Below are 144,179 nucleotides of genomic sequence, written 5' to 3'. Positions count from 1 at the left end.
ATTAAAAGGTACAGGATGTTCACAGATGCAATCTGTAATCCCATTAGGCATTCATTCAGAAATTGGAACAAAAAAGCCTAACTAAAACAGGTTAGGTTTTACAAAAGGACAAAATAGGGTTGCAAAATTTTGGCCCAAAGTGGGGTGAAATCTGAAGGAATGCATTTTAAATTAATTAGAGCAATACTTAATAACAGAAGGTATGCAAAAGGTGAAAAAGATATTGCTATCAGAAAGTTTTGAAATACAAGAAAATAAAAGTGACATTTGACCAATACACTTGTCAAATGCTATCAGCTATTCTCAGTATGTTGCTCTTGTTGATGTCATCACTTATTTTTACACCTAGCTTTGCTGTTAACTTTCTGCTCCTGTTAAGGATCATCTCATACTGTTTCTAAACTCTTTTAGATATGCTTCTTCATTTATTTTATTCTATTCTCATCTTTCTTTACTTCTAGAGGTTCACGCTTAGACCCCTTACTATTTCCCCTTCAAAAAATGTTCTCTTTTGATCATCTGCATATTTGGAATAAGTTTCTTTTTTCCTTACCTAAAAATCCTATGAAATAATAGGCATTATTTGGTTTCCCTCCTAATGCTCCCAAAGACTGTGGCATCTTAAAGCATTCCTAGGAGTTCAAAAGAAATAAAGGAAATTGTAATTCATTTCTTTACTGACATCACAGATACCCAAACTTATTTGACAGTAACGAGCAATGAATTGAAAGAAAACCTTACTTTAAATGCATCAATATATACGGGATTTATGTGATTTATCCCTAGTCGTAGAGGTATAATAAGCAAGAGGGCTTTCCAGCCTGTGCAGAGTCCTCCTGCCTTCTTGCTTCGGCCAAGAGCACTTCTGTGCAAATGTGCACTGCTGTGGGACGCGCTGCTGCTCTGAGGAGGGGACCAGCACATTTTTTCTGCGGGAATAAAACTAGAAATCAGTCAACGCACAGAGGAACACAAAGCAGATCTTCCTCTCAGTAGTGAATTAAGCTAGTTTGCCTTCAAAACTCTGCCTGGGCCTTGTCTTGGCTGCCCCAGGGGAGTACATTCTGAATGAGACTGGTATGATCTCACTTACTTTAGTACTTGAGCAACTGTATTTGGTCCAAACCATTCTCCAATTGACTTCCCCTCTCCAACACCCACCTGTGCTGTTTTCACAGTGAAAAAGAGACACACGTACACAAAATCAAAGAAAAATGAGACCATAAAGAATGTGGGAACAATATACAGTAAATACTGTGACTGTCAAACATTCTAGAGTAACTGCAATCTGTATTTAGCAATAACAATTATTTTCTCAATCTATGCTCTTTTCAAAACTTAGGGAGTGCCAGTTTCTTTAATAAACAAAAGGCTTCTAAACTACAATGAGAATTACAAGTTAACAAATGTTAGTGCCCTTTATTACAAATTACAGCAATAAGCTACAAGACTGTCTATTCTAACATTACTGACTCTGGTACCCAAGGCTTACAGAGTTTATCAAGAGCTACATTCTAGTACATGGCTTTATTTAGGTCTCAGGGAATGTTTCTGTACTACTAGTCTTTGCGCCCATCTGCATACCTTTTTATTTTTGTATAAGCATACACCTTGTCTTCACATCCACTTTTTAAAATTATGAATTAACATACTGCAAATTAGTGATTCAACACAGTAGAAATTTCAGTGGAAAAAACCTGAAAGTTTATGTTTGTTCTTACCCATCTGGTGGATTGAATAACAGCAAGCCTTCCTGTCGAGAAAGCATCGTAGGATTCTGTGATATTCTTCTGGTTGTTTTTTGTGTTTTTCCCATTGCCAATCTGAAAGGAAAAATTGATATAGAATAAAAAATGGTGACGTTTTCATTACACTGATCAAATGTCTAGACAGCAGAAAGCTTTATAATGAGATGTTAAAAGACATTTCAATTCATCTCGAATATTTACATTTTGTGTAGAGCTCCTAGAATTCCAAGCTTGTTATTTATCATCAAGCTGCCCTTTATCATCATAGGCTAGATTGTAAAAACAGGGAAAATAAAACAAAACAAAAACATCAACTGCAAACATATTCTGACGGATCATGCTGCGTGTTGATAGCCATTCCAGTATCTCTGAGCTTCCAAGATTATTTAAAAGTACAGGCTGTGTTTAGACCTTGTTGGATTTCTAAGCACCCATTAAATAACAACATAAGATCCATACAGAAAGTCCAAACACTCCACTGGCAGCATCCTGGGATGTGACATGCATGCTTAAGAGCTTGCACCAGGGGGGTTTGGACCTCGTGCTGCTGACAAGTGAGTAGTGAAGAGAAGGGTAAGAGCACTGTCCCACGGTGGCAGGTTTTCCCTTGGCCTCAACTTGGGTGTTACACTAAAAGGTTTATAAAATAATGGCGACAGGATTCCCCATTTGTTCTCCTTCTATGCCTATTTCTCTGCTTCAGGCTGGGATGATTTCACCCAGCTGAATATGAATTGATTCATTAGGAACTGTTACCAGGGCATCAAAGAAAGTCTCACTAATAAATTCAGGGTTTCTGCTTTTAATGGAGTACTTACGAAGAAGCGTCTGCAGACAATACCGAAGTTCCCTCAGGACCAGCACTCACCTCTCCCTAAGTGTCTGCAGATCAGTGCTTGGGCCAGCATCATCTGCCCGCATCGCAGCATACATCCCCAGCCAGCGTCCGACGAAGGACCCGTGCCTCCTGTTAGGAAAGTTCATCACAATCAGTGCAGGCTTTCAACTGGGTGCAGCACCACAGAGGACATTTCAGACTGCTAGAAAACAGATAGGGCTGCTGAAGCCTCCATGAACTGTCCTACAGATAAAAGGCACACAGCAAGACTTTGGTTCCATGCTGTTGGTCTAATTCTAATCTCTGCATTGCACAAATAAACAAAATTCATTTATTCCTTGTGGAGCTGACTTACTCTTTTCATTCTTCAAGCAGCATTCACAAACCATTTACTGCATGCTATACAACATGATCACCTGCTTACATACAGACATAAATAAACACTGATTTTAATAATCTTCATGTTTGCATAAACAGTTAAAATGATGCTCAAAATGCGCTGATACTCTAGAAATATTTTCCCAGCCTACGATGCCATCACTTATCTTGCTATTTAATTTAGAACAATGCAGCAAATCTGCAGTATACTCACCACTAGGCAAAAACTTTCTTCTATACGTAAACCACGTTAAACCACAGCAAACCACACGTGAACACACCTTGGCTTATTGTCTGACTTTGGCTTATGGTGCGTCTGTTGCTGTGTCCAGCACAGTGCAGCCCCTAAATTGCTACCAAAACCTTGCCACAAACCTCAATCCCCCTGTTAAAAGAGACCCTCTTGTTTGTTGCCCTTCTTTCGACACTCTCTAACAGGTTTATGTCTTTTTCTTATACTGTGGAGCCCAAAACTGCACTCAGTACTCAGTACATGGAATACCAACAGAGACTGCCTGGCATTTTCTCTTCTCTGCAGAAGCTCTGTTGCTAACACTGTCCAGAAATCACCACTGTCACAGACAGTAGTAGCATTCCTTCCTCCCACAGTTTGTTCTTCCCCCCCAAGACTTAGACACCATCCAGAAAAAGAAGGATAATAATACTAAAAGAAGGATAATAATAATAATAAAGTAAAATAAAATTAAAATAAAAATTAAAATAAAAAATAAATAAAATAAAATAAAATAAAATTATAATAAAATATTTTAATTATATATATATATAAATTATTCTAAATATTCTATTATTCTATATAAAAAATTCTATATAAAATATATAGAATTGCTGGGTTTCTGCTTTCTCCTACATCCTATCAGACCACAACATGACAGTTGTCTTTCTTTTACGTTCTTTTACACCTGGATCTTTCTCACTTTTATGAGTGTGGGGTTTTTCTTCTTTCTCCCTTTACCTTCCTCCCTCCCTTGTTGCCGACTGAAGGAAGACACAGACGCTCAATATGAGTGAACAGTGTACTTCAACTTTAATGGATAGCTCAGTCGCCTTTTATCTAGTTTGAACATAATCAACTCATACATATTGCAGAAACTAAGCTCAGGATTGGTTAACACTTCCCCGGGCTTTTCAGTCTGGTCCTCCTTCTTTTGGCTACCTGTCCCGCCTTAGGGACTTTCCCTGATCGCCCAAGGGCATCGTGTCCTTGAGCCTGATTGGCTCTCAGCCAGCTGCATACCTGCCAAGGCTCATGTGAGTTGAGTTCGGTGCTTCACTAGCCCATTGTCTCCAAACTGCTCAACATCCACATGTCCTACCTCACTTAACGATTCCTCCACACTCCCTCCCTCCCTCCCTCCCTCCCTCCCTCCCTCCCCCCCTCCCTCCCTCCCTCCCTCCCTCCCTCCCTCCCTTCCTTCCTTCCTTCCTTCCTTCCTTCCTTCCTTCCTTCCTTCCTTCCTTCCTTCCTTCCTTCCTTCCTTCCTTCCTTCCTTCCTTCCTTCCCTCCTTTCGTTCTGTCTGTCTCTCTTTCTCTCTTTCTGTCCAGCACTGATTTTATGGCTACGTGTGCATATCCACAGTGTACAGTTTTCTCCGTTCCGTTTCTTCCCTGAGTCTTGCCCCTCTTCCCTGCAACTGAACAGCATTTGCCTTGATCAAGGAAGTGGCAACATGCGGCTTACACAGTAACCTGCTGAAATTACAGCTATAACCATGGAGCACAGCTGCCGATCAACACAAGACCACCAATCGCTCACATTTCTAAACTGCTCGTCACAATTCTTCCGTATGTAGGCTGTGATGCTGCTCATTTCTTAAGCACCCATCCATTTCTTCTCTTCCCAGACCCTCAAGGTGTCCTGGTCAAACCACCTCCCTTCCTCTTGCCCCATCTGGCTCTCCCACCTTCCTTTTCCCTCAAGGCTCAACTTTTTTTTTTTTTTTTCCAGCATAGGTGCTCCATAGAAGCTGCTGCTGCCCACCTCCGAGTTGACTAGGGCCGAACTACTGAAAAAGAAAAGAAAATCTATAAATAAGAGTGAGAGATGGTGAATACCTAACCATCTCTTAAAAGCAGGATTTTAAGAGAGTAAGTAATTGATAAATGGAGTTAAGATCGGAGGGAAAATATCCACTGTTGCAATCAATAGAGTTAAGAAGTTTTTCAAGTACATTAGGAACAAAAATTAGAGTAATGACACAGATCTGATACGGGATGGGTATTGCTTCAGTGAGAAATGATGGAAAAAAACACAACACAACACATGTGTATGTGTTGTTGGGTATTTGTAAAAAAACAAACAAACAAAAAAAAAAAACAAACAGGTTAATGAAAACTGCATGCTCAATTAGATGATTTTTTTGTTGTCATTGGTAGGGAATTGTGTGCTTTACAACACAATATGTGTTATATATAATTTTATATATAAAATTTAACAATATTTATATGTTATTATATTATAAATTATAAATATTGTTATTTATTATAATAATAATCAGGAATATTCAGCTGTCAGGAATATTCAGCTCTTCTGCCATGGATCCTGCACAGGTTTCAAAGAATATCTGCTCCACCATGGAGCATCTACTTCTCCTCCTCCTATCACCTTGATGTTCCCTCTATTGTTCCTCATTCTTTTTGTTCTCCCCAGCTCTCTCCATCCAATATTTTCTGTGCATTCTTAGAGGCAGCACACCTTGGCTTATTGTCTGACTTTGGCTTATGGTGCGTCTGTTGCTGTGTCCAGCACAGTGCAGCCCCTATATTGCTACCAAAACCTTGCCACAAACCTCAATCCCCCTGTTAAAAGAGACCCTCTTGTTTGTTGCCCTTCTTTCGACACTCTCTAACAGGTTTATGTCTTTTTCTTATACTGTGGAGCCCAAAACTGCACTCAGTACTCAGTACATGGAATACCAACAGAGACCGCCTGGCATTTTCTCTTCTCTGCAGAAGCTCTGTTGCTAACACTGTCCAGAAATCACCACTGTCACAGACAGTAGTAGCATTCCCTCCTCCCACAGTTTGTTCTTCCCCCCAAGACTTAGACACCACCCAGAAAAAGAAGAATAATAATACTAATAAAATAAAATAAAATAAAATAAAATAAAATAAAATAAAATAAAATAAAATAAAATAAATAAAATAAAATAAAATAAAATAAAATAAAATAAAATAAAATAAAATAAAATAAAATAAAATAAAATAAAATAAAATAAAATAAAATAAAATAGTCAAAAGCCATCAGGAAGGCAGTGGTGCAGACTGTGGAGAGCCTGGGTTCAAATCCTTCTTCTGTGAGGCTCTGAACCTATATCCCACCACAATCTCTCTGCTAATGTATGGCAGGGAAAGGAGGAAGAAAGAACATACCTCCTGCACTTTCCATTTATTGTTGACTGACAATTCTGTAGAGTTATAAAGCCTCAATCAGTGAGATACAGGGTTCTTCTCACATTGTCTCACTGTGCCCTAAGCGGAACAGCTCTAATCTAATAGATGCTTCACCACAAAATCATGAGTCATCTGCAGTTTTGAACTTTTCTGGGATCAAGTCCCTTCAGATGGTTGAGGAATCTGCTCCAGCACCTATGTAAACTGGTGCTCTACTAAGCTAGTGAGTGAACAAGAGAGAAATCCTCTGCTAGATGACTTGACAAATTGGGTCTGAAAATAGTGTTGAGGCAGAATAGTCCACGATTTTTGCCTTGGGTGCACAGAGGGATTGGGTGTTGTAGACTTCTTTTATTCTTCATTAAGATAAACATTTTCAAAAATGTGCTTGTTCAACCTTGCTCCCACTGTGTGCATGGGAGGGAGATAACTGAAAGTGGGGAGCGTTGCTTGGATCCTGCAAGTGGCTGAGGTCCAGTGGGGTTGGAGGCTTTCTTCCTCCTTTTGGAAATGCAAAGCAACCCTGCACCTCCCCTGCACTTGCAGAAGGATCGTGACAGCCCAAAGCACAGCGGCTTTGTAATTGCTGCATACACTTCGATCGGATTTACGTGGCAAGGGTTTGGTATCAGGGGCCTGCAGGGATGGCATCTGTGAGAACAATCCAGACAACAGCCAGCTCCAGATAGCTCCAAAAGGGCCCCGGCGCTTGCCAGAGCTGAGCCAATAAGCGATGTTGTTTGCACCTCTGGGAGAGCAGATGTAAGAAGGGGGAAATACTGCTGCACAACAGAAGCTGGAAGAGCAAGGAGTGAGAAGCAGCCCTGCAGCCCCCAAGGTGAGTGCAGCAGGAGGCAGGAGGTGCTCCAGGCTCACAGCAGCAGTTCCCCTGCGGGCTGTGCAGGGAGAGGCCCCTGGTGGAGCAGGCTGTCCCCCTGCACCCATGGGTCCCCCATGGAGCAGATCTCCACGCTGCTGCCCCCCTGTGGGTGGAGGAGCCCCCGGTGGAGCAGGTGGCTGTGGCCTGGAGGAGGCTGCGGCCTGTGGAGAGCCCCCGCAGGAGCAGGCCCCGGGCCGCAGCTGCAGCCATGGAGAGGAGCCCCCGCAGGAGCAGGGCGGCTGGGGGGAGCTGCCGCCCAGCCGTGGGGGACCCGTGCTGGAGCAGTTTGCTCCTGGGGGATGGATGGATGGTTGGAGCCCGTGGGACGGAGCCGTGTGGGAGCAGTGCTTGAGGAGCTGCTGCCTGTGGGCAGCCCGTGTGGGATCAGCTGGGGAAGGGCGGCATCCCATGGGAGGGACCCCACGGGGAGCAGGGGCAGGGAGGGACCCTGAGGGTCACTCTGCTGAGTCTGCTTTGCCCGTCACGATACTTGTTGAGCCATCGCCCTGTCCTTATCTCAGCCCTGGAGCCCTTTGCATCGTATTTTCTCCCCCTTTCCCTTTGAGGAGGGGGAGTGAGAGAGCGGCCGTGGTGGAACTCGGCTGCCCACCCGCTTTGAACCACCGCAGTTGCAAAGTCCTGGGAAAGATTTCTTTCAAGAAATTAAACAAGGTGTTTAACAAAGAAATGCAGAGTTTCCTTTTGAAGGCTTCCTGGAGAATTGGGCTTCTTTCCTATTCCCAGCTCAGAGGAAGGGAATTGTTGATTTCACCTTCTTTTTTCTGACATGGAAATCAAAGGTGAACTGCTCTACAAGGACGGGCAACGTCTCAGAATCAAGCTCTTTTGCTCTGTAGTCCTTTCTCAAGGAAAAGATTGATCACCCACCTTCCACAGATGTAGGGGAGCAGGGAATAATGTTTGAACTACTCTAATTCAAGTCAGTTTGGGCATAGTGGTACTTCCCTAGCTGTTTCTGAGACGGACGCATTAGCAACAGAGAGTGTTGTGCCGTCACTGGGAGGCGCCTGCGGTGATGACTTCAGAAACAGAACTGAATTGTGTCACCACAGCACTTTGGCAACAGCTGCCTCTGTGCACGTTTAGCTGGGAGGCACAGAGAAGGGTGCTGGATGCGATGAAACCACGTGAGGATTTGTGGATCTCCCCTTGAGGTGCACAGAGAGGGACCATGCCCTTCTGTAAGTGTTTTGATGCTTGGCTGCGGAAAAAAATGTGGTTTTGTTGTGAATGCTTCATTGTAGTATTCTGTAGTTTGTGTCAAGTCCTTACAGAAGCCTCAAGGTTGGTACTTTGCTCAATGATGGAGCTGCACAGAGTGAGAACAGACCCAATGTACGGGTGAGGGCCTCTGCACGTTCTCTTCTTCCTACAGACGATCAACAAATAAGGGGAGACAGAGAAGAGTGTGCTGTGGTCCTCCCATAGACCGCAAGTACTAAAGCATAAACAAGAGGCTTAAGAGTCCCCCTGTCATGTTAAAATTCAGGCAGCAATGGACTTCCTCACACGGGCTGGCCTGTCGACTAGTGTCTCAGGCTGTGGCGTATGAAGATGCACTCCATCTGCTTTCAGGGTAGCAATGGCAGTGGGCAAGCTGCCTGACCTTAACATTTGTCATTTCATTTCTCACCTGAGTTTTGGTGGTTCTCCACGATTCATTCTTGGACTAGAAAAAAAAAAAAAAAAAAGTGAATTTTGATCAAAATAAAAGGATAAAAGGATTTCCTTTCCATTAATTACATGTTCTTACCTTTGTAACAGATTTGGTTATTGACTTAGAAGGCAAATATCTGGCCAGACTGCAAGACTTGTGCTCGCAGCGTGGGACAGCTCTTGTAAAGGTGATTCAGGGCAGTTTCTGGAAAACAAGACATCAGATCTCCCAAACAGCTTTCTTTGTGCTAATGTAGGAAGGGTGAGTAAGTGTAAAGGTAAGAGCCCAGATACCGTAAGAAGCAGAAAGTGTGAAGGAAACTTCCTTCTGGCTGATACAGCTCCATATCTAGTTGTCAAGTATGAAGAGAGCAGTGCTAAGTTTCTTGGGGAGAGGTAAAAAAGAAGAGACTGGGAGATTGTAAAAGGAAAAAGTGGGATTCCCTATTTCAGGAAATCCTAGGAACTGGAAATAGAGATTGGAAGAGTGCTTTAAGCCAAGACAGACATGTTTTAAAACTAAAACCTAGGAGTTGAATGAACCAAGAAATGAATCCCTTTTGATTATGCAGTTGCGTCCAGTGTTATCTTGGGAAATATGGTTTCCACATAAAACGTATCTGGGGCTTGAAGTTCTCCTAAGGCCCTTCTCTGTGTATTCCCTACTGTTTGGTAAGCGCTGAGGTCACACTGCAGACAGCAGCACGTCCTCTCCCCGCTACTTAGCTGTCTGTTCTCACAACACGGCTAGGAACAGAATGGCTTGGACACAACTGCGCCTAGGACCGAGTTCATTCAAGCTGCTGGACGAGGTAAAAGCTCTGGACAAGCGAAGGGGAGGGAGGGATGGGTGGACATACAATATGATCACTTTAATCTCATTTCTCTAAGAATCCTGGCTGAGAAAACAAAACAAAACAGAATCAAAAAGAACAGAACAGAACAGAACAAATGAAGCAAGCAGCTAGCTTGCTGGAGACATTGTCTAGGAAGCAGTGAAAACACTTGCAAACAAAAACACGTCAAAGGACTAACTCTTTGAGCTTAATTCTAATCCAACAGCATAACCTCAAAGTCCTGTTTCTGTTCGTAACAGGCTGGTCCAGTAACATGTCCCATTGGATGACTTTGCAGCATAGATGTCAGGAATGCAGCTTGGGATCCCCTCCTTCTACTCAGAGTTCACTTTGAAGGGATGAGCAAGTAATTCTTCCTGGGTTGACGGAAATCTAAAGTCTGTTTTCTAACACTCTTGCAGACGCTTCTCTGTCCATCGGCCTGTCCTGCCAACTCTGGTGTGAGTGTGAAGTTGTGGCAAGAGGGATTTCCCATTTCTATTTGACATGATGGACACCAGCTTTCCTCGGAAATGGCTGATGTTGCTGAGGAGGCAGCAGTATCAAAGCCCTTGCTGATGAAGGTACAACCAGCTGGGGAGGCTTTGGCATTTCTGCACAACGCTGCTCCCTGACTGTCACTCCAGACTCAGATTCGGAAAGAAGCAAAGCAAGCTAGAGGAAAACTGGATGTCCTGGTAATTTTCTTTTTCTTTTATTTCTTCATTCTTCACTTGTAAGAAAATCTAAATCTTAACCCTTTGTTTGAAAACACGGCTTTACGGAAATGCTTATGGGTGTGCTCCTTCACCTTGTGTGGAACCTGCTTCACCTCGCTTCAGCTATAGGACACCTATGCTCCAATTTATGCTTCCCATGATAAAGCGGTGTTCTTTCGGTGTTCTTTTCTGTGATGCTTGCAGGCGAGGTTGAAAAGAGTTGTCAGTAGGATTCTTCGTTTCCTTTGCAGTATCCAAAGCTCCGTATTACCGTGGATCTTCTCCTCTGATCTGGAAAGCTTCACAGGCCAAAAGAGAATTGAGATGAAGAAGGAAATAGAGAATGCTGACCAATATTGCCAAGTACCACCCGTAAGTTTTGTGAAAGAATCCGGTGCATTTCTGTAGTGGTAGAAAGTTCATAAAATCATCGTCGTGCACTTGAAGGCAAGCAATGCTGTAAAAATGAAGAATGCAAGGCCCTGCTTAAGGACAATCTTCAGGCTGCTTCTAGATCAACAGCTTATTTGCTTCTTCCACAACCTCATCTCCGCTTGCTTAGAAGTTGTGAAGGTCGGAAGCACACTCCGTCTTTTTCATCCCCTCTGTGTATCTTTTCCCTGACAGCAACTTCTGTCTTGGCTCTTCACATCCAGCCAGAGCAGTTGCTTTGCCTCCGCAACCTGCAGGCTGACCTCTCGTGTGTACCTGTGCTGGACTGAGGGTAATGCTTGTAACGCACACAGATGCTGCATTCACTGTGACTTTTAGAAAAGAGAGCAAGAAGCTAACCTGCACAGCAGACTCTTAGGTTTCTGTATCTCTCTCTCTCTCTCTCTCTCTCTCTCTATCTGCATATATATTTCAGTACTTATTTACTTCTTTAAAGATACCTTAAATAGAATAGATACTTTAAGAAAGCTTACTTGTTCTTCCCCTTTCCTTGTTTTTAACGTTTGCTTTTCTAACCAATCCTTAATGTCACAACATGGGATTGATGCAGTACTCAGTCCTTAGAAGTTCTCAAAGCACATCAGTGATTTCTCTATTTCTCAACCTTTCCATCTTCATTGAGATCTCTCATCTGAATTTAGGTACGAGGTGAAGAAGAACACTGCAAGCAGCTGAAGCCGTATCAGACACATGCTTCTGCTAGGAAGTCATTCCGAGTGATTCCACGGTGTACTTTAGACAGGTTTGCTCTGGTCCTCTGGACTCAGCATCCCCAAGGGATATTTCAAAGCTCTCGGAAGGACCCGTCATTATCTCTGACACTGCAGCCTCCAGTAGGAAGGGGTAGATATTCCTTGCCCTTGTGCAAAGGAACTACTCAGTTAGCTGTTTCTAACCCAAATCTCGTTGTTGTCTTCTATTGACAGACACCACCCGGCTAGCCAAGCTAAACCACTGAAAATGGAAGGAGTGGGACATCTTGCAAAGCCTGCTGCTGCTTCTAAGCAGAAGTGCGCTGTAGGTGGGGACACAGCAAGAGGAAACGTCCAGGCCACGGTGGAACTGCAAGGCACCTGTCTGAGCCACACAACGAAGTCAGCGATTCCCAGTTGGAGACTGTTGCTCGACCAGTGACACAGCAGCTGGAGCGCTTCTGGTTGCTGCTGATGGGTTCCCGTGAATCAGCCAGGGACAGGAGCTATGAGAACGACTGAAGCGATTTGAAGTTACCCGAAAGAAAGAAGAGAGGAGAGAAGAAGACAAGAGGGGAGGGAAGGGGAGGGAATAAAAGGAAGGGAGGGGAGGGGAGGGGAGGGCAGGGGGAGGGTAGGATAGGATAGGATAGGATAGGATAGGATAGGATAGGATAGGATAGGATAGGATAGGATAGGATTGGATAGGATAGGGTAGGGTAGGGTAGGGTAGGGTAGGGTAGGGTAGGGTAGGGTAGGGTAGGGTAGGGTAGGGTAGGGTAGGGTAGCGTAGTGTAGCGTAGTGTAGCGTGTTAGAGGGGAGGGGAGCATAGGAGAGTATAGGGTAGTGTAGAGGATCGGAGTTTAGGGGAGTGTAGGGTAGGATACGGGAGGGGAGTGTAGGAGAGTGTAGGGGAGGGGGGCATAGGGTAATGTAGGGTAGTGTAGCGAACGGGAGTTTAGGGTAGGATAGGGGAGGGGAGTGTAGGAGTGTGTAGGGTAGTATAGGGGAGGGGAGTGTAGCAGAGTATAGGGACAGGGAGAATAGGGGAGGGGGTGTAGGGGAGGGGAGGAGACGGGGGGGGAGGGGAGGGGATGGGGGGGGAGGGGAGGGGAGGCAAAAGTGGGGAGAGGAGGCAAAAGAGGGGAGGAGAGGGGAGGGGAGGGGAGGGGAGGGGAGGGGAGGGGAGGGGAGGGGAGGGGAGGGGAGGGGAGGGGAGGGGAGGGGAGGGGAGTGCTACCATAAATAAAATTGCCAAATACATGACACCTCCGAGTTGACTAGGGCTGAACTACTGAAAAAGAAAAGAAAATCTATAAATAAGAGTGAGAGATGGTGAATACCTAACCATCTCTTAAAAGCAGGATTTTAAGAGAATAAGTAATTGATAAATGGAGTTAAGATCGGAGGGAAAAAAGTCCACTGTTGCAATCAATAGAGTTAAGAAGTTTTTCAAGTACATTAGGAACAAAAATTAGAGTAATGACACAGATCTGATACGGGATGGGTATTGCTTCAGTGAGAAATGATGGAAAAAAACACAACACAACACATGTGTATGTGTTGTTGGGTATTTGTAAAAAAACAAACAAACAAAAAAAAAACAAACAGGTTAATGAAAACTGCATGCTCAATTAGATGATGTTTTTGTTGTCATTGGTAGGGAATTGTGTGCTTTACAACACAATATGTGTTATATATATATATTATATATGTTTTTTATATGTTTTATATATGTTTTAATAAAATAAGGAAATGATATTTTTTTCTACGTTTGTGGTTTCCAAACTGTAGTTAATAAACATTAAACAAGATGCAATAGGATCTCGTTAACTCTTTTGTTTGAAAAAACAGTGGCCCTGATCGAGAGGTGCAAGTGAGAGGAGACAATATTCAGTATTTCTCTATGTTGTCATTTATTGGTGAAGATGAAAGTCTGCAGTTCATGTTCATGACACTAGCATGACAACATGACCACAAGGGGGACTGTCTGATAGTGAAAAGGAACTTCAGCATGGATTAAAAATCTTTGCCTTTCTTTATTCTGAACTGTTTTTCTTATGGCTGCTAGAGAGAGATTCTCTGCCTTAGAAATAAAACTGCCCAGGCTGTTCTGATAAACCTGTAGGGTTAAGGCACTTCTACCAAAACAGATTTCAAAAGGCAAGAAGTCAAAAAGCAACAATTCAGTAATCTGTGTACGCTTCTATATTAAGTTTTAAGATCACCTGGTTTATATTTAGTTCACACAAATTAACCAAACATAGCAGCATACAACCTAAGAAAAGCTTAAGAAATTTATTAGATGCACAGATAAAGTGCTGTAACAGAGAAACTTGTGTAAATCTATTCTAAAATAAATAAGGTACAGTTAAACCACCTTTGGCTCGTTTTAACTCAGAAAGAAATAACCTAAGTTTTAATCATTTGAATTTTAAGGTCAAGGTGAAATATACCATAACTATAACAGTGGTTGTGATCTGTATCAACTATTTGAGGCTCCTGTTCCTCTTGAGGTCTCCCAGAAACAGGAAGGCTATTGCAAAATGTGTCCATTAGACATAGTTCCTTTTACAGAAACATTTTTGTAATAAAGTCTGGTTGCTCAAATACATGTTAAAATATTTAACAAGGAAACAATTTTCTCCTGATCCAGTCAATCTTTTAAACAAGACAATGTATTTTTCCTATGACGCAGCCCACAGGAGGGAACAGAAGTAAACATCCTCCTGAACTGAAGACTGTTTTGCTTGAAGAACTAAACTATTGCATTATTATATGAGAGCAAGAAATATCCATTTGGGTTATCCCTTTCTCCAAACATGGTGCCCAGTGATACATGTATTTTTGCCTTAATCTCAAAGGCCCGTTTGTCTCCAGGTAAGGTACGTTAAAAAGAGATTCCCTTTAAGCATCTTATCACAAGATCTCTTACTGCCTTTCCACCCGGGGAAGCTTGTGTGTTAAACTGCCCTTGGAGTTTTGGATGCTACTAGATTTCTGTGCTCTGTTATCCATAATTTCAGGCACTTCGGGGCTAACATGGCTGTTTAAGTCAATGCAATAATATTACCAATATATTCAACACTCAGAAGAGTCACCACAGTTTCCTTCACACACTCAGGATTTCAAATTCTTCTTCCAATTCAAATAGCTTGTCAGTAGATTCAATGAGTTCTGTAAAAAAAGATAAAGAAAAAAATGCTTCTAAAGACATGCCTGATTTTGTTCACTTAAAAAAAAAAACTTTGAAAGACGCATTCCAGAAAAGTACTTTGTAAGAGTGAAAAAAAAAAATCTGTGCTAGCAATTGTATGGCTTGTTTGGATACATGCCTGCTATATATTGCTTGACACTCACAAAGGATAGTTATTCTACCTGTGATTATTCTTTTATTTGCTAACGAGGAACATAACATTGCACAATTAGGCTTTTAATCGGTGCCTTACCTGCTCCTGTGGTTGTCACTTCTGGTTTTGTTGGAGGTATGAAAGGAGGCCAGTGTGGCGGGTGCTTCTGGACCAGCTCAAACATCCGTAGACTCTGCTGCTTTAGAATCTCCTGAGGACAGAATGCTTTCATTTTAAAAGCTGGCTCGGGAGACGCTTCAAACACAAAACGTGTCTGCTTAATTGAAAGTGTTTTTTAATTACGCATGTCCATCAGGAAAAAAAGGTCTTTATACAGACATACTGTGAAATCCAAGCACCATGGTCTCTGTAATACATCCCTAGTTAAAACACATCTGGAAGACAGATCTCTTGAACTGTACTACAAATTATCAGTCTTATCATCTTTTGATATCAGCTTTGATATCTGCAAACCTGTAATTTTGTTTACAGGTAGCAAGCACACTAGGAATGTACAATATTTTCTGCTTTTTAAAAGAAAGTTGCTTGCATAGAACTCTCCTCAAGTTTTCTGTTGATCAATAGCACAAAAGACAGATCTATCAGCTCCTCCAAAGGGGAAAAAAAAAAAAAAAACGCATCAGATTTTGAAGGACAGGTTTTGGTCAGGAAAAAAGGTGTTCCTGAAGCCAAACGCTATTCCTCTTCAAAGAGAAGTTACCTTCTGTCCTGTATTTCAGTTATTTACAAACTGTTTTCCTTAGATGATTTTTTTTTTTTAAATAAATGCCCTTAGAGGTTGATGGTACTTTACATTCAGACGTCTGGTGCTTAGCTTAACAGCTGCATGCAGAAACATCCTCAAGTCTGTTTCCTGTGGCAGCCAGCACCTTCTGTTCTCCCTAGATCAGCAGGAGCTAGAGGCCTGCAGCACTTACAGAATCAGATCTTTAAGATAGCAGGGACTAACAGTCATAATTAGAACACGCAATCTATTATGTCAAACAATAAAAAAGGATCAGGAAGCAAATCATTGATACATCACTACAATATGGCAGTTAAACCTTAGTCATTTAGTGAGAATTAGAAGTTAAAAGCAAGTGTCACCCAGTAACACCTTCAAGTGTGGATGTTTACACCCATTTTCCAACTGGCAGGGTTTGTGGCTGGTAAAGTGCTGAACAATTTCCAATTAGCAATTCAGTAGTATTGCCTTACCCTGATGCTTTAATGCATTCTTCTCTATGGCTCATACAATTTGTATACAAAGGAAAATGCAAAGGAAAATTTTACAAAAAACAGACAATAAAAACCAGACTTTATAAAGAACAAATCGAGATGCTAAGTTCCCACTCTTACCTTTTGTACAAGACTACACCGGTTATCAAAATCACATTCTTCTTTGCAAAAGAAGCCCTTAGGGGAAAAAACAAACACACAGAGTTTTACCTTTGCAGATGGTAGGTATGTGGTACCAGCAGGTAAGGCGGTTTGACCTCTGATACAGTAATGCCCTGTACGATCAGTAGATATAAGACTCCAAATATGTGGCAGCTCTAGGGAGAGAACCCACGGGGAGAACAAGGCCCTGCAAACCCCTTACGAAATAGTCAAGCAAAAAATAGCAGCAGCTCCTGTGTGCTCCTCCATGGAGCGCCACCCAGTTCCTACAGTCCAGGTATCAGCAGAAGCTGAAAACTTGTAGATGATGGACCACCTACGGAACATTTCCATTCTGGTATCTATACTGAAAATATTTGCTCTTCATTATGATTTTGTCTGTCTCGTTGCATCATGCCACATTTTGCACAGTTACGTAGTTAAGTATTAAAACAAAACAAAACAAAAAAACTTTCTAAAAAGCAGCAGTATTAAAAAACAGGTATGTGAATGAATGACAGATACCGGTATCTTTACAGATTGTTTAAAGCTTTAGAAACACATCCCACTGGTGACAACTGCCAATCACCCAATCACAGGATACTGGCATGGGATCAGATCCAATTTTTTCAAATACCACAGTACCCCCATGACATTTTGGGTGAATTACAAATAATACATTTGTATTTGTAATTTGGGGTGAAATACAATAATTCCACTTAAACATTTTCAACTTATGATAGAAAGTAAGTTTAAGTAACTTGTCTAGAGGTGACCAAACATAAAGTAGTGATAGAATAAAACACGTAAACCTGTTTCAGTTCCTTGCTCTGACCATTATAATGCCTCTTGAAAGAAGTAAAAGCTGCTCAGTAAAGAAAACAAAGCGAGCTCCCTACAGTACAGACAGCTCCCCGCTTGCCCTAAGATTCTCCATGTAGTTATGTACAAACTACTATGTGTTGATCACAGAAGACAGCTTTGTGATCTTGGTTCTGTTCAAGGAGATGCATTGCTGCCCTTACCAATGTAGAGAGACATTACTTTGAGATAAAGTACATGCATTCAAGATTTCCTGACACTTACTAAAGCTACTGAAGGGTCCAAATTCATGATCTTCATTCTATGTGGGGCTTCCTGGCAGTGGAAACTCTCATCCAAATGATTTAGTCAAACTCTCATCCAAATGAGTTGATTTAGTGGGACAGTTTCTACCTTTTCTGACTACTTTATTGTCTATTCTTCTGTACAGTAAGACAGAAACCAAATATCAGGGTGCAAAGACGATCCATACTCTAATGAACAAAAATTCCTTTCCATTTCCTCATATAGTCAAAATTTCAGTGACAGAACTGTAGAGCTGCAGAGAACATTAACCTTCCAGGAATGACCCTGTCAGACATACAACCACTAGGTCAGGTAGGACCTGATTCCCAGCACCTTTATGTGGCAGCATTAGACTGCAGTCATGAGGTCTTCATGCAGAACCAAATTCTCCATTATTTGTCTTTTCCTACACTCTAAATCCTGTCTTTCCTCATGTTTTTCCTTATAATGAATAAAGACAACAGGAATAGACAGAGAATTTGGAAATTTTCTCTTGCTCAGCCAAGACTTCAGCACTTATGTGAGAAAGAAGAGGAAATGAGAGGCAGATAGTAAACAGGCTGGGGAAGCTGCAGTGGAACACATTCAGAAGAAAGAGTGATGGATTAAGTCTTAGCATGGTACTCTACAAGTCATTCTTATAGTGTCACAAGTCTATCCGTTGATAGTTACATAGCAGATCCTAACAGGATTTATAATACGTGGAAATTCGAAATTCAAATACATCATTTGTCCAATAAATTGAATTATAGTCTATTGGTGCTGCAGAATGATAGCTAGCAGAACAACTCATATTTTTTTAAGCTTCTTAATGCAAGGGCAGAATGTTTGCCTACCCAGATTTTTAATATTTTCTGTATATGTTAAAAAAATGGAAAAAAAAAAAAGACAAATTTATGTGTACCTTGGTTCCTTTTATTTACTGCTTCAATTTTCAGCTCCTTAACTGGGCTTTTGCTGTCACTGTCGCTCTACAGGTTTAAATCAACTGTCCCAGGTATGTGTAGTGGCAAGGCTTTTGTAGTGGGGGGCATAGGGGTGGCTTCTGTGAGAAGAATCCTGAAGCTGCCCCATGTTAGATAAGGGGCCGACCGCTGGCCAGAGCCAAGACAATAAGCGATGTCATTTGCATTTCTGTGAGAACAGATTTAAGAAATCAAAAAGAAGAAGTGATGAAAAACAAAAAGAGGTGATGGGCACATCACCAGAAAAAGAGGTAATGGGCACAAACGGGAACACAGGAACACAGGGGCTTCTCTCTGAGCATCAGGAAGCACTTCTCTACTGTGAGGGTGATAAAGCACTGGCATAGGTTCTCCACAGAGGTTGGGGGGTCTCTTTCCTTCGAGACCTTCAAAAGCCTTCTGGATGTGGTCCTAAGCAACCATCTTGAGCAGGGGTTTGGACCAGATCACCTCTAGAGGTCCCTTCCAACCTCAACCATTCAGTGATTTTGTGAGATAAAAATGAGACACTTTGCCCAGTGATTTTGTGCCTTCATTGGTGAAAACATGTAATTTTGAGAGAAATATAAGTTCTGTTCCAGGCTCTGGGAATAATACAATTAGAATCTAATTAGAGACAAGAATCTAATTAGAAAAATAAAATGGAAATAAATGGAAATTTAAAATATTATTCTATATTGTTTTTCAACATTAATCTCTTTCTTGAGACGAGCCACACATGACAAAGAACTTGTCACAATTAGTGGCTTAAAACTCATCTGATTTGACTTAAGTTGTTCTGCATCACTCACACTAGCTCAGAACCTAAGAAGAAGAAATTTATGAATCTGAAGCTTTCCTGTTGTAAGACACTTTCTTACAGTTGAGATGCAACAACTAACAGTATGATGCTCTTGCCTCCTTTTTATCAGACCACAGCCCCAGTTCACACCCAGCACAGTTGGGTAATCAGTTAAAGAAGTGATTTCTGGTTCTTTATTGGACTACATTACTGTGTTACCTGATATACAGATGAATTTGAATTAACCATGTGCTATATTGTATAGGACAGTTTAAAATCTTTAGTGTCTCTAGGCAATGGAGTAAGACAAAAATGAGAAAACCCCTCACAGTTCTGATTCAGGTTTCCAGTAAAAGTTCCAGTCCCCTTTTCCGAAACTCCTCTTTGAATGTCATCACATTTCAATTCAATTCTTAATATTATCCCAGTGTCATGGGTGCACTTGGTTTCCTGCTGACCTTGTATCTGACTCCTAGTCTTACTGTAAGTTTATATTGCAGGAGTACATTTTTTTTTCTTTAGAACTTTTTTTAAATCCTTTACTATTTTCGCTGCAATACTTCAGATCTCCAAGTCAGATCTACAGCATGAAAAACTTTAGTCTAAAAAAGATAAAAGCTCCTAACTGTCACAAATAGGATTTTATTGCAGAAACTCTTGGGCAACTTAAATAGACAATACGACGAGACCAGGATGAAATACTGTAAAGTATTTATTGTAAAGTATTGTAGATGCACTTAGAAAGAGTAATCTTTTATTTTTTTAAGGTGACAGCAGTTTCTCTTCTGAGGGCTAAATGTTTCTTTGACATCTTAAAGCATTATACTTTCTAAAAATATTTTTTAATTAGTCCTCTTGCCTACTGTCTGTAGGATCTCAGAGAATAGAATGTATATATATTAGAAGGAGGAAAATAAATCATTGTCTCCTGTGATTTTGATATCACTTTTATTAACGTGTAGTCTTAATCTCTCTCTCACGAAAGCCTTTGAATCACAGTTTGTAATGATGGCCTGATGACTCTTGTGATGAATGATTCTCACTGAGTTCCTCTATTCTAACAATCATGTAGTGTGCTTCAAGACATGTTCTTTGTTTTAATATACTTCCTAAATGTACTTGATTTCATAGAGCTATCTAGAATGAGTGCTTGGTTTAAAACAAACCACCCAGTACATCATGAAGTACAGACAAAAATCAGAACAGTCGCACACATGATAGAGACCTTCAGTCATCATGAGGTTTTGGTCTGCAGTGTGTTCCATGAGTGGTAGCACATTTTCAACGAAGCATTGTGGCTTTTCTCCAGTTCCCTAAAATGTGAATATACTGACTAGTAGAGAACTTCCATGTGGAACTAAAAAATCTGGATGATATCACCAGCAGTAAAAGGTAAGGAGTTATGAGAAGATTAAAATATCTTTATGAGTTTATGGTATTTAACCTCAGTCAGTGTTTTATGGGTATCCAACCTTTTTGGTTTTTGCTTTTATCTAAGGTAGTTGGCTCAGAAATTGCAGAGTCCAAGAAATAGTTTAGCAATAAATAAATCCTGTTAAAATTCTTAGACCTCATTTACTTCATTAACTGACAACCATTCTTTATTTCCTCTTCATCCAAAGCAGCCTGAATGCAATAAAATTCCATGCATTCTACAACTAAAAACAAATTTAAAGATAACAAAAATAAAAACAAACAAACAAAAAATGAAACCAAACCAACAACAACAACAAAAAATACAAACAAAAGGCAATGAAAAAACAACCCCCATTTTTTCCATTTTTCAGAGATTTTTGAAGAGGATAAGGAACTTTCATGAAAGGACAGAAAACCCTGAAAAGACTCTCTGGGAGTCCTTTCAATTATTATCTTTTTTTCATTGATGATTTCATTAATGGAAGAATTAGCTGTGTTTGAAGGTATGCAACATTTGTTCTTTTTTTTTCCTTTTTTTTCCAGATCTGTAGAGAATGGTTTACCAAGCTCTGCTGCAAGTGACAAGTTGATCGAGCTAGGAAAAAGAACATTTCATCAAGTCTTGGCAAAATAATTTTACAGTCATTTCTACAGTACTAAATTTCTTCCAGTACGAGAGAACAACAGTTTTCCCTGCACTGAGGTAACTTATGTTTGTGTATGAGTTTCAGCATTGGTTCATTTTGATTTATACAATAATTTAATTTCCCTGTTATGAGAATAAACAAGGAGAAATATTAGATCATGGCAATGGACCTTTTGGTAGGAATTAATATAATACTTATATAGAACAAAATCACTTTTTACAAGTTCTCAAAAGAGAACTGTTTTTGTGGTTGGTTTTCTGCTTGGGTCTTTTTCCTTAGGCAAGTATCAAAAAATCAGTTAGTCTGATTATATAGAAGTCAGAATGTGTGCTTCTGAGGAATGGAAGGAATACTTATAACTACAGCACCCCTACCATCATGGTAGAAAAATCTGCTTACTTAATCAGTGTGCAAATTCTGCTGACAACTATGCTGACAGCTTTTTAAGTTGTTAACATACTTCCCAGAAGCGCATCCTGTGGTCCCAAACTGAAAGGAACTGGTCTTGAAAAAGAACATAATGAAACTGCATTATTGTTTCAAATATTACACTTAAAGTCATTTTTCCTTCTTTCCTTCATCTTTTTTCTTTCTTCTCAGATTCAACCTGTTGACCTCAGAGTCCCTCCAATCACATCTATTCTAGTCACACTGACATGGAAGAATTTGAAGAAACAGAAAGGTAAGAAAAACAGTCACTTGGGCATGTCTTTTTGCTGAAATCCTGGGGATATACCAAACTAAGTGACATCATGCACCAACATTTCTGAGAGGTGAAACTAAAGGTGAATGACCTGTTGATAAACTCAATCACAAGCAGTTGACAGATTTAATTATCTTGTCACCAGTTCAAGTGCTGCCTTATTGTACGTTTCACTGAAGCACAGGCTGACAGTAGCCAGAGGAACTGTGTCCCCACTTCTCCCATTCATCCATCATTAGTATTCATTCTGAGTTAAAAAAAAAAAAAAAAAATGCTTCTGGCACATTTATCCAAGTTGTCAGCAGAATTCCTAACATCTCTGTTACCTTCCAGGTGTCATGACTGCTCATTTCAAGTCAAGAAGCACTCATCTCCCTTAGTCATTTTTAAAAGCAGAGCAGATTACATGCCCTGACTTTAATTTTTTCCCTCATGGCACACAAAGTAATTTCTCTTAGGCTCACAGTAGTTCTTCTTGTCTTCAATACTTATTACTAAGAGATCAGACTAAGAAGAGGAGAAAAAGAGTGTTTCTGACAGAGGCTTTGATACAAAGCCCTAAATTCTTAGATGTTCCCAGCTTCTCAAGATAAAGTACAATATCTGCACTTACTTGCTAAGCAGTAGTAGATGCACAAGCCCAGACATCAGAGATAACAAAAGCATCTAGAAGAGCTGTGAAAACAAACACCAATACAAAAATAAGGCATATTTGTTGTTGGTTCATAAAAACAGGTTTATGTTCTGTGTTGGCCAATAACGAAAAGTCCAATTACATTAAGTATCTAGGTGTAAGCAAGAACTGGAACTTGACAAACCTTCCCCTGAACCTGTTCTTTCCCACAGAAGGACATGCCACTGTGCACCAACTACACCTTCTTTAAGGTTCACATGGTACACGATATGCATCCATAATGATGCATCAGCAATATTCTGTTATGACTAAGTAGAGAAGAAGCTATTGTTTCAAACTAAGTTACAAAAATAGAATATAGAGCAAGAGTAGCTTGGGAACAGAGAGAAGGCTAGTTTGAAGAACTGAAATTTTTAAGTAAAACAGAGAAAAGCTGGTCAAAAAGAGAACAACTACTCCAAGTGAGGAAAAGTCTGCCACTTTCATAATTTTTATCAGTGTAATAATTGTGAAGACTTAAAATTCCATTTATTTCACATGAAATGAGCCTATTTTCTACACATACTTAATGTTAGTTTGTAGAATTTGGCTGGTGTAGCCAGAAATCCACTGAAGATTATGAAAACTATTTTTAAGATTCCAGCTGCTTATGTATGCAAGAAATTAATCCGAAGCAGAATATCCTGAGCTTCATCCTTTTGAACTAGTTTTCAGAGCCAAATGAACAGGTTTTGGAAAACACTATAGAAGCTGATTGTGCCCATTAAGTTTTTCATGGACAATGCTGCATATTCCTGAGCACAATGAACTGTTACTTTATCTATGGAGATGTTCCTCCAGAAGAGTATTCCTGTATTCTCATGTCTGAATAGAAACATGAGGACAGCATTGTGGTGCTTTCAGGGGCTGTATGACAGAAGGATAGCTGTTCTTCAACTGTACATGCTGTACCTCTGGAGCTGCAAAATCCATTCTGAATACTTTTTTTTTTTTTTAATAGAGTTTGTCCCATTCGAAATACATTTTTTAAAATAGTGTTTGCTTAGTCTTCATTCTTAAAATCTTCTGTTACCATTTTGCATATGTATACTAGCTATATCCAGTAACCTCATGAAACCCGTATGTATGTCATAGAAATTAAATTAAATCAAACAGAATACCTGGGCTTAAATTTCATTATTACCACAATGAAATAGAACATTGCCAGAGTTAACCCTCTGCTTAGAATACTTAGAGACATGACACAGCTCTAAAGAAAGGGAGACAGTGGTTAGGATACTTTGGAAGCCAGTCAGAGACAGTTGATGATAATCCAACCACAAAGCAATCTGTTGGGTCCGACATTAACTACCCCAACATCTAATAAATCCCAGTACCATTAAAGTACCCAACAGAAATCATGCAATAAGACTACATTTATGCTACATCTCCAGGGAGTGAACCAATGTCTGAGTGGTAGGGTGATATATAGGCCCAATTTCATTTCTCTGTATGGAGACTTGGCATTTTTTCTAGAGTTATTTGCTTGTGGTTTGGGTTTGATACCTACTCTGTAGTCTCTATGTGGACATTCCCATGTAGTTCTTAGTTTCACAATCTCTAAGTCCACACTGGCCTGTTCACAAGTTTATCTGATACCCAAAGTAAGCTGCAATGATCTGCTTCAGTAACTTGCCCAGTATGTTTTCTATGTAGATATCTCATCGCTCTTCTTCCATAAATACAACAACAGTAATATGTGACCATAGAGTCTTGATACAGCAAAGAAGGAAGCAAATATTTAATCATTACTGTTGCCAAAGTCTTTGGTAATGGTGGTTTTTTGTTTGTTTGTTTTAATAATAAAAAGAAAAAATTCAAGTGTTGAGGCACTTTCGAATGTAATCTCTCTCTTTTTATTAGAGACCACAGTGTTAACTAGCTCTAATGATTGAGATCACATGACAAAAAATTTTGCCATTTGACCCATTTTAGAAAAACTTTCTATTGAGATCCATTACATCATTTTATGCAAGAGTAGCATTTAATAAACAAATAAAATTACTAGAATGGTCTTTTTTTTTTCTTCTTCTAAAACAACAGTATTTAAGCTAATTCAGTATTGATAAGCTTACATCATGCCATATCACAAGTGAAAGCAGATACACACGTGTAGATTCCCTTCTCTGACACCCAATATAAAGTGGCATTACATTGAGAAAAGCAAATGCAACATTAAAACTGTAGAATCTTTTCTTTGTCAAGGATTCTGGAGAATTTCAGGGAAAGTAATATGATTTTCTTGATTCTCAGCTGACAACTGGGGTTACGAAAGAAGACAGACCTTAGTCATGCAGTAAAGATGAACAGAATTACACTAACAAAGGTGAGTTCTAATGCTGCCCACTAGTAGAAATGAATGGATTTCTATTTCACTTGACTATATTTTTATACTTCCTTGGACTGTGAAGTAGCTTATTGTCAAGAAGCATGTTCACTGAAAACTATCCAGGGAAAGCACAAATAATACTAAAAGCAAACAACAAAGCAAAAACAACCCTAACAATAAAAAGGAGCTCTGTCCTGTTACATCTCCAGCTTAGTTCTCTTGAAAAGCAAAATTCTCATTCTTTTAGTGAAAACCACACCCTGGTTTCTGAAAGGTTGATTGCAGTCTAACTGCTTTCTGGTATATATGGTCAGCATCTGCCTTAGTAAACAATGACTAAAGAACTTTTTTTCTGTTAATCTTTAAATAAGTCTGTCCTCTTAATCTCAGTTAGCCAAATGGAGAATAACCTTACCTAACCTTATGGATATGAGAACAGTTGTAGTGCCAGGTGTTACTCTGTAAACTTCAAATGTAATCACTCTTTGAACAAAACTACAAAAATTTCAACTATGGTCTTAAAAAAAAAAAAAAAAAGATGTTATACGTGCCCTAGCATACCAAAAAGGTGGTCAGTTCTATTGAAATTAATAAAATATTGATTCCTCAATAAATTGCAGAGTTACACTGTAGGAAGCTTTTAAATAAATATATAAATAGTTTTCAATATGCCAACTCATTAAGCTTAATTTGAACAAATCTCTTTGTGTCATAGCAGTGCATCAGTGATACAGCAGCACTTATCAATTAAATTACTTCTCATTAAATTTTTAAAAAGAAATGAAAACACAAGAGTTAAAAACTTCAGTACACCTAAATAACTAAACTTAATAGATACAACTTTAAGACAGTGCATAATTTATATATATAGGGAGAAAAACAACAGGAGAATACTTCCCATTTTTAATCAAATGGTATTGAAAGAGGAGGTGAGGCTGAGTACATCCATGACAGATGAGAGGAGAGGGGGCAGATCCTCCTTTGGCATTGTATCTGAAAACAGTTTCTGCTCTAGTTTAGTTTCTAGACAGCCCTCTGTCTCCACTGACCACACAAGGATCCTGGGGAGAACTGAAGTGCTGTATAACCTTTATGGCGTTTTCCCATTATCAGACCATGGGCAATCATAGGTGAATTTCTGATTAAAGGAAAGGGAAATTCTATGTTCCCCTAAGTGGTATCAAGTGCTCAGTACTGAAGTCCAAACCCATAAAGTCCATTCTTCCTCCAGATGATAACAACATCATTTGTTTTTTATAAGCAGGTTCTTGCTGATATTTGATTTAAACAAAGAATAGAAAAGCACAGGATAAAAGTGTGTCACTTCCTTGCAAACCTAATTCTATTACTCTGCTTTGTCACTGTTGTTTTGACCAACATGTTTATTATTTCATAGAAGAGGAGTACTCATAGTAAAAATCTGAAGGAAAATGACATTTTTTCATTGTTTTTGTAATTGAAGTTATTGTTTTGCTACAAACTTGCAGTCTTCCTTATTCTTATTTTTTGTCCTTGTGTGTTTACATCCCTCAGGTTTGGGGTGGAATAAATCATCAGGTGGAATAGCAGGTGAGGAGGAGAATATTGGCAGACAGATGATAATGCTGCTTAGCTTTCTGCACAGGAGATGCTTTTCTGGGCAGCACATTGCCACCTACCAGCAGCTTGGCTGAGCAGCACATTCCCCTTTATGGCTGAAGCATTTCCAACTGCACTGAAATGCAACATGAACGGTGGAAATAACATGCAACACTGCAAGCTGCACTTAGCAAGTGCAGATGGAGATCTCCCTGGGCTCATGCAAAATAAGAAACTAAGGGCATGAGACTACCACATGAACTAGAGAAAGCCCAAATTTCAGCATCAACACTAAAAGGAAATTCAGTCTACCTTCATGGTGCTTTTGTAGCTTTACTTTTAACACCTTTCCATGCACAATCACTGAGTCCATTTGAGAGACCAGTAGCATTAGGGTTTTTAAGTAGTTGACCATGTTGCAAGGAGTAGTCTGATGCTTAGCAATTGTTTAGAAATTCAGACATAATTAGGCAGTTCCTCCAAATATACTGTTGTGCAGCAAATTGTTTAGGAGAATGCAGCTACAACAAAGAAGCTTCCAGAAAAATCTGAAAAATCTACCTGGCCATGTGATGAGAAATTCTAAACTGCGTGAGTCTTTAAAACGTGATCAACTTTTATTCCTTTCTTGCAGGGAAATAAGAAACTTTTTCAGTGTGCTCAGTGACCAAGGTGTATCTAGTTAAGCACATGGTTTCATAAATCCAAGCTCTTGAGGTGCTAGCTATTCTGAGAAAGTAAGTCTTCGGAAATTTCTTTATGAAGTCTTCAATCTGAAAATATTTTATCTAAAAAATGCTACTTTTTAAAGTCTTCTGTGCATGAGCAGATTGACTATGAATCTCTTTTTTGTAGAACTCTATTTAGCATATATAAGCTAACAGTGACAAGCACTCCTTTGCTCTGCTCTGGGCTAAGAGCCAGCTGAAGTCAGCTGCAAGCAGCTGGCTTGGCTCCAGTGCACCTTACACTCTTTCCCACCATTGAATTATTACCAAATTCATCTTCTTAACAAGTCATCAATCCTTTATTCTGCTGCCCTGTGCTGCCCTGAGAAGCTGTCATCAGCCCAAGCTTTTCCTGTTGGTCTCTGCACATTCCCTAGTCTTTCCATTTTTTTTCCCAGCTGTGGATAACATATTGAAGAAGGATCCTGTAAACATCTGTGTCAGGTTTATCATTCATTTTAAATGAAGATACTGTTTTAGTATAATATCCAAGCTGGTAAACTCCTGACAGACTCTCTGAGATGCAGTTTCAGCACTAAAGCAAATAGGGAAACCAGAAGCTTCCTTATCAGTTGCATTCTATAACAAAGAGAAAGACGGGAAAAAAAAATATGTTTTAACAGAGGGGAGCTTGCAGAATGACAGGCAAGTGGAAGAGAATCTACTAGGAAATGCTACTACGGGAGTGTCTAAAAATAAGTATTTCTATTTTAAGATTGAAAGAAAGCACAAAGTACTGCACGACTACGTCCTTTTGTGCAACAAACGTGCCAAAGGTCTATTTTTTGATGTGTTTGTTTTTTAAAGCAATTATTTATACAAATAAGAAAAATTGAAATATTGAAGTGAAATCTGCAGCTTAGGGGTTGAACAAGAGCAATTCAGTCCCTTATCCATAAGGACTGATTCACTGTCCTGGAACCGCCTCAAAATCCCAGTACATCCTACGCCTTCTTCCTCTTAATCGAGTAGCAGCAATAGTTCAGACCCATGGGCCATCTAGGTCGCAGCCAGAGAAAGGGATATCCAGTGCTATCCAACAGTCATTTGCAATATTCCACAAAGGAAAGGGCAGCCAGCCAACAGACAGTAGCCTGGATTTGGTCTGTAATTCACACTGATTAAGGGTACAACAATGATGACCTCTGTCTGATATCAACTACAGAACACTGACATCACTGTTCTATGCCTTAGCTTTCAGTTTGAGATGGCTAGACAATAGCTGTTGAGAAATACTATCAGCTAAGATAGTATATCTTAACATACAAAATAACTTTAACTAAGAAGCAGAAAGATTTCTTGGATTTTGGCAGTCCTGGCTACCAACTTGAAAGGAAATTGTAAATGTAACAAACACTCAGGATAAGACCTGAGTTTCGTAAGAGGACTGTAGATTCCAGCCAGATAATTTGATTGAAACAAGGAGCATCCTTCTATCACTAAGTTTCGTTAGCTAATAAATTTTCAAACTCCTATCGAACTGATGAAAGTCACAAACAAAACACTGTTTTTGGTGGCCTTCCTTAAGCACAACGGCGGTTTCCCAGATAATATTCCTCACAGCCTCCTCATCGTCTAGCACTTATCTTCTGTTTGACTTTGACTATGCTATTATTATAAAATGCATTGCAGAGCACTTTACCATTAAGCTTTAAGTCTGTGAAGCATATTGCAATGATCTTTTTTGCTTGTGTTAAAGGACCATGCCAGATTTAAGAACATGACATCTCATGGCATACAACTTGTCATTTGGAACACAAATGCATGTTGCAGTATGTCTGGTCCAGAAGACAGAAGTTTCACATGGTGAAACTAGTAAATTAACCGATATTGCAAGATGACCTCAGATAGCTTCACTGCAAAACACTCCCTTTCAGTAGACTGATTTAAGTAGTCAGAAACAACTTTCGGAGAATGAACCACCAAAATAAATAAAAGCCTTTTGTGTCCCATATAACTTTAAAGAACCAAGAGCCATATCAAACAGGTTGCACATTTTTTATCTCAGGTGTTCCTTGGTAAAGAAAATATACCAAGTTTATATTATTTCCATAAAAGGTCAGCTTCAGTGAAATTTCATTTCTCCAAGGCTAAAGAAAAGAACAAAAAAAAAAAAAAAAAGAAAAAGAAAAATTAATCCAGGCAAAGTTTAGCTACAGTTGCATATTGTACACAAAAACTACTCTCCGCCTCCCACCCCTACATCCACCTTTTAAAAATCAGCTTGCCAGTTGCTATCTCCAACACATTCCTTGAGAGTTGAGGCATATCTTCTAATTTTTGCTATTTTCTGAAGCACCGGACATGTGCCATTTGCAAGCACCTTTTAAAATAGAGTTCTCCAAGGACAGCTTATACAGCATGCATCCAAAGTTTTAATAGAAGTAAAGGCAAAGACAGCTATTTGAGAACAAGATACGGGTATTGATCCATTAATAGAGTTTTAATCTTCACATAGATTATGATTAGACATTTTTCCTGTTTTAATAATATATTACATGAAGGATGGAATAACATTATACTGAAAAAGTACATTTGCTTCCAATTTGATTAAACGTAGTCTGTCAAAAATACTTTATCTCCTCCAGTATTCTTCCCCTTAAATTTTTGTTTCTTTTGTTCTTAATAAGCACAAAGCCAAACGTTAGTGCCCTGAAATCCTTTAAGAAATGGAAATTCAATCCTCAGCACACATGCTTTTGTCACACGTTTCTGGTTTTATTTTATTACAAGCCACAGCACCAACACAAAGCTTGAGTACAAGCACAATATTTCATGACTGCTGCAAAGTAAGCAACAAAATATAAAAATCTGTTTAGTAAAAAACTCGAGCAGTGTCTGCCTAGCTATAGTGGTGCTTCAAATATCTTCGGATTAGTGCCAAAGTAGTGCAGTATATGATTTAACAAGCACTTCAAATGAAGTGTTTATTTCATTGGTTATTTTATTTCATACACCATTCCCCCTAGATCTGCTAAAACATTTGAGAAACAGTAAAATGTAGTGGCAGACACACTAAGCCATACAACAATCTACTGAGGACTTTCTCAGACAGAAAGCTACACAAGGAACAATAATGAATAGCAAAGAAAAAAAAAAAAAAGAATATTGTAGTATGTTCAAGGAGCCAAGGATGTAGGCAGAAGAGGAGTGATCTTTTGGCATAAGGAATAAATTTAAGAAGCAACAGCTTTAGCTTTTAGATCCTGCCTCATCTGAACCAAGGCTTGTTGGACACTGTAGAAAAAATTCTTTTGATGTCCACAGGTTAGCAGTACTTTGCCTGAAGCCATCCAGGGGTGAAGCCTGATTTTTTCTTTGCTCAGGCTGCCAGCACATAAACCTGAACAGAAAAGGTGAGGGCCATCAAATTAGAGCAACAAATTTGCTGATTCCCAGAACACAAAAGACAAAATACCAGGAATCTTCAGCAGAGATGTATCCCAAAGCAAAGAAGTGGGAGGAACATATACTGTGGAAGTGCTTATTTCACCCTTTCTTTTTCCTCCAAACCTTGTAGACTTACACCACACATAAAATAAGAACAATGATGCCTCTCTAAGTATGGGAATGGGAAGAGGGAAGGCTGCTAGGCACAATGGTCAGGAATGTGATTCCAAAGCCAAACATAAACACCTATAAGTTTGTGACAGATCATCTAACCAGACTGCTTCTGAGGAGTGGAAATAATAGAGGCTATCTTATAGAGATGCTTTGTAGTATTGATGATTCTCCAGGCTCTTATTTTTTCTTCACAACAAACTGCATTTATTAATGCTTCTGCATTTGCTCTGTTCTAAATTCCCTAACTACTTGCATCTTTTCCTCATGTAGGGTTCATTTTGAGGGTTCACTTTCTTTCTTTCTTTCACATACACACATTTTTAAAAAAATGCAAACCACAATGAGCTGAATATTAGTTGGACTCTAACTACAACTCTACTAAGCTAGTAGAGTTTTCTGTGCCTACCAGCAATTGACATCCGTGCCTTACTAGAAGTACATAATCTACAAATTTCATAGGCATGAGTAAGATGTCAGCTGTCCAGTTGCCTGCCTGTATGAATAGCTCTTCTCCTTTGTATTCTTTTTCAGCAAGGTTTTTGACCCATTCTCATCAACTCTTCCTATTAAAAATGATATAGAGGAAATTTGTTTATTCATTTCTGACATTTGTGGGAGTCTTGTTCATTCGTTACTAACAAAATAGAGCATGATTAGTCATTAGCATGTTGCCTAGCAATGGCAACAAAGAAAAAAAAAGAACCTCCAGTGCTCTGCAGCAGGCACAGTCCTTTGAAGTGTTAATATTAAAATTTCTGAGAATGCAACAGAGTTCCTGTGCCAGACAAACAAACAAACAAACAAAAAAGTGAGGAAGAGGCCTGCAAAAATGGAAACAGAAAGAGGGAAGGGAGACATTTCCTCAGTTTTCCTGAAATTTTTAATTGGTATTACTCAATCAGTTGTTAGCATCATTATTTTTAATTGCTATTACTAACTTTACAAATTAAATACATTATTTTGTAAACACACTAGTCCTTCTCTGAGAATGTGTTGGGAACAGCCCTGAGCAGGAAGCACCTCTCCTATGAAGACAGGCTGAGGGAGTTGGGGTTGTTGAGCCTAAAGAAGAGAAGGGTCTGGGGGGACCTTACAGTGGCCTTCCATTACCTAAATGGGGCCTACAGTAAAGCTGGGAAGAGACTCTTTATCAGGCAGTGTACAGTGAAGGGGACACGGGGTAATGGTTTCAAATTTAAAAAAAAGGTACATTTAGATTAGGTACTAGGAAGAAATTATTTATTCTAATGGTGGTGAGGCACTGGAACAGGTTGCTCTAAGAAGCTGTGGATGGGATGCCCCTGGAAGTGCCCAAGACCAGGTTGGATGGGGCTTTGAGCAACCTAGTCCAGCAGAGGGTATCCCAGCCCATGGTAGGGGATCAAACATGATGATCTTTAAGGTCCCTTCCAATACAAACCATTCTATGTTGATAAGACAGGTGGAAAATTTAACCCCTTAACTAATACTCTTAAGCGTTGAGTTTGGCTCCTGAATTCACTAGGAGAATATGGGAACAAACAAACAAACAGACAGCGAGACAAACAAACAAAAAAAACAAAACCAACCAAACAAAAAAACCCTTTGAACAGTCTTTCTTGCCATTTCACTTTAGCTGCAGTGACTCTGAATCTAAGCATAGTCCTGTAAGAGTTAGGAGGAGGTGGGAAGGAATAAATAAAGGAGCAATAAACAAGATAGCACTTTACCCTGAAATTAATTCAGATCCTATGAAAGAACAACCTTCACGTGACAGACTTCTGGGTGCCATAAAAAGGTGGTTGTTAGAATATTACAACAAATTTCCATAAGACTAGAAGCTTTGTGCTATCTCATTAACATGGCTAAAAAAGTAAATATCACTCCTGCAGAGGTTTTAAAAAATATTAAACAACAATAACAACGAAGCTATGTTTCAAAAGAAAAAGCCAACCTTTTTTTTTTTTTTCTGTGAAACAGATGCTAAGCTTTCCAACAAAATTTACTCAAAGAAAACAACCTTTTTGTTTTGAAAATTAATTTATTAAATGCTCTTTTAAGGTTTTAGAAAATAAATACTTAGTGATCAACAACATATTTCCAACATATGGCTTAATTAAATCAAATTGATTTGTAATCTTACAAAGATACTAAGGAATAAAACTAGCTCCTTAGCCTTTAGAAAGGTCGTTCTTTTTTCCCCTGATTAAAACTCATAATTAAATTACAGCAGCTATGTTTTTCATCAAGGAAGTGGTTAAATTACTAATGTTATATAAATACATTACATGCTAGCTCAATAAATTAGAAAGAACAAGGATAATCTGGTTAGAATCCAATTCAGAGGAAACTGTGGGCGGATCCTTGCGTGCTAAGGATCCTTGAGCTGTGTAATGGCATTATTGGATGTGCCTAAATAGTTACAAAACTGTGTCTGTAGGAAGCCTGGAAACTATCAATGCATTCTGCCAGAGCGAACTGGCAGCAAACAGAACTGGAGGTGTGCAGAAATTAGAAACGAGTGGGAGATAAGAGGTGACAAAGTTTGTAACATGGTAGAAGGGATCATAAAAACTAACTTAATGCCTTATTCGAAAAAAAAAAAAAAGTCTCTTTACTAGGTGAAGCTGTGTCAGCTGTGTCCTGTTGTTTCTGTACAGTTCACAGAACAAGCTTTAGAGACTCTGACTCCTAGTATCTGAAACTTTTAGTCAGTTTTTACTGAATACAAGATTCAAAATCTCAGGTGTATTTAATGATATGCATCCATTTCCTGCAAGTGCAAACTTGCTTCTGATCAACTTCTTAGAGACACTAGAAAAAATGAGGGCTTCATGGAAACTGGGCAGGTGTTTGTGGTCATCTAGCACAACTCTATAACTTGAAAGCAATTACTTGGTGTAGCTGGGAACCACTGAAGAACTAGTGAAACTGTTTCAGCTCCGTGGTGTGCCAGGTTAGTTCCTTGCTCTGTTTAAACAAATGCAAGAATTTTTCACTACATCTTTATCTCACACTTTGCATTTTGATTTTGAGGAAATGCAATATTTTTATTTAAAAAGAAACCAAAAACAGGCATATGAGGCCTTAAAAAAAAAAAAAAATTATATATATCATCCAAGTAAACTGTATATTGACAGATTCCAAACTTTGACACACCTCAAACGAGAACATCTGTAGGTCCTCTGCAGTATGTGAGGCAAAATGCACTCCTAAGACACAGCTTGAGGTTGCCTTAAAGTAGAAACTGTTGGTAATTTTTGTTTTTTGTTGTTTTTTTTTTTTTCCCCACGTGCTGACTTTGCAAATAAGTAACTTCTTTGGAAGCCCGTAATAGAAGGCTGTGAACATTGTGTATGCAGTATTTTCTTAAACTCGTGTTCCTACAAAAAAAACACACTTCTAAGCATGTAAAAGCTTACTTTTTCAGTGGCTATGGCTGTACAAGAAAGATATATAGGGAGACCTTTTAGAAATTAAAAGAAAATCAAAAAAAAAAATAAAAATTGTAGAGCTTAGGGATATGGTTTAGTGGGGACTGTTAGTGTTAGGTTAGAGGTTGGACTCGATGATCTTGAGGTCTCTTCCAACCTAGAAATTCTGTGATTCTGTGATTCTGGATGGCCATTTACATGAGAAAGCACAGGATAAATAAGGTTCATAAATTATTCACAGCTCACCAACAAAATTTAGGGCATCAAATCTTTTTAGAAATTAAATGAGAACTGCTGGCAGAGTGATTCAATTTATTCCCCCTGAAGGGAGAGAAAAAATAATTTCCAATCTTCTAATAATTCTGATTTCTTTATTTTGTCAAAATTACCCTAAAAAGGAACCAGTGACACATCACACTGTCACCAGTACTGGTATTAACCGTCTTGCTACAGTTCCGATGTTTCAAGGCAGATAACATAAGATTTTTTTGATTAAGTCTTTCATTTAATTAATGAATAAAAATGTCTGGTATTCCATTTTCTGTGTGAGTTACTCACATTAAATGGAATTTGGCCAATTCAAAAGCCAAATTTTTTTTGCAGCTTTAGAAAACTGCTGGTAGTGAAGTAACAGTCTGCAACCCTGTCAGAAAAGCAGTCTGTGGTGTGCATCAGAACATTCTAACAAGCTGGTTTTTAAGCTGTTCCTAAATCTTCCTCTGTTCAGGATCTGAATCTACCACTATTATACTATGTGAAAAGTTCCAAATTTAGGTGTTATCTTAAAACAGAGTAGGGCTTTTCACCTCCAGAATCTTTTTTTTTTTCTTCTTTCAAAAGAAGAAGAGCAAGACTTTGCTCTCCCTCCTTCCAGCTAAGCTAAGGTTCTTGCTTCTTGTGCCGCAATAAAAGTTATGATGTAATCCTTATTTTTCCACATATACTATCAAGGCTTTATTAAATTAAATCTTATGATTAATATGGCAGTTACAGAAAGGAAGCTGCTGTCATCATACAAGGAAGCATTTCCAGAACCATTACTCTCTTCCTCCCTGCCCTGCCTTCTTTAAGCCCTTTCCTTCTTCATGCCCACACTGTTTACAGAATCTGTCTTCAATAACTAGTTAAAGCCAAGAAATATCTAAAAGGGAACGAATTGTACCTGCTTCTTCAATGCCTGAAGAAGGTGCAAAGTTCTGCAAAATCTGTGAAGTGTGAAGTATAGGAAGGTATTTGAAGCACAAAATCTGTCATGAAAATGAAACAGGCTGAAAAGGCTTTGCTATTTTGAGGCACCTCACAGGACTAGTCAGATTAGTGAGTTAGTTCTGCACAGAAGCCGTTTGATTTGTTTAGAATGTAGTAATTTCTTACCGTATTTACAGTACCCCCAAACCATGTATCTCTTCTCTTTCTTTTAGGAGGTAAATAATGGACAGAGAAAAATGGCTTCTCCTTTCCCGTACAAACTAAGCCTGGGCCATAAAAACAAAAACAACCACAGATTTTACAAGTTTCTGAAGTTGTGTATTTTTTAATGTATTTGTTGTATCTGCACATACGGATTCAGTATTTATGTACTTGCAGACTGTTATGGTTTAATTTGACACTTCTCATCTTTCAAGTGGAAAATTTTTAATGATGTGTAAAAGTCAAACATAAAATTGTGAACAGGATGGGTTTTTTGTTGTTTGCTTTTTTGTTGTTGTTTGTTTGTTTTTGCAATCATTTTTAAGCATGTTTCTTGAAAGAATCTTCCCTTAGTCCTACCCATACTTAAAAAGGTTTTTCTATTTGTCAGTGTTTGCTTCATTTAAACAAGCTGGTACCTCGATTTTCTAGTGCACTTCAGCACACTGAAGTCATTCTGACTTCAAAAATTAATTTACCTGCCTGTCTATTTCATGAGTAATTAGTTACCAACTACTTTTATTAAGAAGCAAAACAAAACAAAACAAAATGTAATGTGTGCAATGAAGTGACCTGGATTGTTTTCTGATAGATAATCTATGCAAGTAGATTGAGGACAGTATCTACCCTAGACCTCCACTGTAGAAGAGCAAACTTGGCTAAGATACAGGCCTGTGGCACCAGGTTTCATATTGGTCTATGCAGATTATGAGGTATTTTATCCTACAGAAATAAATTACTGTTCTAAATCTTCAGAGTACAGAAGAACAGATTGGAGTGCAGTTTTGTTACATTCAACAATAAGCAGCCCCATATCATTTTAGAGCATCTAACAAGTTTTTCCACCCTCAGCCTTTGACAAAGATTTCATTTTACAGACTTTTTACCTGTTGAAATCTTTTGGATACAGAACCAATGACTTGATTGATTCTTCTACTGATTTCTTGTGTAAGTTCATCCTTTGTATAACAGGAATAAAAAAAGATGAAGCACATAAGAATTCAGCCTCACCTTCACAACCAAAGTAGATTGTTTGCTGACTCTCAATGTCCAATATGGACTGTGTGGATATTTGCCAGGCTAGACTTAAACAGCAGAATATGAAACGTCATAAACTCATATTCTGTTTCAATTTTTCCTCTTCTCAAAAGACTGACAGCAGAAGGTGGTCAAAATAATGGTATTTAACATGATCAAATGATTGCATCTGAACTTCCCAGCTAACCTTCTAAAGGGGCTAGTGCAATCTTTGGTTTGGGGCAGAATACAGAAAAAATAAATAAATTTTATTGAAAATTATCAGTGCACTTATGCTGCAGTCACTAACCTTTCAGATAACTGAAAACCCTTTCCAAATTGTGGAAACTACGTTAAAATACTTGAAGTCTTCACGGATTCTTGCCTGCTAGCTGTCTTAATCTCTGCTAATACAACTGTATACTTCTATACTACTAGCCCTGCTATGGAATGTGACAAATTAGTATTTTAATTTGGGACAGTCACAATAGCAGCTTCCACTGGCTATATGTATATTTGGTAATCATCATTTTCAACTCAGATAACAACAACTGGAAAAAGAGTCAACCGCTCTGAGCAACCATATATTCATGATATGTCCATCCCTGGAGATATTAAAACTTGACTGGACAATTCACTTAACAAGCCAATCTAAACTGATCTGGCTTTGAATATGACAGTTAACAAGATGTCTTTCAGAGACCAAATTATATACTTCTGATTTCTGTTTTGTACAAGTCCAAGCAAACATTCCCAGCAAAGACATAATTTTTTCCACTTACAGGTTTGGTACTATGGAAATGGACTGTAGGAGCACACATATTGATGTGATGGAAATATAGAAGTTCCTGTATTGTGCCTTGAATTGGTGTTACAGCAAGACCACAGGGACAGACTCTGAAGAGTTGAAGACTTCTAACAGTATTTAAAGGCAGTTCTCAGTGCTTTTGTATTCTAACATATGATGTTTGGATAGATATTATTTCCTCTCTTCATTTTCAAAATGCATCATTTTTCTCTACTCCTGCACAGAATTTGATACAACATGGATTTTAAGATATTTTATCTGCTGTATCCCAAACAAAAATTAATTTATTCTTTTCCATGGGTAGAGAAGGAAGGAGATGACACTGGCCTAAAGCACTTGACTTTGCCCTGCATCATGTAATATTTCAAAATGATGCAATAGGAATTTTCTTCAGATGGAATCATTCTGTCATCAATGGTCTTAGCCTCAGATGTATCATAGCATCTATCTTCAGTTCTCAAAAATGTCCATGTAATCTCAATGGAACAATGATCCTTGAATCACAGAATAGCAGGTGAGACTGGATACAAAAGGGCCTTTCAGCTTGTGCTCACCAAAAATGTTATGACTATATTTCACAAAGCCATCTTCATCACTTCTTTCCTATTATGTCCATCTCTAGCCTCTACCACGCCCACAACTCTTCCTCTTACTACCACAAACTCCGTTTTGAAGCCAGCCTATTCTATCTGATCACAACTGATAAGCACTGGCTGTTGATACTTGTCTCAGCTCAGCACAATGAGAAGCCAATGACAAGATAAAAACAGATCTGTTCGAGAAGCAACTCAGATGATCTTCCAGTGGTACAAACTACAACTAAATATACACTCTTCCTTCAGCTGGAAAGACAAAATATATGAGCCAACCCTTGGCAATCATAAACATGAGCTTTGAACTCGGCAACCAACACTACCCTATTAGCTTGCATATCAAACACATTTCCAGGGGTTCATAGACAGAGATCAGAAAGCCAGTCTAATAAATATAGTTCTTGCCTTTGAAGTTGGAAGTGTTGAGGCCTACTTTGATTTATTTTTGCTAACAGAAACTGCACACGTAGTTGAAAGGAAATAGTTAAAAAAAAAAAAATCAAAACAACAACAACAAAAAAAACCTGCTGAACTGCTGCTGGAAAGAAAACAGAAGATTACATGTATATGATTGATTACTAGCCAGCTACAGTACATTGCAGAGCAGCCATAACAATTGTAAAACAAAATAAAATCAAGTGCTACACATGCATAAAAAAAAAAAAAAAAGAACAGACACTGTCAGAAAATAGAAGTGATGGGCATCAAGGGTTCACTTATTCCTTGATGTTACAAGTGATACTGATGCACAGCATCTGGAGCATGCGCTGCCAAGTTCCTGCTATAGTTTGAGTAGAGAAGATGAAGGTTCCCCTCAGCTGCATTCACTTCCAAAAATGTATTTATATATCTCTCAAAACACTACGGAAAAATAGAGCCAATTATTCTGAAACAGAAAGGCCATGTCCTGGCTCAGTACCCATACAAACATAATGGATTATCCAGTTGATTTTAAAAGGGCTTTAAAATTTATGCCGCTGTTCTCCCTCTATTTTCTACAAAATTTTCTCTGCAAAGGTTTGCACTCAGCTTCAGGGTGGATATAAAATTCACACCACCTTATCTCCTTCCCTCAGCTACATCTGAAGCTGTGCTTAAAACCATAAATAACCCCATCAAGATGGCTATTTTACTGCAAGCTTTCAAACCTTCATACACATTTTAGAAAACACGGACAACCTGTGTATTGATTACTGTTTTGAGGTTCCATTTTGCATGGACCTAGCCAATTTTTTGGAAGGGTCCGCAAACCAGCTGCCCAGGTATACAGAAAAAAATCTGCATGGAAAATTCTTTGTACACTGTCCTCCCAGTTTCCTGCATTATCTGCTCCCTTGTGACACTGACATAATACCTACATGCTGTTGCTTCTTTACTTTCTGTTCAGCATCACGTGTTCTCTATCTACTGACTGTCACTGTAAATGAAGCAAGTTATATATTTTTGAATGACACACTAATTTTCAGAGCAAAACAGTCAAACTTAGGGACAAGGCTGGTGCAGACCAAAAGTAATATTCCCCCTCTGCTGTACAGGTGACAGAGCACTGGCACAGGTTGTCCTGAGAGATTGTGGGGTCTCCTTCCTTGGAGATCTTCAAAAGCTGACTGGGCATGGTCCTGGGCAGCCTGCTGTGGCCGGCACTGCTTGAACAGCAGGTTGGACAAGATGACTGCTAGAGGTCACTTCCAAACTAAAATAGTCTGCAACTCTATGAGATGTGAGATAAAGTAGAGAAGAAAAAAATAAGTCCAATTTGGCAGGAATTTTGGATAATCTTCTATTTGTCAGAGAGATCAAAGTAACTCTTTACTATAAGTGATCAACTGTGCACTAAGGCAACAGACAATAGCTTGTAGGTGTTGGCTTTGTAGGTGTTTTTGTGGCTTTCTCCTATCACTGTCTATGACCAGAATAAGCATTTGCATGACTATATGAAAGAGGATTTTTTTGGTTTTCATCTTCATCATTAAGAAAGAAACCACTAACAATTTACAGAGATCACAGACAAAGGAACTAAATGACAGATGGTTCTGATTTTTAAGCGGCACAAAGTACCCCAAAACATTGGAAAGTAGAATTTACAAAAGGCCTGGCTGCCTAAACTAATGCTGAAATTGGTAAATTTCAGTCCCACAACTGATCATTCACCTGTGATACTACACATAGCTTTACAAGCAGCACCTGCTTCAGGTACAGTTTCAAAGAAGCACATTTCAAAAGTTTAATATCCTTTACTCAGGATTCATTTTGCACTGTTATAATTAATTGTGTGTGACCTGTACATAAGCTTAAAAGGTTCTAAGACATATTATCGACAGCTATGGCAGGCACAGAAGATTTTGAATATTGAACATTAGAAACTATTTTCTCCTTACATTTACACCTAAATTTAGCAGATTTGTTTTAAAGAAAAAGTTTAAGTACATGCCTATTTGTTGAGAAGCCTAGATTACAATTTTTTTCTTTTCCAATCTTCTGTTGCAGAGGTGGAACTAAGCGGTTGGTTGCTTCCAACCTTACTGAACTGATTCCATCTGTTTACAAAGAAAACAGCTTGACTTTTTTCCTCCTGGATGAAAAACAAGATTTTGTTTATAGCAGGATGGCATAAACCATCTGCAAGGCTCCTTCAGATCAGTGAGAGTGATTTAACTTCCGTTCAGTACAGCTGTAGATCTTGTACAAACTTAAAGCTGCTTTCATTTATAATTCATAAAGGATTGACCCCAGTTTTCCAGATGGATGTATATGCTGAAAAAATGTGTCACAGTCTTCAAAGGCTGTGATTTTGCCATAGCACACACTCGTTCAAGTTATGGCCTATTTTATGCTACTACCAGTTCAAAATAATTTAAATAGCTCTGACTAATTTAAACAAAGCAACAATAACATAGGCAAAAAAAAAAGCCCTCTCAGATGCCATTAGTATTTATGTAAGGTATCCTTCAGCTAGTGTATGTATTTTGATAAATAGATTCTTCATTTAGTTAAAAGAAATATTAGGGTACCCCAGTAAAACAAACCAAAAGTGAAACCATGAATTTGCAAAGTTGCTTTAGAATTTGACATTTCTGCTATTGGATTTCAAAACATATGTGGTATTTGACAACAATAAAACAAAATTAAAAGACCTTATAGTATACTGGGAATTACGCACTTATGATTGTATATATTCTAGAAAACAGCTTTATTTGTTGTTTTCATAACTACATACATTTATAAAACAACAGCAGAGAATCAGGAGGTAAGTACTGATATAAATATTTAGGTGTATCTCTTTAAATAAAAAGCAATTAGCCTTGATAATAATTTTGTTCTTCTGTCATATGTGAAATGTTGACTAAGATAATGGATGTCATTCCCATATGAATCATTATACTTACATATTTACAGAGGAGAAAGTTTCTTTGTTTTAGAGATAAAAACACTAAATTGTGATCCTACTTGCTTAGTCTTTGCATTGAATTTAATCGGAAAATTTTGTCTGACAATTCCAGATATTTAATACACATACAGCTGAGGAGCAAAAAAGTAAATAAACAAACAAACAAAAATCTGTAAGATCACTAGAACTACTAGTATAATACACAAAACAAAAAGTTTAAATATAGTTTTAGGATGAACAAGTAGATGTTTTAAATGAGTACATTTGGATGTCGGCATTCACACTGATCAGTTTAAAATGGCTTCTGTCAGAGAGGTAGAGATAATTGAGCTTTCTTTAGCTGGCAATCTTGAATCTGAGTATTAGTCACTTTTTCATTTCCAAAGTCATTCTTAGGGAGAAAAAAAAAAATGTTTTTTTTTTTTATTTATATATTCAGCTGTTCGAGACATTTATGCATTAATATAGAAATTAATGCATTAATATGGAAAAAGCATTATGTTTCAGACTGAATATGTGTATGGAGAAAAAGCAATAGGAAGTTTTTATGATTAGAATAATCAGCTACAATGAAAATAAAATCTGTAACTAAAAGAAACCAGCAGAAATCTTTGAAAATTGCTACGTAAACTGGTCTGGATGGATAAGTCTGTATGCACAATTAGCAAGAGGGCAAAGTTCTGATATGGACATTTACTGACTTAGAATCATAGAATCATAGAATATCTTGAGTTGGAAGGGACCCACTTGCTTCATGGAAACGCTTCTTCTGAAGAAGAAGCCAGCATACTCTCTTGTGTTAGAAAGGGCCAACTGCAGTGTGCTGTTTGACACCTATAGCAGTAACACTTTGGTATAAACATAAGCCATCAAGCCAATAGCAACAAAAGAAGTTAAATAAAAATTCACAGGAGATAGTATATGCAACCAGTGCTTTGATGTGAATTTTTAGTTTTAAGGCCACAGTAGCTGATAAAATGTTAACAACAGAGCTATATGATACAGCTTGTAGAGTAACCTGGATAGGAATAATCATATTTTATGACACCTCTCCATCCCCACTACCTCTGGAATATTGGGTAATCCAGAAAGTATTAAGAGACCCATTTGAATTTCCTCTCTGTCACAGTGAAAATCACAAGGTACTAATAAATATTATATCACAGCCACCCACTATAAGTGTTACTATAACCCAAGGCACTGTATGTCCTTCTCTACTAGCACCATAAATAACAGATTATGACACTCTAGGGAAGGTGGGTGGTTATTTTCAGTTATAAGCAGGATCCATGTTCAAAGAACAGATTACAGATAATTATGTGTGCATTTATCTCTATTAATTATTCATTAATAATTATGCATGTTTATGTCTCCTGTCAGCTCAGCCAGCAAATCACTGTTTTGAAGACAGTCTCATCATAAGACAGCTGGAAGCAAAATGAAGGCTTACACTCCATCTTTCAATAAACAGACACTATGCATTTTGTAGAACCTAGATATCTTCTAAATCAAAGTGTGTTCTACCTTACTAAAGTTTCACCTTCACCTTGTAAAATGCAAAAAGCTGAAACAGGAATACGACCAAAAACTTATATGCTTTCCTGATATTTAAAAAATAAAACATCAACATACATGTATATGCAAAATAATAACTACCAAACAAACAAACAAAAACACTTATTATGAATATTTGAAAGGGTCAAGCCAAAGAATTACTAGAACTTGACAAAACAGTAACAGTCCACAGTCACTTTACTGCAGAGTACTGAATTTCTTTTTAGATATCACTAAAAAGGAATGAAAAGGAATGAAGGGTACATCTGTCTTTTTTCCTGTTGGAAAGAACAGAATTTTTTTTGAGCCATAATTACTAGAAATGAGCAACAAAAAGGGAACAGGTCCTTCATATCACTCCCGCAGTCATCTATGCCACAGAACCACAAGTTCCAAGTCTGTGCTTACCAGCAGTAGCTGTAATGATAATCAGCCTCAGAATATTGCTGTGTCAGGACAGAACTGAAAATACAATGATTCAGCAAATCATGAAAAAGTTCACTGCTGTGTCAAGAGAATGTCACAAGATTTCACTGTTACATACTTTCCCATCTACTTCAATTATAATGTACATTTTAAAAATAATCTAGTTTATATTAATTAATACTAATTAAATATAAACACTTTACCAAATCAGAGCTATTGCTAGATAAATTTATTACATAAAATAAAGTGTAGGCACTTTGTAGGTACTGAAATCTCTAAATCTTGTTAACAGTATGCACTGAGCATGTATGGTGAATGTGTAACAGGAAACTCTGTACCACAGCATGCCAGAAGATGAAGCATCTTATCTGCACAGTCCCTTCTCAGGACACTTCCCCAGCTGGCTCCAAAGGCAGAGTTGCTCATGGAACTGCCACCTAGGCTGGCCATGACAAGGTGCATGTGGAAAGATAATTGGGAAGTCCCAACATGCTAGTCTTGTGATTTCACCACTGAATTAGACAGTGAGAATCTGCTCTACAATTGTGCACTTCAAGCTTTATCTTTTAAAACTAATCTGAATGAGGTAGGCTTTTGTTTTTATATTACCCCATCAGCTGAAAAGAGTTTGATTCTATCATGCTGTCCTAACTTGGAAAACCTTACCTCTGCAGTCATTTACACAGAATAAGCAGATTCACTCTGCACAGACATCAACTGACATGATAGTTCAATCTCATTTCTCAACTTTTTTTTGCTGGAAACAGTCTCTTTGTACTGTTGAAGAAAATTCCCCTGGAATATACTACTCAATTTTATTCAAATGTACTGTTACTTTTCAAGCATTTCCAGATAAACATACCTTCATTTTAAAAACAGCAACATAGTAACACAGAACACACAAAAGAGGAAGCCGGTGCGTAAAGGACATATGCCTTCAGTTATAAACCGAAATGATAAAGTTATGGGAAAAAAAAATCCAACTTGCAATGCTCTCTTCTTTACTCCACACCAATACATGTATAACTAATTAAAAGGGAAATTTATTATTTCTGTAGCTTCATTTCTTCTACTCTGTTACCACAGAATTTTGTTTTACTTCTGTTATTAACAAAAATGCTTAAGAATAGCAGTATTTATTATACAAATACTGTTGCTTAGTGCGTTTTCTAATACATTTACGTTAATTAGGAAGAATTTATGCTTGCACAGAAAATTCAATATATCTTTCCCTGTTGCATTTTGTGTCTCTTAATATCTCTTAGTTTTCCTCCTCCTTTTTCTTCATTTCCAGGAAGTTTCTTGATCTTTGATTTAAAGTCAAAATCTTAAAAGTTTTGGCTCTCCTCATCAAATCATCATCATCATCTAGAAGAAACTGAGAACCATAGCTTGCTTTAGTTTTTTGAAAACATTTTGGGGAAGGAATGGAATAACAATCATTAAATATTTGTAGTCATCAATATAAAAATAAGCTTTGTTTCTGCTTCATTTCTCTCAGTCATTCTTCACGAATCTTCACCCATCACCACCACAACTAATACTTCATACTAACAGCATCTGCTTAGCATATTCTTTTCTATAAACTTCTTGTGGAAAGCTTTACCTGAACCTTGTTATGTAACTTAACATCAACTTTTCCTCACAAGTCCATTTAATGACATTATTACTTGCAGTCTTGGAAGCAGAAGGCAATCTAATCCTTGTCTTTCGGTTCTACTCAGTATTTTCCCCAGTGAACAACTAGTCTGAGTACAACGATTTACAAATACTGAGCTAGTGTCTTCCTACACCTCCCAATTTGTCTCAGAAACTATCCTTTCTGAAGGTCTTATTGCCTGGCATAGGACGCTGGTGCAATTGCTAGGCCATCCCTTGTGAAAGCAGTAACTAATGCTCTTCTTTTAAGAAACGCAGCATTCCTCTGAGTTAATAAATACAACTTACCTTGCCTGAAATTCCCTTCTTTTAACTATTCTTGCCATCTTCTCCCAAGTCTGTAAAGCAACAGAGGCCATAAGTGAAGGAAGAAGAGGATAAAACATGGATGGAAACACAAATGGCAGTCACACACTGTGCAAGCAGAGATGCACTTTTCACACTGTGGGAGGCCTCAGTAGCTGTTCAAACAGCAGGGTCTGAGTAAATCTCAGCTAGTCTGCCATGAAGAGAGTTATTACTCCCATTTCCAGGGAATTATAGGCTACCTGGTATAAGAGACTAAGAAGCAAAAGAGGATGATGTCTCGAACTCTCAGCAGAAAAGGTTGTAGCCACATTTTAAATTGGCTTAGAAAAGAGCATCCTGCAAAAGCAGGAGAGCACTGTTCCAGGGCCAGCCTCCTGGAAACCATCTGAGACATCTCTGCAGCTGTGGTCCTGGCAGTGGGCAGAAGGGAAGGCCTTAGCAACACCTTTCTCCAAAGACCTTTCTAAAAGGTTCTGCACATGCAAAGTAATGGCTACTGGCTTATTAATGTGGTTATAGCTTGTTTTGTGATTACCTGAAATACATGAATACGGATATGCATGAGATTTTATGCCAGACCTCCACAAATCCACAAGTGAGTTCACTGTGAACTTCTACAGAAGAATTTTTTTTCTTCTAATAGAGAAAATAGTTTACTAAAAATAAATTTAACTGGAAAATACATTACACTTCTGAAGATCTAGCATGTTGGAACTTTGGATTTCCTGTCAAATGTCATTGAAGCACGAAACAGTAAGATTTGAATCCTGTTTTAATTGAAAATATTGCTACAATTTCAACCAGGAAACTGCTAACAAAGCTTTCATAATAAAGATTTTAAAACAAAATTGTTTGTTTCTAAACTCTACACATGCACTCAGTTTTATTTTGACTGAAAATGTAATTATATTCTTAAAGGCAAGAATTATATTCTCTTAAAACTGAGACTACTGCTGAATTATGCCAGTTATACAGCCATTTCAAATTCATATTGAGCTTTTTTTTTAAGAGAAAATAAATACTTCCAAACAATCCTTTGCTTCAGAAAATATAAGCATCCTTTCATGATAAATTTGTGTGTGTGTGCATGTACAAACACGTATATGCATGAAAAAATAATTCTTCCCACAGTACTTGTCTTCAAGAATCTCACTGATCAATCCCTTATTCTATCATCCCTTATTCTATCATGGCAGCAACTAGGAATTAGTTTTATGCCTTGCAGTAGATGGCACCTTTTGTGTTAATCATGCTACAAAGCTTAAATTTTATAGCTAATAACTAAAATTCAACAATGTGAGCGATATGCTAAGGGCCACTTCAAACTTCAGAATAGCAAATCTATTTTCTGCTCATGGTTAAGTGTATTTACATTTCTGGAGGCCTGAATAAAGAGGTCCTATTTACACAAAGGGTCAGCCATTCTTGAATTCTGCATATTGAATGGCATATTTTCTTTTGTCACTCATGGTATGGGTACAGGACAAACAACTCAAGTTCAGGATTTCTACAGATATTCTTTACTTTTTGCAATGTGGAGGTGTGTCATTTCTCTGTTGTTAATGTTTTTAATTCAACAACCTTCTTAGCAAAGAGGGAGTTGTTACATAAAATACAAGGACAGCAGTAACATGAAACTACTTAAATTTAAAACTGAATTATGTTGTGATATTATTGCACACAGACATGAATTCAAGCAAGAAAATGAAACATTTAATAAAGCAAGATGAATAAAAAATAAAAATAAAAATAAAAATAAAATTTGCAACTTGTCATGACCACACTTCCTCTCAAATCACTTTTGAAACCTGTTTTCATAACTTAACCAAGACTCTAATCTTGACTTCCAAAGCTTGAAGTCATTTTAAAAAATAACCAACAAATCAAACAATGAACAAACAATTCACAAGAATCAACTCACTTAGTTTGCTACACTGTCCTGGGTTCAAATGATATGACTGAGTTTGGGGAATTACACATCCAATATTGGTATACTACAATTTGAACTTTTGAATTTTTTGAATTTTTGATTTTTTTTCGTTTATTATTATTATTATTATTATTCCTATGGCTTCACAAAGATGGAAACAATTTTGTTTCAAGGGAAAAAAAAAAGTTTTTCTAGTTAGAAAACATTCTGGTTTAGGCCACTTACTTATTCACATTACACTAAAAGAGACCTCAGCATTTCACATGCTTCATTTCTCAGCACTATGACAGGAAAAGCTGTATCTCTAGATAGTCCTGACAATGATATTTCTAGAATTCTGGTAGGAAAAACTCTAAAAACTCATGGACACATGTAGCCCATTCCTGTATGATTCCATTACTTTTATATATATATTTTTTTTTCTCCTGAAGTGTTGTCTGAAGTTCTTTCTTTCAGTTTATATCTGTTACATATCTTAAAATACATTGCCCAAATCTGAAATGGACACCTTTCTCTGTGTAGCAGACTTTTTTATGGTCAAATATCTATGTTTCTAAATATTCAGAGTTTTTCTAAACTTCTTGGACTAAGCAGCTGCAATTCATTCACTTGTACCTAGCAGATAAAGATTTCTAGATCTCTGATCATGTTCATTTGTAGCTTTTGAGACACTGGGGATCAACTATCTGGGGGCTTGGCCAGAGTAATTCAGTTAAAATTCAAAGCTGAACTTTGAAAAAAAGCAATGCTGAGCACTTCCATTACCAGGGCTATAGCCCTGTTCATTCATCAGAGAAACAAATTTGCTAAACATTCCTTCTCTCAGTTAGTTTTTTTCTCTAGTTAGTTTGTTATTAAGCAGATAAATAAACAAATCTAATTCTTGTATATTATTCTAGCACTGGCAATTAAATAATTTCTTTCACATTTTTGTGTTTTGTGTTTTTTTTTTTTTTGGTTGTTGTTGTTGCTGTTCTCAAAATCATGTTATTTTAAGTACATTCCATTTGTTCTATTTTTCCTGTTTTTGTCACTTTGTTGACTTCTTGATTAGACAAGTCTGTCGCTAAAAATGAAGTTCTCAAGCCATCCACCTTTCTTGTTCTTGCTGTACAAAAGTTGACCTACAGTCTGCAGTATCTAATGTTTTATTTTCTACTTTCTAGTTAGGGATTAAATTCTAGACCTCCTGCTCTTAAATTTTCTCTGAACAGAATGATCCCTCTGGCGTTATTCTCATACAGCACATTTCTGAGTTCCTTGAAATCACCTGTAACCCCTGATGACTCTCATGGAAAAGCATGTTTATGTGTTAAAATATGTATGCTCAGAGACAGCTAGATAAAGAAGCCCACTTTATCGTGCAACCTTAAATCTGTGTGTGTGTGTGGTGGTTCTACTGTGCTAGGCAGCCAAACACCACAACCACTCTCTCACCCCACCCCCCCAATACAGTGTGCAACAGTGTTATCCACCTTTTCTACGATGCATAACTTACGAGCATCACCTGCTATTAACAAGTAAGCAAACACTTTCAAGCTTGACATTTCTTACAAATTGCTATAATTGTCTCATACGCAGAAACAGAGCAAAACCTGCCTCAGTTGTTCTGTTCATGCTCTCTAATACAACAAAACAAACTAACCAAGCATTTAATTTTACCATTTAACAAATACACTACTTACAAACACAGAGACCACAATACTGGCTTGTGAAATCAAACCCGATCTCCTGCTTGATTATTTACGTTTCAAAATCTGTCTTCCCTACTGAGACTCTACAGAGAGGTTCAAGTCATTGCAAGTTCTAGTGGAGACAATTGCCTATTCATTTGAAACCACATAAGCATATTTCATCTATACAGCTAAAAAAAACCCACCCATGAGATGGTAAGGTCTTGCTGTTTTATTACAGGGCTGCCTATGAATCAGTCGCTATACAGACAAAAAAGTTTCAAAAGTCTTTTATTATCTCTGAATCAGAAGTGATCCAAGAATCAGCATTTTCTCATTTATCTTCCTTCACTGAACATAATCAGGAATCCTCACTGATCAACAGAATTATTTTGCATAGGTTGGCACATCTGGAAAAAATGGATTGCATCACTCTTCATGCTGATAAATATTTTAAATTACAAACAAACTTTGATTATCATACTTATCCACTTATCCAAAGCATAGAGAAGCATAACTAGAAACATGGGAAAATGATATGCATAAAAGCAACAGACAAATGCAGCAAGCATAATTTAGGTGATTTAAAATGTAAGGATTTGGACCTAAGAAATATTCTGCCAAAAGTCTGTAAAATTTGGTTTTATTATTTACTGAACTATAAAATACAAAGTTTAGAAATGTAAATTTTGCACAGTGCAGATGACACACGATGTGAAAGTAAGCAAGTCACTATCACATTCCTTCAGAGACTGATGACGTCTAGTTGCATGATAAATGTGCCTTAGGGAGGCTGTGGTAAGCTCTCATAGGACTAACATGAAGATCAGTGTTTGCCTTGTGGCAAGCAGGTGTTGGAATAATTCGTTAAGTTTTCCTTTAAGAGCACTGTGTAAAAACAATAAGGCTATGCAAAGGAATAGTAAATGTTGTGAAATAAAAGGAAGCTGATTATGCTAGGTGAAAGGCCACAATCTCCTTTAAGCACCTGCAAGAACAACTGCAAAAATGCTGATGTTTATAAAGTAGCCTGCTGGGACTATAATGAAGATGTCAAAACCTCAGGCGGGCAGCCTTTCTTTAGTCCCCTTAAACCATCTGTGGATAATGTGTGGAGGGGGGGATGATCTCACAAACCATGTAATTACAAATTTCGTGTCTTTTAGTCTCTTAAAACAAATATAAAAACAAAGATCAAAGCCACCATTTAGACTGTGCTGATTGACTTTTTGAAGAACAGCCCAAAGCTAGCATAAGCAAGCACTCAGTTCTAAACAATCAGTATCAAAAAAGACTAAACAAGAACATGTTTATCTACCAAATATCTTCTTGTATCCTTTTTCTGTTTAAATCTTCAGCCAGCTGGACATTCAATTTATTGAAAGCATGCCTTCCTTTACTAAGAACATGAGTATATTCTTATGGATATGAAAATATATATTTATAGACAAAGTAGAGAGAAAATACATATTAAGCTGTACATAAAATGAGGCAAATGGCTGAGAAAATATGTACTCAGGCAATGCATCAGCTGGTTATCTTTATTTTTTCTTTTTTTTCTTTCTTTTTTTTTTTTTTAAATGGGAAGTTTTTATTACAACTTATTACATAGCTTGTAAAGTAATGTAAAATCTCTGATGTAAAGTCTTATATTTCATATTGAAATGCAAAGAACCTGGAATTAAAACTACCACTTAAAGATGATATTTTTATGGAAACTTGAATCCTATCACTGTTTTTGATTCGAAGTGTTCTGAATCATTATTTCTCATAATTACATGCAAATTAACATCTCATATGAACACATGGATTTCTATTTTATTTCATTAAGAGACAGAAAATAGCAATCACAAACAAAAAGTAACTGAACTCTTTCCAAAGTCTGAAAGTCTACAGACAAAATTTGCTTTGGTCTTTCAATAACCCAAGCACTTGCCCAAATTTTTAATCTTTCTGGATCCTGCTTCTCTGCAAGTCTTCCAATGTTTTTGCTAGACATAGCCTGATTTCATATGGCAATAAATATTTAAAACAAGAACAGACCCAAAAGCACAGATTTCCTGCAACAGACACCGAGATTTAACTCTTAGTTTATCACTAATCCAGGAGCTCCAATCGTCAAAAATAATTTACAGCTTTTTTTGTCTTGGTCCCTCATTAGCTATGCTAAATGTCCTTGGCATCAAGAAATGAAGTAGCCATTTGCTCACTGTAGTATCCTTTGAATGGCTGTAAACCAGTAACATCAGGAAAGGTACTGCTTTGCCTCATTAGATTTATTGAACTAGCAGGGAACCATTCTGTTGCATGACTGAAGTCACTATTTGACTAAGTAAACATTTAATGTATTTTAACTAATGTTTCATGCCTACTCACAGCTTACAACTATTGCAACTATATATTTCAGCCATTTTCCTTTTTTTTCCATAACTGCCTCTGATTTTCTTCAGTCTAAACAAGACAAACTATAAAAAGGTCTTGCTCTGCCAAACTGCCAACCTGCATTGGTAATTTACATATTAATAATTACATACATAAAAGAGTAAAGCATTACTTAGCACAATTCATTAACAAAAAGCAGTTTGCATGTTGCCAGAGTTGAACATCACACAAGAATTGCAAGACCTGTCGCCTTTACATTAATATGCAATGCAGGACTTCAGCAGGTGCTCTACCTCCTGAAATCATTTTCATGAACAATTCGTCATGAAAAGTACTCTGATGGAAATATAATTTGCAATAGAGACCAGTGAAAAAATCAGATGTTGTCTCTGGCAACTGTACCAAAATTTCCAGTCACTTGTATGGGTCAAAAAAAAACTTAAATCCAGTTCCATACCCTCACGTCAAATAAAAAGATAAACTTATTAAGTACTGTCCATAAGGATATGAGTGTTTTTATCTGCTTTTCATGAAAAACAAAGAAAGAAAAACACACGCACCCTATCCCAAAGTATCACCTCTCCTAAGGCTTGAAATTTGCTTTTAATTGAAGTTTTAACACATCTGTGCTCCATTCCTACCTCATCTCTGTGTGCCAATGGTGTCCATACAGAAATACATACTTCATAAGAGAAAAAGAAAGATGATGACAGTTCCCTTGATCAATTTTTAGCAGGCTCCTCTAGGCAGCTGTAGCTTTAATCCCAGAGTCAGAAATTAAGACTAAATCTGTGAAGAAGTGCATTAAACAAATTTCACCCACTATGAGGGTGGTGAGGCAGTGGCACAGGCTGCCCAGAGGAGCTGTGGGTGCCCCATCCCTGGCAGTGCCCAAGGCCAGGCTGGATGGGACTTTGAGCAACCTGGTCTGGTGGGAGGTGTCCCTGCCCATGGCAGAAGGGGTGGAACCAGGTGGTTTTAAGGGCCCTTCCAATCCAAACCATTCTGTGATTCTATGAATTGTTGGAACTGTACTGTAGCATTCCAGCCAAGCTTTGTGTACTGGGTACACATGGTAAAGGTTTGGCTGCAGGGGTGAGCAGAGCCCAGCAGCTGCCTCATGTCAGAGCAGAGCTAGCTCCGGCCGGCTCCAAAAGGTTCTGGCTGCTGGCCAGAGCTGAGCCAGAAAGTTTAAATCACGAATTTAAACTTTCCACTTACCACAGCAAACTTCTATGTATGTCACCTCTTGGTTGCTTAGATCTCTTCCTGATGCACAGTAGCGCAAGGCTCAATTTTAAAAAGTCCCTTATTAGGAAACCAGGATGAATGTGACAAGGAGGGAACAGTTTATCACTTCATTCTTTCTCTAACTATCTCCCATTCTTCACTTCTAGGGCGGGACGCTCAATTCACTATAAGCAGTAAAAAAAAAAAAAAAAAGGCAACAGGCTGTAGCCACCAGGAAAAAAACAGCTATGATGGAAAGCCTTCAAGGTAAATCATTAGCTCCTAGACCTTTTTAAGACCAGTCAACTGATCTCGTCATAAAATGAAGATGAAAGACATGGTCAATACAAATTCAGAGAATGGTAGAACAATCTGTTTCTTCAGACACAGAACGTCTGCATCCAGCTAGTTTGCAAGTAATCCGATGTGCACAGGAGGATCAGGTGGAGCAGTCAGTTTACTGCAATACCACTTTTCTCAACTTATAACTTTGTAAGTGCCTTGTTTTATCTCTGCTTGTCAAGCCTTTTGTACCAGGTATGTTTTTGTACCGTGCCTTCTGCCTATTCAGGAGAAAGCAGAATGATAAGGACAATATGCTTGCTTGCCTACTGCATGCTACAGTAGACAAATCATGGAAACCTTAAACATGGAAGTTAAAATTTTCATGAACGTCTTAAAAACAATAATAGGAAACTTCTTTAATAGTTGCTATGATCAATCTAAGCACAACTTTTAATTTCCAGACCACTTGTTTTCAATTTTTCATTTCTAGACTATGTCTTTCTAACTGTGGGATGGGAAGTGGACAATAAAATTAAAAAGAATCATGGATGGATTGAAGATAAATTAATACTGATATTACTGATATATTTTTATTAACAGGCTGTGAGCTGTGTCTATTTTCAGATTAAAGTTTGCTATAAAAATACGAAGCCAGCATAAGTTTAAAGCCTTCAAATATATTTTGGGTATTTGCATAATTACACTTGCAAATTAAAATTCCACTATTAATTACATATATATACAAGCACACCTTTTTATTACTTTTTTTTTTTTAATGGATTGGCACTGGACATTTTCTGTAACAAATCTTTAAATGACGTTTAGATGTAGAGCTTAGTGATATGGTTTAGTGGAGGACTTGTTAGTGTTAGGTCAGAGGTTGGAATAGGTGATACTGGAGTCCTCTTCCAACCTAGATGATTCTGTGATTTTGTAAAATATGAATGACCGTGATTTTACCACACTTATTACAAACAATTAAATATCATGCCAAGTTTATTACATCAAGGCACATATCTTTGTTGAAGAAGATAACCACAATGCAATTTTAACATTTAAATGATAGTACCCAGCACTTCAATTAACCTAGTGCTCATGGCACTGAAAGGAAAAAAAAAAGACAAAGAACTCCATATGCATCTGCACATTTCTTAGCAAACAGCAAATTAATTCTGAGTGAGCAGTTTTGAAGTTAGATACATCATGCATTTGTGTCTCTTGGTAAGAAGTCAGTTTCTCTCGTATGCACGGTTGAGCTACAAAATAAGGAATTACCAAGCACCTGACCTGTTGTATGTCCACACAGATATGGAAATCAAGCTGAATTGTTTGCAGTTTCTATCTTTTCTAGAAACCCTAACAGAACGCAATGAGGATAACACAGGTTTAATTCCTATTTTCCAGACAAATGGCAGTCCTCCCTCTAACATAGTCTATACTTATGGGTTTAGCTTTAGACAAGTGTACTTCAGAGAACTGAAAGGATTGGCCATCTTAATAGTAACAAAGGAATTTCTCAGAATTACTGACCACAGAGATTCATAGGAGCAAAGAGTAAGAAAAGATTTTGTAAAGGTTTGTGTACTCTAGGAGACCACAATCTCTTTGTCCCCTCGCCCCCCCCACCGCTATAGCCAGAATTGCAAATGGCTCTGTAAATGTTATGGAGAGCTTTTCTGAAATCAATTCTAATAGCTTTGAATATAACTATAATCAGATTTTGTTTAAAGCTCTTGATATGTTCTTTGCACAGGATGGCTATCAGGCACATATAATTGAACATTATATAATAAAGAAAAAATACATTGGCTTTTTGTTCTAGGCACTAGTTTCCATGGACTACTTCTCATTGTATATTACCATTTTCATAAAAGCAGCTCCAAACAGTTGCAAAGACTTATATATGTAGTAATTTTTTTGCAACACCCACAAGCTTTAACATTTCAGTTGTTCAGAATCTTACTGGCCTATGCCCCTTTCCCCAACAAAGGAAATAAGGGCACAAAAATAATTTCTCTTCTTGTTTTCTAATGTCTTAGAACAACACATATTCTACCTACACCTGAAGAGGCAACAAGTCACCAAATTTCAGGAAGCATAAAGCATTTAAGCAGGGAAGTCATGCATACACTATTTGGCATGTGTGAAAACCATTCAATTTCAAACATTCTTATCTGTATGGAGAATTTAGGCACTTCAGCAATTCCATGCAAATGGTCCAATACTGCTTTCACCATGTTCTCTCTTAAATAATGTTAACCTCATTCATCTCCAGAATCACAAAATTGGTGCAGTTTACTAAAATTTTGAATGAATTCTCCACCTATTTCCAACACTTGCTTGGAAACAGAGCTGAGAGTGACACCTTACCAAATATGTTTCATTTAGAAAAGATTAGAAGACAAAACGTAAGTTTACTGCAAGGAAGTACATAAATTTTAAATTATTTAGAAATATTAGTACACACAAAAAGCAATATACTATTTTGAATAAATTCCTGGTGCATTACTAAGTAACTTTAGGTAAAATAATGTTTATCTAAGAGAAACACGGAATTGCTTTACAGGCAAGGAGTAACCTAAAGAGGGGAGGCTTAGTTTAGATATAAAGAAGAAATTATTTGCTCTGAGGGTGGAGAGGTACAGCAACAGGTTGCCCAGAGAAGCTGTGGATGCACTTACCCACAGAGAAGATGTGGAACACTTCCCCACCCCTGGAAGTATTCAAGGCCAGGCTGGATGGGTCCTTGGGCAACCTGGTCCTTGGGCACCAGGGAGGTGTCCCTGCCCTTGTCAGGGGGCTTGGAACTCAATTATCTTTAAGGTACCTTCCAAACCAAACCATTCTATGATTCTGGGATTCTCACATCCTCTTTCCTTACTACCCTTTTGGAAGTCAGTACTCTTCAGACAGCTGCAGGCCCTCTTTCAACCTACATTTCTGGGAACAAAAACAAATTTTCATGTTGAATTTATGTCTCACTTTTGAGTATTTGGGCTCCTCAGTGTTGTATTTGTAAATATTTAATTTCTCTGAGTTTGCCCTTTAAAAACCAAGGGCATTAAAGATCTCTTCCTGTTTACCCATTTAAGTTAAAGCAAATCAATGAAGAATCATAGGATCTAAAGTTCTTTTGTTTTTTCCTAAAATTTTTCTTAATCCTCAATATCAGATTTGTCATGGCAAAGAAATCAATGAAGATACTGGTTGAATGTCAGTACCTAGGCTCTTGGATTATTACTACCATTTTTTTCCCCATAATCCATATTTAGAAAGCTAAAATGTCATATATGACTAGAGTGAACACTCCTATCTACTTTTTTCCCTTTAATACTGTTAGAGAGATCTACAGTTTCCAAAAACTACCTCATCAGAAATTCCTTAGTATCTCTTCCAGACTTCACTGACTCAAGAAACAATGTTATTGACCACACATCTTAGCTTCCTTTCTATTTTCTCTGAACATCATCTTAATTTTTGTAATTACTTTCGTTAGTTAACCTATAGAGCTGGGGTTCAAGCAGATCAAGTTCCTATGTCTAGACATATGTTCCTATGTCTATGAGACTTCCCCCATTCCACACAAACACCTCTATAGTGGCATGCTAACCACAACTAATTAATAATCAAATCCATTCTTCAATGGAGTTACATATCTGGTTATCCCTATTATCAGTATTTATATCTTCCTTTTTCCCTTGCCACTTCTCCTATTACTCTTTTGCTATTTTTACTACATTTGCCATTTTCTTTTTTTAATTCTTCTTAAGTACTAAGTTAGTTTAAAAGAATTCATTACTTCTTCCGAAGTCTCATTTTTGACACTTTCTTTTACTATTTTTCCACTCTCAATTTGAAGATTACACTATTGCAGTGGAATCTATCCATCATGAAGAGCTTGATTTCGTTGAATGTTACCTTGTAGTCAGGTATTCTAAATGAATCTTGAAGTGATTTTTGTTTCTTTTTTAACTTTTATTTATTTATTTATTTATTAAGGGGATTAAAATAATTTCACCCATATAGCCCCAGCACCTTTCCTAATCTTGGGCAATTACTCGTTACAGCAAATAATTGTCATTTGTTCCAAGTACCAGTCTTTGCTAGTAGTGACATTGTTACCAGCTTACCGTCCCCCTCCATACTAGACACCCAAAATTTTCTTTTTAAGTGAAAGAATGTCCTTCTAGAGAATGGAAGTTTTTACCCTGACATCTTTTAAGGCACTGATCCTTTATTTCCGTCTTACTATTCTAATCTTACTAATTACTATTTAACCCCCAAACTACTCTTTCCCATTATGTTTTTGTTTGTTTGTTTGTTTGTTTTAACATAATTTGCAAATTGCTTTCAGGAAAGCATTAAAGATAATGTTATTTCATTAATTTAAAATTAGTCAAGGTGATTCTCATGATATTTTCTGTTGTTCTTATGCACAAATTGCAAAACACAACTTTTATTAGCCTCACACTGAATTACTTAATTACAGGATGAAATCATATTCAGTAATAACAACTAAAGCACTTAGCCGTGTTCAAGAATGAAGTGAAAATCATTTAGATTCTTGCAAGTGGGTTCTCAGAGTTCCAATACATTTTTAAAGATACTTTTATATCACATAAAACGCATTCTTTTATATGATAGGACAATCCATAACAGAAGAAAATGAAGATCTTCATCCACTACAGCACTCTTTACTCTGAAAGAGAATGTCATGCTATAACCATTACAAAGAATTTCATTATTCTCTCAACCACAGCAGCCACCCAGTGGCTACTCTTTTTAATACTCAGACACGATAAAACCAGGAATTTAGGAGATGGTCAGAACCTGCAATTTTCAGTGATAGCCTCTTGCATTAAATATTCCTTTTATGTGAAAGAGGAAATAAAGCCATCAACATTTTTTCTTTGGAAGCAGACTCTACACAAACATTCAGAAGAAGAGGAAGAAGAAAAAAACAAAGATATGGATGTAAATGTTGTGAGGCTCTTTTGTCATTACTGTTTATATATATATTACTGTTTATATATATATATATATATAAACATATATATATATATATATATATATATATAAACATATATATATATAGTGTCTGTTTGCTTTTCTTTAAATAAGAGTGTTAATAAGAAGATATATTGTTAATAAAGTTTTAATAGGAAACTATTTCTGTGTGATAGGCTATGTGTGAACTACATTATAACTCGTTATGAAAGTTTTGCAACAGTTCTCAATCTTGCAGGAACATAAGAGAATTTATTTCATGCCTTATTTAAGTGTCTTTTTGCGTAGGTGCCAGAAAATGGCTTCATATCCAAAAGTTTGCCTGTTTTTTTTTTTAACTGTATTGGTCTAGCTAAAAATGTTACTCTCCCTGCCATTTTTGCCTTGAAGATATCTGTAAACCTTCACAGTTTCAATATTAGTGATTATTAGACACTTTAATATTTATAAAGCAATTATATACAGCCAAAGAGGAACTTAAATAATAAAATTCATTTAAGATGACAAGAAGCATGAAGTTCTTCATCCACATTCTTATGATCTTCCAAATACTCTACTTGAAACCACTTCTTTCCATTTTCTAAGTTCCAAGTTTAACAAAATCTGTGTACATAATGTTTCAATAATGAGGAAAACCTCTATAAAATTCAAAAACTATAACAAATATAAATTATTATCAATGAATAATGCATGTTACTACCAGACAAGAAGTGACAGACGATTACAAAGAAAAGAACCAATACACTTTGTTGTAAATGGCATCGGTTTCTGCTGTGCATACCTAAGTATGTTGGAAGATATATACTTATTGTTACAGGAGTTCCCTCCAGCAATCTTAATATTTGGAAACTGCTATAGTGCACTCTCATTTCAATTGAATGAATGCCATTCTTTGATATTCCTGTATAAGAAACAGAATCAGGAATGATTCTTTGAAATATAAACTTGTGTAATAATTTTGCATTCTTTCACGTTATTACTAGCCTCTACAACTGTATTACTTGTGCTTTCAGTAAACTGATAAAAATTTTTGCCATTTCATCTATAATGATAATGATCTCTAGGAAACAAAATACATAATTAAAAAATCATAAGCTGACCTTCAATGTATGTTTGACCAAAGTCTGGAATTTCTCTTTGAACTGAATCTGATAATTGTGTTCTGTGCTAGAGACGATCACGTACAGTCAGGACTATGCTGCAGCTTCCTTGACACAAAGCTACACAGTCAGTGTCACCAGTCTTCCATACATGTGTAGGACAAGCCCACTTTCTGCATCAAGCTGAGTGAAGGTCTACATGAAGTCTTTTAGCAGCACCTACAGATTCCTGGTTTTTTTTTGTTTGTTTTGTTTTGTTTTTCTCTCAGAGATAGCCACTTCTTTTTGTCACATTTTCTGCTTACTTAAATTTCTTTTTCTTCTCCATCATTATTAGTCCCCAACTTCAAGATGACCCATTTATTTCTGCCCATTTTTCTTTGTAGAGGGTTCAGAACCTCTAACTGAGAACCCAGGAATCAAACATTTTGACACATCTACTTGTTGGTTTGACACCTGGAATTTGATATATAAGTTCAGGTTGAGGAACTGGTATGTTCTCCAAAGCAGACTGCAGGCAACACACAAAAAGTTAATGGAAATATGTAATTTCTTCATACATCATCCCTTCTCATGGAGGAAAGTAGTTACTAGCTTATCTTTGTTCAACTCCTTAACCTGAAACTATTTGCTCTCAATAATTTATATTTGACTTTAATTACGTTTCAGTTCTAAGTTCCAATGAATTCTGATAGACCATATTACTGAAAACATTTGCTTAGTGTTTGCATCATTTAACCAAGGCTAGGGTCGATAAATATTAGCTAGCAGTAGGCCTACAGTCCTAATTTTTATTTTTTTTTAAATTCCTTCTGCTGGACTACAGTACTACCTGAAGCTATGACTTCAGTTTTTCCACTGCAACATGCTTAGCCACTGACAGACTAGGCTGTTGTATGGATAATACCCTTGCCAGAATTTTAAACCCTGCCCAGTGAGATTCAATTTTTATTGGACATTGGAATTAATAATGAAATCAGTTCTTAACTGAATTTAGCAAATCCCAAAGACCTTAAATTCTCTAATACTTGATTTTTTATTTTCCACTTGGAGTTTCTAAAACAAAATGAGAATAATATTAATAAAGTAGTGGAAGTAAACAAAACCAAGCATTAATATTGGATTAGTATTAATGATCCAATTAATGGAGCAGTTTGTCATTCACTGATGGATCATCAGATTAGCCATAAAACATGCAACATGTTACAAAGAAGGGTTCAACATATCCACTATTTAGAATAAACAACTGATGTAGTGTATGCCTCCGTACCTGATGTACGTAGTGTATAAGTGAATGAGAAATTTGGAAGAAGCAATAAAGTAGAGTGAGCCAGAGCACAAGACGGTATGAGAGATGAAGAGGGACAATGTGACTGTGTAAGAAAAAGACTTGGGCAAGCACACAAGACTAAGCATGAAGAAGCACGTGTGAGAAAGACAGAGCAAGAGAGCACGTGCCCATGACTGAACACAAAGGAGCATACAGAAGACTGACGAACAGCAAGTGAAAAGGCAAGAGCCAAGACAATGAGAGACAGCACGTGAGCAAGAGGTAAAATGAAGAGAGTGCGTAACAGAGGGCACACGGGGGAAGGGGTGCACACCCAATGATGGCATGAGAGCACAACAGAGATACAGAGCACAAGGTCTCTTCTCTGGTATCTCTTTTAAAAATCAGCACATTATAGCATCCAGATATTTTCTCATATTAGGAAAAATCAGGCAATGTTACCCACATGAGTGATCACCACTCAAACACTGTAACTTCACATAGCATTTGGCATGAAAGGCAAATTACTGGTTTGGAAGGTGGGGGGGTTAAATCTGACAGGGAGCTAACACACACACAAGTGAAAGAGGAACTCTTCACACGCTACTTTCGTGTACAAACAAGAATTTCATCACAGTGGAGCAAAAATATATAGTAGCAATAGCACAGGTGTCCTATGATCAGCAATATCAACAATAAAACCACAATCTTACCAAAGACAGGAGAGAATATTTAAGGTTTTAAAAACAGAGTCAAAAGTTAGTAATTATTTAAAAAAAAATGACTCACCCACTCACCTAGTGCATTTTAAATTGGAGAGCAAAGTTAGGAGAAAGACAGCAGCTGTCTCTTTCACCAATTACCTGCCAGTGCTAAAGTACTACATTTGCATCCACAAAATGCAATGCAAAACTAAATTTTACTGCATTAAGAGAACTGCTTAGTCTATCGCTTCACAGTTCAGAGAAAACATAGAAGACCCAGAACAGAATCTTGATGCACTTCTGTTTTAAAATGCAAGTCCTGACAACCTGACAATGTTTCATGTAGCCCCTTTATCTCAAAAAATATATAATAATAATAAAAATTAAAATTAAAAATCTCTCTCTCATATGAAACTTGAGCTATCCCAGAATGTATTGTTTCATTTCCAGCACACATGAAATGTAACAAGATATTGCACTTTGGTTGCCTTTTAAAAACAGAAGCACAGCAGAACTCAACATTATCCATAATCCTTTCATTCACATATTTCCTCTCACCTCTTTCATTTTTTAATCAGAGAATTGAATTATTATTGGCCTTAAAAGGCTGATACTTTACCACATCTTGCAAAGTACAAAAGCAACTTTACCTTTTCCCTGCTGCAGCCTGCCTTTTGTTCTTCTTAGATTAGTCATTTTTAAAATCTTCTCCACTGTGAAATCAAACAGGTCGCGCAGGCAGGGCGAGCAGGAAGGGAGGAGAGCAACCCCCGCCCACACGAACGCCTCTTAACGACGGTCTTTAGCTAGGCGATAATGGTCTCCACAAGGCACGGAGCGCTCTGCAGGAGGTCGGTACACACCCAGACCGACTGCCCGTTAAAGAATGCAGCGGTTCAGGTCACCGGATGCAGGGAGTGTCAGAGCCTGCTGCTGCCGTCGGCGGGAGGCAGAGACACTGCGTGCGTGAGATGTGAGCAAGTGGATGACCTGATCCGCATGGTGGCGGAGCTCAAGGAGGAGGTGGAGAGGCTGAGGGCCATCAGGGAATGTGAGCGGGAGATAGACTCCTGGAGCAACTCCCTGCAGGGCCTCAAGGAGAGGTACCGGGGTGAGACACCCCAAACGGGGGTGGACCCCCTGCCCTATCGCCGTCGGACAGAGGGAGGGGATCTGGGAGTTGAGGAGGAGTGGAGACAGGTCCCTGCGCGACATGGCAGGCGATGCCCTCCCCTTCCGGCCCCACCTTCCCAGGTGCCCTTACAAAACAGGTTTGAGGCCCTGGAGATTGAGAGACCAGCAACTGAGGAAGAGATAGAAAGTGTTCCCAGGAGGATGCCTAGGGCGAGGAGGTCGACTCTACGCATCAGGACTGCCTCCACCAAGAAAGAAAGAAGGGTGATTGTCGTGGGAGACTCTATCCTTAGGGGGACAGAGGGCCCTATTTGCCGGCCTGACCCTACCCGTAGGGAAGTCTGCTGCCTCCCTGGGGCCGGGGTCAGGGACGTTGCCAGGAAGCTCCCCAACCTGGTACGCCCCTCTGATCGTTATCCTCTCCTGATAGTCCAGGCGGGCAGTGATGACATTGATGACAGAAGCCTGAAGGCTATCAAAAGAGACTTTAGGGGGCTGGGACGGTTAGTGGACGGAGCAGGAGTGCAGGTAGTATTTTCGTCCATCCCTACGTTGACAGGGAGGGGTACGGAGAGGACAAGGAAAGCCCACCTGTTAAACACATGGCTCCGGGGCTGGTGCCTACGCAGAAATCTTGGGTTTTTTGACCATGGGGCAGTTTACTCAGCACCTGGTCTGATGGCCGTAGACGGGTCCCTATCCTTTAGGGGAAAAAGGATCCTGGGCCAGGAGCTGGCGGGGCTCATTGATAGGGCTTTAAACTAGGTAAGAAGGGGGATGGGGCTGAAGCAAGGACTGTTGGGGCTGTGCCAGGGGGAGCAATGGCAAGGCCGGAGGATAAGGTAAAGGCCCAGCTGAAGTGCATCTACACCAATGCACGCAGCATGGGTAACAAACAGGAGGAGCTGGAAGCCATCGTGCAGCGGGCAGGCTACGACTTGGTTGCCATCACGGAAACGTGGTGGGACCAGTCTCATGACTGGAGTGCTGTGATGCCTGGCTATAGGCTCTTCAGAAGGGACAGGCAGCATGGAAGGGGTGGTGGTGTGGCTCTCTATATTAGAGAGTCTTTCGATGTTGTAGAACTCGAGGCTAGGAATGACAAGATCGAGTCCCTTTGGGTTAGGATCGGCAGGGACAACAAGGCTAGTGTCCTGGTCGGGGTCTGCTATAGACCGCCGAACCAGGATGAGGAAACGGATGAGGAGTTCTACAGGCAGCTGACAGAAGTTGCGAAATCGTCGGCGCTTGTACTCGTGGGGGACTTCAACTTCCCTGACATATCCTGGAAGCACAACACAGCCCAGAGGAAGCAGTCTAGGAGGTTTCTGGAGAAAGTGGAAGATAGCTTCCTGACGCAGCTGATTAGTGAACCTACCAGGGGTGGTGCCCTGCTAGACCTTCTCTTCACAAACAGAGAAGGACTGGTGGAGGATGTGATTGTCGGGAACAGTCTTGGGCAGAGTGACCACGAAATGGTGGAGTTCACTATTCTTGGCGGGGCCAGGAAGGGAACCAGTAAAACCACTGTATTGGACTTTCGGAGGGCTGACTTTGGGCTGCTCAGGACACTAGTTGGTGGAGTCCCATGGGAGGCGGTTCTGAAGGGCAGAGGGGTCCAGAAAGGCTGGGCGCTCTTTAAGAGGCAAATCCTAATGGCGCAGGAGCGGTCTATTCCCATGCGCCCAAAGATGAGCCAGCGGGGAAGAAGACCAGCCTGGCTCAACAGAGAATTGTGGCTTGAGCTTAGGAAAAAAAAGAGGGTTTATAATCTTTGGAAAATTGGGCAGGCCACTAAGGAGGACTATAAGGATGTAGCGAGGCTGTGCAGGGACAAGATTAGGAAGGCCAAAGCTCATCTGGAGCTCAATCTGGCTACTGCTGTTAAAGATAACAAAAAACGCTTTTATAAATACATCAACACCAAAAGGAGGACTAGGAAGAATCTCCATCCTTTACTGGATGCAGGGGGAAACTTAGTTACAAGAGATGAGGAAAAGGCGGAGGTGCTCAATGCCTTCTTTGCCTCAGTCTTTAGCGGCAAAACTGGTTGCTCTCTGGATACCCAGTACCCAGAACTGGTGGAAGGGGACGGGGAGCAGGATGTGGCCCTCACCATCCACGAAGAACTGGTTGGTGACCTGCTACGGCACTTGGATGTCCCCAGTCAAGGGTTTTTTGGCCATGATGGTAATTGGTGATTTCCATGTTCTTATCACAGGTTAGGAGCTTTTCCACCCTGCCCTGTCAAGGACAGGGTGTGGGAGGCTGGAGGAGGCTAGGTGGGCACCTGGCAGTTGCCACGGTCAAGCTGTTTTACTGGTAAATAATATTCATGGTGTATTTGGGTGACCCCTGAAGAGACACTCCAGAATACAGACCCAAGTCTGTATTTCCATGAAAAATACATGCCAAAACAAGCTCATTTTAAAAATCTTACCCCCTTTGCAGAAACATACCTGTCTCTAAAGGGAAAGAGGAAAAAAAGAAAGAATTAAATGAAGCATTTGCCCTGCCAATAACCATTATTTATTAATGGCAACACCTCACACATAGTCTGAATTAATCATATTGCTTACAGAGTTTGCATTTACTGCAAGGTAAGTTTTAAATTTTTATAGATGGTTAAAATACAAATGTATCCTAAATTCTCAGAAAGTTGCAAGCATAGAGGAGTAATGACTCTAAATTTCTTTACGAGCATTATGTGGGCAAAAATATATGCTGGGTTTTGACTGCGGATTGGATTCTCGTTAGAGAGAATACTTTTCTTCTTTTTTTTTTTTTTTTTTTTTGAGCAGAATAATAAGGGTGTATTCTTATAGCTCCCTTTCTACCTCTACAATTACTTTAAAATGTTGTGAAGACTCAGCTTCTCAGCACAAGCTAAATAGGCAGTTCTTTGCCAAGATCCCTGTCCATTGTGCATTCATGAAAGCAAACATGAATGCCATTGATCCCAGCAGGAAGGCTTGCAGGCTTGACACACTCTGTGCCAAAGCAAGGGCTCTAATTAGTGATCCTTCCAGCTGGACAGTAAAGGCCTTACCCTTCCTTAGGGAATAATAAGACAGGCCATGTCTGAAGTCCCCAAGTAAGCTTTATAGAATAGGGAGCATGCAGAGAACTGCATTAAAGGCACTAAACCAGCCGACACAGGTGACCGAACAGTGAACTGTGCACTTGGCAATGAACAGAAAAATGCCTGCTACACAAGCATCATCTGGTCTTTGGTTCCTCCTGTTTGCCTGAATTACTGTCAGAATTCAAAGGACTGTAATGGATGGCGCAACTATTTAAAAGAAAGCAATAGATTTGTTGCAACAGTGATAGTTTTGAATATCTTCAAACCTTTTCTTCAAAAACAATGCTTGTTGACAATATAACATACCAATTCATAACATCACCATTCTTTGCAGAATAATGATAAAAAACTCATTAGCAGTAACAGGCTTTGAAAAATAGGCAGCATGTGTAATTTCAGCACTTCAAAACTGTTCGCAATAAAGTCACTTTTAATTATATTTCTTTATAAAGAAAAATTATCTAAAGGATTAAAAATAGAAAGTCCTTTCATAGTAAAGATTACTAGCACTAGACTGCAAACACTGTAACCAGAGAAAAGCACTTGTACATATATGCAAAGTGTACATCTAGGTTTCTGTATATAAAAGATCTTATACAACTTCTTTTATTGCATTGCTGCTTCAGAATTCTGACAACCACAATATTCAAAACGCGAGTTTCACTGAAAAAGCAGGATCTACTGAAAACAGTGGCTTATTTAAACATACTTTACATATAAGCGCATGAAATGTATAAAGAAGCATTGACATCTTGAAAGATTACAATGCCAAAAATTGCGTGAAGCTACAGTAGAAAAAAAATCCAAATGGTATATGCATATCCATTGTATACATCAATTATCTATTAACAAATTCCCAACGTAGATAAATTCCTCCTCTGTTCAAAAATAAAAATAAAAAAATCCTAAGTTAACACTTTTAAAAATAAACGAGAACGTACAAGTTTACACCCTTCTAATCCAACCACATTTGCTTTTTGAAAGCAAATGCAAATTCTAAAAGTGAAATATTAAAAGTATTTAAAAACGAAAATTTTTCACTTAGAATTATTATCCTACCTTGAGAACTGCAGTTTCTTTAGCCAAGCAAAATGCTTGGTCCTTCTGATGTTTGTTCCATTTTCACATCAAGTGGATATTAATTTTAACTACTAGCTTTCACTGAGAATCTTTCATTCTTGAAGAGAAATAAGAAAATTACTTATTGAAAACAAACAAGTCTCATTTCAAGATAGCAGCTTTTAGCCAATAGTTTTCTGATTTTCTACCTTTTGTTTAATACTGGTTATTCTTACTTGCCTGAAAGACTGCTACATTTCTCTTATCAGCAACATTATTATATTTTTTCTAAAAATAAGATTGAAAAAAGAGAGGAAGAAAGGCTGTAAACAAAAAGCTGTAGAATACAAAGGCAGTTAAAAGTTGGCTTCACAGCTCCTCAAAATAAATACTGAAGGATTATGATTCTGTAACCACAATCAGGATCTTTTTTACATCAAAGCTAGAGAAAAAGTAATGATATTAGTGCTTTGGACTCTAAATGGAACATACTGTTATTGCTGGGCAATAACTGTCCTTGTGCTGAGTGACAAAAAAAAAAAGGGGAAAAGGCGCACTTCCCCTCCCACATTCCCTGTATATCTCTAAAAATAAAGGACAGGTGAATATTCAAGGTGAAAATCAATATAATTTTTAAGATAGCCAGGAAGCCTTTAAATTACCTGAAGCACATTCTGTGCTCATTTAAAGAACATTCTGTATGCAGGCTGTAGTAAGAAAAGTATCTGTAGAATTAAGCAAAAGATCAATGAACAAATTTTCAGTGTACCACAAACACAAAGAATTCATAATGTAATAGTTATAAAACAATTGACTTTATGATTGTTTAATATTATCACAGGCTCATAGAGATGTATATTCAAGGTATTATAAGGTTGCATTAAAGAAGGTCACATTAAAGTGAGGACAATAGCTCTGAATCTCAAAGGATTTGGTCTAAGAATGTATTGGAAAACGAGAGATTCATAATAGTTTTTTCAGCCTGTTTTAGCATGTTTTCTAATACCATGAAGTCTTATGACATATTTAAAGTCAGTTTAAAGCTTATTTTTCTTCATTAAGACAATGAAGTGTGTTTTTCCTACATTCATGCTATCTATAGCACTTTGGTTTGCACTTCCGGATGCAGCCCAGCTAGTATGCATTTTCTTCTACATTCACTAATGAGGTGGTACAAAAATAAAAATAAAAATCAGGGAATAAATTAGGAGACTAAAATGCAACCTACAGTGAGATGCAATCTACAGGTGGAAAAACATAAAAATTGAGAAGTATGTCAGCGTAAATTCATAGAATCATAGAATATCCTGAGTTGGAAGGGACCCTTAAGGATCATCAAGTCCAACTCTTGACACCGCACAGGTCTACCCAAAAGTTCAGACCATGTGACTAAGTGCACAGTCCAATCTCTTCTTAAATTCAATCAGGCTCGGTGCAGTGACCACTTCCCTGGGGAGCCTGTTCCAGTGTGCAACCACCCTCTCTGTGAAGAACCCCCTCCTGATGTCAAGCCTAAACTTCCCCTGCCTCAGCTTAACCCCGTTCCCGCGGGTCCTGTTGCTGGTGTTAATGGAGAAAAGGTCTCCTTCCTCTCGACACCCCCTTACTAGGAAGTTGTAGACTGCGATGAGGTCGATTGTTAATTGATTGTTAATTGATTGTTATGCTCTGGTAAAAGACGTATTCAAGTGGAGAGAATATCTGTCCAGGCTTGGAGTCAATCATATGCAGTCAGTAGAACCTGGCTCAAATAACAAAACCAGTTTCTGACACTAGGTCCTTACTACTTCAAAAATGAGCAGCTAGGTTCATTTGATGCTAGACACTGCCCCTCTGGTAGTCTACCCAGGGCCTAGAAGGGACATACCTCCAATCTCTAATGACCTAATAGGTGGGCTGGCAGGAAACTGGCCATCCAGAAAATGACAGGTCCAAGTTTGAGGTTTGATAGGAAGGTTTTGAGAGCTCTCGCTTTTATCACAGCCTGCCAGTTTTCTATGCCCAGGAGAGAGCTCTACTCTTTTTCTTCTCATGGTTTTATTCTCCATCTGAACACATAGAAACTGGCTTCAAAGTCTCAATTCTCCCCACACTGTGATCAAATAAATGAAGTAGTATCGAGGCTCATTCTGATCTCTCCACTCTAATTTATGTACCAGAGCTCTCTAAATGGCATCTGACAGACAAACTCCCTCTGCACCCATGTCTCTGGCTGGACAGCAATTCAAATTCAAATTCAAATAATAATAATAATAATAATAATAATAATAATAATAATAAAGCTCTCTGTCTTTCCTTCCTTTTTTGAAAACTAAGCAGTTATCACAATGACAAAGAAAAATGACTGCCCTCCTTAAGACATTTGCAAACAACAGATGATTGATGATTATAGAATTTGGCTTACAGAACCTTAGTAACCAGTCAGAAGAACTGCCAATGGCATATACATGTATACAATTTTACCACATGGCATCAACTTGTACCCACCTCTGACTGCCACACACCTTAAGTTAGCACCACTCAGTCTGCAGGAAGGGGCTGTTACCTGCCTTTAATGTTAAATGTTTAATGTCTAAAAAACACACTACCGTGTATAGAACTTGTTGGAAGTCTCTCACCAAACATAAGAAACTTAACTAGCTTAGCAAACGAGCCAACCTTTCAGACTTTATGTTTATCCCTACTAATGAGAGCAGTACCACCACGATGAGGCAGAGCTGAGAAGCCTGCATGTGTGGAAAGAAACCTCACTAATGTACTGCACGAGCACTAAGCTTTACATACTGCTCAACATGAGCATTAAAATAATGGTGTGCTTTGCAAGCCCTATAGTTTTTAACAAATAAAAGAATCTGAAAAGCTGAATTAGTAAGTATTTTAGGAAAGACTTAAGTGTTAAATATTCTGTATCACTGAATTAAAGCTGAAAGGTTCCCATGTTATCCACTCTAAAAATATCCACTACCCTGCTTTACAGCCTTTTGGAGGCTGTTTTCAGCTACGATGGGGGAATAGACCCCAGCTAGACCTCACACGTATCAGACAAGCCTCAACTCCAATGCAAATGGAGCTGTCTGACCACCAACTAAGGCTCATGAAGTGACTAAACACTTCCTTGACAAGTGCCAAATGCTGATCTAAAATTCCAGATATAAACATGTAGGTAACATAGAGCCACCACTGTGGGCTCTTTATACATACAGCAATTACTTTTTTTTTTTTTTTTTTACTAATTCACACACCTTAGCAATTACCTAAACTATAAACTTTAACGCTCCCACAATCTATTCCCTTTAGGTTTATTACTAATTTTCATTTGAAACGGAACACCTGAAGCAATAAAACTGCTAAGCATTCATATCTATCTTGAGAACAGTAGTTTCCTAAAACTACTATGAAAGAGCCCACTATATGAACTGCACTGTTCAAACCTTACACTAACCTACAGCTTTTGGGGATTTATAAAACTCCTTGCAGAAGAGAATGTGCAGCATTTGTACACTTGGCATGGATTCTGCTATTCATTAGAAAAACTTTATAAACACTGAGTTTTTTCTGACACCACAATGATCATTCATGTACATACACATATACATGCATGCATATAAAATGGGTGAAACCTATAATGCTTAAAAATACAAAAATTTGAATGTACTTATGTGTATTCTTCATGATGTCAGCCAGGTCCTTAGAAGTATACTGACCAGTCAAAAATAACAGTATTTTTTACAGTGCTTATTAACAGTTACATCAGTACAGACTTCTAGAGAAGTTTCATGGTTAAACTTCTGACTTTAAGATCACATTTTGTTTTTTGCTTTTTTGTTTGTTTGAACTGTTCGTCTGTTCATGCTGAAATTTAAGATCTGATTTCACAAATTCAACTTTCCAGATGCCTTAAGAGCCAAGAATTAAATTCTGGATAGCCTTACTGTCCACTATATTATGCATATATTGAAACAGCCAGCCTCTTAATTAGCTGATTATACAGGGAGTTAACATCCCCTTTTTTTGCATGGAGTTACCTCATTTGGATACTCACGTTGCAGTCACATATTCCTCATGTTTCTAGCAGAAATACTTTATAGACTAGTCCATATAGGCAGCTTATAAGAAGGACTACACGAGGACCTACATGAGAAACCAGAAAATAATTTCTCTGCCATGCCATCTTGCAGGACGGAGGGGGAAGGAACCACCACCAAAAAACACTTCAGTTTCATCTCTAAAACACTGCCGCCCCCCAGAGGCAGCGGTTCGCGAGCTGCAGCTCTGTCAGCTAAAATTTGCAAAATTCGAGCAAAATTTGAGCGCCTGAGAAACATTGCTGGGCGTTTTCGCGTTAACCGGTGCAGACAGAGGTAACCGTGATAACATATAATGGAAAACCAGCCTCCGTGAGCAACATCACACCGCAGGTTAGACATGATTTGTTCCCAGGTATTGCTACCTAACCACACACGGATGGGATGGCTGCAGCTGTATTTCTGCCTCTTTGGGCCCCGGTATTAGTTATGGCAATAACGGGGTGTCACGGCGAAGAAACGTGTCCGCCCCGGGACTCGAACCCGCAACCCCCGGGTCTGGAACCGCCCCGCCCCGCCCCACTGCCCTCTGCGTGCGCACCGAGCGGGGCTGCCAGGCGCATGCGCACTGGGAGCCTCCACCCCCACACACACACACCCTCATGGCCGTGGGCGGTGGCCGCGCATGCGCAGTTGCAGCCGGGGGGCAGCGCTCTGGGTGTCTGGTGCCGTGGGTGGTGTTCCCACTGGATCGGTCTGGGCAGATACACATGCAACCCCATTAACTCTTTTAGAGTAGAGCGAGGGGTTAAGCCATCACCTTAAGGCTTATTCTGTCTCGATTCGTAGAGGCTTGTTTTGTCTCTATTTTGAGTTGTAAGTGACTTTGCTACCGGCTCGGTATGCGAAGATACATCGGAGGACACGCGTCTCTATGTAGCTGCCAGGACCCAAAACAAGCTCCGCCGGTAGGGCGAGGTAGGGGAGAGGGGGGCGTGCGCATGCGCGGTGCGTCCGCGTGAGGCCGGCCAGCCCTGTGAGGGGGGTGCGGGCGCGGCCGCCATGGGGAAGCTGAACGTGGCCGTGCTGCGGTACCTCAGCGGGCAGCACTTCAGGGTGCTCACCGCGGTGAGACGGGACGGGACGGGGACAGGGGAAGGGAAGGGAAGGGAAGGGAAGGGAAGGGAAGGGAAGGGAAGGGAAGGGAAGGGAAGGGAAGGGAAGGGAAGGGAAGGGAAGGGAAGGGAAGGGAAGGGAAGGGAAGGGAAGGGAAGGCGCAGCTCCCCCCCCTCCCCTCCCGTCCCCTCCCCGCTGATGCCGCCGACCGTTCCCTCTCGCCCCCCGGCAGGTGGAGATGGGCATGAAGAACCACGAGATCGTGCCTGGCAGCCTGGTGGCGCCCATCGCCAGCCTGAAGCACGGCGGCTGCAACAAGGTGCTGCGGGAGCTGGCCAAGCACAAGCTCCTGGCCTACGAGCGGACCAAAAGTGAGTGTGGGGCCTGCGCTGGGAGCCTCCTCCCGGCCCTCCCGGTTCTTCAGCGCCGCAGAAGTGCGGTAGCTTGGTCATTCGGGTATCCGGGGCGTTTGTGAGCCCCGTCTCGCCTTGGGGCTAGCTGGGGAATGTGAACTCCTTCAGCAACAAATGGTGTTGGTGATTTCTGAAATTCATGGATTCGTTCGTCCAAATTCGTGGATAAAATAAATAATTGTTAGCTAAGGTAGTATTTAAGTTCACATAGGGATCAGCCCAAATGTGTTACAGTCTTACAGCAGACAAACTGGAGCGGACTGCAAAAGCCTTATACCTTCAGCCGGTCAGGAACAATCACTAAAGTAGTATTTATTCTGTCCCATTCTGTTAGTAGCGTTGGATTTCCTTTAGTCTTGCACTTGCATCTGGCTTTGCAAGCACAATGTGGGAGTCTTCATGAAATTCATCTCCTTTTTGTCTCCGTTTTTCAGACCATTAAGGTTTGGTTTAGGTCTTTGAAACAATCCTGAATCCTTGCCGTGTCTCCTAAGTAATCATCTTTCAAAGTAATCCTATGCAACTTGAACCATTGTCACTGCCTGCGTTACCAAGGGGCTAACAAAATGTCTACTTTTTATCCAGTTAGTTTTCAAAAGGCTTGCACGAATTTAAACTTACTGTCAAGTTGGGTTGATACTAGCCAACAGTGAAAATACTATTTGAGTGTTGTGTACCATAAGCAGGAAAAAAAAATAAGAGAGACCAAAATGAAACTTCTTTTAAAAGAAACACATGCATAATATGGAATGAAATGTTGTGTAATTTATTTTTTCCTAGCTGTCCAGGGCTATCGGTTAACTAAGGCAGGATATGATTACCTTGCCTTGAGAACTCTGTCTTCCCGGCAAGTCATCAGTTCTGTTGGAAACCAGATGGGTGTTGGCAAAGAATCAGGTAATTTAAAAAAGTGTTTTCAGTATATAATTTTTTTTTTTAGAAGAAATGGGTCTGTATTTTTGTTAATTTGTTGGAAACTTGGTGAATTTACCTTTGGATAGTCACATCAGTTAATCTGTCAAACACCAAAATTTATGGTCACTTCAAGTTCTGTGTGAGTCTTGACTACATCTGATTTTTTTCACAAGTGTTGTTCCACTTTGACCATTTTGTACAATTCTTGGATGGTTCCTTAAAAGGTATTTTGCAAACAGGTGACAGTTGTCTTGTGACTTGCAAAGAATTTTGAAGCCTTCTGTCAAAAAGATTAACATCAAATATTTCATCCCACCTAAAAAAAAAAAAAAGTAATATACAGTCCAAACTATTGGAGTGCTATCTTGGTTTCTCATGCTCATATGTTGATTGTAATTTGTCACAGCATGTCTTTTGTCATTAAAAAATGACGAAAAAAAAAAAAAAGAGGATTATTGGGGACAAATGGTAAAAATGAAACATAGCCAATTGCTAACACTGTTTTAAAGTAAGAGGTACCTTGAGTTTTCTGTCCAGTCAGGAGAAGTCTTTTCTAGTGTGCCATTAAGTTACTTCTTATCCCCTAGTCTGAAATATGTTTCAGATCAGATGGATGGTTCAACCAGATGATCTTGGAGGTCTTTTCCAACCGTAATGATTCTATGATATTCTACTAGTGGAGCAGCATAATCTCTTCACCAATGACTTCTTCTTGTTCAGATTTGTAATACATAATATACAAATTTGGTTGTCTTTTCTGTGAAAAGAAGTGTAGTAGACTTTGCTATTCCAGAAATAGCAGTTACAAGAAGTCAAGTAACCGATTTCTCACTGCACTGTTGCATTATATACCTGTCAGATACCATTTATTTCTCAGATCTGTGCTGCTGTTTTTTCTCCTAGATATTTATATTGTTGCAAATGAAGACGAGCAGCAGTTTGCAATGAAATTGCACAGGCTTGGAAGAACTTCCTTTCGCAGCCTGAAAAATAAGCGTGACTACCATAAGCACAGGCACAAAATGTCATGGCTGTATTTATCCCGGCTAGCAGCAATGAAAGAGTTTGCCTACATGAAGGTAGGTGGTTGTTTGCACCATATTAACAACGATGTAATAGTCTGGAATGTACTTCTCAGATTATCTTCTCATCACTTCATATTTGCAGTATATGTTAGGATGTATGCTTTTTATTTGTTTTTTTTAGTGGACTTAAAGTATACATTTCAGAGAATGACAGTGCTGATGCATTTTGTATACTTTCAAGTGACAAAATCAAACTTTGCCATGGAAGTCGTATGGAACTGAAGCAATTTCCATAAAATTTCAGGTGAAGCTGTCCAGTCATCTGAGTCTTAATAAAGGCAGTGAATAAACTATCGCCATTTCACTTAACCTTGTCTTAGGAAAGACTATATGCTAGGGAAAATTCGTGAAGTATCTACTAGTATTTTAGTCTTGTCAATTTGGATCACTTCCACAAACATAATTACAGAGTATTTGTTAGGTCTGTAAGCGATGAGTTTCAAACTGGGAGGAGAGCACACTGAGAGCAGCCCTGCAGAGAAGGACTTGGATGTTCTGGTGGATGAAAAGCTTGACATAAGCCAGAAGTATTTGTTTGCATACCTGAAGGCCAGCAGCCTCCTGAGCTGCATCAACAGAGGAGTGGCCAGCAGGTGGAGAGAGGTGATTGTCTCCCTCTGCTCTGCCCTTGTGAGGCCCCACTTGGAGTGCTGCATCCAGGTTTGGGGCCCCCAGCACAAGAAGTATGTGGAGCTGTTAGAGTGGGCCCAGAGGAGGACCACAAAGGTGATCAGAGGGGTGAAGCACCTCTCCTGTGAAGAAAAGCTGAGAGTCAGGGTTATTTAGCTTGGAGAAGAGAAGGCTTAAGGGAATGCTAATAGCAGCCTGCAGTACTTAAGGGGGCCTACTGGTAAGCTGGGGAGGGACTCTTTCAGGGAGTGTTGTGATAGGACAAGGAGTAACAGTTTTAAATTAAAATAATGGTAGATTGAGATTAGATACTAGGAGGAAATTCTGTGCTCAAGATGGTGAGGCACTGGCATAGGCTGCCCAGAGAAGCTGTGGATGCCCCATCCCTGGAGGTGTTCAAGGCCAGGATGGATGGGGCTTTCAGCAGCCTGGTCTAGTGGAGGTGTCCCTGCCCATGGCAGAAGGGGTGGAACCAGGTGGTCTTTAAGGTTCCTTCCAACCTGAGCCATTCTGTGAATCAAGTGAATGATTTGGTAAATATGGTTAGAGCAAGCTAACAGAGCTACAAAATACTATGGCCTACCTTTAGTTAATCTTTAATGTAGTGTAATACTGGATATTAATATTTAAGAAGAAACTTTTGCCTTACTGAGACTGAGTGTGGATTACCTGACCAGGCCAAACTGTATTTACAAGAACTGTTGAACCTTTTTCTAACACCCTATTCCCAATTATCTGCTGGTGGTTTCTTAAGCTAACAGACCAGATACGATTCTGCTGTTTTTCTATCCTGTTGTGTTTTCCTGCCACCTGCAGGATAACTAAACTCTGGAAAATACAGAAGCATAGTTAGTAGTGAAAGTTCAGATTGCTCTTCCTCCTTAAGCACATGATTTGACTTTTACAGTTAGCAGTTGAATAATGTGTAGGATGCTGCTTCCGCAATGGTGCTTAACTGCTTATCTTATATTTGTAGTTTGTCAGGTATGTAATGTTTTCTTAATGGTTATCTTTTATTTTTTCAATATGTTGTCTCTTTCCAGGCTTTGTATGACAGAGGATTTCCTGTTCCAAAACCTGTAGACTACAACAGGCATGCAGTTATTATGGAACTCCTTGATGGCTACCCTTAGTAAGTTTGGAAGCTTGAAGTCTGTTTTACAGAAACCCTAACAACGATAGGTTCAGTAAGACAGCAGGGATGACGTTTTTCCTTATCGTGTGAGTCAGTTCTGATCATGCTGAATAAAGCATGAATAAAGTCAGGCCCAGAACAGCTAGGGTTCTGCTTCATTATATTTGGAGAAATTGGTGAGAGAAGGAAAACTAAAAACATACTCTCTTTGTCCAAAAAGACTGGTGGAAATAGACTTTTTTTTTTTTAAGTACGGAATACATCAGAGGAGCAATGTGATACAGAGGTTAGTGCTACAACCATTTTCTACACAGAAATTTTATGTTCTATATGTTATCTATTCAATGATATTCAATATTGATATATTCAGTATATCAAATATTCAGTATTGAGTTGTGTATCCTCCACGTTCTGAGCTCCAGTTCATGATCCATGTTGTGGTAAAGATTCAGGTAGGATTACAACTTGTACAGTTGCCATTGTAGAACTTCTGTGTTGATTTTTTTGGGGGGTGTTTGTTTTTTGTTTGTTTTATTTTTTATTTTATGTATTTGTGTGCATTGAACGCTGTTTTTTGCTCAAGGAAGATTACTTTTCTTCAGTTTTTCAACATCCAGAAACATGAAAAAATGTTGAATTTTGTATGTGAATGAATGGCTTGTTTTGTTTCCATAGCAGAATGCAAAATAGCTATTTGATACTCTGTATAATGTACAGTAACAAAGGTTCAGTGTAATTAATCCCAAAGTATACAGTTGAAGAGTTACATTGAAGAAGTGCCTTTTAAGACTTTATTCTATCCCATTTCCCCGCCTTTGTTAAATAGTTCCACATCTGTCCTGTAGACAGAAAGCTTTAAAGTTACATGTGGGCATTGCAGGTGAGGCTTACCATGCTATCCCAGTTCTGCAATTTTAACTAAGCATTTCCTGAAGGAGATGCTGTACTAGATGAGAAATTATTTCAGGTGATCAGCATCTCAGAAGATACCAGTTTAGATGACTTCCAAATTCAAAGAACAAATGATATATTTTATGATACAGACCTCTGGCTATAAGAAATGTCACCAATTAATTTTGCTGTTAATATGAAAATATTCAACAGCAGCCTATTACAGAGCTGCTTGAATTCCATTGTGTTTTGTTTGTATGTGCAACTGATATGTTCTCATAACACTACAGTGTTGCATTCAGGCCAAAATATATCACAAATTAGCTGTAAATGACGGCTTCTTGACAGCTCCTGGTATAATAAGACAGCTGCCTATTTATTCTGCTTGTAAAAATAAGGTGATGTCTATTCTGCGCACTTTTGGGGCAAAACATATACTTTGCTTTTATTCTGGAGTTTATGCTGGAGTATATTCTGGAGTGCTTTAAGCTTTTTTTTTTTTTTTTTTTGGCTTTGCCTTATCCCCAGCTTAGTCTTGAAAACACTTTTTTGTGAGACATTTGAATGGCATTTGAATACAAGAAGACCTAAGTTACCTAAAACAATCCAGACATAAAAATTCGCTGATCCATTGTTTAAATTAGGCAGCATAACCATCGTGTTTGATAGGAGTACAAGAGACAAAGGGCTTTAGTTAAAACGAGGGATTTAACCTGGAGATAGGAGAAGCTTTCTCCCCATGAGGGCAGTGTGGTGGAGATTGCACAGTATGTTTCCATCCCTGGAAACTTTCAAGCCCGCATTGGTAGAGCTCTGATTAGTCTCATCTAATCTCAGAATTGACATAGCTATGAGCAGAGTATTGGACTAGTAACCTCTGGAGATCCCTTACGACTCAAATTGTGACCCTGTCATTCTCTCAGATGTAACTCATATGCCTTGTCTATATTTTTAAATTAATTCCTTCAGGGTTCAGGATATTTTCTTTTTTATTTAACTTTCCAGATGCCAAGTACACCACATCGAAGACCCTGCCGCTGTCTACAGTGAATTAATGGATCTAATTGTAAAACTTGGCAATCATGGTTTGATTCATGGGGATTTCAATGAATTTAATCTCATACTGGATAATGATGATCATGTCACTATGATTGATTTCCCTCAGATGATATCAACATCACATCCAAATGCTGAATGGTACGTACAAATGATGTATGCAAAATAAACCAGTTAAGTGCTGATAACAACAAATAGTCAACCATGATTTGTTTTCATAAGCCTGCTTCAAATTCTTTTTCTACTGTTTTCACCATACATTACAAATGCAATTTGTTTCATGAATGAGTAGAAATCTCCTTAGGATAAATGTGTAATTAATTGCTTCTCAGTTAATATTATTTCTTTCAATTAAGAAATGAATAGAAATAATCTGCATTTATGTATGTATACCTACACGTGTACTTTCTCACTTCGAGTCACTGATGGTTATTAATATTCAAATAAAAGGCAAGAAAGTAGAGTAAAAGTTTGTCATACCAGTAGACTTAATTTCCTTGATTATTGCATTTTTACAATTCTGTATTTTTTAAACAGGTATTTTGACAGGGATGTTAACTGCATTAAGGAGTTTTTTAAGAAATGCTTCAACTATGAGAGTGAGCTCTTCCCATCATTCCAAGATATCAGGTAAAAAATGCCAGCTGACTCGTAATTCCCCCATGTTATGGTAGTTACGTTGGTTTTCTGAGAAAAATGGATGCCTCTGAGAGATGATTTTAGAAGTGAACAGGGGGAAAAAGAGCCAATTTGAAATATTTTTGTCATTCTTACAGTAAAAAGGATACATACTTTCTTCACTGGCAGTTACTAAAAGTGGTTTCCAAAAACTGAAGCACGTCTTAAAATCTGCTGTCTCCTTTGTCTTACCTCTTGCAGCTAGGGGAAGGAGATACATCCAAATGCCGTAAATGTTACGGTGACGCAGAATTAGTTTCTCTGACTCTTAAAACCATATTTAACAGTCCTGGGGGATCAAGTATTAACTTAGTTTTTAATTTTAAATTTAATTTTCAAAATGCTAGTACATGTGGTGACCGCCTCTTCAAATATTATCTTCAAAATTTTCCTACTGTAGCTTGTCCCTTTTGAAAAGCAAACAATTTTCTCACATATTTTAAGAGCAAAGCTGATTCAGTTAAAAGGGTTTTATATCACTCTGAGCCCTTTCTCAAAGGGGAATTGTCTGTGTGTGTGTCAACATGTCCTTCATCGTTCTGTTTGCACAAGCATAATTTAAGTATTATATTTGTTAAAATCAAATTGTTTGCTTTCAGTAAGTGCTGATTATGAAGATGGAATCATCTTGTATGAAAGTCTGGTTCTGTCAGGCTACATTCTGCTAACTACCCAAAGCCCTGCACTGTAATATGTTACCTATGTTCCAATGGAGTATACTCTTTTTGTTAATAGCATGGTAATTATAGTCTAACTGGATAGTATTTTTAATCCAAAATACAGCATAATGATTTGATATATTAAAAGAAAGCTCACTTCTATTTCTTTCAGGAGAGAGAGTTCTCTTGACATAGAGATTGCTGCCAGTGGTTATACAAAGGAAATGCAGGAAGATGATGAGCTGCTTTTCCCAGAGTGCTCTGATGAGGATGATCATACAACAGAGGAGAGGGAATTTGTAGAAGATGCTGAAAGTAACGCCAACTTCCTCAGCCAAGATAAAGAAAACAATGCAGACTTCATATATGAAGTGGTTTCTGAAAGCAGAACCTCTGAAGACTTGTTATCACAGTGAAGATGCTGAAGCCACAGAAAGTAGTGAAAATTCACAAGGACTGAGTATGTCAGAGTTGAGTTCAGCCTTAGAAAAGGTTGAAGGGCAGCCTGTGCTTTCGAAGTCCAGTGAAGATGCAGAGAGTTGTGCACTTGGTTTTTCTGAGCACAAAAGAATACCTGACAATGCTGCTGAAAATCAGACAGAGGGCAGCAGTGATAAGGACAACGATGAATGCCCTGATCTGGTTGACTTGTCAACTTTAAATAAGGAATTGAGACCTTACAGGTAAATACTTATATTTACTGTCTAGTGGTGTGGTGAAATTTTCTTCTTTTTTCTTTATTTCTAGTAATAATGTGAGTAAAAGGTTTTTTTTATATTAAAACGCTGCTGCTGCTAAGTAGCTTTGACAAGTGAGTTTATAATTAGAGTGCTCTTTCTCAGCCTCTGCCCCTCATTCGGCTGAAATTAGCAAGAACAAGCTCTTTGGAATATATTATTCAAATATATTTTACTGAACGTCATACCATGTGGCTTTTAATGCCTTTACTGACACACTTGGAAATTCCTTCTTACCTTTAAGCTAACCCCTTCTTATATAAAATTCAAACTATTAGTTTGCAAGCTCCCCATGTACCTGAATGCATATATAAAGTTCATATACCCTGTTTTCTTTTTGAATTTTTCCTTTTTCGTGAAATTCTACGCCTAGGCAATGTACAGAATCTGAATTAATCTTTTTAGTGTTCTGAAGCTTCTTTTTCTTACACTACTTTGTGTAGTATGTATGTGGCTATTGCACTATAATCCTTCCTGTCATAAAATGTGTTTTTTGAACTAGTGTTAATATTTCAAATGTAAATGTTCTTTCTGTAGTACTCAAATGTTCTGCTAGCACTTTTGATTGTATATCAAAAAAATGACTGAAACATGATGCTCACTGAATGGAATAAAACATTAATTTACATATTTTAGAAATGAAGACAGTATGGTTCATATTGCGGAGCACAGAACAAGAACTAAAAGTACGTCAACCAGCAGTGTTGGGAGCTGTTCAACCATTCCACCGGTAATTATTACTGCTACTGTCTAGTTTACTCTGATACCATCTTAGGACGTAGCTGTTGAAGATATTTTTACAAATACGTAGTTAGCAGTAACTGTCTTTAATTGATTACTACTATGTACATCTTTGGTTTGTAGTTCCATGTTCACAGAAAATAGGTCTGATGCTTTCTACATGTTTACAAGTGAATTATATCCAGTGCTGTACTTCATGTGTTGTTCTTTGCTCTTTCACAAAAGCTCTACTCCGGCATTAGCAACTTTAATTTCATTTCTGTTGCTAGAAATCAATTCTGTTGCCCATAATTAATGTTTTTGTATTTTAAATTTGCATGCGTGAGTAAAGATTTAACTTGGCCTTTTTTCATCTGTCTTTTTAACACATCTCTTACCACATTTCTGAAACATAGATATGAATTCATTGTAGTCATGGTGTCTTTGGCAATATGAATTTGACTTTCAGCATTACATAAATCAATACTTTGTGGCAGAATTTTACATCTTTCTTCATCCCTACTCAGTATACTATCCAGTATGGCTACCTCTATCACATTTTAAAGAGTGTGTCTAAATTTTAAATGGAAGAAAGGCCAGTTTTATGCATAAATAAATGTGTTAGGGAACAGCATGTTTGCAAGTTGTGTAAGACTTTTACAGGACTTCGTGTGAAGGAAAGAGAGACTTTTGTTAGTCATCCCTGTTCTTACTGTAGGACATGGCCTTGTGCCTTATTAAGGAGAAAAAGAATTAGCCTTGAATTATGAAATGAAGTAAAGAAGAGCTAGGATAAATGCTAGGATAAATGCTAGGAATCGCCTGGCTTCTGATCCATGCGATACATATTTTTTCCCTTTCAGTTTGCTAACCTAAATGTGTAGGATTTCTTTTGGAATCGCCTATAGATCCCTATTTGAAATTATATTTCTGTACACCAGTAGGTGGTAGCAGTGGTCACTCACTGTAGAAACCTTCCTGATTGTTTAGCAAACACATGTTTTTTCTGTAGGCAGACACATCAAACTTGTTAAAATATTCAAATGGCATTTAAGTACCTAATATTCTGTTCTAAAAGAAAGATAAAAGCAGAAGCAGCTTTCAAGAGATTCAGCCACATAAACATCCTGTGTCAATTTACTTTGTGTAATCTTTCCATTTATATGCTCTTACGCTAAGTAAAATGTTTCTGCCCATTGTTAAATCTTATTTGAACTTTTGAATACTAGAACTAAAGAAAGGATATGCATGATGAGCTATTTGTAACATTAGAACGTGATTGCAAAACGAAAAACACAAAAGGCACTGCAGTAAGACCCACTGAGCTGCTTAGAGCCAATGCCTGTTACTGCTTCTAGCACTTCTCTGTTGTTTATATAGCTTTCTCAATGAAGAAACACATTAAAACATAAGCAGGTTTCCAGATTAAACACACAGAAGGAATTCATATGGGCATGTATAAACAATAGCAGTAATAGCAGTAGGTGCAGTCATAGCTGGGTGACTGTGCCAAAAAGAAAGCCTTATGAGTTACAGACAATAAGCTATTCCAGACAAAATAAAATGTCTTGTTGTGCTTGTACAAATCTTTGTAGGGACTGCTGCAATTTAATTATAGGAAATAATGCAAACTATGCAAAAATTTAAATAATAAATGATAGATTTGTTTATTCATTTTGCTTACAGTCAGGCTTAGGATGATGGAGAGACTAGTGAGACTTGCATGCTGTGGTTGAGCAGTAGTATTTTGTGAATTTACATTTTTGCATAGTGAAAATATCTGGTATTTGTATTGCAAAGTTTCTTCTAGCGAGCCTTGTATGAACTGTGAAGGAAGTCATCTGTCCACTGAAGTGGGAGAAGTAGAGAAGCCTTCTTTCAGAGCTCTGCCTATAAAAAGCAGAGGATGACAATTGTCTTACTGACAGAAGAAAAACATCAGTGGCCCAGTTTAAACTAGTTCTTACCAGCTTTCCTCAGGAATTTCTTCTGGAATATTTTTAAAGAGCATTCACAGATTTAATTTCCAAAATGCTCTTGTTTAAATACTGAGTTCTGCTAAGCTTCCGAGGAAAGAAAGACAGATCTTATACTACTCTTTTTATTCACATTTTTGATAGTCAACCTGCATGTGGTAAAGCTTAGGAAACTACTATTCAGGTGAATACTATGTAATTACTACAGCATTCTTACTGAAATCAGCATTGGGTACCTGGATTTATTTACTACCTTGTATTTGCATAATTTAGTTGTATTAGTCACAGCAGTTTTTAAACAGTGCCAAAAGAATTCTTTCTGGTTCCTGACTTAACTACCAACTTACTACTTAATGTGCTGACAGTATCATAAACAAAAAACAAGGCAAGAGAAATTGGGGTAAATGCAAAAGAAATGTTACTAGATTGTGGGGTAATTTTGCACCAGCAGGTACCTCAGCTCCTCCATGCTTCTCTTAGCCCTGTCCTCAGGTGGAAAAAGGGGGAGAAAACATGATGATGTAAAAAATATTCATGGGTTGTGATAAGGACAAGGAGATCTCTCCTTGTGCTGGAGCAAACTCTCTTGGTCCTTTTTCTACTTACAAGATGTTTGTCAAATCTCCAAGCACAGGACATTATCATTTTTGCTGAAGGCATATGTTTTGCACTGAAAAGTACTGGTTCATTATGATTCCTGAATGAAAGGCACCTAAACTCTGCAAGATATCACCTAAGATGCTTTTTATTAGAGCTAACGCTAAAAGAAAAAAAAAATAGCACAGGTGATCGTACACCCCTTCAAATGCTAGAGCCCTGACCCTGACTCCAAACCACATAGCTATACTGTAGACCTTGTCTGTAGCAGAGGTTCTCCCCTTTCACTCAGTTGAGATAATTACATGATTTTCTTACAAAGAAACAACTCTGCTTGCTCAATTTCTGCTGTTGAGAAGAGGTGAAGTTCTTATTATAACTTCTTTCTGCTCTGTTAGATAAAGGCAAGACCACAGAGCAGTGGTAATCACTGGAACCAGGCGGAAGCTGCCTGCAGGCTCCTCTGTCCCAAGAAGCTGGCTGAGTTTGCCCCAGGCCAAGGGATTTGTGCAGCCCCACAGGGGGTTCTGGGGCCACACAGTATGGGCAGCACAGCACAGGGCAGGCCTGGGCAAACTCGAGTTAACCCTGGTGTGGATCACCAGCTGCTCAGCGCATGGTGGTCTTCTCGACAGGTTCACTACCACATGTTCATGTTAGTACTGAGAATACAGTATCATTATGGTAATGTTAGTACTAAATGATGTTCAAAAACTTCTGATACTGAATTGTTTATTTATTTGTAGGAACTGGTGAAAAGGAAGATAAAACGTCAGCTGACAAAACAGCAGAAGTCTGCTCTGAGGCGACAACTACAGAAAGGAGAGGCAAACGTTTATACCAAACAACGTCGAGAAAATATGCACAACATTAAGTCAAGCTTGGATGCAGCTAGTTTCTGGGGATAATTTATCATAGCTGCCACCGAACATGAGAAAACTCACAGTACATACAGCTAAAACAGTTACCTAATAACCAAGCATCCTTTTATACAGTGGAGGAAAAAGTTCTTAACGATACCGTGTATTTTTGGAAACTAATAAACATCACGCTGGTTCCTCTGGTTTTGTTTGCATGATTTTATTTTGTGTTCCTAGTTAAAAATATCGACTGTGATTTAAAATAAATTAGTAGTACTAGGTACGATCATTTAAGTACAGTATTTCCAACAGTATCTTGTTTTAGGTCAATTTTACTGTTTTTGTATAGATTAAGAATCTTCTGATGTGCAGAGGATTCCTCTTTAAAAATTTTCCTTTGTTCCTACAACATAAAATTTAAATGTGAAATTCTGCCCTCAGGTTACAAACAGATATTTGTTTGATTTAATTAAAAATCAAAAGGAAATAAAAACTGATAGCTTTTAACACTCTAAAATTTCTTTTGAACCTGTACAAGGATCATCAAACAACATGATAATGTACATTCTTTGAACCAAGCAATTCTTACTTGTTTTTCCTTTCACTCCAGGATCTTGTATAGATCTTGAAAAGATCTATAGATAAGAGAAAAGGAATAAGTCAGTGCTGTAGAGATCTGGCAGTCACTCAGGTTTTGAATTTGGCTGTGCAGTTACCAATAAATCTAATTCATTTAACAATTTACATAAAGTGGTGAGCATTCTGAACTTCTCTTTTTAAAAAATATTACCATGTTTTTTTTATGTTATTTTGGGTCTCTGAAGACCTAGAAAAACAAGTATCTTGATGTATCTGTGATTTAGGTGAAGAGCCTTCCTAGAGACGTATGACATGGTAAAGTTTGTCATCAACCCATAGTTTGCAACGTTTTAAATCTTTTACTTGGCTGGGGAAATGAGGAAGTTTGGATTTGAGGTTGATTTTTTACTCACACCTGATACTATCTATATTCTACTTTACCCTAACTGAAAATCAGCTTTTAGTCTATTGAGAATTACAGCCTCTGTCCTGTCTTGCAGCATGCTCTGCTTTGAAAGTTTTCAACTTCTGTCTTTTTGCTTTTACAATAAAAAAACTAGTCTTAGCTAGCAGCGGTATACATTCTTAAAAGCATGGCAGGCCGGAGCAGAGATGTAATAGATAAGTGTTTCTTTTAGCATCAAAGCTGCAGGAAGGTCTGGTGACAGAAGTAAGGAAGTCCAATTAAATCTTAAATGTGATTGTTATCAAGGTATGTAGGGCTGTTTCCTGATGCAAATAGCTCTTTTTAGCACGGGCAGAAAAGCAGCCTAATTGAATTTAATTTTATTTCCATTTTAAATGTAAAGGGAAAAAACATACTTTTATGTTTCTACACTCTTATCTGTTAAGGGGTTGTTTCAGTGACTGCTTAATGAGATTTCAGTTGAAGCTCTTTGCATAAGATGTGCACACACTTTTTGGCTTCTAATTTAGAGCTTTTCACAGTGGGTGAGTTCTTTCTGGTGCATGACCTGAAGTCTGTCTTGGTAATGGGTTCCAAAAATATACAAAGCCTGTCCCGTTTTATTGTGCTCCATGAGAATAGAAAGGATGGAATGATGGAAATCCATGCTGTTTATTTTCAAAACGTTCCTTTAAAGCATCCATTAACTCTTTTAAAGGTATTCTAATGGATGGCTGTAAGTTATCATTTTCATTTACTCTGCCAGACGAGACTTTTCAGAGAGTAGAGTAAGTGAGGGAGTTACAGCTTAATATATCTTTATTAAGCCTTTTTTTTTTTTTTTTTTTTCAAAGCAGCAGAATTCCTGAAATATCTGAAGTCATCAAAGGTCGCCACAAAGTTTACACATGGGATGAAGTTTAGAGTTCTCTTAGAGTGAACTTGGGAAAATGCAGAGGTTAAGACAATAGCATTATTGATTATCTTAGCGAATTCACCTAGCAAGGAATGTGCGGGTAATAACAAAATGGGTTTTAAATGTTTTAGTAAACAAACACAATGTTAGTTCATTAATTTGTAAACAAAACATGAAGATAAAGAGTAGATACACCTTGTGCAACGCACACTGTATAAATGAAACAGTATGTACTGAAACTTGCAAGTGATGGAGATAAAAGGTTGCCCAGCAGTTTTCCACTGCTGCATCTTTAAAAAGAAAAAAAGAAAAAAATAATTTTTCTTTGGGAAAGACTGTACAGTAATTAAAGAACACACATCCTTACTTTGGGATTTTTTCCAAATCAAAAAGAAGACTTTACTGGAATTGAAATAAAAGTAAGCTGAGCAAAGCAACTATTTTGTACAGTTTATGACTCTTACACAAATGTGTGTGACAGCAATGTATTTACATTCGTGCTTCAAGCTTTTGCCACTGCATCTGTGTTTGCCTTGATTGGAGTGCCTCTTCAGACCTCTGCATATCCCACAGGTCCTTTTAGATGTAAAAAGTTTAATTCACTGGTATTTTAATACATTTATTGTATAGGGAGTAAGGAAACTGCTTTTCAGGAAACCAGATTCAAATTGGGTTAACCTAATATATCACAAGTTTAATTTTGCTAATCGGATTAATTTTCTATTTGCCATTAATATCCTTCTTCTCCAGTTACATAGTTACAGGAAGAAAAAAAAAAAACACCATACTTTTTATCGAATTTGTTGTTTTCAAACAAGAGCCTGCATGCTGCTTTCAGGCTATCACGTTTAGTATAGCTTTACATAAGTATTTCCTTATATTTGCAATCTTTTCCATAATTTGAGGGTTTGGGTGAGCAAGAGAGTCTCTTTATTCATTTGGTATGAACCAGAGAGGTCTTTGCCTCAGCACATCGCCAATAAACCGATGAAACAAACTTCTTTCTGGTGATTAGCTTCTCTCCCTGGCCTGTAGGTGGGTGTGTTTAACAGAAGGAAGGAGTAGGAATGCGCCTGTCAGCCTGCCTTTGCAGCTAATTAGCTCAGCATACAGCAAAGATAAGCAGTCCGGGGAGGTGGACCCTGCGGAGGGTCGTGGGGTTTGAGGCAATGCCTGATTGGGAGACGTGGGGAGATTCCTCAGGAATCCAGAGTTGGTACAGGACTTGCCTGACTCAGGCATGAGGGCAGCTTGTGGCTGCTTTCTGGAAAAGCAGAGCAGAGATGGATAGAACCTTGGAGTCTCTGCAACTTGTAATTGCCCAAGTTCTGCCTCATCGAGACCCTGCCCTGGTTTTTAAAGACTGTAAGTACCAAAGATAATGATTTTATTTCCCTGATAGTGAGTGTATTTAATTCAAATGTCTGTTGTACCCAACAAATTAAGAGAGAGAAGTAATTAACATGCTTGTACATGTATTCGTGTGCATACCACAAACTATCATTATTTTATCTTGCCTATTTGAAGGCAGTGTTGCTGCTTATTTTTTAAGTTTGCATTTCAGAAAACTGATTCACAACTTTTACCTAGGATATTTAATTACATTCTAATAACATGGTAAAAACTTTACTGCTTGACAATTTTGGAAAACTTTATGCCAACTCTCTTTCTGTGGTTAGTTTGTCCTATAAATTACCTTTCTTGACTGTAGTACTGCAAAATATCAAATATTGCAATCTTAAAACATAAGATGTTTTCCTGCAAGTATATGGAATGTGATTTCCCTCCCCCCCCCCCCATATCAGACTTGACTATGGATGCACTTTTTAAACCTGGCCAAAACATTTTATTCTCTCTTTCTCTCTCATTTTACAAACTATCCCTTGTGAAATGTTCTGAAGTACCTTTCAGTAGATGGCACATAATAAACTGGCCTGATGCATCCCTTGAAACAGAGTTCAATGCAACTCACATCACGGAAATAAGAGTATTTAAATTTGAATTTATGATTTGAGTGGGGCTATGCATGGAACAAAGTGCTATTTAATTAGTAATTTCTTAGAAAATACATCCACAGATTTCATACAATGGAAAAAACCCTCTTCAACAGATCAAATGAAACAATAGTTAAATTCCATTGTTATCAGTTTTCTTCACAGGTGAATGAGATCTCTTGATGTCATGCCCCCAAATCTGGTCCTACATAAACAATTTGATTGTAAAATTAGTATTTTGCTGGGTGTCATTTCAGTCTGAATCACCTAGTCAATCATTTAACATGCAAACAATGCTGGAACAATGTTAGATTTTTAGAAGGGAGTTTTATTTATTTATTTATTTAACATTCACTTCTAATTGTAATCTCCCGTGTGACCTGAGGCACACTGCAGAGACATTTATTTAATCTCCACTTCATTCTTTTGTCAACAGCTCTGTTAGAGTTAATAAAATCAGTCTCATACTGATGACCTCAACTGTTGCCTTCTAAACTTGCTGTAAAAGGAATAAAGACTTAAAGACATGGCTAGTGATGGACCTAGGGGAAAAACCCATGTACATCTGCATTAAACAACTCCACTTGCCAGATTCTTATGCTCATAGCCACACTGAAAAGTCAGAGGCTGACCCAGTAGTTCCCTGGGACTAAGTTGGATTTACTCTTGTAGAAGGATGCTACTCTTGTGTGAATGTAGCATAAGGATCTGTCCCAGAGCTTAGGAGTCTGACATCTGTTTCTCAGGCCACCCTGCAGGAGGTTTGTATGCTGCTGGGTAGGTTTGTATTACTGTTGCAGTCTTGGGACCTCGTGGAGCAGTCTGTGAATGTACACACATCACAGGAACAAAGAATTTGATCGGGGTGCAGTGTGGGGGGTGGGCTCGAGGAGAGGGGCATTCCCTTTCATAAGTTTCCACTGGTAACCAGTTCCTGCAGGTCTACTGACAAGGCTTTTATTGAAAGTGTATGTACAAGCTGCTTGGACAATGCATTTGTAACCACCCACAGATCTAAGGGAGGGAGAGATGATTAAATAGAAACAAAAGTGCGAGTGGATTCGTGTAGTTTTGTTTTTTTTTTTTTCTACTTTAGATTTTCTGAGGTATGAAAAGAATTTTGAAGGCATTCTAATATAAATTTAACCTATACAGGCTTGAAGTTGCTGTGAGTGTGTGCCACTAATTCTGACTGGTGACAGACATTCATAGTGCTTTGTCTGTAAGTCAGATGAGAATTTACATGCATTCTTTTTATCTTCAGCAAAAAGTCATCTTTAGATCTAGGTGGTGTCCATCTCTGACTTTTAATCAGATTTAAATACAGCAAGCAAGTATTAGACTAGAAAGAACATAGTGTCTCATGTTTCCCCATGGGACCACGTCCACATCTCTTACAAACGCATTACTTTCAGACCTTATTGGAAAGAACAAAGTAAGAATGAAGTCCATTCAGGATCTACTTTGTTGCAGCAGCATCTACCCTTTTCACAATGTGGTGTGACTCAGTATGTCAACAGGACTGAGTTTTGCTAGGGCAAGATGTCAGAGCAAGTCTGCTCATCACTGCTCAGCACCACATACACTTTTTGTTCCCATTCCAACCTAGAGGTCTTGGCTTGCACTGTCCCAACACTTTGTTCTGTTGGGAATGTCTCACAGAGGGCTTTCTTCAACAGCAGCAGGGAGAGACAAGATGTTCAAAAGTCCCTGCCCTCCTGGGTGCAGCTTGCAGGAGCAAATACAGTGAGTGGTGCTGTGCCTGCTGCAGCAGTGCTCCTTCTGGGCTAGCATCTGCCCAGCAGAGGCAGAGATGATGGGATTTGGGAAAGATGCAAGATCATGGCTGGGTGCCCTGGCAACAAGACAGCAGGGATAATTTGTTTCTCACAAGTTCCTCCCTGCCATGAGAATGCTTTATCCTTATAGTGGTAAACAATCTTTGGCAGAGAGCAGGGGTCTGAGCAAGGCCCCGTGGTGCAGGCCTGTCACCAGCCCACCGATGGGGGACGGGGAACAGTGGGCTGCAGAGGGGCTGGCAGCTCCAGCAAGAATGGGACAGGCAAAGACATGGAGGAGGAAGGCAAGAAGAAGGAGCCCAGTGCTCAACCCATGCTACTGCAAGAGTTGTGTTTGCTTTTTGGTGTGTGTGTTTCCCTGAACTGTGCGCTGTATGTAGCTTCCATCCCAGATAACATGATAAAAAGATAATGCTTTCTACCATGCAGACCTAATTAACCCCAGCACTGGTCTAATCCATATGCTGACCTTATTACAACTTCGTTTTCATATCAAAAAATATTATGGTATCAGGTAGGAGTTACGATAAAGCTTGGAAAAAAGCTAAGTACTTCCAGAAAGTCTTTTTAAGCCCTGACTTGAATTCATGGTTCCTAGATGGATTGCTACTTGGTTGGTTTGTGAACATTTAGCAAAGTGATTTTACATCAGCTGAACAGCACTGTGTCTCCATTTCTTTTTACTGGTAGCAACAAATCGCACATTTTCCTTTGCACGTTTTGCCAGCAAAGATTTCAGGTCAGCGATAGATGGACAGGTTAGACTGTAGAGTTTTTAATAAGAAAGTATGTTAACTTATGGGGATCTGCCCATAATTTTTGGTAGAATCAGCCCAGCTCACTTTTCTTCATTTAACATTGAAATAGATTTGTCAGTGGGTACCATACTAGCTCTCTGATACAAGCTTTTAAATTGAAGTGCACTATAGCCAGAGTAAGTCAGTTGCCTTGGAGAAATATTACAAGATTAAAAGTTTTATCAAACAAACAGTCTTTTCCTTTCTAGATTAATGTTATTATTACTATACTATTCCTGTGCGAATCAGTTATACTTCTGATTATCACAGGAGATTGACCAATTTATAATTCTTTATTGCTATATTCAGATGCTGAAATTATACCAAGGTTCTTATCATTTTCCCATGTAATGCTACATAAGAATGTAGACCAAGCCAAGCTCTTCGGCAATGATTAACAGTTGTCTTCAGACTATCAGCTTAAAAACACCTGACTTTAGTATGTCTACTCATTCTGTTCCAAGTGATAACCTGCTTACTCAATTCATAATGCTGCAGGGATTGACTTTTTGCCTCAGTCCAACGGTGGTGTCAGTGAAACCCTCCCAGTCTCTACCCTTCCTTTCCCTAGCTGCATCTAAATCTGCTGTGACTACAAACATACCAATGGTTCACAAAGCCTACACCATTCTCTGAGCTGCTTGCCTCCAACATCTTCTTCTTTCTTCCTTTACTTGGTAACATGTTCAGAATGGCTCTTGAGGAGGCCATCCAGTTCATTTATTTAATTTTATTTTGTTCTTTTTCCAAATCCTTGAAGTCTAGGAACTGTCAGTCAGTGCTGGATTTAAGGTAGCCATTGCCAATTAAAGATGTTGCTTCTCACAAGTGGAATCTCACCCCACAATCAGATCTTCTTTTCCTGAAACAACATCTTGCTACTTTTTGTGCTTTTTAAGGGTTTTAGACAGAATCACCTAGTAGTCCACTGCTAGATCAGCTCACTCATATAGCATCCAAATCCATCATGGAGAAGGAAAAATGCCCCTGAAGTCCTCTCAGCATATTGTTGGTGTCCCAGTACATGATACTTGATAATGTTTTTATATATATTTAACAATATACCTAATTTCATTAGGTTTAGTAAGGATATGGGGCTTTTTATTTTTGTACATATACATGGAGAACAGAATAGTATAGCATATGGACCAGAATATCCTAACAAAATCACTGCTAACATGCTAATACATAACATAATATATATGATAAATGCATAGTAAGATCATGGGAAAATTAATTGATATTGCCTACTCACATTTGTACCTTTTTTTTCCTAAAGCTATTATTTATATGTTTAAAAATATGCAAAATAAATCAAAAGAGAAGCAATAAAACCTTCCCTCAAAACAGCTGGATCCCACTCCAGTTGCTGCCTTTTTTTTTTTTTTTTCTAGAGATTTAAACAGTATCTCTTTGCTAGCCTGAGCCCAATTTAACAGCTTCCCTAAGATGTATGCATTAAGTTACAAGCCTTAATAGGCTGCAGCTGGGGAAGGATGCACTTGTAACTTATGAACTTTGTTTAAACGATATAGTTTTACTGATTATGTGCCATGGCTTGATTTAAGACATGTAAGGGAACTTTACTAGCCTCTCACTGAAGAATCTTCTTTAATAGATTTCATATTACATATTTCTTTCATTCAAAAAGCTTGTATTTTTCTTCTGCATTCACGTATTGAATTAAATCCACGAAGGCAGTTAAAAGGACTTTTAGAAACAGCTGTTTTAAGTTTTAAAATGACAAAGTAGGTGGTTATCTTGTGTGTGTGTTCTTTATACTCCACTCTCTCGGCAGTGAGACGTTGTCAAGTATATGACTCCATTCCACTTCAGTGGCAGAGTCACTTGGCTCCCACTCCGATTTGCCCTTCCAGTCTTGGCCAAAACACCCCCCTCCCAGTTGGCCAGCCTCCTGTTTATGGCATTGTTTGTTTGCCTTGGTTGAGGTGAATGCCTAGCCAGTATTTTTAGCAGTAATTCACAGAAACCTGGAGCTATTTTTTTTCTGGCATCAATGCAGTGCAAACTTACTGACATAATCCAAGTTGGAGAGTTCTGTTTCCCACTTAGAATGATATTTAATTTGACTCACAGACTTCCTTGAGCAGAGGCAAGACAGTTGCTACTGAAAGGTGAGAAATTGTCTGGAAAACAATGTTGTGTTATAATAAATGTGTTATCATTTAATCCTCTTTCAAACACAGTTCACATCAAACTGTATTTCTGAACTCTCAAAAGAGCTCAGGGTTCATTTAGGGTAAATGCAGCTGTATAACCCACATATTTGTTGTTCCACAGAACTCGCAGCCTGTCCTAAATTCAAATATATATATATATATAAATAAATAAATAATAAAAAGTCCTTAGAGTCTAGGAAAACTTCAAGAACTCTACCAGGATTTGCACTTGGGGACAGCTTCATTTGGTACAATGCTCAGCCCCTGGGCAAGAGGCTTTTCCAGCTGAGTAAAAAGCAAAGTAGAGAAGAAAAATCATCTTCTCACCTCGTAACTAGGCATTACAGCCAGCTTCAAATAGACTGTTGTGGAACCATTAATATTCACAGATGGGAGAGTACTAAAGGATGGTATATGGAATTCTTGCTCTTGAACTTGGTGATGCACGTACTACTATGAAACTCTGAGAAAGATCTGAGGTATAAAGTGGATAAAATATTGTCTGAATGGGGTCTTGGCATTGCCTACAACAAAATCAATACTGTTAACTAATTCAGCAACTGACAGTGTACAAAATAAATTGTTTTAAAGCATGGATGATTTAATCCTGAAGAAAATTGTTTGTCATTGCATACAAATACTATAAGCATTATCTTAAAAACTCAACCACATCATAGGCATCTTTCAAAATACGAAAGTCAATTACAATGAGAATGTCCTTTCAAAATGAGACGTAAATTACAGTATTTTGCTGCATTAAACCATGAATCTTGTTGTTTCATTTATGTACTTCTGAAAATTCTCATTGTTTTCCATACTGCATTTTTAGACTTAAGCCAGTTGGATTCCAAATACCGATATACAGCATAGAGGCTGAACAACATTCTGCCTGGAATGTTTAGAAATGAAGGCAAACAATGCATGTGATTGCAGGAAAAATGAATATTGAGAGATCTTAATACAACATTAGTAATCATCATATTAGTAATCATTAGTTACTATCTTAGAATAGTAACTTAGTATATTTGATTGTGCATCTGATCATATGTATACATTTTTCACATCTTCCTAAACTACTACAAATCCATGTGATACATAATGAAGGAAAAAAAAATAATAGTGGCTGTAGTGGCTGTTAGGCATAAATAAAATCTTTTTTTTTTTTTTTTAGTAGAGAACTGTTTTCACACACACCGAATTTTTACAAGTTTAGCTGAAATTGTTTTAATTATATATTTGAAATTGATATGCTGTTTTAATTTAATGATGATAAACATACTGATTCAAGCTAAACAGTTGAGTAAAATAAAATTAATTAAATCAAAACATAAAGAATTCTTGGGGAAAAAAAAGTTTGAGGCTTTGATATCATGGCTGCATTCTGTAGTTTAACCTGATGCATCTTCATGTTCATCACTGTTTTGAGGTGCTAGTTTTGGCTAGGATTGAAAAAATCACAGCAAAAACTGCAGTGATAATTTGATGCTGCCACTACATATATACCACCAAGTATTTCCTGCTACCATCCTCACAGCTAAGCCAGGTTTTATGTTTATCCAATTCAGTACAAACCCAGGCACTTTTAATTACTTAATTACAGAGATATCCAGCTGCACTGTGGGATAGGCACATAGCTTTCATTTGACAGAAATTCTAAACAGAATAAAAATGATGCTGCTCAGCTACTGTTTCTGTGTTAGTCATACACGTATTAGTTTAATCTGTAGCAGCTACTCACTGCTTACTAGTCCTCTGGTAAAATATTGCTTTATCTGTAAAATTTGAGACAGCTTAAAGCATGTTTCAGGATTTCAGGAAAAGAAGGGAAATATATTTCTGTTGGTGTATTGCAGTGAAAGTAGATACCTCTCTGTAGCTCTAAAAAGTCTTTTGAATATTAGTTTTCAGAGTGGAAACTTTCAGCCAAGTGAGAGATGCAGGCTGTCTAAATGCTGAATTACCATCGAAAGGACTCATGAACAAGAATGGAAATTAAAACAGAAATTTTACACTCTGAACTCTTAATTTCTGTAAAACTAACAACAGAAGAGAAGCAAGGATCAGACACACAGCAATTTAGGTCACTTATTGCTATCATTGATACTAAACAGTTTAAATACCTGTTTCTTTTATAGACCACTATACCAGTATAATTTCCTCTTGGTAAGCAAAAGCACGCATGATATTTATGGGTAGTTTCCCCTCCATCAATGAGGGGCTTAGGATACTAAAATCTAGGGACTTGGACTGGACAAAAAATGATCATGCTTGGGATTTCCCTGTGCAGCTTTGCCAATTGCATTGTACATCTTCTTAGAAGACTCAACAGTTTATTACCTACAGAATAATCGATCTCATCATGATGTGGGAGAAATCAAGCTTTATTAAAATTTATTTATTTATTGTTTTACCAAAAGTTGTATCATACAGGCTGAATGATGAGACCAGAAAGAGTACTGTGGGTTACCTACACCACCAAATTCATTATTCCTGTGGACTTTGCATTATTGTTTTTAAGGACTGCACTCTTGGACAACAGTTGTTTCAAAAACCAAAGCACTTTATGGAAACATCCTAAATCAGTGATATTCTTAAAGCTGATACTTTCTGTTGCTATCTATTTCAATACCAGTAAAGGACTGAATGTCACCAATACCATTCTCACACTGAAGCAACAGCTCCTACTGAATTGTCATGTTTAAACTTGGAAATTTTACATTCATGAATTTTATGTTCAAATATCAGTTTTCACTTAATGGGTTTAAAATTAGATTGTTACCCAATGTGTGCATGCTCTGTGGAGCAGAAGGTCTCATAAAAAAGAAAAAAAAAAAAGAAGAAAAAAAAAACACTCAGATGTTTACATCAGTGAGGTATTCAGCCAGAGACCAATTTCTGAAGGTGGATTACCATTTGGAGTCCGTACCGGTAGCAGTTTCCCTGGCTAGTAGACCAGTTTTTCTCCCACATTCATCATCATTTAGAAAAGCAGAAGTCAGTTTCTGTGGTTAAGAGTTCCTCAATATTTCAGTTTTTTCTCACAGCTGCACTGAGACAGTGGTTATCCCAACGTGTTTCCTGTTACAAATACAAAATTTATTCAGATAGCTTTCTTCTTTACGGTGAAGCAATATTCCAATGCCATGAGAGTTCTGCAGCTTTAAATGCCCAAAATGCCAGAACTGGTAGGAGCCAACACTGCTGCTGCATCCGTGACACCATCCAGTGGCAGACAGCAGTGTGCTCCAAACACCCTGCCTCGCCTCCCCAGAGCTCAGACCACGCCACCCGCACTTCCTCATGGCTTGAGCACAGCAAAAAGGGAACTGGTGATGACCACACTCTGTGTGTCTGCCCTTGTCATGGCTAAATGCCAAGAAAAGCTGTTGTCTGTGAGAGCAGTGCAGCTGCCAGAAGTCAGGAAACAGGCGGTGACAATATTGGAGCTCACATTGCTCACCCTGCAGCAAACAGAGCAATGCCCTGTCCATAGATTGCATGTGAGCTACCACCAGGGTGACACTGTCTCAAAATGGATCACTTCTACATTATTCCACTACTAACAAGGTCAGACGAGATGAAGAAAGAGGAAAATTATACATGTATGAGGAAAATTATCTCTGCCACTGATTCCTGTATGCACTAACACTTGATACTGAACCAGTATCAGTACTCTGAAGGACCCATACTGCTGCCTAGGGCTTCCATACTTCCACTGGAAGGTCCAAATTAAGAAACATACTTCTTACCTTCTGAATTTAAATTTTCAAGTGAGAAATGATGAACATCATACACAGCTGTTTTTTTTTTGTTTGTTTGTTCATTTGTTTGTTTTTGCATAGTGTTGTGGTTTAACCTATTAGGCAGCTAAGCACCACGCAGCCATTTGCTTACCCTCCTCCCTCCCTCTGTGGGATGGGGGAGAGAATCAGGAAAAAGAAAAAGAAAAAAAAAAAAAAAGGAAAGAAAGCCTGTAGGTTGAGATAAAGACAGTTTATTTGGAGAGAGGAAAAAAAAAAAAAGAAGAAGAAAAAAAAGGAAAATAATAATAGTGATGATAAGAGTATTAATACCACTAATGTGTACAAAACAAGTGATGCACAATGCAATTGCTCACCACCTGCTGAACGATGCCCAGAAAGAAAGAAAATTATCTCTAAGCTACACATGGCTCTGTAAAAGGAGTCTAGATAAACTATACTAAAATTCTTTTCGAGTCCAAGCCGAAAAGTGTTGAGAAAACCCCAACACAGAACGTAAAACTTTGGAGTACTGGCTCAATAGTCATGATGTCAATTGGATTTCTGGTTTTCACATTTCTATTTTCACATTAGCCTGCAACTATTATCATCATAATATACAACACCTTTTTTTCCAGCTACTTCATAAAGTTTTGCATTAAAAGTCAGCTGCTTTCCTTGCATGACCATGTGTTTTTGTTTTTGTTTTTGTTTTTGTTTTTTTTTGAGAATGGAAAAGAGGAATCTGAGTATAACATTTTCTCATGTTTGAAAGTGAGCAGCTTAATGGCTGCTGTGATATCAAAGTTCCAACACATTGACTTAATAGTACAATATTGCTGACCTGCAATTTATGTACTACAGTAGCCTGCAATCCCAGAAAGTCCAAAATTGCCACAAAATCATATTTTTCACACCAGCAGAAATAATCACAGACATTTTATTATCAATAATAAATGTATCAAGCTCATATGTCTGCATTTCTTGTGTAACACAGAAAACACTAAGATCAAGGACATGTATGCATCCTACATTCAGCATTTTTATGTCTTTGACAGTGAATGTCGTAGCAATATTGCAGGAGTTCTGGGAAAGCAAACAGAAGCAGAAGGCCGTATTCCCAAGTGAAGGCATCATTGTGTATGAATCACTGAGCTCCCTGGGCCCACCATTTGTGAGCTATGTTACCTTGCCGGGAGGAAGTTGCTTTGGTAACTTTCAGGTAAGTGTCAGCTTCCAATCTTTGCCAGGGGAATTTTATCTATTTATTTATATATTTATTCAGGAAAATTCTTTTGCCATAGAAGATACAGGACAACTACTTCTGTAACAATGAATACTACACTTGACTTTTCCAATCTCATTCTGTCCCAGCCCTCACCGACTTGAGAGACAAGGTACCTGAAGGAAAACAACACAGAGTTCTAGGAATGATTTTACCAGTCTTGTCTCTGGTTTCCAGTCATATCTACAATGAAGTGAAACATTATGAGTAACTCAAGTCAGGCCAGATATGTCCCTTCTACGTCAATAACCAAACCTGTCAAGTTAAGAACATGGAATTAATGAAAAGGAAATCCTTCTATTTTGATCTGAGTTCACTTTTTTTTTTTTTTTTTTTTTTTTTTTTTTTTTTTTTTTTCCTAGACCAAGAAGAACCAGCAAAAGTCGGGTGAAAAATGAAATGAAAAATGTTAAGGCCAGGCAGCTTGCTCACTGCAAGTGCTAATCTGAAAGCAGATGGAGTGCATCTTCATACACTCCATCCTGAGACACTCCACTCAACAGGCCAGACCAGCTGATGAAGTGCATTGCTGTCCTGAAGTTTCATGTGATGGGCTACTTTTAAGTCTCTTGTTTATGCTGTAGTACTTGAGGTCTATGGCAGGACCACAGCACACTCTTATTTGTCTACCCTTCTTTCTTGATCGTGTGTGGGAAAGAGAGAACGTGCAGAGGCCCTCAGCCACATGTTGCACCTGTCACTCTGTGCAGCTACATCCCTGAGCCAAAGTACCAAACTTCATGCTTGTGAAAGGACTTTACACAAACTACAGAAATCTAAAATGAAGCATCCAAACACTTACAGAAGGGTGGGCCCTCTCGATGCACCTCAACGTGGGATCCACAAGTCCTCACGTGGTTTCATCCAGCACACTTCTCTGTCCCTCCTCGCTAAACTTGCTCAGAGGCAGCTGTTACCAAGGTGTCACAGTGACATCATTCAATTCTGTTTCTGAAGTCATCACCGTAGGCCCCTGGCAGCGGCAACACAACACTCTCTCTTGCTAATGCGAATGTCTCTGAAACAAGTAGAGAAGTCCCACTCTCCCCAAGCTGACTTTAATTGGAGTAGTTCCAAAATTATTCTCTGCCCCCCTACATCTGGGGAAGGTGTGTGAGAAATCTTTTCCTTAAGAAAGGATTACAAGCCAAAAAAAGCTTGCTTCTGATACGTTCCCCTTCCTTTTAGAGCTGTTCACCTTTGATTTCCAAGGAAGAAAAAAGAAGGTGAAATCAACAATTCTCCTCCTCCGAGTTGGGAATATGAAATAAGCCCAATTATTTAGGAAGCGTGAAAAAGGAAACTATACATTTCCTTGTTAAACACCTTGTTGCTTCTGAAAACTTTTCCAGTACTTTGCAGCTGCAGTGCTTTTCGGTGGGTGGGCAGCCGAGCTCCATCACGGCCACTCTCTCCCTCCCCCTCCTCAAAGAAAAGGGAGAGAAAATATGAGGCAAAGGGCTCAAGGGTTGAGACAAGGACAGGGAGATCGCTCAACAAGGATCGTGATGGGCAAAGCAGACTCAGCATAGGGAGACAGTAAGATTTCCTGCCTAACTACTACTACTACCAGGCTAGACAAGTGAGAACCAAAGGAAAGAAACCAAAAACACCTTCCTTCCCCCCATCTGAGCTCTTCCAGCTCCTCCCCCCGTGCAGCGCAGGGGAACAGGGGGACTGGACTGGGGGTTGTGCTCAGTCTGTAGCACTTCATCTCCACCACTCCTTCTCGGTCCCTCTCTGCCCCTGCTCCACGTGGGCTCCTCTCCACGGGCTGCAGCTCCGGCCCGGGGCCTGCTCCTGCGGGGGCTCTCCATGGGCCGCAGCCTCCTCCAGGCCACATCCACCTGCTCCACCGGGGGCTCCTCCACCCATGGGGGGGCTGCAGCGTGGAGATCTGCTCCATGGGGGACCCATGGGCTGCAGGGGGACAGCCTGCTCCACCAGGGGCCTCTCCCTGCACAGCCCGCAGGGGAACTGCTGCTGCCTGCCTGCAGCACCTCCTGCCCTCCTGCAGCGCTCACCTGGGGGGCTGCAGGGCTGCTTCTCTCACGCTTTCACAATCCTCTCTCCCAGCTGCTGTTGCACAGCAGTATTTTCCCCCCTTCCTTAAATCTGCTCCCCCGAAGCCCACCCAGCAGCACTCCCTGCCTCGGCTCTGGCCAGCAGCAGCTCCTTTTTGGAGCCATCTGGAGCTGGCTCTGCTCTGATGCTGACAAGATGGGGCTGCATTCATTTCCAAACTGCCTGTCATAAAGGCCTTCACCTTTGCATTACATTGAGGCAGCGGTGATCTCAGCCTTATTGTATTGCTCTGCGTAATGTAGCTCCCAAAAGAGATCCCAAGGTCCAGAACAGACATGGAAATAACTGGGGGGTTGTAAGGAAAACAATTGCATTCCATCTACATGCTTGGGTGTTATTAACAGAGCTTTGTATACTGAGCTGGTGCTTGGTAGGAGAAAAACCATAAATCTTCCCTAGGAAAGTAGGACCCCCTCAGCTACATACTGCTGTGAGGAAACTCAGATGTAAGAACACACTTAAATAACACATCAGCAGAGCTGTTGTGCTCCTGACCACCAAAGGCACCTTTTTCCAACACCGTCGTACTGGAAGTTGATGCAGCTGGTTCCATCCTTAACGTGGGACTGTACAGTGCTTTAAAAGAAATATTTTTTCACAGCTTTGGAGAAAGTGAAGCAGAGAAAACCCCACCTAACCACTGATACCTGGACCCCAAACTGCCACAGACTGACAGCGATGCCCACTGGATATCTCCTGCTGCCTTCTGCCTGCTCCAGCAGAAGTCCCGTTTGAATTAGCCAGCAGGTCCCTCTGAGTGGCTTTGCTGAAACTCCTGCCGTAGGAAGTATCCTACGGGAGCCAAGTTGCTAAACTGATGTGTGGTTTTCCCTTAACCCCCTCAGCCCTGACTTTGCAGCTCCTGACGACACTGCCAACGTGTTCAGTGTCACCGTGTACCAACTAGGTGCCAGCTGCCATGGTTTATAGATTGTAAAATGAGTGATTTGGGACTCGTGAGCACTGAGAACAGGTTAGCAATTGCTTAAGAGCTTTACTTGTGTCGCTCTGGGGCAGGGAGATGGGTGAAACATCTTAGGCTTGAAAGTGATTCCCTGCAGAGGGACGTGCTCAGATCTGCACAACAGATCTGTTGTTTTGCTCACCTTATTAGATCCCTGCTTGAGAGGTTGCTTGCAAGAATCGATTCCTCTTTACCTTGATGTGTCAAGCTAAAGACAAATCTGTGCCAAAGCACTGTCTGATCAGACGAGTGCCTCAGTTCAGGATTGTTCTTGGACAGCTCCAGAAACACCAGGACGATCAGCGCCTTCAGGAACAGATTAATTGGATCTCGAGGCTGTCATAAAACAGGTCCCTGAAGTTTGAAGACTCTTCCAATAGTTTGGGCCAGCAAGGAGCAGCTGTACCTGGCGGCTGCGGTAACTCGGGGCTCAGAGTCTCAGAGAGCGTGGTGAAAGGTGACCCCCAGCTGGCTGCTGGAGGAAGCTGAGGCAGCGTTCAGCTCTAACCTTTGCCTTCTTGGCTGTCATCTTTGCACTCCTGCTGTCAGTGGGTGTTGAGTGTCCTTCCCCCCAGCCTCAGAACGTGCCCTCAGATGTAGGCAGCGTTTAGCAGCTAGAATTCACTCAAATATAAAGAGTACAAATCATGCGTTTTCTGCTTTTGCTTTGGAACTCTTAGCTTGAGGTTTTCCTGCAGGCCATGAGGTTTCTTGCAGCAGCAGGGATGAGTTCTGTTAGCAAGAGGCTGTTCTGTGCTTCGACTGTGGGAAGATGAATGGTTACCTGTGCACCGTTAAATAGAACTTGACACCTAGCACACCGCACTTGCAGCCTGTGGGGTGCTTTAACAAGCAGGTAAATCAGCAGAGGCTGTTTTGCAGCCGGGGTGATGCTGGGTGATTAAAAAGCAGGGGCAGAACAAGGAGTTTCTAGTGTTTGTTCTTGCTTGTCATCCGACTCTCCACTTCCACTGTTCGTTAGAAAAAAAACAAAAACAAAAACAAAAAACAAAAAACAAGGGGTAAGCATCTTAATATCTTTATTATAAATGGAAGGCACAAAACAGACCAGCTACAGAGACTGTCCAAGAGAAATACTTGGTGCTTTATAAACAAACAAGGAAGTACCCTTAGGTGGGTGTGATAATCCTCCTCTAATGCGTTTTTGGAGTGCAAAAATAGATTTGTTCCTTTCTTGCTCTTCTCTCCAGGACAAAGGCAGAATAGGCAACTGCAAAGTTAGACCAGGGAGGTCAGTTTGTTCCATACTGAGAAAGACAAGCCTGTAAAACAAACTAGACAGATTTTCTTGGTACTATTCATCTTCCTTCAGCAAAGGCAAAGCTTATGACACTTGTTGGTGTGTATTTCCAGACCCCCAGCTACTGGCACTGTAGCGCATCTCTAATTCTTTGGTACAAAAGGTTCAAAATCTCTTAATGCAAACATTTTACCAGCACCCTGGAGCAAAAAAAAGAAATCTAAAAATCTTACCAACTTCTATTACAGACCTGCTGAGTGCACCAGAGTTACTCATTTTTATTCAGGCTTTCAGGGGCAACTTCAGTTGGTTTAGCGCCCGGATTGCCGTGTTAGCAGGTGTCAGTTTAAAAAAAAAAAAGCTTTTGAGGTCCTTTTTAAAATGAGACTGCTTTTTTGGAATTTAGGGCTGCGAGGTATGCTTGGTTTTGCTTTCTTCCCATTCCTTAGACCAGATCCATTCAGATTCTGAACAGCGTTCCCGGTCTGTTCAGGAAACTGGAAGGCAACAAGCAAAATGATGAGCTCCTTGGGCAGTCAAAAGAGCTAAATCTGGAGAGTGTTTTGAGTCAAACTTCCATGCTAAGGAGCACCAGTAACTGTTAGAAGTAGATGCAGAGGAACCTGCATGGCACTGGGTGTGTTTCTGAAGGTGCTAAAGGTCCGAAGTGACGATTCCTATCCATAGTAAAGAAGAGAAGGAAAGCTTGCACTTAACTACTGTTTTTATTCCCTTTGCCCAGCAGTCAAAAGCAGTAACTAATATGAGAAGCCAACTTTTCCTCTCTTTATTTTAGATTTGGGAAAATTCCCTGCCAAAAAAATATTTCCTGGAAAATTCACTAGTGTTTGTGTGAGTAAAAGGTTTCAACCTTTGATTATTAATTTGTAAGAACTATTTCATCCACTTTTGTCCAGAAGAGTCAGAAATAATTTGCACAGAAATGTGCAGCGTTTTAATGAAAGGTTTCAGAATCACTCTAATTTGAACTTTATCTGGTCTGGTTGCAGGTTTTGTGTTTAGTGTCTTTAAAAAAAATAATAATTAAAATTTCTGACTTCATCTCAGAAAAAAGAAAAAAAAATGCTTGTGGCTAAATAAAATCTGTTGCAGCTCTGCTCATCGAAAAATCATTGGCTGTTAAATTGGACCTAAGTCGTCTTCTCTAACCTTTCATGATCCTGCAGCAATGGATGAGGATGGATATATGGATTAGGGAACAGCACGTGTAGGCAAACCTGTGGTATTTGCTACAGCGCAGAAAGAAAAACCCAATTGCTTCCAAAAAATCCAACTAATTCAAAATCCTTGGCATCATGCAGTCATGCCACTGGCAAAGTGAGCATTCCCCTGCCTCTCAAAGCTTGCTGTACCCTTGATCTGCTGTCTTCCTGCTGTTAATTGATTGCAACTCTACGTGTCTGATCAGGGCTACGAGTTGTTCTCGCTATGGAGATCATACAACATATACTGTGCACGCTTGTGTGTATAGATCTGTTTATCCTGTATGCATGTACATACGTCTGCATATTTGTGTGCTGGCCCCCAGATCACTCATGTTACAAAGCATCGGCCTCGAAGGCATACTCATCAAAATCTTTTGTACAGCCTCCATTTTTTTCTAGTTCCCTCAAAATGAGAGAATTTTTACGCGCTCTCTGTGTCGAAAAGGCAAAAATTCTGATTTTCACTGTCGCTCTCGCTAACTTTCTCTCACTCCCTCCTCGTGTGTGTATAAACACAGATGTGTGTATGCGTATGCACATCTGTGGATTTATATGCACTGGTATGTTTTTTGCTGTACAGGTAATAAAGACGGGGAAAGGTTTTTGTGTTTTCTTAATAGGTGAAGAAATCTTGAAGACCAGAGATTGGAACATACTGAATTTTAAATTAAAAAAAAAAAAAAAAAGTTAAATTGTCCGGCTGTGGAAGATGGAGCCTCATTTTTGCAGCCACTTTGAATCATGAGTTCATCTCTAAATGCGCTGGGTTTTTTGTTTTTGTTTTGTTTTGTTTTTTGGTTTTTATTTTTTTGAAGAGCTAACTATCCCTGGCTGTCTCCAGTCTGAGAGAGCATTCAAATGGACTTGCTTCCTCTATTAGTTATAAGCTGTTTAAAAGCACATCCTATGTTTGAATTGTGGATGAGAGGTTCCCTTGGCAAAGTGAGGAGGAAAATTCTTCCTACCCCTTTATTTTTAATTCACGGATTCAGTCTTGGTTTGGCCTACAGGAGAAGTTAACTGGAAGTCTTTGAAGATCGATAACTTTGCTGAGGTTGTCCAGGTAGGTGAAATGGAAGACCCACAGTGCCTGGAACGTGCTGTTTAATGCGTCCTAACTGTGTTCTAGAGAAGTTATTTGTAGCCAGAGTTGATTATTGACTTGCATGTATGATCAGGTGGTTTTTTAAGGAGTGACTCCGTTTTCAGGCTTCCAGATGTGCTCCAAGTCATCTTATTGAGGATGTGGAAGAGAACGCTTGCTGACAAAGCTCCTGGCAGCTTTACGGAACTTTCATATTTAGTTAGTTCATGTAGCAGCTGATTTCAAGGCTTTGCTCTCTTCGAGAGACTGATAACTTGATTTGATGAACTGAAGAAAGCTGGAAAAATGTTGGTTCCTCATTATTTTTCACTTGTTACTTTCTTTCGGGTTACTTTTCAAAAGAAGATTTCCCTGCTCACAAGCCAGTAGAAGACTTTCAGCCCAAGCAAGGGTGAAGACAGCTCTCTCCAAGAGCAGAGGAAGGCCCTGTGGAGAGAAGCCGAGCTTGTTAGCAGAACTCGTCGGCATGTCTAAACAAGGAGACGATTGCTACTTCTATTTCTATTCTACCTGTACCAAGGTATGGCTGGCTTTCCTTTGCTTTGCTTTTTTTTCCCCATTTTTTTTCAGGAAGGAGTAGATTAGGAGGAGGAAGCACGCTGGTCTTTGGTTAACTTGAGAACCAGATAGATTCTGAATTCAGTTGTAGCAACATTAGGCAGCAGCATGGCCATTTTTGAGGCTGTACTCTATTTTCCTCGTTGGTTTCCTTTTGGTTCCAGGGAGACAAATGTGCCTACCGCCACTGCGAAGCTGCTCTGGGCAATGAGACGGTCTGCAAGCTGTGGCAGGAGGGTCGTTGTTTCAGGAACGTCTGCCGATTCAGACACATGGAAATTGACGTGAGTGCCTAACGATGTGTTCTCAAAATCAATCAACAAAAGCATTTTTCAGTGCCGTAGGTGTACTGATTGTGCTTTTGCAGGATAGATTTGTTTGCTTCAAAATCATACTGGTTTCTGTTACCAAGAGAGGGGGTGGGAGGAAGCAGAGGAAAATAAAATCAATGCCTTAGGTATGTCTTAGCAAGATATATATATTTTTATTAGATGCTGACAGTTTTCTCAACAGATGCAGAATAGCTGTTAAATAGACTGCTAAAACCTGCTGGAGCAGGGGGGTAATAAACAGGCTGTTCTATCGTCATGGGAGCAGGCTTGATAATGAACTCTCAGGTCTCTTCTGACCCACAGTCCTTCCGATAACGCTGTTCTCGCTGCCTGGGGTAGGAAGTGGGGAAAGTTAAAGGTGCAGAAGAACTAAGTCTCCAAGAAGTAGTTCTAGACAGGGTTAACCTAGGCAATTTCAGATGTTCTTTTTCCCTCTGAATAATGCTAGTATAATCCTAGGTGTATTAGTTTAACCCACCCTCAACTGGTGTCTGAGAGTGCCTGTCTTCTCTAACTGAATGATGACAAATCTAAATGTGCATAGTGGTTCCAGCTTATGCAAACTTTGTGAATATGCCCAGAAATACTCCACTTAACTGAGAAACTGACCTTTGGAATGATGTTTCAGCACTGTGTTGTGACAGCTGTCATGATCTGGAGCTGCGCATCTCTTTGCAAGCCTCAGGTGCATGTTATCATGAGCTTTTCTTTCTTTCTGTCTTCAGAAAAAGTGCAGTGAGATTCCTTGCTACTGGGAGAAGCAGCCGGGAGGCTGTCAGAAAGCCAACTGTGCTTTTCATCATGCAAAGGGACGTTACATCGATGGACAATTCTTCCCACCAAGCAAGAGTGAGTTTAGGTCCTTTTTCTTGAAGTGCTGAAGACTTAATTTGGAGTATTACTTAGTGGGTGCCAATCCTGTAGGGGGCATCAGGTAACTGTTCATTTGTGAGTACAGGAAAAGGTCTGCAGTCATAGGTGTACTGCACGGAGTGTACTGCTGGTGTTTGTTTTCTGCTTTCGTGCTCAGCTTCTCTTGGCTTTGTGTGATGTTTGCCTTGCAGTTTGCTTCCTGTTGTTTCATCTTTTGCTGGGTGGTAGGGAGATGTGTTGTTGTTCGAAGGGAAGTCTTTGTTGACGGTGTAAACAGTGATGGGATGGGCAAAAGGAGATGATGAATTCGTTGTCTGTGCGGGTTATCTGCCTTTCCTACCACCTCTTTGCTAAATTGTGGTCAAAGTTTTAAACTGCCATATTACCGATGATCATCCTCTTCCTCTAGCTACACTGCCAAGTCCGCCTGAGTCCGCGGACGATGATTTGAAAGTGGCTCAGATGTCACTGCAGCAAAACAAACTTTCTGTCCAGTCAAATCCCTCTCCACAGCTAAGGGGGTGATGAAAGTGGAAAACTCTGAAAATGTCCCAAGCCCTACACACCCTCCAGTTGTAATCAATGCTGCAGATGATGATGAAGATGATGATGGTGAGCATGTTTTGGTTCTTGGAAGGAATTTGTGCTGTAAATGATTGTGTAAATCTTTGGTTCTTGAAGGAATCTGTGCTGTAAAGGAATGTAGAAATCACAGATGACCTGAGGTCTGACTAGCGATAGGGCAGGCAGTGTGGCCAGGTCACTGGTGGCTTTGTCCGGCAGTCAGTGGACAGAACCTGAAACGTTGGAGGAAAGCTTAGAACCACTCCTGGCTTTAGCTGGTCTGTTGTGTAAAGTTCTATGTGAAACTAGGAAGGAAATTTCTTTTTTCTGTCTGAAGAGCAATGTGTTGTGTAGTAGTTAAAGCTGCAGAGAGAATCTAGAGTCCTAGATGTTTTGTCCTAGTGTATTCTACTTAGGAGTTCATCAGGTCAATGTAGCTCTTTAAAAAACAAAACAAAACAAAAGAGCAACAAAGTTTTTTATATGAAGCATGGGCTGAAGTGTCACTGCATGAGCTACTTAATCATGAACAATCTGGTCTATGCATAACTGAATAGATTTTTCCCCTTCAGACCAACTTTCTGAGGAAGAAGAAACTAAAACTCCTGTCCAGCAACCAGCTGTGGAAGGCAAAAATGGATTACGGGTGATTTCCACTCGCAAAGGCAGTTCTACTGCTACTAAACAAGGTATTCCAGCACCTTAGTAGGATAAATCAGAAGAACTTGACAGTTAACTCAAAAGCAGTGTGGTGTAAAAACACAACAAAATGTAGGGGTGCTGAATGGACTCGGTTATTTCCATGATCTCATTTCTGCCATGAATACCATCATGTGCCAATTGGGTCAGAAAGGTGAACTCCTTTTCTTTACTTTTGGAGAACAAAACAGGGCCACAGCATGGAGTTGAAATGGCTGCATGTGCAGCCTTGCAACCACTGTTGATAAGCCATATCTAACAATAGAGGGATCTAATATCGTGTAAATGGATTAAAATTAAAACTACATTTTTAAGCCTGAAGGATGAAAGGAGGGGCAAAATGCCCTTGGTTCTCTGGCTCTTTCACTTGTGAGGAATGTTGACAGGCTTTATTCTAAATACTTCAGAAAGTTGCTGAGCGCTAAGAAGCCTGAGGAGCTGTGGTCCTCAGTGAGTGCCTCTAAGCCAGTCTCATGAACTGTTTCCTATTTTCAGAGGGAAATCTGAATTTTGGAATAAAAACACTTGAGGAAATCAAATCTCAGAAGATGAAGGAAAAAAATAAGAGACACAGTGGTGAGTTAGTACAGTCAGTACTTTAGGTGTTAGCTGAGCACGTGTTTCGATGATAGATGGTGGCAAATAAGCATGTTAGTAATAGACACAAGGAGACAGCGTGTGGGAAGATGCTCTTTTCAAAGTTCTTGGAAATCTGTGGCTTTATTAGTTTAGTTGAAGATGGAAGTGGTTCAAGAGGAACTGAGTTGTGTTTTTGGGCTATTCAGCGTATTTTCCTTGAAACAGTAGATCACCGTATTTAAAGCTATGTGGTTATTCCACAAATGCTTGAAAGTCTGCTCCTAACGTCAGCCTAGAGTCCTAAATTGTGATGTGCTGCTCATTTCTTTGTGGTGTTTGAACATTTGCCAGTTAACTGTAAATTCATGCATGTATACAAAGCTGTACGCAGACCAGGAAGCTGCTGATGCTCCAACTGAGTTTCTGGGTGTGCATTACGCTCCTCTTAACATGTGTGTTGGGGGCTTACAGCAGTGCTTACAGTAGAGCTATTTGACCTGCAGTGTGGGTTAAGGTGGGTAACATAGAAAAGGGATTCGGTGTTACTGAAACACTGGATATGTTACTTTTATCATAGTTAGCTTTGTTACATCATGTCTAAAACTAGACTGAAGCTCTTCAGGGCATTGTCCTGTCTTCTGTTTCTGAGAAGTACTTAAATGCTTTAGGGAACTGAAGCTAGAAATACACCCTTTTGTTTCAGTCATTTCACAGTTTAGCTTTATAAATGTCTCTTTGTTTATCAAGTCTTTAGGGTGGAGTAAGCTCTGTGTACTTACAAATTGCTGCATCAGACATGCTAAAGCAGTGTTCCATGTCATTAGTAGGACCGACTTGGTCTTATCTGTTGTTTTAATATAAAAATCTGAAATAATCCATTCACGTATGCTGACATGGTTTGTAGAAAAGCATGACCTACAAATGAGTAAAGCACTAAATAAATGAATAAATAAATTACTACTTGCTAGAAATAACCATTGCTATAATGTTGCCTTAAAATTATATGGTACATGTATATAATGCTCATCTTCTGTTGGTGATGCATGAATCTGAGTAACAGGTACTTTTGGCTGCAGGAGCTGTGTTCACAACTCTTACTGCTTGGAGCAGACTGCACAGAGAGTTGCACTAACAGCCTGCTAGTGATATGCAGATCAGAACGTTTGGGAACTGGGTCATTTATGGGAGCTGTCAATCCATGCCATGATGGTGTTGCAAGTTGGATTATTGAGGGATCTTTTTGTAACGGGGTTACTTACTTCCTTGACACATTAGTGAAAGCCTTCTCTCAAGACTATGGCTCTTGCTAATACATAACACAAATGGAAACAATTTCAAATACTTGCTAGCAGGCTTTGCTTCCTTTTACCTTCATGCGGATTTTTCCTGTAGCCTATGTAGTAGGGAATATTGTGTTCAGATAAATAGGGTTTGGGCAACAGGCTGTTATTTACTTCCAATATTTTACCGCACTTCAAAACTCTTCCTTGAAAACTACTGTAGAAGTTGAAATGATGCTTCAGGTCATAGTTTGATCTGTGGAATTATGAAACTCCTTGTGGTATTTGATTAAGGAGGCATTGGGGAGGCATTGGGGAGGCAAGGACAATCCCCAGACAAGGACTGTATATCTCGAAACAAGACGCTGCAACTCATGATAAGGAAGCGGTAGACAGACAGAGAAACAAATGGAAGGACTATAAATCTCAAAACTGGACATTGGAATTCATTATAAAGATACAACAAATGGAAGAATTAGCAACAACCAGCGCTTGCAATTAAGAAACATGCCAACTCAGCAGATTCCTGACCAAAGGTGAAAAGTACACTGTGAGGAAGACTCGGGGTCTTCCTCCCAAAGACCCCTGCCCACAATTCTTGGGAGGCTCTACGCAGGTGCAAGGTGCCAAAAGGCTAATTAGCATGAGAAGCGAGGGAAGGCGGGGATAGGTAAGGAATATGTATAGGCACTTGTAGAATATTGAGAGATTGATTGTATAAATTCAAGACTGCTTTCCGCCTTGGGTATGCACGATAGGTGGAGAGATCCCCTGTGCATCATCCAGCGCTGCAATAAAGACTATACCACTTAAAGGAATTTCGGCTTCGATCTTTGAATCATATTTGAACACTTTCTTTCTGTGATCAAAAAGCTTCCTTAAACACAGCCTCAAGCTCAATTACACCAGTGTGTTTTTAATTTTCTACGGCTGGTTATTTCTATAGCAATACAGAATAACACTGCTCATAATTCCTGAGGTGGGGGGAACTATACCAGCCTCTGAAAGGGTGCTAGCAAGCACCTCTAATTAGCTGAAAGCTTTTGAGGTATCAGCCCATTGTTTTTTCAGGGAGGGGGGAATGGGAGCCATACTTTGAAACTGAAGTGCTAGGTGCTTAATAAAATGGGTCTGCCAGAATTGTAGGTGTGGTGCTAAAATATGAAGCCTGGCATGGTGGTAGGCCTTGGTGAATCACTGGATCCATCTTTAGGTGTTGCAGAAGTGGGATAATTTGATCCTGCTGTAATATGAATAGTATTGAAATGTCCTACCAACTGAATTAGCAATGTTAACAACTATCTGCGACTCAACTAGAAAATAACCTGCAATCTCATGTATTTGCAATTCACTTTATAAACTCATTGCCATCCATTATGATGATGATGATGTAGAAACACCGAATTCAGGAATAAGGTTTTGTAAATTGATATCATGTTGTCACTATAGTATTTCAGTGAATTGGAACAGCAGAATTCCATGGGTAGTACTTGTTAAATGTACTTGTCAGCTGGGCTCTTAATTGCATGCCAACTACGATAAGACAGCAAAGGTATACTTACTGGTGTATTTATATTGGTGTATTTATAGACGAAAGAAGGGAGTTTGCAGCCACTTTATGTACCTGTGTAGAGGTTCAGCTACGTGTAATTGTTTTCAGATTGTATGTGCAAAAAGAAGGATTTGGCAGCATTAGCCACTGCTGCCACTGTACAAATAAAGACTGTTGTGCCGTTGTACTGTTTACATTAACTATAAATACACCACAGTAGAGAGAGACTAGAAATTCCAGGCTTTTACTGAAGAGTCATACTATAGTTCTTTTTTTTTTTTTCTTAAGCCAAGCACAGCAGGGAGTCTGCAGACAAAACTTTGAGTGTTGTCTGCTTTAGAGCAACATCCAGCATCATAAGTTCTTGTGGAACACGACTGAGCACTTTTATCTGGTGCTTTTTCTTGCTGTAAAGATGCACCTGTAATCTTTTCTCTGAGCTTCAAGTTTCAACATATTTTGTGTCCAGCTAGTAAGAGCATGAAGTCTCTCAACTTTAACTAATTTCCTCAGCTGGTTAACTATATAGTTATTTAGCATTAAAATATTTGTCAATGTATGCACATGTGTGCATATGTGCACAGTCTTGTCTGCACAAAAATCCAAATGTATCCTGTTCTGTCATTTAAAGAGTGACAAATATGAATTACTTATGATGTAGATATGATTGACCTGTATTTTCTAGATACATAGTTGTGGTCTGATCAGCTAATCTGAATATCAGCATCAAGTAGATTCACAGCTCAATGGCCGTTTTCTCCTAAGATGACCAGCTTCATTTTCTCTTCTTTTGAGAGAAATGGAGTTGAGTAACTTTGTGTGACGAGAATGCTCTTTTCTATAACCTTTTTGTCTCCTGTAAACTTAAGAGTAGAGCATGGTTCTTTCATCTCTGAAAAGTGAAATGACATATTCCTTTTAAATCATTATTTTGGGGAATGGTCTCTGCCATGCTATTGTTGCATGTTGACATATCTGAGTATATATGGAGCACCTATACAATTTTGGACTGGAGAAATTCTGGAGTTAAGTGGTAAAGAGAGCCTGTGGAAACTTCTGCAGAGTCTCATGTTCTTTTGTAATAGTACTTAATAAGGAACAGATTTGTAGGTTATCTAAGCAGATAACTCAAGAACTTGTTTCAAAATCTAAAGATCCCTTTTGAACAGTAATTTCAAGAAGTATGTATTATCTCACTACACCGCTGTCATAATATGTCAGCATATCTAGATGTCTGTTTTCTATGAAATTTGTAATCAGAGATGGATATCATCACTTTCAATACTCTGCTAATTGACCAAACTCTGCATGGAAAAATTGCAGTTGGACAAACATAGATATACGCAGGATCTAGCTTTAATGTTAGGTAAATGATTTGATCTTTAGAATGGTGTCCCAGGGATGTACATGTTGCTTTTAGCTACAGGCAACAACAGAAGGCATAAGTGTTACTTAGTTCTGTCTCCTCCCAACGTATCCTCTGTGTCTTGCTCTAAGAACAGGTGAACTTGATGTTTGTGGACGGTACCAGCTGAAATGCTGGGTTCACCTCCCTGTGGAGAAAACTGCTTGCTGAATCTCCAGTGCATTGCAAACAAAATTAAACTTCTTGTAAAAGAAGAGATAAGGCTGCTTACCCCAAACTGGAGCTTGCGTATGTGTATTATCTACTTCATTTTTAAATTGTGTTTGTCAGGCTCTGGGGATGGCATCTGAAATAGTTTTTAAGCACTAAATTATTCTATTCTATTCTATTCTATTCTATTCTATTCTATTCTATTCTATTCTATTCTATTCTATTCTATTCTATTCTATTCTATTCTATTCTATTCTATTCTATTCTAATTGTGTCTATTTCCACCCAGAACATGAAGACCAGCTTCTTGTAGAGCCACCTTTTTTCCACGAAATCTCTCAAGAGCGAATGTATTAGCCTAAAATGTGTTTGGTAGATTGTTGTTTTTTTTTTTTTTTTTATTTTATGTAATTCTTCTTTAGTTACCTAAGGTAATACAGTGTAGTCGGTTAAAATATAAATAAATTATACTGTATCTTTTTGATTTCTCCCTCATTCCCCCAATTCCAGCCCTGTCTTATGCTTTCTGAGCCAAAAAAAACCACTTCTGTGGTTTAATGATATGAATTATTGCTTGTTTGATCAAACAATGTTTTCATTCTACCTTCTGTGCTACTTTCCCAGGAAACTGATAATTAAAAGAAGCCAGCTCCCTAGAATTCCAGACATGGCAGTGGAATCTGCTCTAATCAGTTCAGTCCCTACCATTGCGTCTCGTTTTGCCTTACTACAACTGGAAAGTGATACTGATTCAGAGCCTGGAAAAGGCAGAAGTGGCCGACGTGCTGGTAAATCTCTAGCTTCAGGGTGTAGATCTATAAATGTGAAGAAAGGAGAGAAAAGAAGAAAAAGGAGAGAACATCAGCAGAGTGAGGCCAATGATGTAAAGGGATTATATTTTCAACAGTGAGTAAGGTTGTTGTCTCATCAAGAGTTTTTGCTGTCCCTGAAAAGTCATTGGTTTTGGTTTTCCCTGTGAAAGAAGAACTACTTAATCGCAGATTACATCTTTACATTGTCCTGTCTTATGTTTCTGAGAAGTACTTACACGCTTTAGGGAACTGAAGCTGGAAATACACCTTTTTGTTTCAGTCATTTCACAGCTTAGCTTTCTAAATGTCTCTTTGTTTATCAAGTCTTTAGGGTGGAGTAAGCTCTGTGCACTTACAAATTGCTAAAGCAGTGTTCCATGTCATGAATGGGACCGACTTGGTCTTATCTGTTGTTTTTCATATACAAATCGGACAGAATCCGTTCGCGTTTTGCTCCTTGAGCTCTGTCGGCATTGTGTCTACAGATGTGTCTGTGTGTGGACGTGTGCCTGGGCACTCCCGGCGGCTGCTGGGCCAGCAGCTGCGAGCAGTTGTGAGCGTGGCTCGCCTACTTGGAGACCGCTTGTGTTTGAGGGAAAACTCAGCCTTTACCGCTGAGCTCCACCGGAGCCGTAAGGAGACGCTCTCCTCCATGACGAGCGCGGCGATGGAAGCCGCATTTCGCACCCCTGCTTTGACCACAAGCAGACGGCCCCCTCCACCCTCCCCAGGACTCGAGGGCGAGCTGTGCGCGTCCCTGGGGGCCGGGGGCTGCCCCCCGCTGCCCCCCGGTGTCCCCTCACACCCACCCCTCAACCCCCACTCCGCCTGCGCCCTCCTGCTGCGGGGGGCCACTGTGCGCGGCGGGGCGGCGCCGCCGAAGGTTGCGGACGTTGCCTAGCGAGGTGCTGTCACCAGCAGCGCGGGCGGCCCAGGCGCGGCCCGCCGGCCCCTCAGCCCGCCCGGAGGCTGCCTCCCGCCGCCCGGAGCAGGTTTGGAGTGGGGAGCGACGGGGCCGGGGCTGGGGCTGGGGGGAGCCGCCCCACAGCGCCGCTGAGCCGGCATTTTGCTTGGTGTTTGTTTGAGGAAGTAGGAGATGGGATCTCTCCCCTCCTCCGCCCCTCCCCTCCCGCGACTGGTTTGGGTGTCATTTTGGGAGGGGGGGGCGGGGGGGGAGTCAGTAAGTTTTCAGTATGTGCTCGTGATTGCCGTGCCCTTTCTGAAATGAGCAGGATTTCAGGCTCTTGCTTCTCTTTCTTGGCTTCCCTTTGCTCTGTTCTGTACAACAAGGCTTTTTGTCAGCTTCCAAAGTTTCTCAGCTCTGAATGGACAAGCCCTCAATGCAAATGGGTGTGAGTGAAATGCCAAAACTCTTCTCTTTGCAACCACAGAAGACTTGTGTTTCAATCTGGTTGCATTTTCATGCAGGCTGAATTTGATGTGCTTAGCTGGTGAGTTCTGCCAGTTGGGTAACAGAGCAAAAAGGCTGCGTGGGAGTTGAGCAAGAAGGAAGTTCAGCAAACTGTCCTTTGCATGGCAAAGCCTCCTTGACTGAGAATCAGCAAGAGCAGAAGATGTGTTTGGGATCCGGCAGCATTTGATACCCATCGAGGCTTTGGAGTGTTTCTGGTAGACATTTGTAAAGAAATCCTATTCGATGCTTCTTCTTGTGCTTCAGAATTAATAGATGGGGGGCAGTATAAGGAACCATGGTTGCTGAAATATATAACTAATAAAAAATAGTTCCATATGGGCATAAAGAGACGGATTAAAATCAGAGGAATGCTTGGTGTGTAGTAATCACAACTATTTAAAATCATACCCACCATGTAAGCAACACGACAGCTTTCTGTGCTTCTGAAATTCTAAATACTTGGCCCTTGTAAGCAGAAGATGGCTTTCAAGCACGTGTGTGTCTATAGGTATTAATTCCGGATAAAAAGGTTTTTTTGAATAATTTCTGTTGCCTATGCATCGGTACTGTAGCAGTGAGAAAATAAGGTTCATTGTAAGTCTATGCTTTATCAAGAGTTCATTAACAAGATCTTACAATATTGTTGCTTCATCCGGCAGTATAACGTCCAAACAGAAAGTCTGACCACTTTCAGACCAAAGGTTAAGTCTGCTAGCTTAGAAGGTAATAGAAGCAAAATTAGTTTCTGCACTGGTTTAACAGTTGTTAACATATCTGCTTTTTTATCACAGTTCCTTTCCAGGGTGTAATGTTGCTTATGTATTCTTTGGGAAACTCTTCAACATTCTGCTTCAGCAGGGAGTTAATTCTTTCTTCTTTAACTCGGAAAACATTTTTTCTTAGGTGCAGAAAATTGCAAATGAGGTGAACAGAGGAATTGTAACAGATCTCGTAATGACTTCCTGAATACTGAGGGGGGAGCACAGAGATGGAGGCCGGCATGGAGGAGATCCTGGTTAAAGTTGCAGTAAGGGTCAGACCTCTGCTTTCCAAGGAAGTACTTCATAACCACCAAGTATGCGTGAGATTAGTCCCAAATACACAACAAATAATCATTGGGAAAGACCGTGTCTTCACTTTTGATGTTGTATTTGGCAAAAACTCAACCCAAGAAGAAGTTTATCCAGTTTGCATTAAACCTCTTCTAGTGTCTTTGGCTGAGGGATATAATGCTACAGTATTTGCATACGGACAGACAGGTTCTGGGAAGACTTACACCATTGGAGGTGGTCACATTGGTACGTTGTAAAAAGTCTTTTTTTGTGTGTGTGTGAACAATGTAGTTCTGCAAATTAAGTATTTAATACATAACAGATGATGCTTGAGAATTTTTAAGAGATAATGAAAAAATGTATAGCAAAAAAAGACATATATATTCCAAAGTTTATGTGATGGTTGTGTTCTAAACACAAATTCTGTGTCCGTTAGGCTATACCAAAAGTATGAGAGAAAAAAAAAATAAAAAAAAATTAAAGTGCTCTTTCCCATTCTCTATTCTAACAGGCAACTTACCCTACTTTCTGAAACACAGTGCTTTAGAAATTTTGGCTCCATTTATCCTACTTAGAAAGTATCTGCTTTAGGTAATTGTATGAAGCAAACTCACTCTTGGACTTTTTTCAGAGTCTGACAAAGAGATTTCATAGATAAATTTCATGGAATAGAATCCTAGAATGATTTGGGTTGGAAGGGACCTTAAAGATCACCCAGTTGCAACCCCCCGCCACGGGCAAAGATGTCACCCACTAGACCGGGTTGCCCAGGGCCCCATCCAGCCTGGCCTTGAACACCCCCAGGGATGGGGCATCCACAGCTTCTTTGGGCAACCTGTGCCAGTGCCTTGCCACCCTCTGAGTAAAGAATTTCTTCTGAATATCTAATCCAAATCAACCCTCTTTTAGTTGGAAAGCCATTCCTCCTTGTCCTATCATTACACCACCTGCCAAAGAGTCCCTCCAGAGTCCCTCCCCAGCTTTCCTGTAGGCCCCCTTTAGGCACTGGCAGGCTGCTGTGCCTAAAGCCTCTTCTCCAGGCTGCACAACTCCAACTCCCTCAGCCTGTCTTCGTAAGAGAGGTGCTCCATCTCTCTAAGTATCCCTGTGGCCCTCCTGGACTCTCTCAAATACTTCCACGTCCTCGTGCTGGGGGACCCAGAGCTCCAGGTGGGGTCTCACGAGAGCAGAGCAGAGGGGGACAATCACTTCCCTCCCCCTGCTGGCCATGCTGCTTTTGATGCAGCCCAGGATATGGTTGGCTTTCTGGGCTGGAAGCACACATTGCTGGCTCAGGTGGAGATTCTGATCAACCAACACCGCCAGGTCCTTCTCCTCAAGGCTGCTCTCAATCTGTTTTCTGTCCAGACTGTAGTTGTGCTTGTAACTGTTCCAGCACAAGTGCAGAACCTTGCATATTGGCCTTGTTGAACTTTATGTGGAATTCAAATTTTGCTTTTTTAAAGGCAGATATCTGAAACTCTACTATTCGACTTACTTGGTATTTCCAAGTCAGTGTTTCTCAAACACCTGAGACTGGAAACTACTATTTTTCTGTATTAGTTCGCAGAAGAATTCTTCAGCTTCTGCATGTATACAATTTTGCTTTCTGACTTTCCCTGAAATCCTGTATCACCAGCTCTGGTTATCTTCCCTTCCGTATCGAGAAGTCACAATTTGTTTGTCTGTTCTGCTGAATAAGAGAGAAGAAGTGGAGTAGCAGGAATTAGAAGACTATCTGGATTTTTCTTGGTCCTTGATTCTGAATTTGAAACCCTGAAAATTATGTATTCGTTCTTTTTGCATAAAGGATTTGAAGTTTTATCATTAATTCATTAGCAAGTTCAAAATATTTTTTTCTTCTAGCGTGATTTTTTACTAATTTAATTTTCTTGTAGTCTCGTACCCGCAGAAAGTAGTAAAGTTCTGTATCATTTCCATGCATTTCTGATCAACAGAAAAGCAAATCTTTACATGAAAACTTGGGAAAACTGAGCTCTTCCTATTCCTTATTATATTGAGTGATAAACCTCTCAGACTTCTCTTTAGTTTTAGTCTTTGTAATTTGTGTGACAGAATGACTGCAAGTGTCTGTGACATCTGTGTTTCTATTTTAGCATCAGTTTCAGAGGATGAAAAAGGCATAATCCCACGGGCTATTCAGGAGTTATTTCAGCATATTTCTGAAAACCATAACATCGATTTCCGAGTGAAGGTATCTTATATAGAGGTTTACGAGGAAGAACTTTGAGATTTATTGGAGTTGGAGACCTCTGTGAAAGATTTACATATCTGAGAAGATGAAAACGGAAATACAGGTAGGATTTCAGCTCTAGAACTTCGTGCATTTGATTTCTGTTGTGTGCACAAATTATTGTTTCCATCTCTTGAAAAGAGAGCTTACCGATGACTAATACTAGACGAAGTCACGTTTTCAAAATATCAATTCAGTTTAGCTGATCTGAAGCAGCCTTCATTTGAGATTCCTATGAACAATATCAATGTTCCTCCAGAAGCAGCATCAGGTGGTAAGGTAGTACTGTTACTGTTTCTGCAAATTCAGCATAGAAACACAATTGTGCATGATTATTCAGTTGAATGAATGCTTTAAGATTAAGCCTTTGCTTCTCACTTCAAAGTTATATTTGTTAAGCTACTTATGCTGTAAATATCTGCTTCCATTCCACTAAGAACTATGTTCTTAACATAGGGTGGGAGTCACTTTTACTACAAACTTTCAAAATTTCTGTCTTTTTTTTTTTTTAACTGACAAAGTAAGCTTTGAGCTAGGTTTGCTCATACTTTTTTTCTAGATAGCACTAGGTTGCAAATTTCATAAGACGATGTGTAAACACCTAAGTGTATTCTGTGTATTCTGTTTACAATACTGTTTCAAATGGTGTGACAAAATACACCCATATATTCTATTTCTGCAGGTTTCAGATGTGCTGTACTTCGTGCTTTCCACATACTGTTTTATTTTATTTAGCTATGTGCTACGACCTTATAATAATGCAGGCTTGTATGCTTGTGTGATTTGTGTTTATAGATTGACTCTTCATAATTGCAGTAAGCTTTTACTGAAAAGTTTAAAATTAATGTAATTATTCTGATTTTCTTTTGGTGTTTGAAGTGATTGTTGGTGCTAAGGAATTCCAAGTAGAATGTGCAGATGAAGTGATGAGCCTGTTGGAAAGTGGCAATGCAGCTCGTCACGCAGGCACAACACAAATGAACGAACACTCTAGTCGATCACATGCCATTTTTACTATCAGTATTTGTCAGAAACAATCTGCAGAGTCTCAAAAAAAATAGTGATCCACAGGATTCATCTTGGAAATCAGTCCAGATGATTGCTTCAAAGTTCCATTTTGTGGATTTGGCAGGATCAGAGAGGGTGACAAAGACTGGAAATACCAGTGAAGGATTCAAAGAATCAATTCAAATCAATAGTGGTTTGTTGGCCTTGGGAAATGTCATCAGTGCGCTTGGAGACCCAAAAAGGAAAAGCGTACATATTCCATACAGGGATGCTAAAATCACTCGCATTCTGAAAGACTCCCTAGGAGGGAACGCCAAGACTGTCATGATAACATGTATAAGTCCATCCTCATCAGACTTTGATGAATCTGTAAATTCGCTCAAATATGCAAACAGAGCCAAAAACATTAGAAATAAACCAGTTGTCAACTACAACCCTGATCAAGACCGGATTGATGAAATGGAACTTGAAATCAGATTGCTCCGAGAAGCTTTGCAGAACCAACAAGTTGGTAATCAGTGTTGACATGACTTAAATCAAGAAAGAACCCGAATCAGTTTGCTAGAAGAACAGCTCACCCAGCTTCAAGCTCAGTGCTTCAGCTACAGAAACTGTTTGGATGAAGCCTTCCCATTCCTGGTTGATTTGAATGATGATGTTAGCTTAAAAAGCAGGAAGCTCTCACCGTGCAGCAAATTGACACTGGAACTGGCACCATGCAAGAGCCCCATCATATCACAATTCTTCAGCTGAGGAGAGAACTAAAGAACTGCCAGGTATTTCATTCTAAGTTGATTGTTTAGGTACCTATGAACAAATCAGGAAAGCTAATGTGTCTGTCTCGTAGGAGGAGGAGATAGAGTTCCAACAAGTTAGAATTTTATAAAATCAACCTATTTTCATTTTTCACACTGAATTCTGGTAAGCCTGTAGATTGTTACCTCGCAATCGCATACACAAATTCTGGCTTTTCTTGGTTCTCATCATCCTAAATTACAGCTCTGTTATTTATTCTTCATTTTTTTTTCTCTGGCTTATTGTAAAGCTCCGCTTCCCAGGTTCAAAACAGTGTAAGAGCTGGGTTTAAACTGAAAGATACCCAGGTAAGCATGCCATCCACAGCTCGGAGGAGATGGTTAGGGAGATGCTAAAATAAACAGGGCAATAAAGGCTCTTGAGCAGCTCTTAAGAGTTGTATTTACTTGAAAGATATAGGTTGTACAGAAAAGATACAGTTGTACAGAAGTATCTGTCTTTAGAATGGTAAGACATAGTGTGTCTATACTTTGCATTTGGCTCCTAAAGGTTTTCTGGAAGGCCAACTACATTTGGAAGTAACCTTCAATCACTATTGGATCACTTGTCCAGAAAAACATCTGAAAAAAAATAACATTATAATTTCTTTAATCTTTAGGCTCTTCTTTGAGATGAAAAATGAGGAGGGCCATCCTTATTTTTTTGTTTGAGAAGTGTATTAATATTATGATTGATGCTGAGATTTTACAGCCAAATCTCACAGCACACCGAAGAAAGTAATTGGATTTAAATACCCACTTTGTAAGGTAGTGTTGGTTATGGGTCCATTATTTCCTTTGGGAGAAAGAAACTTGTCAAAACAAAATCAATAGATGAGAAACAGAAGTAAAGAAACGACTGGTGGAAACCACTTTTGAAGGGAGCAGCTGATTCCCCAGAGGGCCATGCTGCCATAGCCACAGGGACCTTGACAGCCTAGAAAGGTGGGCTGACAAGAACCTCATGAAGTTCAGCAAGGGCAAGTTCAGAGTCCTGCACCTGAAGAGGAACAACTGCAGGCACTAGTGCATGCCGGGGGCCACCCTGCTGGAAAGCAGCCCTGCAGAAAAGGAGCTGGGCGTCCTGGTGGCCACCAAGTTGAACATGAGTCAGCCATGTGCCCTTCCTCCTAAGAAGGCTAGTGGTTTTGTTGGCTGCACTAGGCAAAGTGTCACTAACAGGTCAACAGATGTGATCCTTCCGCTCAGTGAGGCCACAGCTGGAGTAGTGTGTCCAGTTGCAGTTGCAAACTGTATTTTGTGGTGCGTTATACACAGCATAGGCAGCCAGTCAAAAGAGGAGTCTCCCACCATATTTAGCATTGATGTGGCCTCACCTTGAGTATCGTGTGCTCAGGGGCACCCCAGTTGAAAAAGGATGTGAAGATAATTGAAAGTGTGAAGAGGAAGGCAACAAAGCTGGTAGAAGGGCTGGAAGGCAGGTCCTATGAGGAGAGACTGAGAACACTTGTGTTGTCCAGTCTGAAGAATAGGAGGCCAAGAGGCGACCTCATGGCTCTCAGCAACTTGCTGAGGAGGGAAGGTGCTGGTCTGTGCTGCTGGTAACTGAGGGAAGAATGCATGGGAATGGCACAAAGCTGTGGGGGATGTCCAGTTCACGCTGGACATCAGGGAAAATTTCTGTACCATGAGGATGGTCAGACACTGGCACCGGCTTCCTAGCGAGCTGTTTGGTGCCCCATGCCTGTCAGTATTCAGGAGGCGTTTGGGCACTGCCCGCAATAACATGCTGTAACTTTAGGTTAGTCCTGAAGTGGTCAGCCAGTTGGACTTGATGATCTTTGTAGGTCCTTTCCAACTTCTCTACTGCATTCTGCTTGATTCTGTTCAGTTCCGGGCTCCCCCATGCAAGAGATTCAGGGACATAATGGAAAAAGTGCAGCAGAGGGCCACAAAGATGCTTAAGGGACTGGAGCACCTCTCCAATGAGGAAAGGCTGAGAGAGATGGGACTGTTCAGTTTGGAGAAGAGGAGGCTCAGTGGGGGATTTTAGCAATGTCTTACAAATACCTGAAGGGAAGGTGCAGTGAACGTGCAGCCAGGACAAAAGGCAGTGGGCATATACTGGAACACAAGAGCTTCTAGGCAAACATCTGGAAGCACTTGTGTACTGTGTGGTGGCCGTGGCTGTGCACTGGAACAAGTTGCCCAAAGAAGTGGAGTCATCCTCTGAGACCTGCAAAAGCCACCTGGACATGGTCCTGGGCAACCTGCTCAAGGTGGCCTTGCTTGAGCCAGGGGTTAAACCAGGTGACCTCCAGAGGTCCTTTCCAGCCTCAGCTGTTCTGTGATTCCATGGTGGGAGAATTTGCCATATATACGTCACAACTTTGCAGTTCCACTCACATCTTTGAACAACAAATAAATGTATGTATGTATTTAATTTTCCAACTTCAAGAATAACAATGCCTGCTTTTCCACTGGCTGAATTTTCCTTTTATTATCTAGCAGGCTCTAGCTATGGATGAAGAAGTATTCAGCCAGAAGGATCATGAATTGAAGATATTGCAGAATCAGATAAAGACATTAATACAGGAAAATGAAGAGCAACTGGAATCTTTAAAGAAGGCTGAAGAAAGACATAGATTACAGGTATTTTTCCTCTGGCATATATTACATATATCTATATCAAACCATCCGTCCACTATAGGAATGTACTCATGATTTCAAGACAGATCCTTCAGAATTTTTTTGGATGTAAACACCTACCAGTCTTACAAGCACCTTGTTTGAATTAGAGCTGTATTCCCTAATGAGCTGAGATCATCTAGTGGGTGAATCACAGTACTGTGATTCCTGAAGTTTGTGTATCAGCCTAACTGCCACAGCCTTCCTGTATGATATTAAGTGATTCATTCACCCTCTCTTTGCTTCCTGCCTCCCTCCAGATCTGTGTTGTTGCTAAGTTGTTTCAGGACGATTCATGATTTAGGACTTGAAAGGCTTTAAAAGATTGTTTAGAATCTCAAAAAGACCATCAAGTTCCTACAGAATGCTTTAATTGAAAGGCTGTGTAGAAACATGCTTTGTTATATCTTTATTCAGTGTGAGAGTAAAGTATTGTTGCCTTTTGACTTTTTAAGACAGAATTTCATCCTAGTATTCTGAGAGTTTACTATTACAAGAAGCTGAGTGACACAGTGGAAACACTGCTTGCCTCCTTCCCTCTCTAGATCTTGTATATGCTAATGAAATTGTAATGGGTAGTAAGTGAATAGCATTTCAAGATCCAGGAGACCATATATAGGATAGTTGATAGATCTGACTTTATAGGATGATAGATCTGACCTTTTTTAAAGGGAACAGCATAAACATGGCTAGTTAGTACTCTTCTCCTTTTTCTCCTTTTTTTCCTTATTCTCCTTATTCTCCTTATTCTCCTTTTCCTCCTTATTCTCCTTTTCCTCCTTATCCTCCTTTTTCCTCTTCTTTGCTGATGGCTTGGGGAGAGTCAATGAATGAAAGGTAAGTACACTGGTCACCATCTTTTCCTTCCCTCTGTAACTTTTTTTCTGTTCTGTCATCTCTGGATAGGCTTTTTTTGTGTGTTTTCCTTTTTTAACCCATACTGCATATTGTCAGCTTATTAGACTGAAACAATCCATGCTTCTAATACACATAGATGCTTATATACGATTATGCTTATAATTGTATCCTATGGAGGATACGAGGCAGATGTTATGAACAGAAACAGTTGTACTGTAGGCAAAAGATCGCAGCTCTCACTTTTACTTAAAAACAGAAAAATCAGTATAATAATTAAATCAAATGCTTGTGTCAAATGGCTTAAAGTTGTATGCACAGGAAAGTGTCGTTTCAATGATACATGATAGAATAAGAACTGTAAAAGTAGCATGTAAATGTTTGTACCCATGTATTTATGTAACAGGTTATGCACTATGGGGTTGTATGTACAAGGGCATAAGGGACAGAGTCTTATAGGGATTAAAAAAAAAAAAAAGTTGTAAGGTGGAGTTGCCCATTACTACTTCCACAATCATAAAATGTATGGTATTGACATATATATTCTTTTTGCTATGACACAGAAATATTATGTATTGTATTCCAACAAAATGTCAATTTGTGGGGCATTGTCTATGTATGGGGAAAGGACTTGCAGTCTAAGAAGATGAGAAAAAAAGAATAAATAAAAAATATATGATTCAAAGTAGGAGAATGCATACTTTAGTTAACTATCTCTAGCTGTTATTCAAATTTCCTGTTGGTAGGCAAGATTTTCGATGTATTCTGAAAGGAACAGAGAAGACTGAAAATTGTATGGTCTTGGCCTTATGGATAAATCAGTTCAGTGAAGATATGTAATTTTGAACAATGCACAGAGATTGCTGTAGGAAAGGCAAGTAAGTTCTTCAAACTAGCATTACCGACAAATTTGAGGCTGGGTAGAAAAGAAAGTAACGGTTGATACAGGGGATCCTGGGGTCACGTCCAATTTTATGAATGTTAATTAATAAAAATAATCTTTCAAGTTGGACCACTCCAAGAGGAAGAGGAAGCCTACATGTATGTACATTTCATTCTTTAAACTCAGACCATGTGCTTCATTTGAACATTTTTCTTGAATTACCGTTTTATTTATCCATGAACACACAAATAAGGCAAGCAAGGGCTGATAAATATGTCATCTACTTCTCACTAGATGTCTAAATCTAGCTGACATAATTTATATAGGACAGGTCCTTTAGAGACAAAAATGTCTCAAAAAAAAAATGATTGGAGTTTGGGGAGAGGTAAGATTCTACCTGTCATGCCAGAGAATTTTCAGTTTGTTGCAGAATTTGCCTGTGCACTGCAGAAGAATTTAGAGTTGGTGAATGATATACAAGAAGACTGACCTTTATAATGAATTTAGAAAGGTATGATGCAAACCTGATGATCAGCAACCGTTTTTGTTTTTGTTTTTTTCATATGAGAATGAAAAAATGGTGGAACAGCAAATCCTTATTGATCAGCTAAAAGAAAAATTAGAGAAGTTTATGGTTGTGAAAACTTGGGACTTCTCAAGTGCTTGTGGAGATGGGCCTGCTGTTACGGCATCTGCAAGAAGGCCATACAGTGTCCCACTCACAAAGAGTCTGCTACACTCCCTTTACCCATCTTCAGGGACAGAGACACGAAAGGTAAGGTCTACCTAAGCATTACATTTTTTTTAACAGTTATCGTTCAATAATTCTATTGGGCGTGACAAATTATGGTGACCTATTGTCAGCTGCTGTTTGGCTTTGAAGCATTTTAGCATTGAAGACTGAAAAAGTACTTTCGAATGTCTTGCGACACACGCTATGTCCCAGTTGTCCAAAATCTATGGGTTTACATTTTGAATCCCAGAATGGCTGGAGTTTGAAGGGACCTTTAAAAATCATCTAGTCCAACTCTGCCATGGACAGAGACACCTTTCACTAGATCAGGTTGCTCAAAGCCCCATACAAATTGACTTAAAACACAGAATTTATCACAGTCATAAAGCTGTAGTCTTTAGTGATCTTTTTGTGCAATGTTTAACAGTTCAGATAGGAAGCATTCCCAAAATGAATGATTATTCTGTACTGATAAACTGAACATTTTGGGTAATAAGTTGGTAACAGTACCTTCTTTTGCACTTGGGACAAGTGTTCTAAGCAGAACCTTCTCTTGCAAAACCTTCTGGTACACAGGTACTCAGAAATATTATTTAAACACCTGCAATTCTGCATACAAGGTCAGGTAGTGAAAGACTTTTAAACTGAAATACTATTGGAATATCAATAAAGAATTACTGAACTATTCCAAGTGTTTTTTTGGTGCTTTTTGGCAGGTGTATACCAGTCCCCCTGCTTTTTCCCTGGCTCGGATGATGGCAGGATTCCGTGCTCGTAGCCAGATGATACTGAGCTACATAGAAGATCAAGATGAAGTCCTTCACTGCCACCTCTCTATCAGAGTGATGAAGAGAAAGAAAATACAGACAGTCAAAAGTAATTTATTTTTTTTTTCTCATTTAGGTAATTTTTTCTTTAACTTTTGTTACAGATAAATATATAGCAAATACAATATTACTGCCTAATCCTACTGTAATGTGAGGCCATTTGTGATACTACTTAAAATAAATTTGCAGGACCAACTAGGCATATTATGAAACTAGTTTAAAAACCACATTTTTTTGATGTGATAAAGATTGCATGATTTTTGTTTTGGGGACATCATCCAACAAGATCAAGCATGGGAAGAAGAAGGTGCAAATGCTTATGTAAGCTTTCTCAGTTTGGCACTCTTCTCTTTAATATCATGTACTTTATATAAAGTTAAAAGAAAAAAAAATCCCTTTGTGTTTAGAATGTATCATGTTTTCCATTCTTTCTTAGGCATTCAATAAACCAAAAATGGACACGAAAACAGGCTTCTCTGTGCTTTCCCTTTGAGCAAAGTGACATGAAATGTCAAGTTGACAAGTCCAGCTTATGTGACAAATCTGTGCCACAGACTGATACAGCCACAGGTAAAATGGAAGTCATGAGAGTAAATTGTGTTGGATATAATACTAGAATATGCAATAATGTCTTTATCACATGTAATTATTTTTCTCATCAAAATGTCTTTATTTGCTACAAATACTTTTTTCATTATAGCTCAACATAAATTTATTTTTTAATTATTTTCCTTTTCCCTTTTCTGAAATTGACATCAGTGACCTTAATGTTTGAGTACTACTTACTAGCGAGAAAGCACTTGACCTACAAATCTAGTACTAGTTCAAGAAAAGGAAACATGCTATTATTTCATCAGAGATGCACTGGAAATGCTTAAATTAAATATGTTTTTTCTCTCTCAGATTAGCATTCATTAGCATTCTTGAAATGCTAATGCATGCTGTCATTTCCATATTTAGACGGCAGGGAAAAGACTCTTTGCAATACTCTCTCCTTTTGGCTCTTTCGCTTCATTTGTAAGAATTCTATACATACTATATTTCAGATCACTGTCTTTTGGCTAAAGAGTGTATTCCTTTTATTCCTTTTTTATTCCTTTTTTTTTTGGTCTCCACATTGTTTTGTTTTCTTTCAAGGTGAAGAAATCGACTGCCTCCAGAAAAGTCATGTTTTTAACATGCAGAAGTTAAAGAATTCAGAGTTGAGACTCACTGAGGCCAAGCAAAAAATGGGAGAACTTGCACTTAACATCAAAATGAAAGAAGAACTTATTAAGGAATTAGTAAGAACAGGTAAGTGACTGAAAAATTGAAATGAAGACATTCAGAAATAAGCAAGAAAAAAGACACAAAACTTCTGAAGACCTGCATATCTTAGTTTTTGGGTAATTTTCTTCTGCGGGAATACTTCTGGTAACTTACAGTTTCCTAACTTCTATGAATTACTTGCTATGAGTGCATTGAAGGCTGCAAATTTTTATTGTGTCCTACTCAGCTGTGATCTGCAGATTTGTTTGTTAAATATTTTTTTGTGTTTTGTAGCTTATTGTGTTTATCCACCTATAGTGTAATTTTTCATGTATGCTTAGTGCAACTGATCTCTTCATGGACATGTGTTTGTCACCCAGTGTCTGGGATAGGAGAGAAGATACGACACTGTGCTGGGAATGCTTGCATTGCCATCATAGCAGTAGAGAAGCAGGAGTCAGAAGTGGATGAGGGAAAAGGTCAGTGTCCCTGTTAGCCTATATCATTACACACCTGTCCTGATACATATATGCTTGCCAGAAACTTATCATTGTGATGACCCTAAAGATCTGTGCTTACCTGTTTCAATCACACTCTTCTAGTGTGTACATATTCTCCTGAGGCAGTCTTTTGGCATTGAGAAACATTGTGCGCCCCCAGTAACAGTACTTACGGAATCCCAAACAGAGCAAATCAGATTGCCCGAACAGGGCAAATCAGTAGAAACACAATCGAGAGTTTTTTGCTGATTACCAAGTTGAAAGCTGAGAAATATGTAGCATATTCTTCTGGGGAACAAACAAACAAACATACAAACAAACAACAAAAAACATAATAATACAGGCAAGCTATTTTGTCAAGGACTGCAGTAGGCAGAAAATTTTCACTTGATGTGGCACTCAGGTGTTACTTTCTTTGGTGACATCAGATGGTTTATGAAGAGTTCAGATTTAAAATTCCTTTGTTCATCTATATTTCAGTGTTATAAGGGAGCTGTTTGTTTAGGTTTGGAAAATGTCTCAGAAATTTTTGGTTTAATCAGGATGAAGTAAGTAACGATTCAATTACAGGTTTAAGTGATACATTGCAAATTATTAGCTTGCTGTTTTAAAACTATTTGGATATGATGTCTTTAAGGTAAGGATGCAGAGTGTGTAAGCAGGCAATATTCTTTGAAGATAACTAAACCGGAGCAAGAATCCGAGCAGGCCAAAATGGAACTGGCCGAAACTCAAAAACAGCTTCAGGAGCTGGAGAATAAGGAGCTGAGAGAGCTTCCTGAGAAAGCCAAGCTGCAAAGAGAGTTCTGAAAGAAGATGGATGCAGCTAAGCTGAAAGTGCAGGTATTTCCAATATGACCATTAGGATTTGCAAATTCCTGTCTCAGCATCACCTGAGACACTATCATCCGTACACTCTGCTTGTGAAACTCTCACCAGCTTCACACAATTGAAGCTAGTTGGATTGAAGTAGCCAATGAGAACCTTCACACAGTTATACCCACTACTATTTAACAACTAAGTAGTTAGATAGTTCTGTCTTTGATGATTTTACGAAGGCTCAGAGACCTTAGAGATAATGTGTGATTGTTGTGGCAAAATGTAGCAAGTCTTGCTCACTGTCCTAACTCAGTGAAATAGAGAATTAACCTGAGTCGGGTTTTAGTTTTAAGTTTTCCTGTTGTTAAGCTGAAATTTTCCATGAACATTCAGGCCTTACAGAAGAAGAAGCAAGACACTAAGAATCTGGCTTCTCTATCTAACCAAAGTGAAAAACGAGCAATAGAACTTGAACAGAACGTGGCTCAGATGAAGCATCAGCAGACCCTGCTAGAGAAAAGACTGCGTGAGGAGAGTGAAAAAAAAGAAGCAACTAGAAGCAGAGCTTCAGCGGGACCAGCTACAAATTAAAGTAGGATTCTTTCTGTTTCCTTATGACAAAGAATAAGATCAACCAGTTTGACCTTTGTTTTCCCAAAGGCAATGTACTATACTACCAGATTTTGTCCTTTTAAGTAATTGCTTACTTGACACTGAAGAAATTGTGTATAAGTATTTTCACAGAAATCTTCATTCTTCCTTTCTCTTCAGCTATTTTTTTGAATGTTATTATGTGATGTCTAGCCCTGAGTTGCAATTTTGCATGTAAATTAGTTCAATATTTCTGATTTCGTGATTGTGTAGATTCTGTCATTAAATGTGTTTGAAAAACACACTGACTGAGGCAGAAAGAAAGTTTTGTTTGTTTTTGTTTAGAGGAACTTCAGCTTAAGATGGAACAGCAACAGAAGATTCTTAAAGACAGAGAGATTGCTGCATTTAAAAAGAAGAAAAATAACTCGGTGTGGACTTTACAGAAATCAGAGGTAGCTAATCTATTCCAAATCTGTGTGGACACTGAAAAGAAAGGTGTCTTTATTCACCCCGTGTCATCTTTGTAAAGCGTTTGGAAGAAGAGTATTCCGTCCTCCCTCCCCTGTTTTTTTTTTAAATTGTTTTTTTTTTTTTTTTTTTTTTTTTTGTAGCAAAAACTGAGACAAGTCAAGAAGCTCTTTAACTGGTTTTGAATGAACGAAAGGAGAGGGCTGTAATGTCTTTGTTTTTTCTATGACTTGTCAAAGGTAGTAATTCAGATAGCTGGAAATTCAACGAGTTTGGTTGTCTGGTAGGCTTGAAGGTGATTCTGATGAGCTCTGTTATAAATGTTGCACGGTTTGTTTGTTTATTTCTTTTCCCATCTGACAAATATGACAGACGGCTATGGTTTTGGTTGTTCATGACAGTGTTAGAATAGTAGGTTTCCTGTGCAACAGTGCTACCTGCATGATTTCAGAACTAGACATTGGAACATGAGAGTTTCATGAGTTAACCAAAGTCTTTAGAGGTGAAAATCAATTTAAAAAACGAAATAAAAGCAACTTCTTAGCCATACCAGCAATATGCCCACTGATAAACCATTGCTTCAGAAGAGACTTATAATAGACTCTGCTAGCAGGATCAGAACTCCCATTTTTTCTTTCTTTCAGCATCACAGTTTCTCATCACGATGTGTTTTTCCACAAATCTTGGTCTTGGGCAAGAATCATGCAATGAGGATGGGCTAGCTGATTTCTTGTGGTACCTTTCAAACTTAGTTGTTGTCATTCTATATATGACATCTATTTCTATAACTGTTTTTAGGAAAATAATACATTTCCTTAAAAGCATCTGATAAAATTGTTTGCATAAGATGTAGTAATATAACATTGCTGAGCCTCTCCTTAAGTCAGTCCTATTTCTGTATTATCCTGAATCAGGATTCTGTTGAACACATAATGTTAAGAATTGAAATGTTGATTTCTCACGTTTTATCAGTTACTCTAAAAGAGGAAAAACATAGTCATAAAATTCTGACCCAAATAGTCCTCGTTAATGCTCTCTGGATCTCTGTTTAAATTGTAGAAGTTAGAAGAGCAAAAGAAATGGCTGGATGAAGAAATGGAAAGAATTCTTCAACAGCACCAACAGTTAGCGGAACTAGAAGAAGATTTAAAGAAAAGAGAAGCCATTGTAGCTAAAAAAGAAGCATTATTGCAAGAGAAGAGCCTCCTAGAAATCAAGAAACTGAGATCTAGCCAGGTGATTTAAGAAAAAAAGAAAAGAAAGAAAGAAAGAAATTTAACACAATTGTAGAGCTGCCTGAAAAGACTATGGGAGGAGGGCAGCCGGATAACAGAAGAGGTTTAAGCCATGCGACTTGTATCTCTAGCGCTGCCATTACATTATTGTGTGGCTTGATCAAATGAACATTTTAAACATGAATAATAGAATGTAATAACCTTTATTTACATGATATCCCCGAAATTCTAACAACAAAACAAAATCTGACTTCCAAAGTTCTGTTATTGCAGCACATTAAATAACAATATCTAAAAAATTGCTCAATGCCTGCAAAGTAGAGAACATGGCAGAGAAACATTCTGTATTATTTACTTTGGCTACTGAGAAACAGAAATTGAAATGTCATTGTCACCGTAATGACTAACTCATGTAAGATATGTAGAAAACTGCACATTGCTTTTCTTTGTTTTCTTTCATCTTTTGATTAAATAGTAAATTTTATGGTAGCTGTCTACTTAGCCTAAATGGCGTCCCTTTACAAGAAGTAGACAGGTCTTCCACTTTAGGATGCGACAGTCTCATGTACATGTTTATGGGGAAGGAGTTTTATATTTACGGTTTCTTTCATTCTTCCTCTTATTTCTTTCTCTCTCTCTCTCTCTTTTTTTTCTTTTTTTAAAGGCTTTAAACAAAGATAGTATGAAATTGTCTACTCGCTTAAGTATGCTGGACCAGGAATTGTGTGATAAAGGTATGCAGCTTCAGGACAGCACTACTGAAGATAAGACAGACATTCTGGAAAAAATTCAGGTTCTTCAGAAGAAAAGGGATCAGCTACTCAGAAGAAGAAATAGTGTGGATGAGAAACTGAAAGAGGGTAACTGAAAAGTGTTGTCAGCTGAAGTAAGTAACTATCTCTGAGATACATCAAAGTTTTAGGCAATGTTGTATAATAAAGTATTCCAATCATGACCTAAAATGTCTCCCAGTATTAGACAGTAGAGAATCAAAGAACTGAGGTTGGGTGTTTTTGTTAACAGCCGACATGAAAATACTGCTATAATGGCACTACTTCCATAACAGTGAACAACATATACTTTCAGAGGAACTTACTTACTTTAGCTAGAGTCCGGACAAATGTCGCTGGCCTAACAATTCTATAATTAGAAATAATGAAACAGGATGTCCATCAATTTATCTTAGGCAGCTATTTTCCTATCAGGACATAGAACAAGGTGAAGTACTCTAATAGTGATGTCCCTTGATTTTTTTTTTCATAGGCTTTTGTGAAAGACCAAACCTCACCTGAAGGCCTCCATATAGTTACAATGAAAATAAGCCATATTGTGGATGTTACACACTTGAATTGATCAGTATAATTAAGTTGAAGATTGAATAAATTGATGTAAAATACACAGATTTGTTTTAGGTCTTGAGAAGCAGCAGTTGGGGCCTATTACTGAGCTGATAGCATGCCAGAAAGAATCCTATTTGCTTCACTCCACAGAATCTTCTGCAATACTTCAGGGCATGAATTTCTGCCACCTTCCTGCACAGATAATGGTCACCAAACTGCTTACAGATCTGATTGGTTCATTAATCGCTAATTAGAAAACTAGTTCAACTGAAAAAATAATAGAAGTCATCAAATTGTGGGGAGGGGAAAATGGAGGAAGAATAGAATGTAGGCTTTTGTGGTGATGAACCATTTGTTTGAACTCTGGTCTGTGGAAGGGATATCAAGACATTTCCTGCTTGCTCCAAACAGGTTCTAGATTTGTACTCTTCCTCTTATTTTTCCCATTCCATTCTCTGTACTACTACTAGTTAGTCTTGCTCTTCAATTTAGATTCACCTTTGAGAATGAAGTTAATGTCTTATGCACACAAAGGTTTGTTTTGTACTTTTTTTACAATCTCACTCCTGTGTTTCTGTGTAGGAAGAACATGTCCTTTTGCAGCTGGAAGAAGGAATTGAAGCCCTGGAGGCTGCTATTAATTACAAGAATGAAAGTATTCAGAGTCGCCAGTACTTGCTTAGATCCTCTTCACAGATCCTTTCACAGAGTGAGGATAATGCAATAGGAAAACTAGTTTCCTTGTCTGCTGATGAGCTCAGAGCTATCCTCTTCAAATACTTTAACAAGGTTTGCTTTGGCTAATGATCAATATTTTATCCTATTACCTGTTATTGCACTAAATAGTTAAATGAAATAGTGTCAAGAAGTAAAGTCAATTTAATCCACTTTCCTTGAAAGCCTGCTTAGGTTACTCACATCTGTTGTTAATTTGGATATTTTGCATCTTGACATCAACATAAAAAAAGATGCTTTTCTATTACTTGTTTGTATCTTGTTTTGGTGTCATTAGCTTAAAAGGTGTTGCAACTCTGGAAATTTCCTTGCTCCTTTCCACTGCTTTATGCTGCTAACTTCTCAAGTAGCAACATATTTAAACAGTGGTGTCGTATTGAAATTCTTCCCACCTGCAGTCTTTATTAACCTCAGGATAGTATTTCTTTTTTCCAAATCCATTATAAAATCTTTCTGCAAACAAGCGCTTACCACCATATACTGAAGAATCGTAATGACACCTGGAAACATAAAAAAGAAATGCATTAGGACTTGGTGTCTCTCTTTGCCCATGGGTGAACCTTGGGTGATTTTGTGAACAAGTTGTCTGTGGTACACAAATTGGCAGTTTTCCAGAAACAGGAAAAAAACTCTTGTATCAGTTTAAGTTCTGCACAGGGCATTAAAAAATCCACTAGTCCATGTGATCAAAATCTACAGAGCTCAATTCTGAAGTGTGAACTCGTGTCAGCAGGCAAATCTGTTTCCAGTATAAGCTTACAGCTTATACAGACAATTGCTTTTGTATCCATTCATCTATTAAGCAGAACTGTAAAAGCATTTGTTGAAATGGTGTGATAGAAGTGTATTAGATTGTCTTAGATTGTTGGCCTGCGAGAGTCTGAACGTAAATTACAACTGCAGACTGAAGAACAGGAGATGAAGGTCATAGACCAGGAAAATATAATACGTGAATTGGAATCTGCACTTGAGCACATCAAGTTGCAGTGTGACAGGCAGCTGACGCTACAACACAGAGAACATGAGAAAAAACTACAGTTGATACTGCATCATTTCAAGGGTGCTTGTTTGTTTTCCAAGGGGAATTGTACAGCAGATATTATCTTTAGTCACTGTTGAGAAATACTGTGTTTCATATGAAAGAAAAAAGAAGATATGAGGTAGAAAGATAGCATTTTGGCTGTTACTAATTCTGATGTCATGTAGGATGCTGATGAACAGACACAAGGTGCTTGTATAAAAGAAAAAAGCTGACCATTTTTAAAAAACGGTCAGAATTGTCACATTTTTATATTCAATTTGTTGACATTGGAAAGGTGAAAGATAGCAATCCCCTTGATCTTTATCCTCTAAATGCTCCTATTAAAATGGAGAATTGGGGTTGGCATGGGCTTTTTGCTCCTCTGTCATACTAGTTTAAATGTACACCCTGAAAGCAGAGTGTCAGCAAAATACAGGACATTCTCTAGCTGGGCATCTTGATTTTGGCACAGAGAAGTGAAGTGAAGATTTGATTCTCATACTAGTTTTACTTGCCCTAGAACAAGATGGTGAAGGTATTGCAGAAACCTTGAAAGAGTATGAAGTAAAAGTCCAGCAACTGGAAAAAAACTTCTTTTATTCTAGAGAAAACCAGCAGAGAGCTGAAGAAGAAATTGAAGGGCTTTTTTGGAGAGTCACCCCATCAACTAATGGCACCTACTAAATGTAAGTACATGATCTTAAAATGCTTTTGTGTTTGTCAGTAGATCATTTGAGGGGTAGCAAACAGACAGAATTATATCAGATAGACATAAAACTCATATTTTTACTGAACTAACTCTTATCCAGGAAGGTACTACATCTCCCCACACTTGCAAAGGAGAGACAACATCAGTTTGTAATAGAGGCAGTGGTATAACACTGTTCTAAATTCGTGTTTGGTTTTCTGTGGATTCGAGCATAATTTCAGAAGCTACAGTCTCACACTGTTGTGGTTGAGAAAACGGTATTTTATGATCTGAAAGACTCTGAATGGCATTGTAATTAACAAATGTGTAATATGCTATGCTTTTAGATGCCAGTATTTTAAACAATCAACTTGATTTTGCTGCCAGCACTTGATTTCATAGAAGTTATTTCTTGGAAGATTGTCAATGAGGAGGTCCATACTTCCAGTTAACTAAAATCATTCTTTATTAAGGTTAAAAGACCTAGATATTTGTAGTAAGAAGATAAGCTTCCTAATGTGATCTATGCTTTGACCAAAAAAAAAAAAAAAAAAAAAAAAAAAAAAAGGACCAACAAACAACTATGAAAAGTTTTTTTGATTGTTCCAGGTCCTACTAACCACAACTCAAACTTAAAATGAAGTAGTTCTAGTGTAGAAGCAAAAATGGTTTAATCATTGTCATTATCTTGGTTGTCTTACACCTCACACTGCCACCACCACACGCACAGTGCAGCCTTCTTGGCCCCGTGTTTCGTCTTAAGGCTCAGCGTGACTCATTCTTCCTCTTAACTGATGGTTCTATTTCGTCACACTTGAGGTAGTGCCATGTCTTTGTAACACGTAGATGCTGGTCACATATGCATCTGTTGCTACCAGAGTGAATTGAGGTTTAGCTCTCCAGGCAGGATAATAAGCCTAGAGGTTCATTAGTCGAAAGTATGCTGTGACGGTGTGAACATGAATATTGCACAGGTTGGACTGTAAATGAGCATGGGGAAGATTATTCTGTGTCTAATACACAAAGAAGCATGTAGTCCAGGACATGTTTTGCTGTGAGGAAACATCCATCGCAGCCAAACTGTAGCGAAATGTAGAAGGGTGAATGTCCCTGTGAATTTCTAACTTTTTCAAATCCATATGTTTGTAACGTTTGTAAGAAGCGCTCAGTATTTTTGTATAATTACCTTTAGTTATCTTTCCTCTGAATATATTTTGGGGCATAATACAATGTAATAAAAAAGTGATGAGCTTTAAAAATAACAAAAATCCCTGTGTACATTAAAGTCACATTCAAAGACTATGTTTTGTGTGTTCTGCTACTGAAATTGCAGACTACTTTTGAAAATACGAAGAATTTCATATTTTACTGTCATGGTTCAGTTGTTTTAAGATTGCCTAAATTGCAAGTTAGAATGGTGAAGCTTGTATTACAAGCAAAGAGCCAGCGGAAAGTAAAAGACACAGTCTTTTACTTCCTTGTCTTTCGGGTCCTTAACATACAATGGTGCTAGCTCAGACCTAGGAATAACCAGTCTTTATCTTGTTCCCTGTCTCAAGTCCCCCCTTTTCTTGAGCCTAAGCAAATTCTTTGGCTTATTACAATCCTTCTTGATTAAAAGTTTTCATTAAATTCTTACCAGTTTTGACTTGGTGCTTGTTTCAGTTACACTTCCAGGTATCATAATCTAGTCCTTCATACAGCACCAAAATGCACATTGTACCACTACACAAGTCAAGACTACTACTCTTAAAAAGAAGATCAGGATTCCTCTAAACGATTGCTTAAGCCAAGAAAAGTTGGGTAACCAAAAAGGTGATTTTGTTGCATAATTCTCGAAAACCCCAGGAGGTGTCATCTTGAATTACCTTATGTAATCACCTTAGACTAATCACCTTATTACCGTAGTCTTTCCCCAAATGTTTTCGTGCTCAGTCTCAATTCCTCCTGCCTCATTTACACACATACAGCAACTAATATTGATTAAAGTGCATCCTTCCCCTTGGGAGGCAAATAAAAGGTCTAGTGCCTAAAACATTGATTTGTTCTAGTTGCTTGCACCAAACTGTAAGATGTTGTTGCAAATATTGGTTTCCGAAATGGGTTAGATCTTCTCCTTTGTCCGGCATTTGGTAAGGCCTGCCATCCAATATCTCCAAAGGGGCTTAGTTTGACCAAGTTTGCTCCTGGGGGATGGATGGAGCCCGTGGTAGGGAGCCATGTGGGAGCAGTGCTTGAGGAGCTGCTGCCTTTGGCAGCCCCTGCAGGCTCACTTCGGGAATCCCGTGTGAGGGATTAAGTTCTGTGTTTTTTGTTTTGTTTTTGTTTTGTTTTGTTTTGTTTTGTTTTTCTGAAGAAACCGGGTGTTTAAGAAGGAAATGCAGAGTTGCCTTTGTTTGGCACTCGATGGTCTTGAGGTCTCTTCCAACGTAGACATTCTGTGATTCTGTGAAGTCACAAACGCCAAGGCATCACACTGGCTGGCTCTGCAGCACAGATGCCAGGAGTGCTGCTTGGCATGGTGGCGGCAGCACGGTGCCCCAGCCCCAGGCCCATCCCAGCCCCAGCGCACGTTGCCCTCCACTCCCCCATGGAGCCCCCCGCCGCCTCAGCAGCCCCGTGGCGGACGCCCCATGGCAGAGCCGCCCCCGAGGAGAAGGAGCCCGCAGCCCTCTGCCCGCAACGCACCGCACTGCACCAAGCGCCGCGCAACGGCTGCCACCACCGCGGGGGCTCCTGGTGTGAGCGGCAAGCGGTGGCAAGGGGGGGCTGTGCTTCCTGAGTCAAGCTGCTGGACACCGGCTTGCCTGGGCAATTGCCCATGTTGCTGAGGAGGCAACAGAGCCAAAGCCCTTCGGGCTGAAGATCCAGCACAGCTAGGGAGGCTTTGGCATTTCTGCACAATGCTGCTCAATCCTGCTTGGGAGCCCAGCCTCAGGTGCGGAATGAAGCCAAGCAAGCTCGAGGGAAACTGTGTGCTGGTAAGTTGTCAGTTCTTGCTTTCTTTTTCATTCCTCACGCCTAAGAAAACCTAACTCTTTCAAGCACCTGTTTGAAGACACGGTTTGATGGACTTGATTCTGGGTGTGCTCCTTAAGCTTGTTCGGCAGCTGTTGAACCCCGCTACACTTGCAGGAGACCTATGCTCGAGTTGATGCTTGCTGTGATCAAGCGGTGTTCTTTTGCTCTTCTTTGCTTTGGGGATGGTGGGTGAGGTTGCAAAGAGTTTTCAGGAGGATTCTTCTTTTCCTTTGCAGAATCCCAGACTGCGTATTAGAGCTGCTCTTCATCTCTGCTCGGAAAAGCTTCACCAAAAGAGAATGGAGATGAGGAAGGCAATGGAGAATGATGAGGACTATTTGCAGTCAGCACCCGTAAGCTTTGTGAAAGAATCAGGTGCATTTCTGTAGTGGTAGAAAGCGTAGCTGGAAAGACTTCCTAAGAACGTCAAGTCCAATTCATTGTTCTCAGTTAGAGCAATCCCGTAGTTTAGACTCCTGATAAGGTATTTGTCTGTAGGCAGCTGCCAACTTGTCCAGCTAATCCAATTCAGCCTGGAAAACAAGCAAGCAAGCAAGCAATCAAAAAGCACAGAAACCTGCAGTTTATGGAGTGCAACTGTCTCCTTTCTAATCTCATGGGTTTCACCAAGTTTTGGGTGACTCCAGGGCTGGCTTGCCAGGGAGACTTTCTTGAATTGCTGGCAGATCAGCCAGAAGGGCAATACAAGACCCTGGCTAAACACAATCTGTAGGCTGCTTCTAGATCAACAGTTTCCTTGGTTACTCCACAACCTCCACAATCTCCACTTGCTTCGAAGCTGTGAAGATTGCAAGTCCACTTTGTGTTTTTCAGCCACTCTGTGTCAAACGCTAAGAGTTTTCACTGGCTGTTAAAACAGAAAGGACAAAGAGCCCCTCCTCTGGGTCTTCAGAAGGCTCCTAAGATCCCCCAGACTGGCTAAGTAGTGACGCTCTAGTATAGATGCATCTAGATGCAGTAGAGCTAGATGGTGGGAGAGAGGCTCTAGCATGGACGTGACACGCTTTGACAGCATCTTTTCTCTGACAGCAACTTCTGCCTTGGCTCTTCCCATCAAGCCAGAGCAGTTTCTTGGCCTGCGCAACCTGCAGACTGACCTCTCGTGTGTATCCGTGCTGGACTGAGGGTAATGTTTGGAACACACACTGATGCTGTATTCACTAGAACTTTGAGAAGAGAGCACAAGAAGCTAACCTGCATACGAGTTTCTTAGGTTTCTGTAGAGAGAGAGAGATGTACATGCATACATATTTACTTCTGTCTTTACTTCTTTCAAGATATCTTTTGTTCTCCAAAATGAATCCTCTGACTGTTACTAACGTATGGGACACAACTTGACACTCTAATGGCATAGAAATACTTTTCAGCTCATCCTTGCTATTGTTTCTGGATTGAAAAAATAATTGTGAATATGATTACCTGCTTGGAATCTTTTTTTTTTTTTTTTTTTTTTTTGTATATATCTATTCTATTATGAAATCCTATAAAAAGGAGTGAACTCAAGAGGAAAAAAAAAAAAAAGAAAACAATTTTATATCCACTTCTAAATTAGCTCAACAAATGAAACAGTAAAAAATGCACATAATATTTCTTCTATCCCAAGATTTCATGGTACAATAGTTCTTTGCCTAACCCTGCAATAGCCCCATAGGCATTGCAATTGCTTACTTGTGTTCTTCTCCTTTGCTTGTGTTTAGTGTTTGCTTTTCTAATGTTACAACATTGGATTGATTTACCTCTTTAGGTATCAAGAGAAGAAGGCATTTGCTTCAGAGGACAGTACTTTGATGCTTTCCAGGGCTAATGGCCAAAGTTCTCAAAGCACTTTTTTTTCTTTTTTTTTTTTTTCCCCATCAGTGATTTATACATTTGTCAATCTTTCCATCTTCATTTACAACTCCGAATTTAGGTTTTAGGTGAACAAGAACCCTGAAACCAGCTGAAGCCATATCAGACATGAAGCCATATCAGACATAGTAAGGACATGTGTCTGTGAGGAAGTAATTCAGAGTGATTCTCTGGTGTCCTTTGGACAGCTTTCCTCTGGTCCTCTGCACTAAGCATCCCCAAGGGATATTTCAAAGCTCTCGGAATGATCTGTCATTCTCTCTTCCACTAGAGTCTCCATTAGAAAAGCGTGACTATTCCTTGCCCATGTGGAAAAGAAGTCCTCCTTGCGTTGTTTCTAAGCAAAACCTCTTTCTTGTGTTCTATGGACAGAAACCACTTGGCTAGACAAACTCAATCATTGCAAATGGAAGGAGTGGAACTACTTCAGCACCGTGCTTCGGCTTCTAAGCAGAACTGTAATGTAGGTGGGGACGTAGCAAGAGGACATGGCCAAGCCAGGGTGGACTTGAAAGTGCCGTGTCCGAGCCACAGCAAGAAGTCCGTGATTGCCCCTTGGAGACTGCTGCTCACCTAGTAGCACAGCAGCTGGAACGCTTCTGGATACTGCTGATGGATTGCCACGAATCAGGCAGTGACACAAGCTACGAGAACGACGGAAGTGACTGGAAGTGATGCTTCTCCCTGTTCTCCATTGCAATTTGTGAAAGAAAGGAGAAGAGAGGAGAAGAAGAAAGGAGAAGACGGGAGGGAAGGGGAGGGAATGAAGAGAACAGGAGGGAGGGGAGGGAAGGGTAAAAACGAGAATGGGAGGGGAGGGAAGGGCAGGGGAGGGCAGGGGAGTTCTGGGGAGGGCAGGGGAGGGCACGGGAGGGCAGGGGAGGGCAGGGGAGCAGAGTGTAGTGGAGTGTAGGGTAGTGTATGGTAGTGTAGGGTAGTGTAGGGGAGGGGATTGTTTGGTGAGGAGAGTGTAGGGGAGCGTAGGGGAGGAGAGTATAGGGGAGTGTAGGAGAGGAGAGTGGAGGGGAGTGTAGGGAAGGGGAGTGTAGGGGAACAGAGTGAAGGGGAAGGTAGGGGAGGTGTGTGTAGGGGAGTGTAGGGGAACTGAGTGAAGAAGAGGGTAGGGGAGCAGAATGTAGGGGAGGGTAGGGGAGCAGAGTGTAGGAGAGTGTAGGGGAACTGAGTGAAGAAGAGGGTAGGGGAGCAGAGTGTAGGGGAGTGTAGGGGAACTGGGTGAAGAAGAGGGTAGGGGAGCAGAGTGTAGAGGAGTGTAGGGGAGCAGTGTGTAGGGGAGGTGTGTGTAGGGGAGTGTAGGTGAGGAGAGTGTAGGGGAGTGTGTGTGGGGGGAATGTATGGGAGTATAGGGGAGGAGAGAGTCGGGGAAGGAAGTGGAGGGGAGGAGAGGGAAGGGGAAGGAGGGAATATTGCCTTATTTGTTACCTTTTTACTGTCTTCGTGTAGAGCTGTGACAGGCAAAATAAACTATGTTGGTGAAAAGGACGTCTTTGTCTGGTGTGATTCCCGCTCACCCAGTTTAAATTAATCAAGAATAATCTGCTCCTGATTGAGGTCTTCCCTTACTAGTGCAGTGCTAGGACCTACGTGCTCAATGTGCTGAGGATGTGCAAGAGTCTTAGAAAACAGTCAAGTTTTCCTCCCTCCTTGCTTCTTTATGAAATAAACATGATATCATACAGCACCGGGCTGTTTTTCATGACGGAAATTCACTTCTACCCTGCACAACAAAGCTTATGATATATCCAGACCAGAGCTAAGCCGTCAGCTTGGGCAGCCACTGTCAGGCGTTTGCTTCTGTCCAGTCGCCCCTTGGGGAAGCCACTTGCACTGGTTGCTTTCCTCACAAGTTTACCAAGTTTGCGTAAAGCTCCAAAGCTCAGGCCTATGCAGACACAGACCTGCTGCTCCTTTAACACACAAGAGGGGGCTATTGTTCACAACAGCTTTTCCAGTGCTTCTCTCCGTTTTTTGTTGGAAATCTAGTCCTTGCTTGCAGATTGGCTTTTTCAATTCAGTGATTAGTGGGTACTGGAAGGTTCAAAAACAACACCTGACAATCTTGTCCATACGTAGGTAAGGAGAGATCTAAGGAAGGAACAGGTTGCAATACCTAAGGCTTATGCATCGCTCAAGCTTCCAGTTGAGCTGTGAAATCCACACCTCAGGTCACTTGAGGTACCAGGAGTCCCTGTAGAACATACAGGGGTCTCCAGCAGTGAGGTTCCCTGAGCAGAGGGCTTCAAGAGCTCCACAGGGAATGAAAAGAAGACTTGTGATATCCATGAGGAATGTGGCTTGCTCTCGGCAATAGAGACAAATTCCTTTCTGATTAATGCTCCACCCTGCTCCACTCCAGGGACAGATGCCTATGGCAACCTGGTCCCAGTACGTAGTACTAGGATGAGGTGGCAGGGACTGTCCCCATTCATTTTCTTTCTTCAGGGTGGCCATGCCTCCTCTCTGGCTGAAGGTGGGCTTCATGGACCGTGTGAAGGGGAGAGGTCTGGGGAAGGACTGAAAAACTTGAGAAATACTCCGAGGATAAATCAAAAGTTGGTTGCACTGAAGTAGATAGGAAGTGCAAATGATAGCCTGGGTAGATTTGCTGCAAAGAATCTGAAGAATCTGGGTCTGCTTGCCAGAGCACTCATCCCAGTGGCTCATGATTTCTTTTGCACAGTTTTGGTTTGTTGTTCCCCAAGTCAGGACGGAATTTTGGGAATGCTCTTACACTTACCTCATGAAAGAAAGACATGTTCTTTACTAGGTATGATTTTACCTGCTTAGATTTAGGGTACTTAGGCTATGCTATACAACTCTTCTTCACAAGAATAGTCTTCTCTATACAACTCTGTATAGTTGGTCTAATGAAATGAAAGGAACAGTGTCAATTTACAGGAACAGTGTCAATTCCAGCATTTGAAGCAGTGCTGTGGCTTCATAATTAATAGACAGCTTTTAGAAGAACAGACAAAAATGATTCTATCTATATTTATTTCCTGTGTAGATTTACTTAAGTGGTTCTTTCCCATTCATACTAATCCAGCTATTCACATACAGACCGGAGTTATGCACTAAAAAATTATGTCACTCTGTCACTTTCTGTCATGATGTAATTATTGCTTACAAGCAGCAGTCAATTGAACAAAGCCTTTCACATGACTGGCTGTCTAACAACTATGCTGCTGTTGTATTTCCCAGGTGAACCACTTCAGAATTTCATAGAAGTGAAGAAGGATGCCTATATGGTATGCTATCTGGCTACCCAGGTGTAGTCTGTTGGTTCCAAAACTGCCTGTCTTCACCTTGGGCAAAAGAACACAAGGTACTCAATATTGAAAAGATACCAGATAAGCATTAGTATCTTGAGTGTCGTAAGTACTCCAAGCCCGAAGGGAATTGCCACATTTCCTCTTGGCCAGCACAGCCGTGGTGTTTTTAATATCTTGGAAAACAAAATGATCAGGTATGCTGTGAATCAGCTGGCAATTTGCTTTGTGGCTTTTCTCATGAATTCTGCATGCTTCCTTTCTTTGGAGATACTTGACTTGTACATCCAGGTCTTTCTTCTTTAAGAAAGTAGAAGCATCTCAAAAAGCAAAAAGTTACCAAGGTGTTTGAAAACAGGAGTCCAAATCTAACAGATGTAGGGATTTATAACGGAGGAAGTGGAGACAAAGATCAGCCATGAAATAGATCTGAGAAAAACACAGGTAGCAGTGTCACATGCGGATAAAGGAAAAGAGATAACCAAATGTCTTTCTTGAAGTGGAAAAATAATGGGGAAAACAAGACTCATGGGAAAAGCAAGCATCTTAGCTGGGTGGGAAAAGCAAGCATCTTAGCTGGGATTGACAATAAGTAAAAAGCTACTACGCAGAAGTCTGTAGCTGTTGTAAAGTTGCCATGCCATTTTGCAGAGCAGAACGCAAACACATCAACGTGCATTCTGGGCTTAGAGGAAGAAGCTCGTGAATTCTTGGTAGTTCTCATTCTGAAGTGAAGGGTCTGTAATGTACATATTGAAGCAAAAGTCACACTTGTACAATATGTATAGAATTCCCTGGAGCATTTAACAAAAACGCCTGACTGGTAAGGTAGGACTGGCTAAAGGCTCCCCTGGAGAGTTCACTTGTACCCAAAGCCTTCCTTTGCGGGCACTTTTGGATGGGCGAAAGGGGCTCGCAACGCGTTTCCTGGGGCCCAATTTTTCAGACGTCTTCTATGCCGGCTAGGGATACATTAAGGCTTGCTCGGAAACAATGAACCCGGAGGGTCCAGTTGCATGTGGGGCTGCGTAAAGGCTCCCCTGGGAGTTCTCTTGTACCCAAAGCCTTCCTTTGGGGGCACTTTTGGATGGGCGAAAAGGGCTCGCAACTCATTTCCTGGGGCCTGATTTTTCACACGTCTTAGATGACGGCTAGGGCTATATAAAGGCTTGCTCGGAAACAACGAAACCGGAGGGTCCAGTTGCATGTGGGGCTGCGTAAAGGCTCCCCTGGGGAGTTCACTTGTACCCAAAGCCTTCCTTTGGGGGCACTTTTGGATGGGCGAAAGGGGCTCGCAACGCGTTTCCTGGGGCCCGATTTTTCAGTCGTCTTCTATGCCGGCTAGGGCTATATTAAGGCTTGCTCGGAAACAACGAACCCGGAGGGTCCAGTTGCATGTGGGGCTGCGTAAAGGCCCCCCTGGGGAGGTCACTTGTACCCAAACCCTTCCTTTGCGGGCACTTTTGGGTGGGTGAAAGGGGCTCGCAACGCGTTTTCTGGGGCGCGATTTTACAGTCGTCTTCGATGCCAGCTAGGGATATATTTAGGGTTGCTCAGAAAGAGAGAACCCGGAGGATCCCGTTGCATGTGGGGCTGCGTAAAGGCTCCCCTGGGGAGTTCACTTGTACCCAAATCCTTCCTTTGGGGGCACTTTTGGATGGGCGAAAGGGGCTCGGAATGCGTTTTCTGGGGCCCGATTTTTCAGTCGTCTTCTATGCCGGCTATGGATATATTCAGGCTTGCTGTGAAAGAGTGAACCCGGAGGGTCCAGTTGCATGTGGGGCTGCGTAAAGGCTCCCCTGGGGAGTTCACTTGTACCCAAAGCCTTCCTTTGCGGGCACTTTTGGATGGGCGAAAGGGGCTCGGAATGCGTTTCCTAGGGCCCGATTTTTCAGTCGTCTTCTATGCCGGCTACGGATATATATACGCTTGCTCGGAA

At 39.4% G+C, this 144,179-nt stretch overlaps 7 long non-coding RNA genes and 2 pseudogenes across 7 annotated transcripts; 4 read left to right on the top strand and 5 right to left on the bottom strand.

Moving 5' to 3' along the window:
* Positions 1–1,727: 1,727 nt before the first annotated feature.
* On the bottom strand, positions 1,728–4,329 carry LOC113842210 (uncharacterized). The gene is made up of 3 exons (XR_011804202.1): positions 4,220–4,329; positions 2,617–2,715; positions 1,728–1,823 (listed from the first exon to the last, which is right to left on the bottom strand). It is a non-coding gene; the product is annotated as an uncharacterized lncRNA (long non-coding RNA).
* A 16,873-nt stretch (positions 4,330–21,202) lies between these two features.
* LOC139999145 (uncharacterized) lies at positions 21,203–27,257 on the top strand. The gene is made up of 4 exons (XR_011804252.1): positions 21,203–21,336; positions 21,881–21,962; positions 24,910–24,982; positions 26,519–27,257. It is a non-coding gene; the product is annotated as an uncharacterized lncRNA (long non-coding RNA).
* Positions 27,258–41,267: 14,010 nt separating this feature from the next.
* LOC139999146 (uncharacterized) lies at positions 41,268–43,539 on the bottom strand. Its single transcript, XR_011804253.1, has 2 exons — positions 43,447–43,539; positions 41,268–41,875 (listed from the first exon to the last, which is right to left on the bottom strand). It is a non-coding gene; the product is annotated as an uncharacterized lncRNA (long non-coding RNA).
* A 726-nt stretch (positions 43,540–44,265) lies between these two features.
* LOC139999144 (uncharacterized) lies at positions 44,266–62,404 on the bottom strand. The gene is made up of 3 exons (XR_011804251.1): positions 61,664–62,404; positions 45,412–45,461; positions 44,266–44,842 (listed from the first exon to the last, which is right to left on the bottom strand). It is a non-coding gene; the product is annotated as an uncharacterized lncRNA (long non-coding RNA).
* Positions 62,405–65,480: 3,076 nt separating this feature from the next.
* On the bottom strand, positions 65,481–71,199 carry LOC139999126 (uncharacterized). The gene is made up of 4 exons (XR_011804218.1): positions 70,334–71,199; positions 66,954–67,016; positions 66,292–66,409; positions 65,481–66,110 (listed from the first exon to the last, which is right to left on the bottom strand). It is a non-coding gene; the product is annotated as an uncharacterized lncRNA (long non-coding RNA).
* A 101-nt stretch (positions 71,200–71,300) lies between these two features.
* Positions 71,301–83,989, top strand: LOC139999123 (serine/threonine-protein kinase RIO2-like; annotated as a pseudogene).
* Positions 83,990–86,720: 2,731 nt separating this feature from the next.
* LOC139999125 (uncharacterized) lies at positions 86,721–98,303 on the top strand. The gene is made up of 3 exons (XR_011804217.1): positions 86,721–87,050; positions 97,254–97,417; positions 97,843–98,303. It is a non-coding gene; the product is annotated as an uncharacterized lncRNA (long non-coding RNA).
* On the bottom strand, positions 94,818–98,395 carry LOC139999127 (uncharacterized). The gene is made up of 2 exons (XR_011804219.1): positions 98,283–98,395; positions 94,818–95,533 (listed from the first exon to the last, which is right to left on the bottom strand). It is a non-coding gene; the product is annotated as an uncharacterized lncRNA (long non-coding RNA).
* Positions 98,396–99,343: 948 nt separating this feature from the next.
* Positions 99,344–139,715, top strand: LOC139999124 (kinesin-like protein KIF27; annotated as a pseudogene).
* The last annotated feature ends 4,464 nt before the right edge of the window (positions 139,716–144,179 follow it).

This window comes from Anas platyrhynchos, chromosome 20 (assembly GCF_047663525.1).
Source record: "Anas platyrhynchos isolate ZD024472 breed Pekin duck chromosome 20, IASCAAS_PekinDuck_T2T, whole genome shotgun sequence".
NCBI lineage: Eukaryota > Metazoa > Chordata > Aves > Anseriformes > Anatidae > Anas > Anas platyrhynchos.
This window is presented reverse-complemented; position numbering and strand designations above follow the sequence as displayed.